General features: G+C 40.6%; 2 protein-coding genes across 4 annotated transcripts; one reads left to right on the top strand and one right to left on the bottom strand.

The window, feature by feature from the left end:
• Positions 1-73,457: 73,457 nt before the first annotated feature.
• HECTD2 (HECT domain E3 ubiquitin protein ligase 2) lies at positions 73,458-137,418 on the bottom strand. 2 transcript variants are annotated; one of them, XM_036026987.1, is made up of 21 exons: positions 137,151-137,418; positions 123,056-123,185; positions 108,287-108,428; positions 107,472-107,574; positions 107,007-107,096; positions 102,174-102,238; positions 98,469-98,514; positions 97,247-97,356; positions 95,663-95,811; positions 94,981-95,104; positions 93,657-93,753; positions 89,605-89,712; positions 88,633-88,765; positions 87,611-87,699; positions 83,909-84,067; positions 80,849-80,923; positions 80,071-80,158; positions 79,878-79,984; positions 78,221-78,336; positions 77,267-77,410; positions 73,458-75,873 (listed from the first exon to the last, which is right to left on the bottom strand). In XM_036026987.1, exons 1-21 carry the CDS (start codon positions 137,307-137,309, stop codon positions 75,753-75,755), a joined length of 2,355 nt encoding a protein of 784 aa, XP_035882880.1. In that variant the 5' UTR covers positions 137,310-137,418; the 3' UTR covers positions 73,458-75,752. The 2 variants fall into 2 exon arrangements, with proteins under 2 accessions (XP_035882880.1, XP_035882881.1); XM_036026988.1 differs by lacking the exons at positions 123,056-123,185; positions 137,151-137,418 and adding an exon at positions 110,314-110,666.
• Positions 137,419-137,546: 128 nt separating this feature from the next.
• On the top strand, positions 137,547-141,375 carry LOC118500475. Of its 2 annotated transcripts, XM_036025085.1 has the most exons (3): positions 137,547-138,245; positions 139,115-139,191; positions 141,130-141,375. In XM_036025085.1, exons 1-3 carry the CDS (start codon positions 137,562-137,564, stop codon positions 141,134-141,136), a joined length of 768 nt encoding a protein of 255 aa, XP_035880978.1. In that variant the 5' UTR covers positions 137,547-137,561; the 3' UTR covers positions 141,137-141,375. The 2 variants fall into 2 exon arrangements, with proteins under 2 accessions (XP_035880978.1, XP_035880976.1); XM_036025083.1 differs by lacking the exon at positions 141,130-141,375 and having other exon boundaries at positions 139,115-139,521.
• Positions 141,376-144,179: the final 2,804 nt, after the last annotated feature.

Below are 144,179 nucleotides of genomic sequence, written 5' to 3'. Positions count from 1 at the left end.
TGATGGAAACTATCCTCAGGTACATGGCCTCCTGGGGTCAGTCTAAAAATCTCCACAATGGTCTTTCAGCAAACACCACGTTTAAAAACTTCTGTAGTCTAATCCCCCTTTCATGTTATGGTTGAATTATGTCCCTTCCTCCCCCATTTCATGTTGAGGTCTTAACCCCCTCAGAATATTGCCGTATTTGGAAATAGGGTCATTGCAGATGGAGTCAGTTAAGATGAGGTCAGACTGGAGAAGGAGGACCTTTAATCCAAGATGACTGGTCTCCTTATTAACAGGGGAAATTTGGACACAGAAACAAACACGTACAGAAGGAAGATGATATAAAGACACAGAGAGAAAACCATGTGAATTATGCTTTCACAGGCCAACAAACACGCAGGGCTATCAGAAGAGGCAGGAAAAGATCCTTACAGGTTCCTTACAGGTTTCAGAGGGAGCATGGCCCTGCCAACACCCTAACTTCAGACTTCCACCCACCAGGACTGGCTAACAATAGATTTCCATTGTTGTAAGCCCTCAGGCTGTGGTACATTATTATGGCATCCCTTAAAAATTAATACAGATGCTTTTAATTTGTTGGTTTTTAATATCAGCTACTCTCCACTTCATTACTCTGAGTTGCTCTGTCTGCTTTCTTGGGTGTGAAATGAAGATTCCGTAAGGCTGGGGTGTAGGCTCTGGGGTGCTCTGGTGGCTAGGGTGGGGTGACATGTTTCGAGTTCAGGAACTCTTCCTGCCTGTGAGGAATGTGACAGTGCCCCATGAGTCAAAGAGAAGCCTTAACACAGAAAAGTCAGGCTACTTCTCCCCTTTGATCCTGCTTATGAATCCGACCAGACACTTTCAGCAGCCAGACATCTATAAATGATGGTCAATTCTGTAAATGTGGAGTTTGTGACCGTAGGTGAGAGAGAGGCCCTTTATATCTGTGTCCAGGTGAATCTGCTGCACAGAGGTTAGGGCTCTGGAGCCAAAGTGCTGGTGTTTGGATCCTTCTGGCTGTGTGGTTTTAGGTAAATTGCATCATAATCACTTGTTGGGCTTGACGAAATTTATTGCTAGCCCCATCCATGGAGTTTCTGGTTCAGTAGGTCTGGGAGGGTGCCTGGCAATGCTCATTTCTAACAAGTGCCCTGGTGATGTTAATGCTGCTGGTCCAGAACTGCATTCTGAGAACTGCTAACCTAGTTTCTCTAAGCCTCTGCTTTTTGTCTGTCACATGGGTTCATGATGGCCCTCACCGCCAATCCTCCTGTGAGGATTAAGTGAAGGGATAAATGTGAGGTGCTTAGCACACATGGCTGTGCATAGCGCTCAGTAAATTCTAATGAGCATTCACTGCTTTTTAACACAAATTGAAGCCCTCTTCTGTGCTTGGCTTGCTAAGTCATCCTAAGCTTTGAGAGTCAGGAAACACTCAAAGGTAATTCTGGACAGGATGTGGAGAAATGTCACCTCCTGTTGGAGTCTTCAGAGAAGTCAATTATCCTCCTGAAACTAAGGGACGCCGGTTGCTATGCTGAGGGTGCATCTTTTAAATGTGCCGGCAGTTGGGCCCTGGATGGGGCCACTGGTAGAGGTGGGATTAGAAGGAGAGGAGAGGGGTGGGGTTTCACCAAGAGGCTTATCAGACAGAGAGGCCTGCTTGTCACGTTCAGTTTGCAGGTGTTACTCAACCCAGGTCTACAGCTGGCAGCTCCGCTACCCCGCCGCACAGGGCACCGCGTGTCCGTTCAGAAAACATTCCACGGTCTGCACCCTTTCCCACACTGCCAGCTAAAGACAGCGATTATCTGGATGCCCAAGTGTTAAGTACTGGGGCCTCTCAGAAACCACTGCATATGTCTGCCCTGTATCTCCTTCAGTCTGGGCTGAGCACAGAGAAACAGAGTGTTCTCAGACTGGCCTTCCTAACTCACTCTGACATCCTGGCACCGAGTTTTCTCATTAGCTTGGTTCTTGGGATTCCAGCTTTGGAAGCAAGACAGTTTATGTCAATAAAAAATGCTTTGTTTCTGGGATTCTGGTCTTACCAGAGGACTGGGGGCGCTGCTCGGGAGCTGCTGGCTTGTTGCTAAGGTGCTTGGAACTTATCCAAGTTCGCATTTCCCAGGAAGGTGGAGAATAGTTAATGATTACAAAGCTCTGGAAATGTATATGATGGTTTCATTCCAACCCCACTTAAAAACACTTGTTCACCAAGAGGAGGAGATTTCTGGTTTTGTTTGACTTTTGTGATAGTTGAACTTTGAGGGTAAAATTGGAATCCTTTTTCATGTGTGTATTGGTAAAAGCTTCCCCTTTCAAAGTAGTGAACTCTTCTTGAGCACCTACTATGTGCAAAGTAGTAATGTGAGGGACAGTGAGAAAAGTTAAGATTCTTCCAGTTTAAATGGAGAGAGATGTACCAGGTCAAGAGGTTATGATGTGAAGATGCACAGAAAGGCAGCTAACATTGAACAGAGAAGATGTGTAAAGACATTTTGTTTTCTGTTTTCATGTTCTAAAGTTTTTCTTTGCCCCCCCAAAAATCTTTCCCCTTGCCTTGGCTGGGTACCTCCATCAGTTAGAGTGTCATCGTAATACGCCGAGGTTGCAGGTTCAATCCACAGTCAGGGCACATATAAGAAGTAACCAATGAATGCATAAATAAGTAGAACAACAAATCTATGTTGTGCTCTCTCTCTAATCAATAATAATACTAAAAATCTTTTCCCGTAACACACCTTCCTTCCTCTGCTATAGGGATAGGGCCTGGTAGCATCTCCTTGTACTCAAATTGTCTCTGAGTTACCTGCCCTTCCTGCACTGCCCTCCCTGCAATCCTAGTTCAGCTGCACATGCAGACTCACGGTGAAAGTTAATGAGGGATCTCATTTATTTTCTTGTCTGCTTCTTTGTGATCTTTTCCTATCCAGTATTTTCACCTGAACAGGTTTCAGTTGAATATTTATTCATTGTCTTTCCCACTAACATGTCTAATTCCAGTGGGTAAGAACCTTCTCAGACCAGTCTGTTTGGGAGCCAAATTGAAAAGACCGAAGCGAAAACGTGGGGACAGTTACATAGCCTATTATTCACTAAATCCAAGGACGCCAGGCCTCAGGTGTACACTTTGAAGCTGAACATTTTGTTTACTGCAAATGAAAGCAGGGCCTCTTTTACAGTGCTACTCTGTGTGAAGTTCACTTATAACTCTCCTGTCTTATAGGATAGTAGTTGGCCTTTTTAAAAAACAGGCTTACCAAAGCTAAACATAGCTTTGGCATAAAATCCAACAATCATGCTCCTAGGTGTTTACTTAAATGAGTTGAAAACTTATGTTCATGCAAAAACTTGCGTACAAATGTTTACAGTAGCTTTGTTAATTATTGACAAAAATTGGTATCAACCAAGACATCCTTCAATAGATAAACAAACTGCAGTACCTCCATTCAATTAGAAATTGGTCAGGGTTAAAAAGAAATGCAGTATCAAGCCACAAAAAGATATGGAGGAAGCTTATCTGTATACTGGTAAGTGAAAGAGGCTGGTGTGAAAAGGTTACATTTGTATAATATCAACTAGCTGACATTCTGAAAAAGATAATATTATAGAGATGGTTAAAAACAAAAACCAATGGCAGCCAGGAGTTAGGGGAAGGGAGGGATGAAAAGGGAAAGCAAGGGGAATTTCTGGTGCAGTGAAACTATTCCATGTCATACTGCCATAGTGGACACATTACATTATACATTTGCCAAAACCCATAGTACCATACAACACAAAGGGTGAACCTATTGTAAACAATGGATTTTAATGAATAATCATGCATTGATATTGTGTGGTCAATGGTAAAAAAGGTACCACACCAATGCAAGATGGTAATAGTGGGGAAACTGTGTCTATGGCTGGGGAAGGGTGGGGGTGTATGGGAACTCTGTACTTTCTGTTCAGTTTTTCTCTTTATTTAAAAAACATTTTATTTATGTATTTATTTTTAGAGAGAGGGGAAGGGAGGGAGGAAGGAAGAGGGAAAGAGAGGGAGAGAAACATCAATGTGTGGTTGCCTCTCACGCAGCTCCTACTGGGACCTGACTGGGAATAGAACCGGTGACCATTTGGTTTACAGTCCAGCACTCAATCCACTGAGCCACACCAGCCAAGGCTCTGTTGAGTTTTTCTACAAACTTAAAACTGCTCTAAGAAATAAAGTTTATTGACCAAAAAACTGGCTTAATCAAATTAATAAAATAATTTATTCCTTACTCATTTTTTAAAACAAGCATTTACTGAGCTCTTAGTATGTGTCAGTCATGTTCGTCATCACACTGGCCACATGTGTGAGGTCAGCTAGTGGCACTTGGTAGAGAGGGAGCTCCAGTGATGCTGTTTAAAGAAACTCAGTTTTCTAGGGTTGAAATGGGTAATGACAATTGCCAATGGAGCGCCGAAGGGTGTTATGGAAGAGGTCTCCACTACTGAGGATGAAATCAAAGGCCAAGAGTCCTTTCTATAGTCCATACCCCAAAGGACAACAATATCCAGACCTTAGGAACTTTAGCATGTGAAAGTGTAAATGAAGAAACCCTCTACTAGTATTAGGTATTATGACTATTATCACAGTAATAATTATATTCAGAAAGACATTATGGAGCAGAACTCAGGCTTAAGAAACAATACATTCAGTTTTGGCTGGTGTAGCTCAGTGGACTGAGTGTTGACTGTGAACCAAAGGGTCGCCAGTTCGATTCCCAGTCAGGGCACATGCCTGGCTTGCAGGCCAGGCCCCGAGTGGGGGCCATGTGAGAGGCAACTACACATGATGTTTGTCTCCCTCCCTTCCCCTCTCTAAAAATATTAAAAAAGAAATAATGTATTCATTCATTATTCTAAATTAAAGTAAAGCAGCTTGAGCACCTTCTCCCCACTCCTCAGGTAGAGGAGAAAGTCAATATCAGTCATTAGTGGGGGCTACTGCCGTCCCTTCTACTGGAAGGTGCAAGGCTCCTGGTTCTGGGAAAAGGAGGGAGAGCCAAAGGTCACTGGCCTGTGACTCCTGGTAGCTCCATTGCTGGATCACCCTTTTGCTTCCCTGGGCTGGTGTCTGGTTCAGTGACCTTCTGCCATCTGCCCGAGACAGCTTCTTAGAAGGGATTTCCAACTGTCCCAGCCTTGCTCTCCCTTGGAAACCTTAAGCCTTCTGACCACAGCCTTGGCCGGAACTCAAGGCCAGCCTCCAGAGGCATCTGGCAATCACTTCCCATCCGAGGTCAAGCCTCTCAGGGACACTACAAGGGGCAGGGTACACGTCCCTGCCTCTCAGATACCCCCACCCCCACACCCATTATTCTCTCCCTCCAGGAACACTACTTGCTTTCCCTTTAAGTGTTTGCCACAAACATTTGAGTGCTTGCTCCCTGACATATGATGTCGGTTAGGCTCAAATGAATTTTTATTAAAATTTAAAAAATAAAAATAAAGGAAGAGTCTGCCAACATCTTGTTTCAGCTTCATCTTTATTTTATCAGAGTTGTGCTTTAGAAGACAAAGGCCCCTAAATGTCCCCTTGGTGCAAGAGAACATCCCATCTCCTTGAGAAAAGGGATACGGGTCGGTGGCTGGGTGCGGGGGAGCAATAAGGAGCAACTGCTTTTCTTCCTTGAAGAGCCTCCGTCACACATTTCCCAGTGGGGCCACCCTGCCACACCAGAATTTCTGGTGGTGAGGAATTTAGCTATTTAAAACCAAAACCACTTTCCATGAGCCAAATACCAATTTGTGTCAGACTTCAGGCTCTGGGCCCCGCGCCTCCAGGAGGTGCTGCACCACATCACGCACCCTTCAACGGCGGGGGCTCATGGAGCTGGAGATCAGGAAAGTAACCTTTGCAGAGCTTTCACTTAGTCCATCACAGAGGCCTTCTTTTCTAGTATTTGGGCATACTATTCTTTCTTTGGACAAACACCAGGTGAATTGGTTGGTTTACATTTAGGTATAAAAATACTTATCTTTGAACACAGCAATCACCTTGACTGTCATCTGATGCACTCGCTGAGAGGTCTGAGGGACAGCTGGTCTCCACCTCGTATTCCCTCAGGGGGTGGGGGGTGTGCTCGTGGAGCGCAATGACAGGGGGGTCAAAGGCACTGCTTTCATGCTCTTCTCCTCCCTCTCCTTCCCTCTCTGCCTCTATCGCTGCTCTCCCTGGCATGTTTAGTTGGCTTGGGGTATGAAGGGACTCCAATGTGCTATGAAAATACCTGCTGGCTCCATGCCAGGCCCTGGTGTGTCCGACAAAGCTGGCTGTCAGTCTGCTTCCTGTCTCTCTGACCTTCCTGCTGGCACTTTGTAGACTGCCGTCTGGGATTGTCCTTTGGTGGCTCTTGCTGTTTTTGATTCCTAAATTTGACTATATACCTTTCACTCAATCTGGATTGGGTTTGGTGATCAGTTATGCCTTTGGGTCACCTGACTTTGGCCCAGGCTCTGTTGGGGGCCGGGCCATTTCTGGCCCGGTGATGATAATTGGAAGGGCCCAGTGCTGCAGTGATGGAGCAGATCTGTCCGTCCGTCTCCTGGGCCCATTCTTACCAGCCTGTTTAGAGGACGAAACTCTTCCATGTATTTCCTGCATGTTCCTGCCTCGAGATGAGCCCTTCTCTGCTGATCTCCCTGGAGTCATAAGTAATTAACCAAATGGTCTGATGCTCATCGCTTCTTCTTAGCTGGGCCCAATGGGGTAGAAAGACTTTGCATCAAGACTGATGGAGTTAGATTACGGCTCTGTGTCTGTGTGACTCAGCATCTCTTAAGAGCCACTGTGAAATAGAATTGCTTACCTACGTTGTAGCCGTGGCATTGCATTACCTTCCTTGGAGGTTCTTGTAAGAAATAGTTACCCAAAAGTGTGTTGCACACATAGGCGATCAATAGCTGCAAAACCTTTTCCCTAAAGGGCTGGGCTGGTGCCTTGTCCGGCAGCTTATGTACTCAGAATGGTGGAAGCCACTTCCCCTCCCCCATTGCGGGGCTAGTCCTGTTTGGCTTTGGGCTGAGGTGAAGCGCACACCTGGGCTGAGGGTCCCACTCTGACATGCACACTGCAGTTTTCTCACTTACAGAGTGAGGGTAACAATATCTGCCCCTTCCAATTATTGGGAGAATGAGAAGCAAAGGATGTAAGGTGGTGGGTGCAGTGCCTGGCTCAAGTCTCATGACCTGGCACTGAGTCCACACCTCGCTCCTCTCGGACCACAAGTTCTTTGTGGTGGACACACGCCACAGTCACACCCGGCCCAGTGCTGGTGTGAGGAGGGCCTCAGCAGCTAGTGATGGAAGAAACACATACTCCTTCTTCTCCCCTGGTTCTCAGGAGGCCTGGTTTGAAGGCCGTAACATTAAGGTTCCATAGCAATTTAAAAGATAAACAACTCCAGAATAGGTTCCTATGGCATTAAATGGGGCACATTTCAAGTAGGTCATGATGGAAAAAACAAAAATCTCTACCATGTTACATAAAGGCAGGCTCAGTACTTGGTTCACATAGCAAATAGCTCTGGGAAATTGTACCAGGGATTTCAAACTGAAGGCTAATATATTTTTAGTAAACATATTACACACACTTTGCTAAACTTTTTTTTAAAACAATGCAAAGTATTTTAAATAAAAGCACTGTGGTCATGGCATCCCTGTAAATATCACTCTGGGACTCAGTTTCTCTTTGCAATGATTGAGGGCTGAATAATCCATGGGGCCTCTTAGGCTTTGATAAGACATTTGGATTTTCCCTTAACTAACACGGAGAAGCTGCTGCTGGCTTAAGTCACAGTAGACCATGATCTGATTTACTTTTTTCAAAGCCCAGATGTTTTTTCACTTTCCTGTGCAGCCCCCTGGCAGTTCTGCACCCTGCCCTTTGTGCTTTACCTCCGGTCAGTGTCTCTTTCTACAGTATCCCCTCTGCTCCAGCCTACAGCACTTGCTCCCTCCTCTGAGCTCACAGCATTTACTGGGATCTTAATCATGCTCTGCCCCATGACATGGCATGCTATTATTATCTTCTGCATATGTTAGTTAATTAATTAATTCAACAAGCATGCACTGAACAGCTGCTACTGTCAGGCACTGTGCACGGTGCTAGAACACAGAGGTAATTAGGACAGCCTCTCTGTTTCCAAGTAGTCTGAGGCTGGGGTGGGGTGGGGACAGTTATATAAATAAATCTCTGGAGGCCCGTGGTAAGCCCAGCGACAAGCATGGCCAGGTGTTTTATGGGATCTAAGATAGGGGTTTCTAACCAGTGAGGGAGGGGAGTCTGGGTAGGGTGGGGAGGGTTGGGATAGACTTCCTGCATGAAAGGAGATTGGGACTGCTTCTTCAAGGCCAAGTGGCAGTGAGGGTGAAGGGATGGGGTGCGGAGCAGTCAGGGTAAACAAAGGCAGGGAGCAGACACAGATTGGTGAGTCACTGCAAGCAGTTCACACTTGAGGAAGCATTTAGTGGAAGACCGAGAAGAGTGGGAGATGAGGCTAGAAAAACAGATAGAGCAAAACACAACACAACACCCAGGATGCCTGTCTTCAGCTGCCAGGAATTCTTGGAGCTGAAAAGCCCCAGAACTCTAGGAGGCTAGAGGTAGTCTTTATTCTTTTCTTCACTGAACTACCATGATGGGGATACTACAGTGAGGGAAACTCACAAGACCTTTGTCCTCAAGGAGCTTGTGGAGAACTAGCTGGTGGCCACTCCAGTAATACAGTGGGATAAGTACTAGGTGCTGTGGGAGCCCTTAGGAAAGAGCACTTAACCAGCCTCAGGGCCCAAAGGAAGGCTTCCTGGAGGTGGTGTCCTCTGGTCAGCTTTCTTGGCTGACCGTTGGGCTTCAGGGAATCGAAGGGGTAGCAAGTAAGATAGGTGTGTGCAGAGAGAGATCATGGTAGCTCATCTACTTTCTGAACCCCCCAGCCTTCACGGCCCAAAAATCCAAGCTATAGGCCCAGGCTGGTCAAGGGCATGGCAAGTAGGCTGAAGAAAGTCCTGCAGAGAAATGGAGGTTGTTCTGTGGCCTTTCCAGCCACCTCCTGGAACATGAGCCTATTTTGCAACCCAGTAAGCTAGGCCAAATATGTGGGGTTTGGCCCTAGCTCAGCCAATCCTGCTCCCTAAGCAAATAGTAAGGGATTTTCTCCCCCTTTTCTTTCTAAACTAAATCCTCTCTGGGTGCATAATTTATAGAATTCCAGTGAACTGCAGTTTGGCTTTCTTCCTAAGAAAGACAGACGTCTCCTCAGATTTTCCACACACCCACCGCATCCCACTGGCCCAATGCCAGGACATCCCGGCAAGGCTGGGGCAGGGCCACTGTGGCTCTGGAGGAAGGCAGGCACGTACCATCACCCCAGGGGCAGCATGGGCAGCAAGTTCAGGGGTAGCTGCAGCAATCGCACAGGTGGGTGTTCCGTACAGGAGTGGAGGGTGGGAAATAGGTGTGTGGTGGAAGGGTGGGCAGGAAATCGTGCAGACAACAACGCTGTTAGGAACTATGCTGGGACCAGAAGAGCTCGGAATAGCTTATCAGTGTTTACAAAACACTTCCTCACCTAGATTGAGTCTCTTAACAGCTATGTGATGAGGCTAGGACACATATAATTACAATTCCCATGTAATTGATGCATTGCTGAAGAGAATGGAACTGGCAACCTGAAATTAGCCTGACCCAAGTTAGAATTCCACTTTTGCCATTGCGTGACTTTGGGTAAGTGGCAAAATCTCTTGCAGACTTATCTGTGTATAAGGGGTAATGGCAGGACTTTCCCTAAGGGGTCTTGAGGGTTAAATGAGATCCTGTATGCGAGGAGCCCACCCTATGCTTGGTCCTAGCAGATTCTATTAGGATGGCTGGAAAAGTTTTCTAACTCCTGTGGGTGCTGCTGGGACTGCTGGTCAGGTGTTTGTTACTCCCAGCATGGCCTTGCCCCAGGCACCTGTGTGCCCACCAGGCTGCCCATCCCCCAGCAGAGGACAAGAGCTTTGTGAAGTTGGCTGTATAAGTTCCTGGCTCTGAGCTTTGGGGTGTTAGCTTAGTCTGAAGGCCCAGAAGGCCAGTCCAAATGCCTGACATGCTCTGGGGCAGCAAACGGCTCTAGAAACTGCATAGCTGGTGAAACTTAAGCTTCAGAACATCAACCTCAGTTTACGATCTGCCTGTTTCCTCTTATAGTCAAGGGCCAGCATCCAAACCCTCCGTCATTTATCATTGCCATTGCCGTTCAGAAAGGTCAGCATGCATTAATCTCTGTTGCCTCCAGCGACTTGGCTCTCAGCAGTGATTCAGACTTCGTGGCTGAGCCTCACGGGCAGTAGCTCTCTCCAGGCCTGCACAGGGAGTTGTCAGGCCACGCCGCCTCTCAGGGGCCGGGGCCTCTGTCATCACTGCATACGTACAAACAGCATTTCCTCATCTGGGGCAGACTCACATTCTTCCTCAAGGAAAATTCTACAGCTTCTACAACTATTCCCTCTGCCTGGCATCCTCTTCCTCATTTGTTGGCTGCTTCTCCTCATTCAGTTCGCTGCCTCAGTGTGGCTTCCTTAGGGGCCTCGTCTGGCCATCCTGTTGAAAGTGGCTCCACCCACCCCACCCAAGGCACTTGTCTAGCTCATCATCATTCTTTACCTTTTCCTTGGTACTCCTCACTGTCTGAAGTTAGTTGTCTGTTTATTGTCTTTGTGACTGGAATATAAGCACCGCGAGAGCAGGACCTGTCTCGGTCATCATGGCATCCCCAGTGCCTGGCATATAGCAGGAGCTTAGTAATGACTTGTTTAATGGATAAATGAAGCAAACTGAAGATCACGGGGTCCAATGTCCTCATTTTGCCAAAGAGAAAATTGAGACCCGGAAGGGTTAAGATGCCCAATGTCAATTCGCTCGTGTCAGACATCCTGCTGCCATGAGCTCTTTCCCTAGTAGTCTCTTCCTCAATTCTCAGGGGTCTCTGGGACCAGCATATGGTAATGGTCTGCCCTTCTGTTTAGGAGGAAGGACTATTTCCTGTTCTGAAGTATTACAGCACCAAAAATATCCAATGTGCACCCTAATAAGCTAAAAGACAGTTTGTTTACTTGGGCTGAAAATGGGAAACATGCAGGTGCACATATAAACACCCTGAAAAAATTAAAATGGACTGACATGTGGGTAAGGAATGGTTATAAAAAATGATGTCATCTGGTTGGTCTCAGCTAGCCAGGGAAACACAATACTGGGGTCAGAGCTCTTCATATAAGAGGAGACATTTCCCCCTTCAGATTCTGTAGGAAAGATACGTGGCTGACGAAAAGTCACCATGGGGTAGTGGGCTGGACATCCTCCTTACAGAGCAATGTGAGGATTAAGTCTGAGGAGACATGTAAAGGGTCCAGCACAGTCAGGGGTAGTTCTGTGATCATCCCTAAAGATGGGTAATTCTAGCTGAGGACTCGCTTGCTTCCATGTTTCACTGACTCCCACTGGTTTCTCATATTTATCCCAGTGGAGATGACAGGAGATGACTCATACCAAGGGGCAAAATGAGCCAGTGTGCTCGCCCTGGTAAAAGCTTAGGTAGAGCGGTAAGAACCTAATCATAATTATATAACAGACACTATTTATTTTATGTTATACCCTCTACATCCCAGACAATGTATTAAGGGTTTAGGTATATTACCTTGTTCAGTTGCATAAGGGTTGGAACTTATTTTGTCCTGCTTAACACATAAGGAAACAGCCACACAATCCTATGAGGAAGGAACTATTTTTATTTCTATTTGATGAATGAAAAAAGGTGAAACTTGGAGAGGTCAAGTGGCTTGCCCAAGGTTACTTAGCTGGTCAAGGATAGCCAGAATTCCAGCTGTGGCACAAGGTCTGAGTGCAGAAATGACACAAAGTGCACAAAATGATCCAGTGACATAGGAGGCCGGAAGAGATGGCCACAGTAAATTGGCGGTGGCAGGGTTTCCGTGACTGGCAGTTGCCCACTTTGTCTCTGGTCCTATGCTTTTCATAACTGACTCTCACCTACATCTACCAGGAATTCACGGGGTGCCTATTATAAATTAAAGGAAGTGGGTGTTAAGAGGAGACACCTGGAGCAGCACAAATCGCTGTCATAATCTTGATCATCCAGTGAAGTGGAGTTCCAACCACCAGACATTCTGTCCTCCCAGACCGCCACCTTGCACCTGAAAGACAGGATGGCATCTTACTTGTCCTGGATGAAATGAAAATGTGTATGTGAAAGCACCTGGCTCAGTTCTCCTTGCCCAGCACCTAGCACAAAGCAGGCACTTGATTGCAAGGTACTCCCTTCTTACCTTTATTTCCCTAATGCCTGTCACAGTGCTTGGCACATAGGAGGTGCTTAACACATATTAGTTGTTTTGTCATTTTTTTACCAGTAAGCACATATTACTTAATAAAAACTAATATTTATTGAGGCTTCTTGCTAAACATTTCCAGGCACTATCACTTCTGGTCCTTATACTCATCTAGTGAAGTAAGTAAAGTTAACACTGACAGTTAACAGTGGGATTTCCTTCAACAGAAGAGAAAACAGCCTTCTAGATGTTACATACTTTGCCCAACTATACTGAGCTATCAAGCATGTAAGTGGCAGACCCAGAGGTTTGAATGAATGAGTTCTCAGAAGTGATTGAGGAAGATGAATGTCTGTCACTCTCTAAGTGATTTGTGGGACATGGCTGGAAACTTGACATTTCTTAAAAATCTTAATTTCTTTTAAAAAATCCACACTATCTTTGCTTTCTAATATGCCCATGGTTAATTCAACCTAAATTAGTGTTCTAAACCATTGACCAGTTTAATAACTTACCTTACCATCTCCCCTAATCTTCATGTTAACTGATGCTTCAGAAAGATGCATCCTATTTGCTTTGTGACTTCCCATTCTTCTGGCAGACTACATGGGTACACAGATGCCAGGAAAGCTGGAGGAATTCTCATAAGCTTCCTGGGAAGGATGAGTTGTGAAATAGAATTTAAGTTACTGGCAGAGGAAAATCTGGAACCTAGATTTTACAGCTCTTCCTCCATCCATTCCCTGCCCTTTACCCCTAAATCCTTTCTTACTTCATCCCCTAGAAGAGCAGAGCAGGGGCCCATTGAAGAGTTCAGAATGTATAGGAGGTTTATTCCTATACATTCTGGCAGATAAATGAATTGTAATCAGTGATGGGCATCAGAATCCCCTTGGAAAGGCCAATGGTTTGACAAGTAGTCTTACCACCTTCTTTCTAGACCTTCTTAGGCTATTGTTGATGGTGCTGTGATCCCTAAATGGCAGCCTCTTCTGCCACTAGTCCTGGGCGCTCATAGTCAATTGGGAAGATAACTTGGAAGACCCTAGAGGTCTTCTAGTCCATGCTTCCCATTTTACAGAGAAGGAAATTCAGGCCCAGAGAAGAAAAATGAATGACACAGGGTTACATGATTTGGTGGAATTGTTCATTGCTTACCCAACATCAATTTCCTACTCCTTGTTCCTTCCTAGCAGGACCTCAATTTTATTGGATATTGAGCAGTGATGGTTTCAGGGAAGATATAACCTACCATTTTCTGTCCCCAGAGAATTAATCTTGATTAGTTTAAGCCAATCATAGTAATTCTATCTTCTTTGTCAGTGGCTGGTTTGGGGATAAGTATGTGACAATGTGATACAACTCAAACCGAAGAAACATGAAGGGAAGCCTGTTCACAGAAGCTTTTGGAAAAGTTTTCTTTCATCTCTAAGTAATGATAGCAAGGATGACTTTGGAGTTTATTGGAGTTGTTACAACCAAGAGGGGTTATGTGGAGGACCAATGACACACTGTGGATGGCAATGATGTGAACAGTGAGCCTGAGCTTGTGGTGGTGCCTTTCAGGTACTGGATCAACCACCCCTGACACCGCTCCACCTCTGGACTTCTTGGCAATTGAGATAACATAGTGTCCTTATTGTTTACTTGGATTTTCTGTTATCTGTCACCCAAAGCATCCTTACTGATACACATGACCAGGTAGGATCAGATTTCCAGTTCAGTGTTTGGGATCACTCCATATAGTGAGGGTATAAAAAAGTGTTTGGGATTGTCTACTGAATAGCAGCTAGCTTATACTCCTTCATAAAACTGGGGCTTTATTTGAACTTGAATCTTGGGATCAGTAGGATCAGGGTTGGCTTCATGAGACAGGAAATGCAAAATAAGAGTTTTCACCTCTAGGGTTTTATTCTTTCACATAATACTGGTTGTGGCAGTTCCAGGGAGTCATCAGGGACCCAGACTCCTGACACCACATCTCTGATTCATTGTTTCTAGGGTGTGGTTTTCACCTTCATGTCCAAGACTGATGCGAGAGATCCATCATCAAACCCATGTCCTGACAGCCAAATACAAAAGTAGGACGAAATAGGGTTTTATTGTTTGTACTGCCCCTTCTCATCTCTTCTCTTTTTTCTCAAATACCAACATAGGCACTAAAGTAGGTTGTAGAGCCCACTATATTTCAAATGTACTATTCTGATGTATTAGTGCTTGATAAATATTTGTTTCTGATGATAAGAACATATGACATCCTTTGCATTCCAGCTTCAAGTTTGGTATAAGAAAAATGACAATTGTCATAAGCTGAAGAACACAACCCCCTTGAAAGGAGGCATTGTTATTCAACTCCAGCAAATTGTTGCCAGGTAGGAATACAAGTTCCATGTCACTAACTCCTGCATAATTTAATAGAAGCTAAAAAAATTTGTATTTTACTGTTAAATGCTGTTTTTAAATATTAGATCATTATTGTGTGTATATTGGGTTGGGAGCACCTTGAGGTCAAATTTTGTTTCTGATTAATTTGACAGAATCTGGAATATAATGGGGACATAATAGCTGTTGAATGAGGGGGTTGGACAGGGCAGGGGAGAGAAACGTTAGGGAGGGAGTGGGGACAACTGTAATTGAACAACAATAAAGAAAAGATTTTCCAATTGCTTCCTCCCAGGAGACTGAATGAAACATCTAGAACAACTGGTAAAAGACAAAGTCATGTATGTCTTCGTCATGTATATGTTCATTGTTCCAGTGTTTTATTTCTCTCTCTCAAAGTGGAGTTTAAGCAACTCAAAGGCAGAGATTGTGTTATTCATCCTACCAGCCCTTCCTTTTAAAGGGGAGTTTTCCAAAGTCCCACATGATGCTCCCACTTATATCTCAGTGGGTAGAATGTCGTTATCTTTGTGGGAACCTGTAAGTTCAGTCTTTTAGTTTGATGGTATTGCTTGGCTAAAAACTGAAGTTCTTTTACTAATGAAAAAGGGGAGAAAGATATTGGGAAGCAACTAGCAGTTTCTTCCACACGACCCTGAAGAGAAAGTTAAGAGCACTACAGTTGGCTGTCACTGAATTCTGTGCTGAGGTAAATAATATGTATTATGGGATGTCAGAGCTAGAAGTGATCATAAAGGCTTCTGGTCCAGTTCACTCACTTTGCAGGTAGCGCATTTGAGGCCCAGAGTAACAAAGAGATTTGCCTAGGGTCATATGATTTAAAAAAAAAGAAGTCCTTCTAATTCTGTCTTGAATCCATTGTCTCTACCAACTTTTATTCACATCCATGTCTCAGCCCTCAGCCCTCACTGACTCCTCCCTGCCATTGTGATGCACCCAGGTGTTCTCGCCTCACCACCAGCCCCTGAAACTGGCACCATCTCACCCTCTTTCCTAACAGTCTCCACTAATGTCTTTCTTAGTCCCTCCAGCCCAAGGATCGTTCATAATTTTCATCTGAGGGAGCAGCTAGTAGTGGTTGCTAGAGGCTTCTGGAGATGGTCTCCCATGGATAATTTTGAGGGCTCATTGGGAAAGATTACCGGGATCTATGAATGACATCATTGTGGTTGTTGCTCAAGAAATGGAGACTCTTGGGGCAAAAATTTGTTGTCTGAACCCTGGTTTCTTTTCTTTTAGGGGTGAAGAAAAAACCTGCTTGGACTTTTTCTAGTACACGTGGCACTCACATGTGACAGCCCTGTTCCTACAAGCTGAGTGAACCTCCTACCATGCTGCAATCACCTGCGAGCGGAGTGAGCAGTGGTGTGACTGCTCACATATCAGAAGCTCAAGGCCACCTGTCACCTTGTGCCCAGGATGCAAGAGGTCACTGGGGCAGGCCCATCTGATACTGTCTTGCATAAGAAAGATAACTCTTATCATCACTCCACAAACTGAACTCGTAAATATAGACAGGATTAGGTTGTGATCAGTGCCCTGGAGTTGCCAAGACAGTGAATTCCAGTGACAGCTCTGTCACAGGCCAGATACTAAATATATCTTCCTCATAGTGACAAGGACAGGGTTGGGAGTACACGTGATTCTTCCCAGTCACAAGGGGAAAAGCCCCAACCACTGTGCTCTTAGAGTCTATTCCTGAACCAGGCTAAGGCCCAGACTGAAAATAGATTCCCTGTGTCCTGGCCACCTACCCTACTTGTGGTCTCCAGATAGGATACCATGTATCACATACTAAAAAGTAGGTAGGAAGCTGTGGAGGAGGTGGCAGGACTCCTGGGCTTGTCATGAGAGAATTCCTTGTGTCAGGGTGGGTGTACCTTCTACCTGCCTCTTGGACTATGGGAAAAGGAGGGAGCTCTGGGCTGGAGGGGCTGAAAGGGAGGCGGGGCTGAGGGTGCTCCCTTGGCATGTGCCAGTCTGCAGAAGGTGCCAATCTAATTCACTCCTAAGCAAGTCAATGGCTGGTGACTTGTATGTGGTCAGATGTGCCCATCCCTTCCCTAATACTTCATTTCTTCAAATAGCATGTGTCCATTAGCCAGCTCAGTTAAAATTTTAATTTCACAGGTATTACATTAATAATTTTTGCAGTAAAAACCTTCAAACAATACAGAGGTAGGCTGAGAAAAAAGAAAAATTCCATTTTTCTTTTATCTCTCTCCAATTGTACCTCTGTGTTCAGAAGTAGCTGCGATCCACAATTTGATACATATCTTCCACACTTTTTCTATGCACACAGCACACAACACAGCACAATACCCACAACACACACAATCTAGCACAGTATAGTGCAGCAGGTTAGTACATCGAGCAGGTCCTCAAACATCATTTCATTACAACATTGATGAGAAAAAAATGGTGGCCAAGGCCATGGTCTGGGTGGCATTTGCACTTTCTCCCATGTCTGTGTGGGTTTTCTTTGGGACTCCTGTCTCCTCCCACATCCCAGGGATGTGCAAGTGAGATGATTTGGCTTGTGTCCATTGTCCCAGTCTGCATGAGTGTGGTATGTGTGTGAGTGGCCCTGTGAAGGAAGGGCATTTTGTTCGGGGTGGGTCCCACCTTGCACTTTGGGCTGCTCACATAGGCTCCGGCCACTGGGACCCTGAACTGGAATAAACAGATTGGAAAATAATGATCTTGTTTGTAATAATGTCTCTTAAATGTATGTATAGCTCACATTTATTTCAATATTTTAATATTAGAATGTATTGTGTCTTTATTTAGAAGTTTGGTGATGTGTTTTGTGACCAGACATATGCTATAGAAAATTAGCTCTTGTTTATATTAATTAGCCTATGATAAAATTGGTTTTATTATGTCATTTCTCTTAAAGTCACAGTTCCAAGAAACTACTGACAACATTGTGAAGACTTACATAGTATAAGAGTATAGTATAGTAGAGTAGAGTGTAATATAGTATAAAAGATTATAAGTAATCACCCTAAATTGCCTTAACTTTACCTTTTTGGACTAACTACCTTGTTTCTCAGTGCCTTAGTTTCTTTCTCTGTCAAATAAGGATAATATTGGTCTCTAGTTTTCAGGATTGTTGTGAAGATTAAATTTTGGTATTTTTAAACAGTGTGACTAACACAGAGTAAGAGCTTGAGTTTTATTACAGATGCAAATAAAGAGGTCATATTAGTTATACATTATTGCATCTCAAATTATACCAAAACTTCGCGGCTTTCAATGGCAAACATTTATGATCTCACAGCTCCTGTGGGTCAAGAATTCAGGAGCATAACTCAGGGTCTATGGTATGTGTGGATGTTGGCAGGCACTGCAATCATCTTAAGGCTTGAGTGGATATGTGGAAACTTCTTCCAGGATAGCTCACTTATATGGCTGTTGTCAGGGGGCTTCTGTTTCTTGTCACATGGATACCTCCATAGGCTGCTTAAGTGTCCTTATGACGTGGGAACTAACATCCCCCAGAGTGAGCAATCTAAGAGAGATTGAGTGAGGAGGAGGCCACAGTACCCTTCAGGACTTGGTCTCTGATGTTGATACCACTACTTCTGCTTCATTCTGTTCAGTGGGAATGAGTCACTAAATCTAACCCACACTCCAGGGGAGTGGGGTTGAAGGGATTATATCACAGAGTTTATGGACATGTTTTACAAGCACCATAGAGTTTATTCTAGATGTGGTATGTTGCTCTATGTGTTATCTTGCAATCTGCTTTTTTTTGTTCAACAAAACACCCTGGAGACATTTCCATATCAGCACCAACAGAATTGCATCATTCTCTCTGTCAAATGACATTTCATTGTAAAGACATACCATAGTTTCTTTAACCACTCCCCCACCCCATTTGGTGGTCACATAGCTATATTTTTCTCTCTTTGCAGAGAGCAATGGACTAAGTAAAGAAAATGGCATTTCTTAGAGATCCATAGTCCAAAGAAAGCTTCTAAGTATTAAATTCCAAGGAACTAGAAATGGTGGCAGGGAGCAAAGAAACCTGTAGATTCCAGGTGATCAGACAGGATATAAGCCCAGGACACACGTTGACAGTTGTTCTCCCAAGAACAGTAATATACAATATTGTCAGTCACTGACCGCAGAGCAGCTCTTGCTGCCCAGCCCCTGGCACTGTGCTCCCATGAGTGAGGTGCACCTGGGACCCCAAGGTTCGTTTTCAGTCTGATGTGCAACTGGATGGTCAAGTGTTCACAGCATTGGGCATTAAACTCCAACAGGGTCTTTTCATGCTGCTTTGAATCTTACTCATCATGACAGACAGTTTTAGTCAGTTACCTGCCTTCTTTCCCTTCTTCCCACATACCATGATTTTCTTTAGCTCTTTGGATTACCCTGGTTTTGTTTAGGATGGTGATGGCCTAGCTGCAGAAGTTGAATCATGATTAGTCTAAGTCATTCACTGGCATTCACCAGATACATCTCCAGTGTCCCTTGCAGGGAGGACTGGTTCACATAGCCATTCTGGCCAATAAAATCTAAGCAAAAGTCAGCTGAGGGACTTTGTAGAAAGCCTTTATATTCTGAATAAATAATATTGCTGGCACTGCTCTACCCTCCCTTTTTGTCTTAAACACTGATATAATATTTAGAGCTATGGCCACCATCTTGAGACATGCGGTAAACAAAATTGAAAAGGTGTCATGCTGAAGATTTGGAGTGGAAAGAGGGAAACCCACAGAGATTTTAATTACATTGTTGAGCTGCTGCACCAGCTATAGACTGTCTACCCATAGACTTTTTATTATGGAGAAAAACAAGTCTGCTTTTAAAAAAGTTACTGCTTGCTGAGTTTTCTCTTACTTGCAGCTGAGAGCACTCCTGATACATTTTCTGCTTCTCCTCAAGCTTTGTAGGCACAGTGACTCTATCTAATATGCTTCCTATTGAATCACTGGTGCTAAGAACCGTGCCTGGGACACAGAAGGCACTTGATGAATGAATAAGCTGAATCAATGAGTATATTTTTAGATACTTAGAGCTTCTCTATAAGAGCATTAGCCTTTGGGGGATACCTCTTTTCTGATTCTCAGACAATCCCCACTTTTCTGGCTCAGCAGAGGTGGAAGTTCCCTGGACAGGGTTCATAACACCTAGGCCACTGCAGATATATCTGTGTTATATAGTGTCCTTCAACTCACAACTTCATTACTGGGAAAAAGAAGATATCAAATCACTCTATAAAAGCCGAAAAAAATTCTTTTCATCCTTTCAAACCAAATAGTCTTGGCTAGAGTCAGAGTGGAATAGTCTTATATCAAATTGTGCTCATCAGCAAATAGTGAGCTAGCAGAGGAGAGATCAGGGAAAGCCTCCCACTTGGTGATAGCTAAGTCAGGGAATGTTGGCTGACACATTATCCAGGCTGAAGAATATCTACTGGAAAGTGAAGTGGTTCTTTAGTGGAGAAAAAATATTTTAAGAGTCTAATTAACTATTGACATATGTAAACATTGATTTTTTTAAAGCATCCTGAGTTTGTTGAGTGTAATTGGACTCTTGTAGGTAAGTCGGGCCATGTACACATGCAAAACAAGGACTGAATTAGCCTATAATCATCAAATTTTTGATAAATATAACTGGACTAGTAGCATCTTAATTTTATGGTGTGGTATAGAAGGAAGGGTTTTTGGAGTTCACAAACCTAGTTGGAATCCAGCTTTCAGCCTTACTATGTGACTCTGGGCCAGTACCCTGTTTCTCCAAGTCCTGGTTCCCTTTTTTATGATACTACAAATCTCATAGGGTGTTATGAAGGTTTAAATAAAATCATACAGGCAAAATACCTGGCACATATTATTACTAATGCTACCCCCTCTAATACCACTACTATTAACACCACTACTACTACCACCATCACTACTATTTCCATTATTATCACCACTACCACCACTATCACCACCACTATTTGTGATGGAAAAGGTAACGCAGGTTCCCCTTCATTGCTAGTTCTCTTTTATTCCCGATAAAGGTGCTTTAAATGAAGAAGACAAACCTAACTTTTGATGAACTAAGAGCGAAGACACATGGAATCAAGTTTCTTTTCCCTCTTGAAAAGAAATCACCTTTCTTTGGGTTTTAGAAGGGCCATCTGGCAGGTGAACTGCCCTCACTGTTTTGGCCCAGGGAGGTAGGAGAAATGCTGCCTGCCTGCTGCCCCTCCTGACCTGGCTTCAGAGTAATATATTGGATTTGATGGCTTTGTAGGAGACATGCCACCTCCTTCTGCTGCCTTTCTGTTTGCAGGGCTGTGGGTTTCTGTCTCTGTTCTCCAGGAAGAATTTATGATTTCCTTCCTGGTTTCTCCTCTCACCTGAGTCCCTGAATGGAAGGGATAGCTCCCTTTGGCCCCTGCAAATGCTGCATGGGTATCATGCAAAGTATGTAAACCAACTATATTTACAGGTTTCATCTGGTGACATGCATAAATAAATGTATACTTCTTAGTCTACTATGCTATCATTTAAAAATGTGAAGTCTCAAATACAAAAAAAAACAACCCCCAAAACCAAAAAACAAAAAACAAAGTCTGTTCACATGGTGGGTGTGAGGACAGCAACTCGGCCAACGCGGGGCTCTGTCCTTTGGGTCCCCACTTCCCCAGTCACAGGGGGCTCTCTCCACTAATGAGTGTAATGATGATAAACAGTGCTTCAAATTTGTAAGGAATGCTATGACTTTCTTTCTTAAAAATACTTTTTCCTTACTAAAATTATAATGTACCCGCACTCTGGAAAATACAGGTAAGGAAAATGAGGAACATAAAACTACTCATAATCAGAGTGTACCAGCATTCACAATGCACATGCTTTCAGTTTTTTTCCTATGCGTGTTCATACACTTTATTTCTGAATGGAATGTAATCATACTTTATACTAGTCTTCAGCATATTTTCATTAATGAGTGAGAAATCACCAACAGCTGTCCGTGTCTTTTGATACCTACCTTCAACTTCATTTGTTTCCATGGCTCGTGCAATTCTGTTACAGGGAGAACCACTGCTTACTATTTGATATTAATGGTTTATCATGATTATTTTGAAAATTTTGTTTTCTTAATATAAAAAATGACTATATGTTACATAGTGACTTACTGTATTTTGCCATGTTTAATGAAAACGTTTTGCCCACACTTTGGAGGAAAAAATAAGGATGTGCATTACACATAGGTAGCACTAATTTCATATCTATATAAGTGTTTTTAATTCTTTTATGTTTATGCATTAGAAGTTTAACTCTAGAAAGCAATAATAACATCCATGTGCAAAATAATACCTTGGAATATGATAATTCATTTTGTAGCTAAATATAAATAAATAAAAAATTGAATTAAAAAATTAAAATGAAAGACTTTTTCCTGAAAGTTTGGGCTAAAAACATGGGCATGTAGTATACATGGGAGCACATTATGTGTGGCAAAATATGGTATATTTGTTCAAAGGAATTAAAATATATTTGTTAAAACTATTTTCCAGGACAAAAATTATTTTTTTTCTTTTCTCAGGGAAAATGTTTTATTTATTTATTTATTTAGTACTTATTTATATTGTTCTTGCTTATTCTATTACAATTGGTTTATTATTTAACCAGTCCCCTGTGGTTGAACATTTAGGTTATTTACAATTTTTCACCATTATTAACAACACTATGGGGATGAACAGCCTTTTCACTCATCCATGATTTTACCCCCAGGATCTACACCTAGTGGCTGGTGGGATGGGAAGGATATGTGTATTTTAAAGGTTTTAAAATTTCATATGACCAAATGCCTTCCCCAAAAGGCTTCAGTTTGCAGTGTGTGTGGCAGCACCCCAGACTTTTCAAGGTGGCTTCTCAGCAGATCCTCATGCCAGCCCTGTGTGACTGGCAGGCTAGATACGATTATTCATATTTTGAAGCTAAGAGAGCTCCACTGCCAAGACGTGACCAAAGGCACCCTCAGGTAGACGAATGAAGTGAGTTGCCCTAGAGAGACTCGCATGAGATAAAATAATTAAATGCTGAAGGACAGTTAACAAAACAAAATGACTACGGTAGCTGCTCTGGAGCTCTTCTTTTTGGTAGTAATTATATCTCGGGGACAATTTTCTGTTAAGTGTTCGGCAATAAAACCACATCATCAGCACATGGGAGAGAGCTTGCCTTTCTGTCTTCTGTCCTCAGAGCAAGAACCTGGAGAGTCAGGAATGCAGCTCATTCAAGATTCCAGACTGGTTAGGTGACTTGGCCAAGGTCACTAGGTGAGTTAGTGGCCAAGTCAGAACAGGAAGCCAGCTGTCCCGACCTTGGACCAGTGCCCTCTCTGTCACATGCTTTTCTGAAACAGCTAGATTCTCACCATTGACCCACGCACTCAACTTTTTACAGTTTTGTAGAATAATGGCCTGGGGCCCTTGTTAAACTGTGGGTTCAGATCTAGTGGGTCTGGGGAGGGACCTGAGGTTCTGCATTTCTAGCAAGTTCCCAGATGATGCCTAGGACCCCGACCACTCTGTGAGTAAACAAAGCAGCTGCAGAATGGCTCAGGAAAGACAAAGCAAATGACCTAGATAAACAGAGGGCTTATTGGCATATAGTGCAGCGTTTTAAATGCCAGTGACTGAAAGGGTGTTTCTGATTGTTACGAGAGTCTTAAAATAAAGGTCTTGTTCCTCTTCCACCAGAAACACCCTGACATGAAACCAACTCAACTGGCCAAGGGAAGGCCTGGGGCTGTCTTGGCAAGTGATGTCCCAGACACACCCAAGAACAGCACAATCAGCCCCTTCATTGAGCGGAAGCAGCAGCAGCAAGGCAGCCAGAATGAAAGCCACTTTGTTTAACATTCCAGAGGCATTCCCAGTGTCCCCCAGAGTCCTCATTATTTACCTGGAGAATTACCAAGGGGTTTTCAGATGGGACGAGAGCCTCTTTACACAGCGATTTCCTAACCCTTATGACACTTGGATGATAAAAAGGCTGTGCCTGATGAAGAAAGAAGTGGAAATGGGGCTCGGGCACAGAAACAGAAGGCTGTGGGCTTGTGGGATTTCTAAATCTGAGGCATGGCCTACCACCTCGTATGAAGAGGCAAAAGATGTCAGCATTGTTGGCAGCTTGGGGGACAGAGCTTTAGGATTGCAGTTCAGTTTTCAGGACATGGGAGCTGGCAGGAGAGGACTCTTTGGTGCTGGGAGGAGTGACAGGGCCAGGGGCCAGCAGGGGCCAAGCTTGGGATCAGGGAAGAGGGATCGTGCCCTGGCTGTTTCTTTAGATTTGGGATTTAGATGTAAAGTGTTCTGGCATTAGAGCTACCACAGGGAAGGACTTTTGAGGCTGCATAATCCTGACATTTTCAAGTCCTGTTCTCCGGAGCTCTGAAGATTCTATGCAAAGGTTTTCTCAGGGACTGTTGTTTGCTTTGCAGTGTAATTTCACCCCCACCACTCATCCTGCCCCACCAGGTGTCACAGTGGTTGGTCAATAGGACTCAAAACGCCAGACTAGATTCTTTTCCCTCAGAGCGGCCCCTTTATTTTGCTCCATTTCTTTAGTTACGGCCTCACCAAAACCCAAACTGGGGCTTTACAATATTCTGGTTACACCATGGGAGGTAGACTGGGAAGCGGACTAGCCAAGGGCATGGTGGACAAGGGTACCTGTATGGTGTGATACATGTGAGCTTCAGCCAGCCCCCAGTAGCTTCCCATCTAACTGGAATTCCCACCCCAGGTTAGGCCAGCAGTTTTCAAATGAACTGAGGTGCCAGTGCACCTGTGGAACACCATGAACTAATTCCATCATACAAATAAGAAGCAATGTTACCAGCAGAAAAGCTAGCTGTGTTATAAGCACACAGTATACCACTGTGATCACACACACTGCATTCATTGTTAAGACTAGCCACACATATTCTGGTTCTTCCAGGTACACAATGAACTTGCACTTTTCCATTGCTAGTCAGAGGCATGGCCACATAACAGGCTTTAGTCAAATAAATGTGAGTGGAAAGTTTTTAAAATCAGCATACGATTCCCATCCTCCCCCTCCCCGGGCTGCAGTCTTTATGGAAGTCCACCTTGAGATGCAGCCTCTGTTTGCCAGAGTCCCAGGGTTGGTATGAAAACAGAGCTCTTCTCCAACCTACACCAAACGTAGCATGAGCAAAAAAAAATATCGCTTTGCTTGTTTAAGGCATTCGTAGTTTGGAGTTTTGTTGTAGCAAAACCTAGCCTATCCAGACTGATACAGATACTTACCAAAAGTAAAGCAGTAAGCTGTTAAATGGACCATTGCTGACTGTGTCACAACTTTTCTGTTAATCCAGTACCTCTGGTACTGTGCCAAACAGCTACATGACTGGAGAATTCGTATTTGAAGAATTTAGAACAATATGAGAAAAATGACACTAAATGACAATGATTGTAGATCAAAACTAATGAATCACCTTACATTCCTTAAGGTAGACCATAAAGACAACACAAATGACCAAATCATGATATGTAATATTCAACGATGTCAAATACCATGATCAATGATGTTTGATGTATGTTAAATTACTATCAGTGGTGTCTGAACCACTAATTTCCATTTCTCTCCTTTACTTTAGAGGACTTCTTTAGGATTACTCTTCTTAACACGCAAAGAGTTTTTTCCTGAGTCTGGTTCTCTCTTTCAGACTCCATGCCTTTTTGATTTAATGACAGGAAGAGGCTGACATCCATATTCCTTAGTGCTGCCCTGGTAACAGAGAACTAAAATTTGGCTTTTGAGATTGAAGTTATTTTGTGCAATTGCTATTTAATTTTCCTCTTAAGATCTCTTGTTGGTATACTCCTAAGCGCTGCTCATGCTAATGTCATACCAGCTTTTATGTGGCTTTCAAATAACTTGGTGTCAATTTTGGTTCCAATTTTACATAGCTGTATGTCTTCAAATAAATGATCAGCCTCAAAATCTTAATTCCTAATCTGTGGAAGAGAGAGGATCTGACTGGCCCAAACCGAGTTAGGTGCTTACTTTGGATCCAATCAGCTATAGTTGTGAGGATCACGTGGTGCATAGGGCTGCCTTTCCCTAGCCGTGAGGAAAGTGAAATCTGACAGAGGAAGGTGAGGGACCCTAAGGATATCTTTAGCACAGAGAAACTTGTACACTTAGCAGGAATGCTTGTGGTTACCAAAAAAACTTACAGAAGCAAATTGCATATTCTAGAATTCCATGGAAGAGATTATTGTTTCACTTCCTATTTGTTTATTTTATTGACTGCTAGCATTCACTAGTGGAAGGCTGCAGTGGATGCTGAAAATATAAGAAAAAATTACTGGAGAACTTAAAATTAAGCAAAATTTTATCCATCAATTCACTTTGTGTATACATTAGGAAAAGTTTTTCTAAAAACATTGAGTGTAGTGGCCTAACACTTTGGGGTGGCTTGCATAATATCATAGAGGCACTGAGTTATAAAAGTCAGAACATTTTCATAAACCTCAAGTGGTCATGAGTTCAGGGATAAAATAGAAGTTCTGATTCTTCGTAGCCCATTAGAATCACTAGTGGGACTTAAAACAATGTAATACACTCACACACTCACCAGAATGACAACACAATAAAATTGGTGATACCAAGCATGGGTGAAGATGTAGAAATAACTGAAACTCTCATAAAATTCAGGTTAAGGGTATAAATTGATACAATCACTTTAGATCATTGTTTCACAGTGTCTACCAAAACTGAATATAGGCATACCTAATGACACAGTAATTCCATTCCTAAGTACACACTAAAAAATGTGTACATATGTTCACCAAAAGGTATGTGTACAAATGTACACTATTTATAATACCCACAAACTGGAAACTACTCAGATGTGATGGCTGATGCAATGGACACATCAGCAATAGAATGGATCACACACTGTGTTATACTCACACCATGAAATAATGTACTGCAATAAGAATGAACGAACTGTAATCATAGTGAATAATATGGATAAATCTTACAAGCATAATTCCAAGCAAAAGAAGTCAAGCATACACATAGGCCATTCTGCGTATTTCCCTTACATAAAGTAATCTACGTGTTGGAAATTATGATAGCAATTTCCTTGGTGGGAGTTGTGGGTGCTAGAGACCTTCTGATTTCTTGGTCTACGTACACGGGTGTTTGTGAAAATTCATTATCATGTACATTATAATTTATTCATTTTTCTGCATATATGTTAGACTTTGATAAACATCTTTCAAAAACTTAGTGATGCCCGGACCTGGCTCCAGACAAATTAAATCTGACTCTGGGGGTGGAGCCCGAGTACAGTACTTTACACAGCCCTCCGGGAGATCTTCACGTACAGGCCAGGGTATGAAGTACTCATTAGTGGAATGAACCCTGGCTGAGAACTGGGACACCTGGATTTAGATCCTGGCTTTGGGCAAATCACTCTCCCGCTCTGGGCCTTGGATACCAGCCCTGTGATGCTAAGGCATGAGCACAGCTTGGTTAATCCCACAGATCAGTTGACATAATAGGTTCTAAGGGGGATATGATGAAAAACAGATTTGGTGTGGAGGCCTGTGCCCGGATTGCGTTCCAGGTGTTTTCTGTTCCAACTCAACAGTGTGTCTAAGTGTGGTAGGGATCTGCAGAGGATGTGGGTGAGGGATCTGCAGAGGACGGGAGGACCCATCTTAGTCTCTGTCACAGTTTTACCTGAAGGTGGAACTAAGTGGCAATTGATTTTGCTTTTTTTCAGTTTGACTTTATCATCCTTTTGGAATAGGTTAAGAATAGTTCAGGGAATAAAGTTTCAAAAAAAAACTTATGAAAAACCCAAGTAACAAAAATGAATGGATTCCTAGGAATTTAAATATTCATTTTTTAGTGGACAATATTTTATTTCTTCAGGAACTCTGAGTACCATAGAACAACTTACGCGATCTCACTATCTAATTTTTTAAGTGGGTAATTGAAGTCCAAAGAGACGTGACTTGTCCCAAGTCACACATTAATTAATGACAAGCCAGAGAAAGCCTTGTCTCCTGACTTGGTGATTCTTTTATTTGTTCAGCAAGAATCTACCTAGCATCCGTATGTGCCAAGCACTGAGCCAGGCTTGGGAGATCCAAAGGTGAACTAGCTTTAGTGAGTGTGGAGTTATTGGACATTCATCTGGGCCTTGTCACTGGGGTCTGAGCTAGTGTCTGTCCCTTCATCTCTTGTTCCTCCACGGGCAGAGTCTGGCTCTCCACAGTCATCCTTGTGATGGCATCTCTGGCACTTGGCACAGTAGGACTCTAAAGAGGCTGTCCTCTCTGAGGGTGCTTTGGGAGTAGTTCAAGATGAGCTTGGCTGCAGGAGGTGTAAATGTGTGGCAGTGACACCGCTTCAGTTTGCCCGTCACTGAAGGATGTTTCTCAGACTGGGAACGATGCCAAGATATGGCCAAGCCTAGGAACACTGGGCATTAGCTAACTGTCAGGGGATTGCTCATATGAACACCAGCAAGTGGCCGGAGAGAGGCCCATAGGAGACTTGTGACCCATTGCTCTAGTTGGGTCTGACATAGCAGCTGAGGACAGGAACCCTCTCTGTTGCAGGCAAAATCATGTTTTGAAAACCTGTGTTAGAAGTAAAGATTTGTGAGAAAGAAGGGACTTAGACTTAGGGACTATTTTGCTACACCACATCTCCCACACTACTAGCTGTTAAATTGTATGTTACAAAGCACTGGGTAGTCCTCTGAGGCCCTTCAGGGCCCCCATAGCAGGGGGTGGGAGGTACAATGGAAAAAGTCTTGGTACTTGTGGCTCAGTGGATCTTGCCGCTGATTCCCTCCAAATTGCTCATCTTTCCCTAGTTTGAATATTGAGATTCTGTGTGTAATTTTATTCTAATGAATATTTCTGTGACTAAGACTGACAACCACTGCTCTGCGCAAACCTTTTCTGATGACCAGCGAGAATCAGTCTTAATATTGTTATTTTATCTTCATGGAATGTGATCTCACAACTTTTCTAAACAATCTGTGTTAGGATAATCTGCCTTACAGAAAAATTAAATCCCCGTGTGACCATTCAAGTCTGTCTTAAATATCTCTATAATCTTTGAGCTGGAAGATGGGGACTAGCGGACGGCCAGGGTGGTCTTCAGAGACAAAGTGTCTCTTCCAGGACATCAGCCCGCTTTGATGTTCCTCCTGCTGTCCCAACACTGTTCCTCATCCTGGGGCCCCTCCCACCTGATGCCCTCTTTGTAGCCAAGCCCAGTTTCTCTCAGGCTCCTCCTTCTCCCTATCATATTGCACCTCACCAGTCACCTGCTTTATTGCTGTAGGATGTTGCTGGGGCATGTCTGTCTCATTTTTGGAAGACCTTAACCACATTATTAGGTTGAAGTATAAATAGGGTCACATCTCAATTTCATTTTTCTTTTTTTTAATTTTTATTTTTCTCCATTACCATTTACCCCCCTTATATTTCCTCCCCTTGTAATCAGGACACTGTTGTCCATGTTCATGAGTCCTTTTTCCTTTTTGTTTTCTCCCTCCATCACTAACCTCCCCACCCCATAGCTGTCAGCTTATTCTCTATCTATGAGTCTGTCTCTGTTTTGCTTGTTCAGTTTGCTCATTAGATTCCACATATGAGTGAAGTCATATGGTATCTGTCTTTCTTTGACTGGCTTATTTCATTTAGCATGATGTTCTTCAGGTCCACCCATGCTGTTGCAAAGAGTAAAAAATTTTTTTCTATTTTATGACTGAGTAGTATTCCACTGTGTAAATGTCCTGTAGTTGTTTTATCCACTCGTCTGTGATGGACACTTAGGCAGCTTCCATATTTTTGTGATTGTAAATAACCCTGCAAGGAACATAGGGATGTTTATGTTCTTTGGAATTAGTGTTTTGAGCTCCTTTGGATATATTCCCAGATGTGAGAATATATATATATTTTCAGTTAGTTGCTCTAGCTCCTCTTCTCTCAGCAGCAGAAAGTCAGATACCCCCCTTTTGAAGCTCACCTCCTTCACAATTAGCCAAAAATCACAAGTGGCTATCAATACCACTCCCAAATCTAGGTAGACAGAGGACTGGAATGTTCCATTATTCTAACAGTGCCACTGTTTTGTTTATAGCATTTATCCCATTGGCCACAGACATTGGTCCCACAGTGCAGAGAGCTCTGAGTGATCGCAGTGGGCAGCACTCTTGGACCCAGGGTCACAGTTCTCTGTGGGTACTTCTGAAGCATTATCCTGGTCAGGGTGGCTGGGGTCCAAGGGACCTTGAGTCCTATGTCCTTACCCTGTAACCCACCAACTGCCTTAACCTTTTATGAAACCCAGGACACCAGCCCATGGCCATCTTGACCTTGTTGCAAATTCCTCCAGGGATTAATAGTATTCTTTCCTCCTGGGGCAAGGGGGTGGTGCATAGTCAGGGTTATTCAATTCTAGCCTTCCTGGGAAGATGGGTGTGGCTGTGCTTCCTTCCCTTCCAGAAGAGCTCCTTTGCCAGCTGCTTCTCATCCTCTTCTGGCCCCAGTGCCCTGGACTCTACGTATAAGGCAAAGGAAGAGGACAGCCTTGGCTAGATTCCAGGAAAAATTCCCTGTTCCTTCTTTTCCATGGACAAATGGTCCCTCAAGTAGTTTTTCTCGTAAATATAAAAATCTGCTCCAAGGTAACTTGCTGTTGCTACCTCTGGACACAGAAGAGGCTGTTACTGCATAATTCCATCTCCGGGCATCACTTCACAAATATGCACTAACCCCATCAGTTACTGTGGCTAGAAATGAGTCAAAGTGTCACACCCTGGCGCAGTCATGTCCTAGTCAGACAACTTGTTGTTTCTTAAACAAGTTCAGAGCTTTTTGTTTTCAGGGTTGTACTCCGTCTCCTTCATTCTCTCGTTGGAAATGCTTTCCTTTAGATCTTCACCTATAAATGTTACCTATGATTCAGAGACCCACTCAGAATCCCCCTCCTTTCACCCAGCCTTGCCTGAACACCTAAACTGAAGGTCACAGAACAACCAGCTCTCCTTCTTTGAGCACCCCCAGCCCTTTGCTCATCTCTCTCTCTTTCTCTCGCTGCACTCTCGCAGCCTCCCCGGCTTAGGAGCTAGTGGCATAACACCATGCTGGCCCTTGGTCCCAATCCTGGCTCCCTGTGTTTTGGTTCTGTGGTCTCAGGAAACATAGTTAACCTTCCTGAATCTTATCTGTAAAATGAGGATGGTAATAGTTCATTCCTTACAGGTTATTATGAAACTTAAGTTGGATAAACCATGCCTGGCACATAGAAAGTTAGCTCTTCATTCAACAAATGTTTAATGTGGCCTATACGTGTTGTGCCCTGAGGATGTTGTGGTGAACAGTCCAAATCCCTGCCTTCATGGAGCTTACGTTTTAGTGAGGAGGAAACACAATAGACAAATTAATAAATATAAACAGTGGCTGTTGCTCTGCACTGTGTACAGTTAGTTTTGTGTCTGCTGACAGACAGAAAGCTGTAGCTGAGGGAGTTACTGGTTTTCTCCAAATCACACAGCTTGAAAGTGGTGAAACCAGGACTGGAATCCAGGCAGCAAGTCTTCAAAACCTGCACTTGAGGGTTAGGAAGAAACTAAAACCAGAACCAGGCAAAGGCAGCAAGGGTGCATGTGTGTATAGGAGCGGAGAAGATAGGGGAGGGACTCCGAGAAAGTGACATCAACTGAGAAGTTTCGGATGGGCAAAAGGAGGGGCAAATATAGAGACTGCAAGGTGGGAGTGAGCCAGACTCGGGTGGACCAGTAAGAAGTCTAGTCCAGTCAGACCTGGTGACCTTGGGGAGAGGAGTACGAGGAGCTGTTAACAGGGACTGCTTTAGGTGCTGTTAGTTCCCCACCATTGTAATAAGAGGTTTGCATTTCCCATTAGCCTGTGAGCCAGGGACTGTGTGCTGTTCATATTGGTATGTGCCCACGGGGCCCAGGTCTTGGCCTTATTAAATAGTAGACACTTAATGTTTGTTGTTGATGTTGTTGATTTAGAGTTTCAGTCTCACTTGGAAAAACACAGACTCTGGAAAAAAAAGACAGCTGGCTTTGCACCCTGACCTGGCCACTTACTAGCATCTGGGGGCAGCTCTCTTTCTCTCTCAATCTGTTCCCTCATTTGTTAAATGCAGAGAGGTCACATTTCCTTTAGAGCAGTCTTTTTTTTTTCAGCATAAGAGAGATAAAGCACATAAAACAGCCAGCACACAGTAGATATTCCACAATCGTTACTTTTTAACCCTTCCCTTCATCCTAATACTCTGATCTCTTGCCCTTAGAACCAGCTACCCATCATCTCCCTAGAAATTTTTCTTTTAATTTCCTGAGTGCTTTGGAAAGCTGACCTATGCTAAACCCCAGATGATGTCTCTGGGCAAAAAATGGCTTCTCCCTCTTGTGGGGGCTCCATGGAACCTTGAGGCATAACACTGGATCAACATGTCCTGGCCAGTCCTTCCTCCAGGGTTCTTGGTGGGGGACCCTTGACAATGAGCTGCGATTTTAGAACTGTGCTTTGCTTCAAAGCTCACACAGGCAGGGTCTCCCTCTCAGTCCGCCGATGCCAGTCAGTCTGGGACCGCGAGGGCGTCCGTGGGATCCACCATTTAGTGTAGAGCCAGGCTGCAGCCGGGACCCTGCCAAGTGCGCAGTGTGATTGCTTTGTCCCCGCCAACAGGCCCCTTATCAGATACCTTGTGGTCACTCCCCCAGTAGACAAACAATTCTTATCTTAGCTCTTGATTAATTCCTGGATGATAACACTACCTGCGACACCTTCAAACTAGGGGTTACCCGGTTCACTCAGCCCCAAAGGAAATGAAACCTTTTCCTTCTCTCACCTGGGAGCCAAGACCTAAGACGTGACTTTTGCTCCTCTCTCTCCCTTAAACTTGTTGTGTGGTGAGTCAGCTGAAGCATATGACCTTTTCAGAGCTAAATTTGACGCCCCTGTGAGGAATTTCTGTGCATATGTGATATGTAAACAGGCAATTTACAGGTATGCTCCAGTGTCTCAGAGTTCAGCTTGTCACGGCTGAGTGAAATCCACTCATCATCCAGTCTGTCCAGCTCGTTTGCTCAGTGCCAGCTTTTGGGTGAAACGGGTTCTTTCTGGCTGGACATTGAGTCCAGCTCTTTTGCAGCCACTAAGTACTATTGGATGCTTCTCCTGAATTCTACATTCACTCGGAAACCTGCCGTGTTTCCTCCGCCTGGCCCCCCTGAGCCTGGGGAAAGTTTTATCGATGTCCAGCATCTCATTCAACTACACTCTCAGGCATTTCTTTTTCTTTTGCTTCCCATTCACTCAAAGAAGAATTTGTATTTACAAAACAACTCTCTGTATAATAGGTTTATTGTTAGTCCCAACTAACAATAAAAGAGGGAAAGCCCAAAATGATGATTGTAATTGACTCCTCATGTAGCAGTTGCTAAGTAAATATTTGTGGAATTGAATTAGTTTTTCGTTGAATACACCAGGTTATATCCTTCTCAGAAATCCAACCCAATGCTGATTGTGTAGGTCTCAGCTAAGATGCTTCCAGCCTTATCACTTATAAATATTTCTGTAGGGATGGTAGGAGATCGTTTTTCACAGTCCTTTCAAATGGAGCAGGTATTGACAAGCTGGGAGGCAGAAGGAAGCAATATTAATGATCATGGGTAGGCAGAAGCTGGGCTGCAATTTGATCGAAGCTGCAACATTATCTATCACCCAGCAGATTAACTGTAATAGAGTGAGTGGCCTTCTGGCATTACAGCTGTGGGCACAAGGCTTTGGCAACTGTCATGCTCACCACCATAGGCCGATATAAAGTCCAACTGCTAGGCACGTTCTGGGTGCAGAAGCTGTGGCCCATTTAATTTTGCATCTCCAGTGGCTGGGCCTGGTTCACAGTTGATGCTCTATAAACATTTGTTCAATAAATGAATAAGTCAGGAGATGGACTATATAAAACACAATAGAAATTTTAGAAGAGAGGCTTTACTTTAGATTTTCCAGGGCCTTTGAAGGATATGATATGTAATGTGTGACTAGGCAGGGGACAAGCTAAAAAACAACTTAGAGTGGGAAGCAGCCAGCACACCTCTGAGATGAACACAACCGGTCACCTTGCTTCCTGGATAGTCACCCAAATGGTGTCCCTTATTAAGCAAATACAGCAGCCACCTATTGGCTGGGAAGAAAGATGTAATGGGGACTTGTTTTCTTTTGTGGCATATTGGCAGCTGCATCTGTCCTTGGTTTGCAGTACTCTGAAGAATGTTGGATCAATTTGCATATGAGGCCCAGGAGTCTTCTGGGTGGGGAAGGACGGGAGCATAACCTTCTTTTACAGAGTTTGGAACTGAAGAGAATCTGGTGGGGGTGGCCTGCAGTGGCCTGGGTTGGCCAGGACCTTCACTGACTGGCAGAAAATCACACTAAGCTCTCTAGATAGGAGCTTACCATGAGGGAATGGGGAGTCTGACTTTGTGACTTAGGCTCAACGCAAGGTGCAGCTATGGCTTTGGCATCATTAAAATCACCCTGAGAGTATGGCTCATTGAATTGGTATAGTTCCAGGAGTTATAATCCCTATTTTAGGTAAAGATATGGGACAAGGGTATAACCCCAAAGTAAACAAATACTCTAAGTGGTTTAGGGAAATGTAAGTTGTTTTATTTGTACTTAGAAATCCCCTGGGATTCTCACATAGATTTTAGGAGAATATAACAGAGAGAAATATGGTTTGAATAAAAGTATATAGGACCTCCAGGGATTAACTGAAGTTAAAAAAAAAAGCTAAAGAAGTAGATAATGCCCGTTGCAGACTGAGAAGTAAAGGAAGTTGGACGGAGGTGTAGAGGTGCAAACAAGCCTGCATGCAGCTCATGGGGTGGGAAAGGAGCCTCACTCTGCATGTGAGAAGGGTTGAGTCGGCCAGGTGTCAGACATGAGCCTGTCGGGTTGCCACAGCAGCAGGCCAGGAGTACATGCACTGTTCCTGGGAGGTCGTGCTTTTGGAGCTTGTAAGACTGAGAAGTCAGTCATTCTGGTGGTGGGAAGTAATCTCTAGGTGTTGTGCAAAGCTCCTGAATTCAGAAGTAGAAAGGCCCAGATTCTAAATTCCGGCACTTCCCGTCTTATGTTGTGAAACTCTCTTCGCTGTTTTGGAATTTCAGTTTCCTGAAATGTGAAGATCATTCAATCATTAATTGACAAAGCAGTTGTTGAGCACTTGTCATGTGCTGCTGTGCTGTCTCAAGGAGGAACGCCATAGAGCTCCTGTCTCTGAAGACGTGTAAGCAAGTAACTCATTGCTGTGCAAAGCGCACTTTTGCTCAGGGATATGCAAAATGCTGTGGGATTCCAGAAAGATCCCTTACATTCATTGAGCACTGGATGTGCACCAGGCATTGTTCAAAACCCTCACAGGTACTGGCTTATTTAATCCTTGTGACAACCCACATCAGAGAGGACAACCTGCTATACTTAATCTACCGAATCAAATATCAGTCTCACCCAGAAACAGCCTCACAGAGACACCAGAATAATGTCTGACCCCATGTCAGGGCACGCTGTGGGCCAGTCAAGTTGACACGTAATACTAACCATCTCAAGTGCCGGGTGTAGAACAGGGTCAGTGGTTGTGGTGGGCAATGTCCTACCCATTTCCTCTGCTTTCCTACCAGAGCTCTGGTTTTGTTCAGAAGCATAGTTCTGCTCCATGCGGCCACCTGCTTCAGGGAAGCTAACCTACCCCCAGCTCAAGGGGGATTGAGCAGGGGGAAATGCCATTCTTTTTGCCAATGGTTGATTCGGGAGTGGTCACCGGACCTGGTTCTGGCCAATGAGGCCTGAATAAATACCAGACGCCTTATAAGATTTCTCCTTATGAAGACATGGTGTCTTCCTCCTCTGTCACATACCAGGCCTGAGCATGGTGCCTGGCATTGCCACCTCAGCATCCCCCTGGAGAGGAGGCTGACAGTGAGGATGCCAGAGGAGAAAAACCTGAGCAAACGCCCTCACAGCCTGTTCTACCTCACTGAACATCTGTTTAGTGAACCATTACCATCCTTACTGTTTATCGCAGTTTCAAGATAGAGCTTGTCACTTGCAGCTATATGCTACCTGATATAATCATAAAGTAAGGCTGAGGGCTTGGTTTAAACAAAGTTAAGGCAGTTTTCTTTATTCTGGGGCTTCTTCTGTGGGTGTACATTATAAATATCCAAGAGAAGGAGAAGACATGTAGCATCTCCCAGACATGTGTGACTGTGCGGAACTCTGTAGGGGAGAACCCCGAGAACTTGCTGTTCCACAAAAATGCTCCTATAGGCAGTGGGAGGCTTCCAAGACCCGAAAGCAGGTAATGACAGCATTATGTGCTCAGTAAACTCCACCCTTTTCTTCTCCAGAGACACCAAGAATTACGTCTCTTGTGATTTTAAAATTCAAGGAAACTCAGAAGTAGCTCTCCAGAAAGAGGTTACAAGTTTTGACTTAACTCTACCGATTTCTTAGTTTTCTTTCAATTCTCAAATCCTGTGGGGCTTGTATAATTTGGTATATTCATCTCTGAACACTGACCAAAATTTCCCTTCCTTTTTTAGTCGCTCTCCAACATCTGTGAATGAAGTTGAGATGTATATTTATATATCACATGTGCTCAACCAGTCTTTTTTCCAGGATGCATTATTTAAAATAACCAACTGAGTGAATCCCTGCTCAGCGGGTCTCTGGCGAACATTTAAGTTTTACTTAGGCTCTGACCACATTCCTCATTCCTCTGGCTTTTTCTTTTTTCTTTTTTTGTCCTACAAGAAAGTGGCTTGAGGTCACAAAGGACAGTGTTAAGAATGTTCTCACCGTAGTCAGTGACAGGGTAGATGAATGACATAAAATAGAAGAATCTATTCCTTCCAAGATGGGAAAAGTTGCTTCTGTGGCTTTGCTTGATCTATGTTAAATTCATCATGGTTTTCAAACTGAAACCACTTTGGCCCTAAAAAACAAAGGGGAAAGAGAAGTGTGTGGCAGATCTTTGCATGAAGTGGCTGTGCCCCCTGAAGATACGAAGTGTGCCACCTTGGGCAGGCCAGTTCTCCTGTTCCCTCCTCCACCCAGTGGGGTGCTGACCGTGACCTCCCAGGGATGGCATGAGATCGCTGTGAACTGAGGGACACGGGGAAGGGGTGAGGACGGGGCGAGAGAGACATCACTGCTGTTTTCTGCCCTTGCGTTGCGCTGTCGGGGAGTCTGCTGAGAACGACCTGGGCTCCAGAACATAGGGGTGTCTATGGAAGGGGTGTGTTACCATTAATTGGGGGCCACAGAGAAAAACATTTCTGTCATATTCTCTCTCTTGTTAGAAGAAAGGCCTCATCTCTACCCTAAAGCCCAAGGCTGGAAGACCTCCACTGGGAATTCCTCTTCAATCCTTAGAGGATCCTAAGCTTGGATCTCAGGTTGCTCCAGGTTGCCCAACTAAGAGGAAATTTCTTAATTCTCTAACTGCTGGCTGAAGCCAAATCAATATGGAAGCTGCTTTAAAAAGTCCAGTTTGGGCCAGGAGGGCCAGACGAGTGGACTTTCATTGCAGGGCAATGACCATATGTTTCTTCTGACCAGGTAATTATAGGTCACAGGAGAAAGAAGAAGCCTGACCATCAATCAACAAAGTGAAATTAAAAATTAACATGCTCCTGTTTGCTCAACAATAATCTTTGAGTCAGTCAATACTTGGAGGCTGTGCCAGTAACCTGAATTGAGGGCAGCCACAGATTCTGCTCAGAAACCAGCCCGGGTAAACAGTTAAGGCTGAGACCAGCTGGGCAAGACTGGGATTAAATGCACCTGGGGGATGGCCACTCACAAAGTACTCAAAGATTTCTTGCAGGGGTCTGTCATTTGTGGTGCTGGGTGTGGTGGGTTTGAGAGGACCCAGAGCCCTAGTTTTTCTGGGTACAATTTATTCCATGCCAAGGAAAGCCAAGGTCACCTGCCAATACCTTTTGCTTTTTCTCTTCTCTTTTCTGCCCCTTTCTCTTTTCCTAGCCCACATGGCTGCCAATCAGATAGAGGTGTGTGGACAGCGGACAGGGAGGGAGCCAGTCAGCACTGGTGGGATATTGAGGTGCAACTGTCTGAATCTGAGGATGACTCATTCTCACTCTCCGTCTTCATCATGGGGGTTGAAAATACCTGTGAAGAAGGCAGTGGCAAAAAATTTAGTTATAGCTCAGTATTTTAAATACACCTATGAACACAGTTTCTAGCGCATAGTAAACAATTAATAACTACTTGGTGAATGAAGGCAAGAATGAGTGAATGGACTATGACCCCAGAAGACTGGGAATCAGAAAATCAGAAATAGAAAGTTTTATTTATGAAAGAGAGACAGAGAGACAGAAAAAAGACAGAGAGAGAGACAAATGTTTTCGGAAACTTGCCACATACTAAGTTTAATTACTGTGATTTTTAAACAACATGAGTGTATTGAATTTGTAATTAGAATAAATTAGTATGACAGAAATATTGACTGCACACTTAGTACATCTCAGGAATGACTTAGACCCTGGGGATGTAGAGATGAGTAAGTAGCAGACGCTGCACTCAGGGGCCCGCAGTTCAACATGGGAAGGTCAGACAAGCACTCACTTAGCAAGGTACAAAGTGATCAGAGTTGGCTGAAATACTACGTTTTTTAAAAGTGAAGTGGCGTCACCGGTGTAATTACTGCGCAGCATTGTTCCGAAGCACAGTGAGAACACTCCTGCCAGGGGAGCAGTTGGCGAGGCTTTGCCCTGGCCTAGGAAACCCCACTCTGTTCTGGGCTGCAAGATGGCTCTCTGCCACCCTATCTGGTCAGACCCGGCCTCTCCCCTGGCCTCACTGGCTCCCTCCTAGTGACCCTCAAACTTGAGGGTGGAGGGAGCAGAATACCAGGGGAGGACAGATGTCGGAAGGAGTTCCCGGGAAGCACAGAGGGAGAAGCAGGACTCAGTGGTCAAACAGTGTTTGTGCTGGAAGGGCATTGGGAACATCCATCAGAGCTCACATTCTTGTTTTATGGGATGAAACAGAGGCTCCTAGAGGGAAAAGGTTTGCTGGAGGTCATACAGTGAATCGATGTCATGACCATAGATGGACCCCAGGTTTCTCATCCTTGGGCTCAGGAGGCCTGCTGCTGCTCTAGGAGAGACGCCCTGCTTCTTTTTGGGCTGGCCAATTTCCTCCCTTCCCTCCCATCACTATAGCAGCCTCCACATATGTTTGTCTGGCCTTGAGCTTGGTCCATGTTCCCAGGCTAAAGATTTTACCCTTGGAAGTCTGAGTAGGGGCTGACAAGATTCACGAGCAGCCTGTCGAGATGCTCAGCTTGAGCCAGGTGGACCGCCTTAACCACCTATGCGAGACCAGCCAGCGAGGCCTGAAAGGTGGTTGGGAGGGGAAACCACATCGCAGTAATGTCAGGTTTGGCAGGCTGGGGGCAGTGCCAGCAGGAGAAGCCTTGGGGATGGGGTGGGATGAACTGTGTGTATATTATACACACGTGTCTGTGTCAGCACAAGTAGAAGTGGATTGTGTGTGTGTGTGTGTGTGTGTGCAGCCATTGAAGAGAGTTGGATTCACATGTACTGAATGGAAGGAATTCCCAAAACATAGTGTTAAAGATGCAAATTGCTGAAAAAACAAGTTTAGCAATGATCCTTTTTTTAGATCTAAAAACCCTTGATGAATGTTTATATGTTTGAGAAAGATACAGGGGATACACCCCACACTGCTAACACTGATTACATAGAGGGATCGAGATTATTACTTTAAAGCAGTATCTCTGTAATAGTTGCCTTATGGCGGAAAGCCTGTTACCTAATTATAAAAAGCTTGCTTAAAAGAGAAAAAGAAGAAAGTGTGTGTCACTATGTGTGCATCTGAATATGGTAAAACATAAACACATATGTACATATGTGTTGAGTGTTTCTGTGCATGTGTTTGTATGGGAGAGGAAGTCTCCAGGGACAACAGTACTTTGGGGGCAAATTCCAAACACTGGTCACAGCCTCCAACCCTTGATCTTTGGAAAGAACCCTCAAGGATGTACCCCTTACTTGTAAGTCTTGAAATAAACATCATCTGCATTGCAGGTGTGGGCTGTTTCAGGGCTCCTCGCTTAACCAAAATGGCTTTGGATAAATTACCAATGGGATAGGCTGGAGTAGAGATCGCCACCCTGCAGCCAAGACAGCCAGTGGTTTGAGGCTTCTCTGGAAAATCCACATCCCTTTGCACAGCATTTGTGGGGCACCTCTAGAGTGCAGAGCACTGTGTACAGTAGGGAATGTTTTTTTCTGGGAGGACAGCTGCCCAAGGAAGGAGGCTGAGAAATCTCAGCCTATGTAGGTCAGATGCCTTCCACAGGCAGAGCAATTACCTTCCCCTTTCCCCCTCCCTTTTCCCCTCCTCTCTCTTGCTCTCTTTTTTGAGACCCAGGATTTCACAAGCATCAGGATTTAGTCATTGAGTTGACTATGGCTCAATGTTTCCATGTGGACCTGGAGCTTTGCATTCCCATCTAGAGCTGCAAGAGTCCATTCCTACTAACTGGGCAATAAAATGATTTTTCCAGGCGTTGGGTGGGTCATACCGTGTGTGTAAGGAGAGGCAGCCCTGCCCCCTTGAGGAGACTTACCAAGACGGACAGAGGGCTGTGCCGGCTGCACCTGGCCACAGACTCTGAGCCAGGGGATCAACTGCTCCTCAAGGCTACAGCCTTGTCATGCCTCTGTATCCTGCTCGGCAATCAGCACAGGCCTCTCAGACAGCGGGGTCTCTATAAATACTCCCTGGATGAACAAGAAACAAAAAATATTTATGAGATCAAAACCACTTGGTCCCTTTGCAATAGAAGCCAGCTGTCCTAGTGAGCTGATGTCCTTCCTGCCTTAAATGTCACTGTGTCCCCTCTCCTCCCAAGCTGGTTGGCAGCAGCTTGGGGAGTTTTGAGAGGAATAGGGGCTCTCTGTGTCACTGGACCCTCTCCTTTGGAAAGTTTCTGGGGGCGAGGCTGCAAGGAGCCAGGCTGGTGGGAGCAGGAGGCAGAGGTGTTTTGGTGTCTTCCTGACATCTTCTGGGCCCAGTGAGAGGGTGGGTCTGTCCTCAAGTAATTGGGGGCACAGTGGGAGGGGACTGTGGCTACTTTTCCTCTGGAAGCTACAAAGTTCGAAGAGGAGGAGGAAAAGAGGGGTGCGAGAGGAGAGAGACAGAGAAGGGGGTGGGGAATGAGGATCCTGGGAGAGAGCAGGAGGGTCGATGAGAAGGAGGGGTGGGGGGAGGGGAAGCGGACATTTCTTCAGAGGGATTTCCAAAAAGCCAGGGGGGACTTGCCAAGCCATTTCCTAACCTCCCCAGGGTGTAAATGTGATTTTAATGCAGATGGGCAGCAGCTGTTAGTTAGCGTCCTCCAGCCTGCCCAAGGGGGGATGCTGGTCTCCTAGCCAGAAAGCCCTAGAGCCAGGCCTCCTGGTCTCTTTGTCTGTCCTCTGTGCCTAAACCTGCAGCTCTGCCCTTCTGCCTTTATCTGAGCTTCTTTAATCTGTCCGTCTTTTTAGTCCTGGCTGACTCGCATCCTCCAGCCTCCAAAATCCAGGCCTCTGTTTTGGGCTCAGGGGACGTCTCGGTGATTCTCTTCATCCCAGTTCTCCCTGTGTACCTCGGCTGGACCTCAGCCACGCCACTGCCCCACAGCCCACATTGGCTGTTGCTGTGGCTGGCAGGGCCCATCAAAGTCAAACTCCTTGCTCTACTCTCGATCTGTGTTAAATATCCTCTCTCCCTGGCCTCATCCCACTTACCAGCCAGGTTTCCTGCTCCTTTCCCGATGGAAGCCTCCCTGGTGAGCCCTGACTGTACTGGCTTCATCTCTGCCTCCGTGCCTTGCTTTGCTGCACAGTTCCTATTCCCTCCTGCATTCATCTAAAGCCAATTCATCTCCCAAGACCTAGTTCAACTCCTGTCCACAGCCCACTTCCTTGGTCCTTTCAGCCCACAGTGACTACCTGACCCCCACTGCGTACCCCATTCGGAGGACCCACAGTTTTGCTTCTAATTGCTTTTGTCCCCAGCTCTGTGCAGGCTCTGTGAGGGCACAGACCATGCCTTCCACTTTCTTCTCTCTCTGTCTCAAACCCAAACTGGGATTATTAATTGATTGAAATGGGAAAACTATAGCCAAAGAGATTTGGGGGAGGCAGAGCGCTCCAATAGTCTAGAACTTTCCTCCAAGCTCTTCGTTAGCCAAATATCATTCTGTGTCTATGTTCACATTTTGTCATGCTGGGTTTTGCCAACACTGTGGAAAACACTCAGATGTTCCATTGCATGGAGTCATTTCTATTTTCTCCTTCACACAAGGTTGGTTATTCAGAGTCAGAAAAGATCAGAGTAAAAACAGATTTGAGAGTCATCTCTCCTGATTATTCTGTGATATAAGAATTAATTACTGAACTGCCCGCCATTTTCAGAGACCAGAAACCCTGTGCCTCTTAGGGGTATCCACTGAACCTCAATACTTACAAGTGGAACCATTCACCGTCACTCAGAGTGCAAACCTACCTCCAATGGGTTAATACGCTGGTCGTCATGTCACTGGCATTTGGAGTTTTCTCCTATACTTCCTTTCAATAATGCTGTGACCTTTCTTTCCATAGAATAAAAGACCAAAGAAGGTAGATATGAGTGACATTATCAGTAAGGTTCCTTACAATTTAGATTTCTGTTCCAATTGTGACATATATCTTTATTACCTTTGTAATGAGTCACGAATCGCTGGTCGCAAGTGACAAAAGCTCTCCACATGTCTTTAGGTGCCCAGGTGTTTTCAGTCAGTATATCTGGCGCTAAAGTATCGATATGTCTGAGGGACCATTTTGTCATTCCCTGCAGGCATTCCACTCCTTTTCTCCACTGACAAACCTCCAGTGTGACCAGCTCCAGGTGATGAATCTATGATCATGGTAGCTACCTGTGTCTGAGGTCCCAAGCCCACCCCCAGTGTGGGGTAGCTTCAGACATGGCCCCTCCACCTCAGAGAACAGGTGGCTGCCTGGCCAGCAGCCCTAAAGAGTAAGGACAACAGCCTGTATCTGGAGTCCCAGGCTTCTCAGGGCCCCTGTGTTTATTAAACTCTGTAGCACTTTCACACACTATTGCAGCTCCCTTCTTGCTGCCACTGCTCCCTCCCTAACCCTAAAAGTAGCACCAAGGCTGGAAGCGGGGTGCCGTCTCTCCTGCCCAGCTCCCTGCTATTGGGCACTCCCCAGTAACATGAGTGATAAATGGCACGTCCACAGCATGCTCACATCTGCTGGTCCTCCGGGTGGATTTTTCGGAATATCATGTACACTAATGCATCTCCCTGGTTAGGAGCACCTGTGTTACACCTAGGTCCGGAGATTTGCAAAAAAGACTCACAGGACTCAGCACATAGTTGTACTCATGGCTAAGATTTATTATAGCAAAAGTCTACAAAGTCACATCAGAAAAGGGGAGTGCGTGTGGAGCAAAGTCCAGAGGAACCCAGGAGTTCTCTACGAGTGGAGTCACATAGGACATGCTTAATTCCTCCGGCGAGTTGTGACAGTGTATGTGACACATTGTCTACCAGGGCAGAGCATCAGAGACTCAGCACCCAGGGTTTTCATTGGGGCCTGCTCACGCAGGCACACTCTGCCTAGCATGTACTAATGTTCCAGACTCCCAGAAGGAAAGCAGGTGCCCAGCAAAGGCATGTTATTTGCACATACAGTTTTGGCACAGTGAGCATGGTGAGCCACTCTTGTAAGCTCTGAGAATGGTGGGATTGCTCCCCAAACCCAAGTTTCTAGATGTTAGCCAAGGGCCAGCCTCATAAGCAGGCCTTCCTAAGGATATAGTCTCAGGCTTACTAAGTTAACTCTCTTCTACATACCACCCATCCTTCTTTGTCTGATACTTGCTTTGTCAGCCTCCCTTGCAGTTGTGACTAGCCACATGACTCAATTCTGGCCAATAAATTGCAAGAGGAGAGTGCACTGATAACATCTGTAGCTGTGGTAGCCATCTTGTGACATGTGCAAGGACAAAACTCTAATATATGAAACATAGCATGGGGACAGGTGAAAAGGAGCTATCGTATTTTTCAGACTATAAGACACACCTTTTCCCCCCACAAATTTGGGAGGAATAATGGTTGTTAATGCTGCTGTTGAGTTCTGTTTACACCTATATTGGTGAAATATTTATTATGTTGTTTATGTTATTAAATATTTTACCACATTTTTTTGCTTCAATTTTTTTCTCTCCTATTTTCCTCCTCTAAAACCTCAGTGTGTCTTATAGTCTGAAAAATGCAGTAGGCCCCTGGTAATATCTCTAAACCAATGCACCATTCCGGAAACAAAATATCTCCACACTTCTTTAGTCATGAGATAATAAAATGCCTTGATTGAATAAGTAATTGTTAAGTTGGATGTAGGTTGCACGCATTTCTAAGTAATATAATATGTATTCTCTTGGTTATGGGTTGCACTGTGTCCCCTCAAAATTTATGTGTTGAAGCCCTAACCCTCAGTACCTCAAAATGTGACCGTATTCAGAGATAGAGCCTATAAAGAGGTGATCAAGTTAAAAGGAGGATGTCAGGGTGGGCCCTAATCTAGAATGACCAGTGTCCTTGCAAGAAGAGAAAATGTGGACACAGACACGTACAGGGAAAGAGATGTGAGGACATGGGGAGAAAGGAGGCCGTTGGGAAATCAAGGAGAGAGGTCCCAGAAGGAACCAAACCTGCCAATATCTTGATTTGGCCTTCTAGTTCCAGAACTGCAAGAAAATAAATTTTGGTTAAGATAGCCAGTCTGGTATTTTGCTGTGAGAGCCCCAGGAAACTAATATACTTTCCATATGTCAATATGGAAAGGGTAAATATAGCAAGTTATAGTTGACAAAGCAGGAACTTAGAAGAAATCATCTAATCTGGTGATCCCAATAGGGTGAGGCAGGAGCACAGATTAGTCAAATGCCTTTGTAGGAAAGGGGGCTATACCCACTCAATCTCATCTTCCAGAGGCTAAGGCTACTGTATAGCTGTATTGATTATAATGAGATAGTAATGAGACATAATGAAGTACATGAGATAGGACATCTGGTGACCACAGGTTGTTAGACAAAGGAGAGGCCCTGATGAGGAGGTCCTGGAGAAGAAGCAGGGGCAGAGAGAAGAGAAAGACCATATCCGTGGACTATAACTAGGCCAGATTCCTCTCTGTGTCACTAGGTCTTGGACAGACCATGGCAGACTATGAGCTTTCTCCAGAGGCAAGAGCTCTTGGGTGGGAATCTAGTGAAAGTAGTTCCTGCTGCTGTGGCCTCTAATATGTTGCAAGGGTTATGGTCAGTTTCATGTGGGATGCCTTGGTTATGTCCTTCTGGCCAGACTTCATTTGGTCCTGTTGATCTAGGGCTTTTTGAAAATACTATGTGGCCCAAGACTATTGGCTAAGGTATGAGTGAAGTCAGAATAGCCACAAACCCAACTTAGATTAAGTAAAGAAAACAAAACAAAAACAAAAAAAAAAAAAAAAAAGGGGGAAAGAAAAGAATGTGTATTGGCTTATGTAACTAGAATGTCCAGAGCTTCAGGGAGCTTCAATTATACTGGATCAAGGGGCTTATCAGGGTCGGTTTTCTTTCTCTACCTCTCTGTTCATGTGGTCTCTGTAAGGCTTCATTTCTCCAACTGGCTGTTCGTACTTGACTGTTAAGAAAGTTGCTGGTTACTCCTGCCAAAAGTGAATCCAGTCATGAGGAAGTGATCAGACAAATCTAAATTCAGGAACATTCTACAAAATAACTGGAATATATCTATATATAAATATTATATGTATATATAAAATATAAATATAAATAACTGGAATATATATATATATATAAATATAAATGCCAATGTTGTAAAAGGCAGAGAAGGGCTAAGCAGCTCTTCAAATTAAATGAAACTAAATACTCATGTTCACTTATGAAAACTAAATGAAACATGCCAACATAGACCCTGGATTTGATCTTGGATGGGAAAAAACTGTTATAAAGGAATGTACTGTATATTAGATAATAGTATTGCTTCATTGTTAAATTTCCTGAATTTGATCTTTGTCCTGTGGTTATGTAAAAGAATGTCCTTGTTCTTAAGAGATAAATGCAGAGTATATAGGGATAAAGGATCCAGATGTCTGCAACTTACTCTCAAATACAGTAATAGTTAAAACAATAGTAACAAAAATACTATAATAGCACAAAATAGAATAGAATAGATAGAGAAGGAGAAGATAAAAAGAAAATAATAAAGCAATTTTGGCAAAATGTTAATTTAGGTGAAGGGCATACTAAGTTCATTGTACTATTCTTGTGACTTTTCTATAAGTTTGAATTGTTTGGAAATCTTAAATTTAAAAGTTAACAAAACAGGTGTTAATGGCAGACCTTGATCTCTGTGTCCACGTGGCAATCTCACGGAAGAGTGGTTAGCCTGCATCACACACCATACTCACTTCACTGAATGAGCTCAGACACTGTGGTTGACAGTCTCACCAGGGACTTTATGAAATGGGGAGGAATTCCCCAAGAATACAATGGGAAGAGCACGTGAGAGTGTGCTGGGCATGCAAAAATGAAAGCCAACACATCTGTCACAACCCTCTCTCAGTCTTCTCTCTGATAGCTCCCAGTTTCCCAGGTCCTCTTCTGTTGGTCTCCCATCCTCCCAGGCCATCCCTCCTTCCACAATGGCACGGACAGAGGCAGGTTCCTCTCAATGAATAGCTTCAGATTTGGGACTTCTGGGGCTCCTCTCTCACTTCATCGTGCTCATCTGGACACCATTCTTCTTGGTCCTACTCTCTCTTAGTTCATTGATGAAGAAATCATCAGTGTGTTTATGTTCAAGTGTTACCAAGGGTTATCCATGTGCTTTTACCCTCAGCTTACAGATTCACATTTTTTTTTGACTGGGTCTTAATCCAGGCAAGAGAAGCCACTGGCAGGAGTTTCAGGCACAGAAGAAATCCGAGGAGGTAAGTCATTTTGGGTGGGGAGGCCTCTCGCTTCTTTTGCACCCGCTGTGTTCGTGGCTTTTTCCTTGATCTCAGGCCAGGGTCTCTGACAGGGGATTGACTACTGTCCCTGTCAGTTGGAGGAAGCCAGGATAGCCAAAAGGAACCAGGCCAACATCACTTCATTTCTCAACAGGCAATTTTGACAATTGATTTGTTCCCTAGCAGTAAAATAGAGTTAGCTAAGAGGTTGCTGGAACTCAATCACTACAGTGTTGGCAGGGAAAGCTCTGCATTCAGCCTTCTTGAGAATAAGGCAGGGTTTAGGGAACACATTTGCTGACAGTGAAACTAAAACTAGTAAGAATCAAAGAAGAGAATTCATTCATTCATTGTTCATGTATTTATTCACCCATTTACTTATTTATGAAAGGCTGAACAGCATACGGTTAAGTAAGCCCACATGAACATTCTTGAAGTTCATGCTGTGTTCTGCACAACTCCATGGGGTGCTATTCACAAGGACCATATGTGGCAGCCCTAGGTTAGGGGCACTTGTGTTGGGATTGCATCACCTGGTTTCAGATCTCCATGATCTCCAACTGTGTGGCCTTGGACTAGATTCTTTAGTCTCTGTGACTTAATGATTTTATAAGTAAAGTAAGGATACTTGTTACATAACAAACAAGGGGGGCCTGGGACGATATACTATTATTGAAAGAAGCCCCCGGGTCCGTTATGTCCACCGCCAGAGGAAAGACATCTCTCAATGCCAGAGATTTGTGAAAAGGAAGGGAAATGTTTATTTACTGCTATACAGACTTAAAGTAGTGACCTAATGTCTTTATCAAAAATCCCAAAGTCCCTTAAAACACCCACAAACAGACACAGTCCTTCCTTCCTTCCCCCTTTGCCCAGTCCAGAGTACCGTATCTCAGGAAAAGAAATAGAAGTCCATGGCTCAGGCAGGTCTCTGGTTATTCCCAGTTAGTACCCCATCTCAACTGGGAGACCTCCCTGGGTTCCCGGCACCCTCCGCTGAGTCGCCGGGATCTCTGCTAAAACCAGGTGGTGGTTCCCCCTTCTAAAGCTGTGGGGGTCCCCACTCTGGCACAGGCATGTGGTCCTCTCTCCCAGGGCCACGGGAGTCCCCACTCTGCCAGGCCACATGGTTCTCTCTCTCAGGGCTGTGATCCTCTCTGCACTTCCACAGCTGCATGGTTCTCTCTCTCAGGGCTGCACATGGTTCTCCCTCCAATGGCTGCCGCATCTTGGTTTAAATCCCTGTGCCAATCTTCCTCTGAAGCCCCATTTCCGACTTCTCCCACACTCGGCTTCACATGCCAGAACTCATACCCTTCCAGCTTTACTGGACTGCCACCATGAGTCTGGGCAGGTGTGGCCCCAAGTCCTGGAGCCAATCATCTCCAAGCTCCCACGCAGGCGCTGTAGTTCCGGGAACCTGCCCCCAGTCACATCTTGATGGGGAAGTTACTTCCATTCTCCTGGCTCAGGGCATGGCCACAGCTATTTAACATATCTAAGCAACTAGCCAAAGGTTATAGATATGTTAAATGAGCACACCAGTGGTTAGCTGCAAGGCTGTTGCTATGAGAAACAGCTTTCAAAGGCCCTGCTCCACGTGTCCCTTCCCCCACCCCACACCTGGGGAATGGGGGTGAAGACATCCTAAAATCTCCTAGACACCTTGAGTTCTGGACCCCATTTTAAATGCCCATTTGGGGTCCCCCCTCTTGGCTGTACCCTGTAACATACTTACTACCTGCCTCATAGGGTTGCTGCAAAGATTAAATGACTGAGTACATTTTCAGTATTCTGAACAACTTAAATAGCATTACAATGATCTGTTCCTTAAGAATTGGTAGAATACTCTTGGGAAGCCATCTGGGTCTGGGACTTTTCTGAGTATGTTTCCCCACCCTACCCCCAGACATTTCAAAAGCAAATCCCAGATGTAGGATATTATTTTACCCCTAAATACCTCAGTATATGGCTGTAACAAAAAATAACTAGAATCCCCACCCCCTAATAACCCATCCATATACAATGCCATTATCACATAATAAGTATAGTTAATTCCTAAGTGTCACTAATATCAAGTTCATATTCAGATTCTCTCTCTCAATTGCTTTTTAAAACATATATCCCAAATATGTATTTTAGGGTGGTTTCCCAGTCATCCTGATGCAGGGTGTTTTTAGTGCTGCTTCCGTAGGAGGGGGCCCTTTTCTGTGAACCTTGCTTTTCCTCTTGTACTTGGCAGAGACAATGGAGCAGCCAACAAACCAAACCCTGGTGTGCATGGCTACAGGCGGGTGATTTCATACCACTGAGCATTTCACACCCATTACATAAGAATTGGGGCTCTGCACAAAGTACTTCCTCCTCTATTTCCTCTTCTCTTCTGGAGAGGGATGAAGGGATGAAGCAGATCCTTTGTGAGAGGCATGTTCTTGTAGGGAATTCACCACTGCCAGAAAGCTCAATTACTTTTCATAGACTTGTTTTTCAAATTAGAATCCCAAGTCTGCAAATATATTTTTATCAGACCGGTGGTATGCAACTACAGATGCCTCAACGCCCCTTTGCACATGCTGTGGAAAACCCTGGCGCCCTGTGCCCTTCTCTGTGCCCCTGATAGTACTCATGGTTCCCTCGTGTTCCAATTTCCTGCTTTTGTAAAGTTTCAACATCCTCTTCTCAAGGCCATTTGCCTTTCTCCTTCAAGTGCCCACCCACACGTGGATGACGGCCCATTTCCCTTCATTTCCTCCAAACACTACTTGCACGTAGCTCTCAGGAGATTCTGAGGGAATAGGAAGCAGGGGTGGTGTGGGTGGAGAACTTGTTAAACTGTAGCAGCACAGTACAGAAACTACATCCTTAAAAGTCCCTGTACTCTCCCTGTCTCCTAAGACTTCTCACTGGTCTTTGCTTCTCTCCAGAGTCCTAGCCTCTTGCCATCTTGCTTGGCCCCCCTCTACTCCCATTGTGTCAACAGGCCATGCTTTTTCCTCCACCAGCTCTGCTCCCCTTTCCCATCTGGCTACCTCCTACTCCTTTTTCTAGTGTCTTCTTAGAGTGAATGTCCCTAACCCCTGCTTGCACCCTGCACCTTCCTCTCCCTTTGTAGTGTCTGTTCCTCTTACAATTGTCTAATGTTTGCTGTCCCTGATAGAGTGTGGGTTATGTAGAGGCAGAGACTATGATTGCTTTGCTCATAACTCCATCTTCAACTCCTGATATAATGACTCACACAAATGCTCAATGAATAATTGAGTTCAATTGAACATCTAGGAGAATGCTAGTTGTGCCATGGACACTGGTGATAATGAAAAAAATTCCAGTAACCCAGAAAGTGAAGTCATCAATCTTTTAAGAAAATCAACAATGCTGAATTGTTGGGACCTGTCCTGCCTGGTTTCAGGAGCTGTAACCCCCCCCCCCCCCCCCCAAGGCTAAGGCTGAGTGAGTGACCTTCGGACCATAAGCTACTAAGGAGACAAAGCTTATCTCCCTGGCAGGGGCACCACTTCTGCTCCTTTTTCTTCACCCTGCCTGGCCCCCAATGCTTGATCAGTTAGCCAATGATGGGTATGATTCCCCAAGAGGGGAACAACCTAAGACAGGCATGATCATGTGGAGGCCCCAGGGAAGGACTTGGGGGGCTATGGAGAAAGGGCACGATGGACCCTCATCCCTCGGCTTTGACAAAGCCTGAGTCCTCATTTTGTCTGGGAGAAGTCTCCTAATCTCTTGGCTGCCTCGCTTCCTCTGCCTGACTTAATCCTGAAACAATGACAGAGGGTGGTGCAGCCCTGTGCTGGAAAGGGCAGGCTCTTGGGATGATCAGGCCTGAGAAAGAATACATAAACTCCTGTGAAACCTGCTTTGCTAAGAATGCTCTTAATTAAATGATAAAGGCTCGAGCAGGAAATGAGTTTGTTTCCCAAAGTTTTATAGCCCTTTAGCTAACTGACCCTGACTCAGAATAAGCCCTGGTAGTTCTTTAAATGCTATCTATTGTTTGATCCTTACTGCCTGACAATGATTAATGAGCTTTACCTGTATTCCTGTGCAAATTGATCCTAATAAAAACCTGTCAAGGGAAGGATCGGGGTGCTCTCCCCTAGAGAGAGTGGCCAGGCCGCTCCGAGGCACCCTCCCCTTGAGAGTGTAGCCAAGCCGTCCCTTTTCCTCCACAGGACTCAGTAGTCCGTGTGAATGTCTCCTGTCTTATCCATGATGCCAAAGACACTGCGGGCTGGTGTCTGTGTCACTGAATTACACTCACCTGCACGTGCCAGGATTCTGACATTTCAAAGGAGAAAAAAAGGAGAAAAAGTGCATCCAAGGATGCCCAGCTGGTGCTTACAGAAACACTGCCCTGTGATGTATTTTCTGAGGAGATATTTTTAAAGCTACACTTCCACAATTATACAGTTGTGTACGTAATGCCTCAGCTCCCGCTGATGAAGTGATTTCTGCAGAGAACTGGCTGCTTTCCAAGAGGAAGGAAGGGCTCCTGAGATGCCTCTGAAAAAGATGAAAGAATTTCTAAAATAGCAGCTTAATGTTGTACCACATATGGGCTTTTCAAATTCGCAACTGCTTGGATAACCATTTCCGACTTTAAGCCATTTGACTTACTGCCTCTGTGGCTTCAAGCATCCAGAGCTTTATTTATCTCCTGGTTACCAAGGGTTTTCTCTATCTTTTCCCACCCTCGGTCCCTCCCTCCTGTTGAGTATTTCCAGTTGCATGTTACTAGCATTTCATTAAGTGTCCACATGGAGCACAAACTCCCTGGAGGTGGTACCACATCTGTTCCTTTTTCCCCGTTGATCTCATAAGTAAAGGGACTTCCTTTTCTCTTTGATCTCATAAATAATTGGATCCTAATATGTATTGTTGGATAAATGGGTCCCCAATCAAAATGTTGAAGCCAATCAAAAAAGTATACAGGAGAGAATCACTTATTGATATTAAAGACAATATTGATTCCAACCTACACCATCAACTTAAATATGCCCACACATGGCTATATTATATACACACTCTCCCTATTCCAGTTACTATTGCTGTATAACGAACTACCCCAAAACTTAGTGATTCAAAACAACAGCCATTTCTATTATGCTCACATATTCTTTGGGTCAGGGTTTTAGACAGTGAATAAAGGAAATGGCTTGTCTCTGTTCCGTGGCATCTGAGACCTCAGCTGGGAAGATTCAAAGGTTGGGTGATTAGACAGGTAGGGACTGTAATAATTTGCAGTGCCTTCACTCATGTGTCTACTGCCTTGGCTGCTATGACTTGAAGACCAGGAATGCTGACCAGGGCATTTACATTGGCCTCTCCATGTGATTTGGGTTTCCCCACAGTATGGCAGCCTCAGGGCAGTTGGACTTCTTACATGGCCCTGAGTATGCCAGTGAGCAAGGTAGAGGCTGCATCAGTCTTTATGACTCAGCTCCAGAAGTCACTCAATGTTACCTCTTGCCATGCTCTATTGGTCAAAGCAGTCACAAGACCACTGAGATTGAAGGAGAAAGGAAACTGACTCTGTCTCCTGATGGGGACATGGCAGAATTGCTTTGTAGAAGAGAGAATGTGTAAGGACAAGAGATATTTTTGAAGCCATCTTTGAAGAATATAATCTGGCCTGGCTGGTGTAGCTCAGTGGACTGAGTGTGGGCTGTGAACCAAAGGATCACTAGTTTGATTCCCGGTCAGGGCACATGCCTGGGTTGCAGGCCGGGTCCACAAAGTGTGACACTTGAGAGGCAAACACACACTGATCTTTCTCTCCCTTTCATTCTCCTTCCCTTCTCCTTTCTCTAAAAAAATTAAAAAAAAAAAGAAAATGAATGTTTGAAAAAAAAAAGAATATAATCAGGCATACTCCCTCAAGTTTTACCTGCTGATAGGTGAGTAACCAAGTTCCAGGCATTGGGTATTGGAGAACGACCTGGAGACAAGGTAATCTTGTGCTCACATGAATCTGTCTTGGAATTTACTTTTTTTCATTTCAAGAGGAAGTCCCTGTTTTTATCTTCTTAATCCTTATTGACTTTGGGCTTAAGAACTAATTTCTTTTTAAATGCAAATAATAGTCAAGATGATACCAACCCCACTTGTGTTATTTATCAAGATGTTAATAAGTGTTTGTGGGGGGGGGACTTAAATTTTAGAAAAACTTTAAAAAATAATCTTCCTTGTAGAAATTAATGCACATTATTAATCAAGACTGACAAATTCTGCAATAAAGAAACCTTGTTCACACTATTTAATTTGGACACCTACTAGGTGGTCAACACAATGTTAGGGTCCTGTTCCCAGCTCTGCACTGACCACCTTATGATCCTGGATAAGTTGCTTCCCTTCTCTGGGCCTCAATTTCTCTCATTTGTGCAATGAGAAAGTTGATGATATAGAAGGCCTGGTGTTCCCCAGGGGTGGTTATTAGTTCTCCAAGCCACCGGCAAATCAACCCACAGCAGGGTGTTTCTATGAACAGCAATTTTCAAGGTAATCCCCTCTCCAGATTGCTGACCCAAAGCAATTTAGAAAAACTAGAACAGCTGCTGAAGGTCCAGTTGACCTTAACCTGTTGGGACATCCTTGCCCCATGGGTCTCATGGGATTGTTGTGAGAATTGAGTGTGACAGCGTGTGGCAAAAATGCTGCATATGCTGGACAGACATTATTTGCTGTTGTGTTATCATAACAGCTCAGAAGCAAGATCAAAGTCCAACCTCACTGGTCTTTAGAGTGACTGGAAGAATTGGTGGACTATATTGATGACACTATTAATTACTCAAAGTTGAACTGGTAAACCATCCATCAGGAAGAAAGTTTCAGGCAAACAGAGGCTGGAATTCATGGAATGGAGGAGCCAACAGGCAAGCTGTTGAAATCAGTTGAGCCCGTGTGACATTGGCAGAGTGATCCCTTTGTGAAAGGACTCACCAGAAGCCCATAGTTCTGTTGGTTCTCTCTGTGGCCTCCAAGAGATCCTCACTCCATGTTCTTCTAATAGGCATTTGGGCCAGTGAGTGACATGTACCAGCTGGCCCAGACTGCATGAGCCCATAAGCTGTGATGGTTGCCGACATTCATTAAGTGCTTATTAAATGCCAGGACCTGAACTAATTTTCTCATATGTGTATTCCATTTAGTCCTCCCAACAGGCCCCTGAGTTGGGTCCTATTATCATTCCCATTTTATAGATGAGGAAACTGAAGTTCAGGAAAGCCATATACTTTGTCAGGATTCAAACTCAGTTTCTCTGATTCAGTAGCTCATGTCCTAAACTCTATTCCAGGCCTTGGCCTCTGAGAAGTTACATTGTTTCCTCCTCCGTGGAAATAATGCCTATTGAGCATCCACAAGGGTGCAAGCACCAAGGACACAATCTTCAAGTCTTCCATAACCCTGTGAGGTGGGTATTATCCCTACACGTTAGAGATGTTAACAGGTACACAGTCACACAGCAGAAAGTGGAAGAGTTACCTAGTCTGCCTAGCCAGAAGTCCTTACTCATCATCTTTTCACCCTCTGACCCTTCCTTAGCTGTCCTGGGTCTGCTTACTTAGAAATGTTGGTTCCCTTCTTGGCATTCCATGGCTCTTTGGTAATTCTCTCCTACAGCACCTGGTACCATAAATTCTAGGGGACTAGTGCATATAGACCTAGCTGTCTACCAGGTGGAGAGCTCTGCTAGGGTGCAGCTGGGGGGTCTTAGTTCATCCCTGTGTTTTCCATGCCCGCATGCCAAGCGAGCAGAGAAGGCAGCCCTGAGCTGGGCTATGTAGACAAGTGCGGGTGTAGAGCCCTGGGGCAGAGTTTTGGGGGCTGGCCTTAGCAGGAAGGATCCTGACGTCTTACAGGCAGAGGCCGGTGAATTGGGACAAAGGTCCCATGAGTGGACGGTACGGGGTGGAGATCCTAGTGCTTTGGGTATTAACTGCCTGGACAAAGACTTAGGGAGGAGGAAGAAGTTCAGTGAAGTGGACAAGAGATATAAGAGGCTTTGATTCCAATCAGTAATCCAGTCTCAAATGCTTTATATGCATCCAACACTCCCATGTTCTTATTTGGACTTCCTTTTCAGAGACATCAGAAAGACTTGCCCTGCCACTGGCCCGCCCCGCCCCCCCCCCGCCGTCACCCCTCTGACCACAGAGTGTTTCGTCGATGCTGTGCGGTTGCTTGGTTAGAGGCATGAGAGACAGACAGGTTACCTCCATCCCTATCACTTGCCTCAGCTCCAGGCCACCTGGCTCTGAGGAACCAGGTGTGCCAAATCCTTTTGCAACCATCAAGGATCAGTTATGATGCAACCACAGTCCTTCCTGCGAATGGACATGGCTGTCAGAGTTCCAAGAAACTTCGAAAAGGGGAAGAGTGTCTTGGTGAAGGCCGAGCTGCGGGGGAGACAGAACACAGCCCTTCCGGTTGTGTGGCAGTGTGGGGCAGGTTGCTCCTCTTCCCCTAAAGGGGTTGGTTTAGGCAGGTGACTGTTGCTACTTAGGGTTTTGGAAGCCTGGAGGTTCTGCAAAGAGGCATGGGGGAATTGCAAGGCCAAGGCCAGGCGGCCAGTGTCAAACAAAACAGCTTGTCTCTTAGCTGATTTCCGTACTCGGGAAGGTTCCCTCCTGCTGATGCAGTCCAGGTCTCCCCAGTGAGAGTGGAAACCTCCCTTCCCTCTGCGGAAGAGGCCACAGGTGCATGCACACAAATACACACATACACATGTATGCACGCACACACAGATGACTTTGAGGAGTGTCCAGCTAGTTCTTTACTGTATCTTCACAGCGTAGTATTTAAAGGGGTGGGTGCACGACCTCTTCTCCTATCCTCTCCTCTGCTTCTTGCTCTCCTTGTCCTTGTCCTCGTCCTTCCCATTTCCCCTCCTTGTCTTGCCCTACCCTTGGCTCCTAGCCTGGCTCCTGGCCTATTTTAGCTCCTTCCATAGCTCACGCTGCTGTACAGAGGAATCTTCAAGCCTTAGGAAGGGAATGGAGGTGCTGGGATGAGTCACTGCTCTCCAGGAGGTGGAAGGAAGGAGGGAGACTGCCAAGGGGGTTGGGCCCCCGGTATCACCTGCCTTTTCTTGCTTCCTGGCATACCCTGGGTAGTGAAACTGAAAATCTGAGGCACAAAAGCGGTTACCTTCCTGAGATGACTCCCAGAGCTCTGAGATCCCAGAGATCCTAAGATCGTTTGTCTCCTTTGTGATCTTGTGTACAAAGCCCCCGATGGTGTGACTGATACTTTCTAGGTGGTCTCTGAGGTCTGACTCAGCTTAGAAGGTCCTGTGTGCTCTGTCCTCCCTGGCAGCCAGGCTGTGATAATTGGCCACATTAAGAGAGGCAAGAAAGAAGCAGGCCTTTAAAAAGCCAGGCGTTAGTGGTGCAGAAATCATCTCACTATAGTCTCCAGGCATTTGAACATCAGAACTCAGAAGGAACAAAATGCCCCCATTTGGAAGATAGAGCTTCTTGGTGTCTGAGATCTGGTCTCGCATCCACCCTACACTCCAATGCTTGCCATCCCAAATAGGATTCTCAGTGGTGGACCACTTATGAAGCACAGGCTTATATGCAGTTGGTGGTGCATAGTGAGTGGGGCAGGGATGGTGGCTTCTTTTCCAAGGCCCTCTGTGCTCTTGGGTGAGATAAGACCACCCCTCTGACACAGGAAACCACTAATTGTGTAAACCACTGGTGAGCCCTTGAGAGCTGGGTCTGATGAAAGTGAAATTCTAGATGGCTCTGGAGGTGTTAGCTTTGGCTGTGAAAGAATGCCAAGCCAGAGTAGGTGCTCCAGTTCTTATTCATTTCACCCTGTGGAACAAAGCGCCTCTTTCTAGCTTTCCAGAGAATGGAGCAGTGCAGTGGCTGGATCCACGTGGCATGGCACTGGGCTTCAGGGTCCTGGAAGATGAAGCTTGGTGACTTTCTGGGTCATGCTTTGCTTACAGGTGGTAGCACCCTGGGGGTGTCACACCCTGCGATGTGTCCTCACCATCCTCCACTGCATATCCTGCCTGGTTGGGGGAGAGTCTGGTGGCCACACCAACACCAGCAAAGACTCTGGTAAGAAAACACCAGGTAGCATTTCCAGGATGGTTAGGATTTGGGCTGCCTTTCTGTCCTGCTCCTTGGTGAGCCCTGGGCCAGAAGCTTCTGTATCTTATAACCTCCTGTCCTAACCTCCGGTGTGGATCTCAGGCTTTTCTGCATGAGACTCTTCCAGCTCACCCAGTGCTGGGTGGGTGATATAAACACTCCCAATAATTTTTGGAAGCTGCTCCCACTTGTCTGCACTCATGGTGTCATTGGCCAGAACCATCTTGGGGTCTGTGAGACATATCACATTTAGTTCACTCTAGAGAATGGCCTGCTTGTTAAAGAGCCAAAGGCCACGTAACAGATCACCAAGGCTGGGGAGTTAACGTAGGTGGTGCCACTTTGGAGCAAGAGCAGCCCACGTTCCCTCACCCCCAAAACCTTTGATCTGTTTGTGACACACATATCTCTGGGTTGCTTGTTTGGGTGACAGATATTCACCGTCACTCCCCAGGGTCACCAGCATTCCAGCTCAAGGCCAAGTGGGGCATGCCTGGAGCCATCACTGCATACCTGGCCCTGCCAGCTCTCTGGAGCACAGCGTGAACCCCCAGGAATGACCACGTGCAGTAGTGGGGTGGCAAGAACATGACTCGGGAGTCCCACAGAATTGGCTTCAATCCCAGGGCTTCTGTTTACCAGCGGGTGACCTAGTTAGTGCTGGGCCCCCGGGAACGACGAGGGGCTTGCTTTCAGTGACCTTGGTGTCCTGCCCCTGGACAAAGCTCTAGGATTCTGCTCTGAAAATGGGAACTGGCCTATTTTGCTTGACTGTGCTGGGTATTTTCCAAGGAAAATAAACTCTGGTTACTTATTACCTGACCTACATTCCCTATGTTTGCAATGGCAGGGGGCGGATCTAAGTTTTCTAAGAAAGAAAGGAGGGAGTAGGTAGTACCCAGAGGCAAGGACTAAAGCTTACATCAGGCAGAGTCCTGAAGTGTTGGTTGATGCTATTCTCCAGAAAAAGTTCTATTTCAGAAGAGCCTCTTAATTTTTAAACATAAATAAGCACTGTCCTACTTTTTTCTTGATTACAAGTGTTTATTGCATATAGTTATACATAATACTTTATACATGATATGTAATATAATGGATAAAATACAATATAAGAATTAGATATAATAGATAAAATAATAATTGCACAATAATATGTGTAGCACACAGTATAAGTACAATCAGGCATTATAGAAATTATGATTTAGAAAGTAAAACTCTCCTAGGGTCCTATCATTGCCTCTTCCCTGCTGCCTGCAGCCCACAGGATAACACTGTTAGCAGTTTGGTTGGGATTCTTGTGGGTATTTTCTGTGTGGTAACAAACACACCTCTATTATTTTATGGAAATGGGATCGCACTAAACATGCTGCTCTGAAGGTTGCTTTTCATACTTAACTATGCATTTTGGACACCTTTCCTGTCAGTACCTGCCTATCTATTTCTTTTGCTTCAATAAGAAGATGTCTTCGTAATGCATTGGGGAAGCTGGGAAAGGGAGAAAACCATGAAGTCTATAAAGCTTGTTTTCTTTTATTTTCAATATCATTTCTGCTGTGTTTAGGAAGAGAATATAGGAAATTATTTTTCAATACTTTAGATGTAGTTAAGTTTAAAAACCACAGGAATGATAGGTGGATTGTTATAGGAAATCAGTGAGTAAATGGAAAAGACTCACTTTGCCACTTTGACCATTCCTTATTGTTCTGTCCATTTTGTCTTCAGCTGGACTGTTTGAACAAATAGAAGACTGTCTGTGAAGGCAGAGTGGTGGCCCCCAAAGACATTCATGTCTTAGTTCCAGGAACCTGTGATTATGTTAGTTTATGTCCCAAGGGGGATTTTGCAGATGTGAGTAAATTAAGGACCTTGAGATGGGCAGATTATCCTGGATTATCTTGGTGGGCCCATTGTAACCACAGGGGCTTTTATGAGAGAAAGAGAGAGCAGGAGGGCCCAGTGAGAGATTAGAAGATGCTGTGGTGCTGGCTTTGAAGATAAAGGAAGGGAACCCTGAGCCAAGGAATGCGGGCAGCTTCTAGAAGCTGGAAAAGGCTAGGAAGCAGATTGTCCCCTGGAGCCTCCAGAAGGAGCGCAGCCCACTGACACCTTGATTTTAGCCTAGTTTCACACTTCTGATCTTCAGAACCGTAATAAATTTGTGTTGTTTAAGCCTCTAAGCTTGAGGTGATTTATTATCGTAGTGATAACTAGTATACCTACCTTCGTTTGTGTGTCTTGCATGCTGAGATGCAATTTGGTCTCCCTTGGATCCAAATGCAAATACTAAAACCATGACACTTCTGTGGTTCCAGATGTTCATGAACTAACATGGAACTCAGTATACTGTTCATGGCCCTTGGGTAGGCCAAAGTCAGCTTGCAGAAGTCATTTTAGATTTTCAAAATCAAAAAGGAAAATAATAGAGGAGAGCCCACTGGCCTCCAGGAGGATGTGCATGGGCCTTGAGATGGTCTTTTACCCTTGGTTCTATGATAGATCCTCTGTTTCCTAGAGGGAATAGCAGATATGGGCATCACTGAGGGATGGCAGGAGGAGATGGGGCCTAGATTTGCCCATCCAGCCAGGCCCTCCTTTGCAACTCTCTGACCCTCACCCATCTTGGCAGTTCCCCTGTTCAGGGAGGTGTGGTGGTACCTGGTCCTGGTTCCCCATGGTTCCAAAAGATCAGGAGCTACCTGGCTGGTCAGAACTTGTGTTTGGTTTGAATTTCCCAGTGCTTTCATGTGAGGGGATGGAGGCTGTGTCCTTAGCTGGGACATGCACAGAAAGCTTCCCAACTTTTCTTTTGATCACTGGAAGCTCAGAAGTAACAGTCAGAAGAGAAAAGTAGGTCGCTTGCTACAAAGTTGAGGGTTCTTTTCTAGGTCTCCACATTTCTGTCTTGGGCTCAGGAAGTGATCATAGGGCCTCAATGCCTTAGAGGTCAAGGCTAACAGGCCCACATATAAACAAGGGCAGTTGTGTAACACAGGGGCCATTTTCATCTCCCTTTTTACTCAGGGCACTGATGAGCTGGGCTGTTCACACTCTCAGAGAAGCCTGATTTCAGCAATAGAAGCTGGAGACAAAAGCCACATTGACCTAGCACCTCCAGTCCAAGCACTTGCTGGCCATTATGCTAGGGTTAGGTTCCTGTGCCCGTTGGGCTGCTCCCCTCAGGGTTCTAGCAGATGCAGTAAACACTCTTGGCTAATCAGAGATCAGGCTACTTGCTGTGTCCTTAACTCCTACAAACAGGCTCCTTTGTAAAACCAATGTAGAGGACGTGTTGGCATCATGCCTGACTGCTGGCTGTCACCACACTGCTTCCCCCTTTTCTTAGGCCCAGAGCTGGGTTATATTTTTCAGATTCCTTTGCAGTTAGGTGTGGTCAGGTATGGTAGACATGCAGGTGTGTCTACAGAACGTCATTCAGGAAAGGTCTTGCTGCCTAGGGGTAGAAGGTGCAGTCAGGAGACAATCTCTGGCTGTCAGCACCATCAGGGTAGTCCTCAACTGCAGTAAGCCACCTTGCCCAATGTCACACCCTTCCAAGGTGTGACTGCTTTCCGCCTCACTGCCTGAGGCAGGACAGAGCAGCCTGGCCATCTTGGCCCAATAGAGGAAGACTGTGAGCAGCACTATTTACTCTAGAGTTCCCCACTGGGTTGGCCATTGCTTTGTCAGGACTGTGTTACAGCTTGACTTCTCCCTTTGCCCAATTCTGTTTCCTCCCCCTTCTGTTCACAGGTCATGATTCCTAATAAATTTTGTGCAGCCCCAAACTTCATGTCAGCACCTATTTCCTAAGAATCTGGTCTTCAACTCTTAAATTCTCTCCAGTGCAGTGTGAGCACATGCAGTGTGTACCATTTTCAGCCCTGGTCCATGAAAACCTTCTAGTAATTCATCATGCTTTCTCCTTCAGCCTGCTGGACACAGATGTCAATGAAGCTGTAGAGGATGGTGGAAGCGCAGGATAGAAAGAGCCTGGGCATTATGAAGGAGAGAGCTGCCCTGCTGAGCTGAACATCCTTCTAGAACTGTTACCATATTTTTCGGACCATAAGATGCACCTAGGTTTTAGAGCAGGAAAAATAGGAAAAAATTTTGAAGCAAAATGTAGTAAAATATTTAATAACATAAGTAACATAATATTTCACCAATGTAAATGCAAACAGAACTCAACAGCAGCATTAACAACCATTATTCCTCCCAAATTTGGGGGGGGGGGAAGGTGCATCTTGTAGTCCAAAATATACATTAAGTGAGTTAGAAATGGACAGTTATACAAAGCCATTGAGTTTGGGGCATCTATTTGTAACATCAGCTTAGTCTTCTCTGACTTATTTCCCCTTGGCACTTACCTCCCCACAGACAAATGGAGAAGCTAGAAAATGGTGGATGTCTGTCGGGGTGGCCATTGACATAGGGGGACCAGAAGATCACATGCCCATTGTGCCTAGGCTCACGCAGGCCCAAAATACTTGCAGACCTAGAGAGAAGAGCAAGGCCTGGGCATCTTTTCTGTACATAGATCCATACTCCAGTGAAACATCACCCAGTGTTAGCCCTGGAAGTGTGGCTCAGTTAGTTGGAGCATTGTTCTGTACACCAAAAGGTTGTGGGTTTGATTCCCAGTCAGGGTACATACCCTAGGTTGCATGTTCAATCCCCCATCAGGCCACTTACAGGGGGCAACTGATAGATGTTTCTCTCTAACATCGATGTCTCACTCTTTAAAATCAAGAAACATATCCTCAGGTGAGGATTAAAAAAGTGTTAAATTAACAAATTTTAATGAACACTTGTTGGGAACCGCCCTGCCTGGTATCAGAAGCTGTAATCCCCGCCAAGACTAAGGCTGAGGGAACGACCTTGGACTATAAGCCAGCAAGGAGACAAAAGCTTATCTCCCTGGCAGGAACACCACTTCTGATCTTTTTACTTCATCCTGCCTGGCCCCCAATGCTTGGTCGGTTAGCCAATGATGGGTAAGATTCCCCAAGGGGGAAATGATCTAAGACAGGCACGATCACATGGGAGGGCCCCAAGGAAGGACTTTGGAGGCTACAGCAAAAGGGCATGATGGACCCTCGTCCCTCGGCTTTGACATAGCCTGAGTCCTCATTGTCTGCAGGAAAACTTCCTAATCTCTTGGCTGCCTTACTTCCCTTGCTCCACTTAAGCCTGAAATGATGACAGAGGGTGGTACAGCTGTGCTGGAAAGGGCGGGTTCCTGGGTGATCAGGCCTAAGAAAGAATATGTAAAATCCTGTGAAACCTGCTTTGTTTAGAATGCTCTCAGTTGAATGATAAGGATCTAAGGAAGAAGTAAGTTTGTTCCTTAAAGTTTTTTACAGCTCTTTGACCCTGACTCAAAATAGGTTCTCAGACTTCCTTGTTATCTATTGTTTGATCCTTACTTCCCAGCAATGAGTAATGAGCTTTACCTGAATTCTTATGCAAATGAACCCAATAAAAGCCTGCTCAGGTCGGAGAATGGGGCACTCTCCCTTAGGGGCCCTCTCCCCTAGGGAGGGTGGCCATGGTGCTCCCCACTAGAGGGAATGGCTGTTCTGTTCCTATTTCCCCACAGGGCCTGTTTGTCTCTGTGTATGTTTTTCTCATATTTTGATGAGCCATCTGCAGTGTTCCACGGTCACTGCAGGTCAGTGGCCGTGACAAACACTGGTGCAAATAATCTACAGAGAACAATATACTCAAAAGTTTTATACCTTGGTTGGGGAAAAAGGATACAGGGCATGCTTGTGCAGTCTGTGCTGCAATGGAAGAGGCCATTTACTACTATTAACTTCTATAAATTTTGTACAACATATATCTATAAAAAATCTTAAAATATAAATGTCCAAAATTGAAAAGAAGGGAAATCATCAGTTATAGGAAATGAGGAAGAAATAAAAAGCCAACAGTAATGAGCAGAGTTAGGTGACTCATGAGGATGATGAACTCTCCAATGGATTTTAATGCCTACATAAGCTCAACAGACATGCCTTAGGCCTGATTCACTGTGAGGAGCCAACACTGATCTCATGCAGCCTAGAGTTTAAAAGTGTTTCTGGCCTATGAAATGGGGACAGAAAAACCCTACTCATAGCTCTAAGCTGTTCCACTCTAGGTGAGGGGTCAGAAAGTTACACAAGTGAAAAAGGAACCTAATCTAAGAAGTTAGCATAAAAAACGGTGTGGGAGATGAGAAGGGCCTTGGTTGAGAACAATGTGAACCTCTGGGAGGGCATTTGTACTATTCAAGGCACAAACCTAAATCAAAAGAGCAAAAACACAGAATTACAAAGACATAAGAAAACAAATCACTATGAGAGCCAGTATATGAACATATAAAGAATTATACTTCAAGAACTGAAGAGAGTAGAACAATCTAAAAGTAAGTATGAAACAAGTAGGCTGAAAATTACTAAAGAACAACAAAAACATATGAAAGAACAACATGAAAAAAGAGCAGGTGGACTTGAAGAAGAAAAGAATTTCTAGAAATGAAAAATACAGCCATTGAAATAAAAAAGCTCAGTGTGTTTGTTAATCAACAGATTAGGTAACAAACAGATGAATGGTTGATGACATGGTCCAACATATGTTGAATAGGAGATTAGGGAGAACAGGGAAGATGATATTCAAAGAAAAAAGTGGCTGAAGAATTTTCTAGAATTGGAAGATATAAATTCAAGAACCATAATGATTCCTAAGGGATAAAAATATACAATATACACATTGTCTCTGAGGTTCTGCAGTTTCATGAGAAAAGAAATACCTTAAAAGTAGCCAGAGAAAAAGAGAATATCTACCAGGAAATCACAATTATACTGACAACTAACTTCATAATAAAAAATGAAACCCAAAGATAGTGGATTAAAATAGTAAAAGTCCTAACAGAAAATGAACCATCAACAGGGAAATACATGTTTAATGAATCTTTCATGAATAAAGGTGAATAAAATGATTTTCAGGCAAATGAAAAAAGAATTTACTATTAACAAACTCGTTAAAGGAGCTTCTAATAAATATAATTAAAGAAAAAGAAGATGGATCCCAGAGTTAAGTGTATAGAATAATAGGTGAGGAAATGGTATGCAAAGAAGTTGTAAATACAGTGATACTCAGTAGTTGTCATTAATTTGTTCCAGAACTTGTGATGAGTGCCAGAACCAATGAGTGCCTAAACCAACATGTACCTAAACTGATTTATACAAGTTCTAGCAAGTGTGAGGAGTCCTGAGCAAGTGCTGAGTGCTGAAATATTTTTTTCTCATCAAAACAACAAGTACAGGGTTTGACTAATTCTGAAGCCGATGTGTACTGAGGTATGGCTGTATGTAGTTAAATCTAAACAAACATCAACTATAACAAAAGTTTCATTTTTGTGGACTACATTAAAATTTTAAAATTCTATTATAAAAGATAAAAGCCTACATACTAGAAGATCTTTGCAATGCATGAACTATAACAATAATATATAATGAAACACATAATGCTTATTATGGGTCAGGCATAAATATAAATACTCATTTATTTATATATGTAAGTTAAATGCATTATATATAAGTGTTATGTTTATGTATAAGTATATATGTATATATACTTCATATATACACATAAATTTATAAACTTATTTAACTTAACATATTACATATATTTTTATGATATATGCATATAAGTATACACACACATACTTAGAGATACTTATACCTAGGTTTGTTTAATAACTCTACAAGATCTGTCCGGAAAGTGTTCAGCAACTAAATAAAGAATAGAGGCATTTTTACTGAAGAAGATGGAAGGTACAAGAAACATTGTACATCGGGCAGTGAGCCTCAGTTACCTTCAGCGTAGGCACCTTGGGACTTCTCTCAGTTCTCCCCATTGCCATCAGCTGCTCTGTTGTATTTTCCTAAATCTCACTGATGGTCTGAAATCTCTTCCCTTTCAAAGGTGATTTTAGTTTTGGGGAAAGGCAGAAGTCACAGGGTGCCAAATCTGGGCTGTAGGAGGCTGAGTCACCTGGGTGATTTAATGTTTCATCAAAAAACTCCTCATGAGACCTGATGCATGAGTGGGAGTTTTGTCATGATGGTGCTGCCAATCATCAGTTGCCCACAGCTGTGGCCTTCTGAATCATCCAAATAGTTTCTGCGGAGGTATGTTCAAGCTTTACACAAAATCTGATGCAGATTCATGGCTCTACTCGCTCAGTCATTTCTTTTCCTTTTATCTTTATTGTATTTTTAAATTACCATTTAGTCCCCTTATACATCCCTCCACCCAGCAATCCCCACACTGTTGTCTCTGTCCATGAGTGCTTTTTCCTTTTTACTCAGCCCCTCCATTTCTTCATTCTCCCCTCCCACTAGCTGGCATCCTGTGCTCCATCTATGAGTCTGTTCCCATTTGCCTTGTTAGTTCAGTTTGTTCATTAGATCCCACATATGAGTGAAATCATATGCTATTTGTTTTTCTCTGACTGGCTTATTTCACTTAGCATAATGGTCCATCCATACTGTTGCAAAGTGTAAAATTTTTTTCTTTTTTTATGACTGAGTAGTATTCCATTGTGTAAATGTCCCATAGTTGTGTATCCAATCATCCATAGATGGATAGTTGGGCTGCTGCAATATCTCAGAGATTGTAAATAATGCTGCTATGAACATAGGGGTGGATATATTTTTTCAAATCAGTGTTTTAAGTTCCTTCAGATATATTCTCAGAAGTGGGATCACTGGCTCAAAAGGTAAGATCCATTTTTAATTTTCTGAGGTATCCCCATGCTGCTTTCCATAGTGGCTGCACCAGTCTGTATTCCCACCAACAGTGTAGAAAGGTCCCAGTTCTCCACATCCTCACCAGCACTTGTTATTTGTTGATTTATTATTGATAGCCATTCTGACAGGTGTGAAATGATATCTCATTGTGGTTTTAATTTGCCATTTCTCTGATGATTAGTGACACTGAGCATTTTTCATATGTCTATTGACCATCTGTATGTCCTCTCTGGAGAACTGTCTATTTGGGTCCTTTGTCCATTTTTAATTGGATTGCTTGCTTTTTTGATATTGAGTTTTGTAAATACTTTATAAATATTGGATATTAACCCCTTATTAGATGTAGCAGTGAATATGTTCTCCTATTCTGTGGGTTGTCTTTTTATTTTGTTGAGATTTCCTTGTCTGTACAAAAACTTTTTAGTTTGATGTAGTTCCGTTTATTTTTTTTTGTTTCCCTTGCCTGGGGAGATATATCAGATTAAAAATTGCTATGAGCAATGTCCAAGATTTTGCTGCCTATGTTTTCTTCTAGATTTTTATGGTTTTGGTATAATAAGTCAGTTGTTGATCCATTTTGAATTTATTCTTGTGTGTAGTGTAAGAAGGGAGTCTAGTTTCATTTTTCTGTGTGTATCTGTCTAACATTCCCAACATCATTTATTGAATGATCTTTAACTATTGCATGTACTTGCTTCCTCTGCCAAATATTAATTGACTATAAAAGTGTTGGGTTATTTCTGGGTTCTCTATTCTGTTCTATTGATCCATGTGTCTATTTTTATGCCAGAATGATGCTGTTTTGATTACTATGGCCTTACAGTATAGTTTGATATTAAGTATAATGATTCCTCTTCCTCCAATTTGTTGTTCTTTCTCAGGATCACTGTTGCTATGTGGGGCCTTTTCTGGTTCCATATAATTTTTTAAAAATATTTGTTTTAGTGCTGTGAAATATGTAATTGGAATCTTGATAGGAATTACATTGAATCCATAGATTGCTTTGCGTAGTATGGACATTCTAAAGTTAATTCTTCCTATCCGTGAACATGGTATATGCTTCCACTTATTTGTATCTTCTTCCATTTCTTTCTTCAGTGCCTTATAATTTTCTGAGTACAGGTCTTTTACATCCTTGGTTAGATTTATTCCTAGGTATTTTATTCTTTTTTAAGGAATGTGAATGGGATTGTTTTCTTAATTACCCTTTCTGTTAGTTCATTATTCACATATAAAAAGGCAACTGACTTCCTGATATTAATTTGGTATCCTGTTATTTTGCTGGACTCATTTATTAGTTCTAGTACTTTCTCAGTGGAATCTTTGGGGTTTTCTATATACAGTATCATGTCATCTGCAGATAAATAGTTTTACTTTTTCCTTTACAATTTGGATGCCTTTTATTTCTTCTTCTTGTCTGATTGCTGTGGCCAGGACTCCCAGAACTATGTTGAATAAGAGAGGTAAATGCAGATCCCTGTCTTGTTCCCAATCCTAAGGGGAATGCTTGTAGTTTTTGCCCAGTGAGTATGATGCTGGCAGTACATTGTCCTATGTGGCTCTTACTATGTTTAGGTATGTTCCCTCTATTCCCACTTTGCCGAGTGTTTTTTTTTTTATCATAAATGGGTGTTGGATTCTATCAGCTACTTTTTTTGCATCTATTGATGTGATGATGTAATTTTTTTCCTTCATTTTGTGTCTGTGGTGAATCACTTTTATTGATTTGCGAATGTTGTACCAACTTTGCATTCCTGGAATAAATCCCATTTGATCATGGTGTATGATCTTTTTGATGTATTTCTGTATTCAGTTTGCTAATGTTTTGTTGAGGATTTTAGCATCTATATTCATCATGGATATTGACCTATAATATTCTTTCTTTGTAGTGTCTTCATCTGGTTTGGAATTAAGATAATGCTAGCCTCGTAAAATGAGTTTGGGAGCCTTCCCTCCTCTTGAATTTTATGAAATCATTTGAGGAGAGGTGTTCTCAGAATGTTTGGTAAAATTCACCTGTGAAGCCATTAGGTCCAGGGCTTTTGTTTTTTAGGAGTATTTTGATTACTCCTTCACTAGGTGTTATTCAATTTCACTAGATGTAATCTGTCTATCCAGATTCTCTGATTCTTCCTGATTTAGTTTTGGAGGATTGTATGTTTCTAGGAGTTTATCCATTTCGTCCAGGTTGTCCTATTTGTTGGCATATAATTGTTCATAATATTTTCTTACAATACCTTGTATTTCTTTGGTGTCAGTTATTTCTCCTCTTTCATTTCTCATTTTATTTATTTGGGTCCTTTCTCTTTTTTTCCTGATGAGTCTGGTTAAAGGTTTGCCAATCTTGTTTATCTTTTCAAAGAATCAGATCTTGGATTCACTGATCTTTTATATCATTTTTTAGACTCCATTTTATTTATTTCTGCTCTGATATTATTTCCTTCCTTCTACTCATTTTGAGCTTTTTTTGTTATTCTTCTTCAAGTTCCTTTAAGTGTAAAGTTAGATTGTTTATCTGAAAATTTTCTTTCTTTTTTTTTGAGATCTGTAATGCTATGAATTTCCTTCTTAGGACTGCTTCCCCAGTGTCCCACAGATTTTGGATTGTTGTGTTCTCATTTTTATTTGTTTCAAGGTATCTTTTGACATCTTCCTTGATCTTGGTGTTGACCCATTCATTGTTTAATAGCATGTTATTTAGCTTCCAAAGTCTTTGTGTGTTTTCCAGCAATCTTCTTGTGATTGATTTCTAGTTTCATAGCATTGTGATCAAAGAAGATGCTTGATATGATTTCAATCTTCTTAAATTTATTGAGACTTGTTTTGTGTCCTAGCATATGGTCTATCCTGGAAGATGTTCCATGTGCACTTGGAAAGTATGTATACTTTGCTGCTTTGGGGTGAAATGGTCCATAGATATTAATTAAGTCCATTTGATCTAGTGTGTTGTTTAAGGCCATGATCTCCTTGTTGATTTTCTGCCTGGAAGGTTGATCCACTGATGTCAGTGGAGTGTTAAAATCCCCTACTATGACTGTATTTCTGTTCAACTCTCCCTTTATGTCCATTAAGATTTGCTTTACATATTTAGGTGCTATGTTGGGTGCATAAATGTTTACTAGGGTTGTAGCTTCTTGTTGGATTGTTCCTTTTATCATTATGTGGTGTCCTTCTTTGTCTTCTACTACAGCCTTGCTTTTAAAGTCTATTTTGTTGGCTATAAATATTGTTACCCCAGCTTTTTTTTTCTTTTTCATTTGCATGAAATGTCTTTTTCCATCCCTTTACTTTTAGCCCATGTGTATCTATCTTTTCATTTGAGATGGTTCTCTTGGAGACAGCATATACATGGGTCTTGTTTTCTTATCTATTCAGCTACCCTATGTCTTTTGGCTGGAGCATTTAAAATATTTACATTTAAGGTGATTATTGATAGATACGTATGTAGTACCTTTTTATTGTTAGACTGTTTTCCTGTTTTTTTTTTCTTTCTTTCTCTTCTCCTTCTTCTTAAAGCAAGCCCTTTAACATTCGTTGCAGTACTGGTTTAATGTTAAACTCCTTTAGCTTTTTCTTGTCTGGGAAGCCCCTTACTTCTCTTCCAATTTTAAATGATAACCTTGCTGGGTAAAGTAGCCTTGGTTGTAGGTCCTTGATTTTCATCACCTTGAATATTTTATGCCACTCCCTTCTGGCCTGAAATGTTTCTGTTGAGAAATCAGATGACAGTCTCATTGGTGCTCCTGTGTAGGTAACTATCTGCGTTTCTCTTGCAGCTTTTCAGATTTTCTCCTTCTCTTTAAGCCTTGTCATTCTAATTATGATGCATCTTGGTGTAGTCCTCTTTGGATCCAATTTGTTTGGGACTCTCTTAGTTTCCTGGACTTGCATGTCTTTTTCCTTCACCAGATTAGGGAAGTTTTCAGTCTGTATTTCTTCAAATAGGTTCTTGATCCCTTGCTCACTCTCTTCTCCTTCTGGTATTCCCATGATATGGATGTTGTTACAGTTCATGTTGTTCAAAATGTTCCTTAAGCTCTCCTCATTTTTTCAAATTCATTTTTCTTTTTGCTGGTCTGCCTGGTTATTTTGTTCTACCTTATTTTCCAAATCACTGATTTGAATCTTTGTTTCACGTAACCTACTGTTTATTCCTTTCAGTGTATTATTTATTTCAGATATTGTATTCTTTATTTCTGATTGCTCCTTTTTTATGGTTTCTATGTCTTTTTTCATGCTGTTGAGTATCCTTATAATCATTACTCTAAACTCTCTATCTGCTAAATTGCTTGCCTCCATTTCATCTAGTTTTCTTTCAGGAGAATTCTCTTGTTTTTTCATTTGGGATCTGTTGCTTTGTCTTCCAATTTTGGTTGCTTCTTTGTATTTTCAGTCTTAGTTATTAAACTAATTAGTTATCAGTTACAGTTGATTAGTAAACTAATCAAGCTGTAATCAGCAGCCTGGCTTAAGCTCCATAGGGTGGGGCAGAGAAATTCCTGCAGGCAGGGCTATTGCTTCCCCTCAGGCTGATGCCTCTCGGAGAGGAGTGCTCTTCCTGAGAAAGATGGCTTCTGCGGTATGGTGAATGACTCAGCATAGGGATCCTGGAGGCTGTTCATTCACCTCTCTTCCTAGAGCCACCAAGCCAGATTCTCCTCAAGCATCTCTTGCCAGAGTCCAGGGTAAGTGGCTGCAAATGAAATTTTGTGTATTGGCCCTTTAAGTGTCTCTGCATCTTTAGCCATCTTTCCCTGGCAGATGGAAACCCTGCTACTTTTCACAAATGGATGTTACCTGGGTTCCTTTTAGGCTCAGGTACTGTAGGCTGGGGACCCCAGCTTGGGGTTTAGACGCCACGCTTCTCAGGGGAACCACCTGGCTGCTGAAATATCCCTCCAGAACTTCAGCTGCTGCCCGTGGGAGCCCCGCCAGCCCTCTTGTGCCTCCTCTGCATTCCCTACCAGTCTCACTGTGGTGAAGTGGTTTCTTCTGTCTGTCCTTCATTATATATATCTTCTTTCCAGCCCATGTTCAGTTGGTTATTCAGGATGATTTCTCTACAATTTAGTTGTAATTCCAGATTAGTGCTGGGAGGAGGTTAGTGTAGCTTCCATTTACTCCTTTGCCATCTTGGATGTCTTGCTCAGTCATTTTGAATGCCACGACCACACAGCACACATGCTCACTCAACGGCGTTTAACCACTCCCACTGACCAGTACAGTGAAGTCATTGTTGTTCACACATGTGCATTCCAGTCCACTCTCCTTGGCCGCCAGTTACACTGACGTCATGCAAACTGTCCTCATTATATTAAATATGGCTGGGCTTTTTCTGGACAGACCTCTGTATGAATTATGTATCACTTCTTTATTTTACAGATGGGTAAACTGAGGTGAGATGTTATTTGTCCAAAGTCACATAGTTGTTGGCAGATCTTGAATTCATACTGAAGCAATGTTGCTCCTGTTAACAAAGGATCAACATCCAGAAAAAAAAAAAACCCTCCTAAAAACCAATGAGGAAAAGAAAATGGAAAAAAAAATTAGGCAAACAACATTGCACTGGCCATTCACAAAGAAATCTGACTAGCCTGTAAATGTACAAAAAGGTGCTCGATTACGGAGATGTAAATGAAAACACGCTGGTCTAACAAAAAATGGTTGGCTAAAGCCAAGTAATGAGGAGAATGTGGAGAAATGACAACTCTTACAATGTGGTGGAAATTAATGCTGGAACCACCACTCCGGGAAGAGCAATTGAACAATATTTGGTAAAGCTGGAGATGTGAGACCTGTGGTTCAACCATTCCACATCTGGGCTCTAACCCAGGGACACTGGTACATGCTCACTCACCATGGGCAAGGTGCTTGTCCATGCCTGGTTCACAACGGAGAAAATATCTCAGTGTTAGTCTGTGGGAGGATGTATCAACAAACGGTGGTATATTCACTTAATAGGATTCTATTCTGACATTAAAATTGGTGAGTTATATCAAAATGTATAATCAGGGATAAACCTAGAAAAGACAATATTGTGTAAAAAGGTTGTAAAGGTAGAGTGTGATGTTAGATATGCAACTATAATGATACAGTGTAGTGTTTACAGAGAGACACATTTGTAATACAAATATAAAACTCTGTGGGAAGGATTCACACCAAATGCAGTTCAATGGGGAAAAGAGAGAAAGTATATTGAAACTGGAGAAGTGCTCAGAAAGGGGCTTCTACTCCATCTGTCCCACTTTATTTTTAAAAACTGTTGCAGAATGTTAACATGTTAGGTATAAACAAGTAGGAACATGGTTTTATTATGTTACTCACTGAAAATTTCCTCTACATTTGAAATGTTTTATTAACAATAAACTCACTTATTTTTGAATTTTAAAATTGTATCCTTACACATCTGTAAAATAGTTATCAAAAACCCTTGCCTACTGAGACATCTATAAGGATAAATTCTAAAGCACTGTTTTAAGTAACAAATATCCAAACACAATTTTAATGCCTCAAAAGCACTTTGTGTTCTGGTGTCTGTAGTTGCATTCAATGTCTCATAGTCAAAAACCTCCAGAAGGCTTCAGAAGCAGGGGTTGTAAGATGGTATCACATTATATTGCTTATTGTTGGCCAGGCAATATGTGCTTTTCACGTGTTCATTTAATCTTCCCTACAACCCTCTATATGAAATAAGTAGGTTTATTATTTCCATTTTACAAATTATTTTCACTTGATAGTTGAGGCACAGGGACATAAAGTAACTTGTACCAGGAAACAGTAAACCCAAACCCAGGCAATCTGGTATAATCCCTTTTTTTTGATACATTTTAAAAAAATTTATTGATTTGACAGAGGAAGATGATGACAAAACAGCAGCAGAAGCAGCAGCAGCAGAGAGCGAGAGGTGGGAAAAGAGAGAGAGACAGACATTGATTTGTTGTTCCACTTTTTATGCATTCATTGGTTGATTCTTATATGTCCTGACGGGGGACTGAACCTGCAACCTTGGCATATTGGGATGACACTCGAACCAACTGAACTAACTTGCTAGGGACACAGTGCAATTCTTAACTACTGCTCTGGACTAAGGGCTATGTGGCCGTCTGGGTGAATGGATCTTGTACCCTCCCCTGTGAAAACCCACCCTAGTCTTTCTTCCATTCAGCCACAGTCTTCTTCCACTCATGACATTTTCTCCCTTCATTCTCATATTCTTATTTTCTTAAGCATAGGCAATGTGGGCAAGGAAGAAAAGGCCACACTAATAGTTTTGGGGAGAAATACTTAAGATCTGAAGTCGTCTATCTACAGCCAGTGAAGTGTCATACTTTCATTTCTGGGTGGGCTCCATGGCATACTACTACTTTGGTGGAATATGTGTGTGACCATCCAGACACAGGACATAGTACACTGTTTCAGAATGAAAGTCACGGTAAAGAAGTTGGTTCTCTGTTCGGTGGCAATCACAGCACACATTTTTGAAGCTATACATATTAGCAATTTTCCTAAGCACTAGTTTAAGAGAGAGTAGAAAGAAGAGAATGTTTGCATTTATAAAACATTTTAATTATGGTTTTAATTAATTGCCTAATATTTAAAAAATAAACTGAAACCTGACTGATTGTATAACTTTAATATTTGAAAAATTTTACCCAGAAGTTAACAACTTAATACAATACAGATTTGTACAAAAAACAGGTTAAAAACCTCTGATCATACAGACAAAAATATGACTAAGCAAAGATTAAAAAAGGATAAGACATTTTGTAAATGATGATAAATACCGTGTAATGATTTAAGTTACTGTGGCAGATACAAAAAAACAAGAATTCATTAACAGATTATATAAAAAGCAATAACATGAATTTTTAGCTGTTTAAATTAACGAAATATAACAGTAGTGGTTCTTTTTTAAGAAAATGAGGTATTATTACACTGTAAACCCAAAACAGCATAAATAAATAAAGGCAATGTGCAATTAAGTGATAAATGGTTACAAATTTCAACTTAACAACAGACAACAAAAGTTTTCCAGTTACTTATGGACTCTTGTCATTTAAAAATCTGGCTTGCTTGTGTACTTCTTATTTAAAAACGACATACCTATTGCTATACAAGCACATCATTAAACATGCAGACAAAGCCATTACAATTTCCCATCTCTACCAAGTAAAAACTTTATTTTCATTTTATTTAAAACACTTAAATCTGGTTTCTTATACGTGATTCTTTTGTGCTTATTAGTTAGTAGTAACCTACATTAAACGTCTTACTTTCTAGTTCAAGCAGTGTAAGAGAGAAGCAGTTTTATTTGCATATAGATTAAAAACAGAGCAAACAAAATGAAACCAACATGCCTGGAACTCTCTTAGGCTTTCCAAGATTTTTAAGAAAATCCTTTAAATAGTATATCTAAACGAAAAAGCAGAAACTTCTGTTTCAAAGAGAACAGTAAACCAAGATTCATGGCCTAGCTTCAGAACCGCAGGAAACAAGCTGATGAGTTCCTTCACCCTAAAAGAATTCTGCTGGTTGGGTGCAGGAAGCAAAGCGGTAAGAAAATAACATAGCTCAGGAAAAATTGTGGGAAAGTATTATTTGCATGTGAACCATATGCTGGTACTAAATGCTGGCTTCCTTATTATTGCAAATATATCTTCAGAGTTTTCTGAAGGAACATAGAGAAGTCTTGATTAGGAAATATTTATAGCATGCTAATAAAACTGCTTCATTTGCTGTAAATTAAAAAGAAAACCATTTACTGTCTGATTTAAAATACATTTCCTTTTTACATGTTACTTTGTTAGAAACTCCCAAAAGGGTACTTTTGAATTTACTATATTCATAATCCAGTGAAAAACAAACATTTTGATCAAAATGTTGAACCTGATTATTTTACACCAAATATGTCATTTTGACAGAAATGATATGTATTCACTTTTGTCAAATATCTTATCCTAACCTTTTCCAAAAATTAGTGTTTCAGTACAACTGATAATCAAAAAATATTACAAATAAGCCTTGTACATCAAAGTATATATAAAAACATTTTCTTTTGTGCTTGTAACTTGACTTAATTTATCAATGATTAGTTATCTGATTTTTTAATATCCCAACCCTTAAGAAGAAATGATCTTTATACAAATATTACAGAGTATTTAAAGTTACTACTGCCAATGTGCATGCAGACTAACAATACTAAAAAGAAAATAACCTGAATCCAATTAGTCTGAAAATAGTTACACTCTAGTACAGTCGTCTTTATTGATTTGTAAAAGCTGTATACACATCTAAAACCCTGAATTTACTTTGTAAAAATAAATCTTTAGCAATAAATTGCACTATCAAAATCCCATTATTCTCAGGCTTATTCTGTAGTTATTTACATGCTTTTCAGCAACAGTTGAAAAGAACCTTATAAGACCAAAACCAGTATATGAAAAACCCTGTAAATTGCATTTGCAATTATACTGTTGTTTACCTCTATATGAAAATATGGCGACATGCCTTACATTAATGATAATGTAGCTCTCTGTGTTGCTACTATGTACCAGTGGCACACACTCCATACTGGGTTCCACTGTGTCATCAGTGCTTTCTTTATTGCACCCGGCCTCCCCAGCGGAACACCCGTGATAAACTACTCATTGAGAATGATAAAGTGCTATAAAAAAGAAGGGCCAAACCCACACCTGTCTCTGCCATCTGGTCTTTTCCCCACTCAAGCAGTATCTGTGGTTTTAGAAAATCATGCCTCCACCAACATACTTCATATTCGATTTTTTTTAAAAAGTCAGTATTTTAAAGTTGGTGAGCTCTGTTAAGTTGTTTTGAGATGAAAACATGAAAAGGTTAAAGGCACAGTAAGAGGGAAGTGAATGCTACATATAAAATATGTTTCAAGTCTTCTAGGTTACTCAAGTCCAAAACCTTCTGCATTTGAAATTCCAATGATCAGTTTCTGTTTCAGGTCCTTTTTGCTTTTGTAGGGGGGAAGGCAAAGTTGATTGAAGCAGGTGTGAGCCACAGGCAACCTAGGAAAAAAATTTTTTTAAAGATACTAAGCATTAAAACACACGTAGAGTGACTGCTAAGCAACTTTCAAAATACCGGGACACACACATCCAAATCTCTTTTACTTTCCCAAGAGAAGACTCATGCTTTCCTTTATTGTACAAATACTTACGAAGTACCTACTACGTGTCAGGCCCATTCCCAGACGGGAGGCTGGGTTTACGGACGAGGTAGTCACTGTCTCTGCTCTCACGCAGGCTTTGTTCTGGAGGCATTATTTTTGGGTCCAGACAAATCTAAACTCGAACACTGCCTTCCTCACTTACCAGCTGTGGGGCCTCGTTCGAGTGGCTTCGTGTCTCCAAACCTCAGTTCCCTCATCACCACGACAGGGCAAACTATCCAACTGGGTTGTTTAGAAGATTAAGAGAGCCTTTTATATAAGACACCTCGCAGAATAGTATAGAGTATAACTGTTACTAGTATTTCAGTCTTTGTAGTGACTCATTGTAGTGTTCAGTCACTACAAAACAAACTAGTGTTTGTTTTGTAAAAAACAAAACAAACAACAAAAGAACACTTCTGAGTCACCTGATACCCACACTCTCATGCGCTGCCCTCAGTGCACACCCAGCACTGTCCTCCGGATCCTGTTGTTCAGCTCCCCAAACCCTCCACCTGGGGGGGCATCATTATCTTTCTTCAAGGTTTCTACAGACTCCTTAGACCCTTGGCTTTATGAACTCCCCACCATGAGAACAGTTGTCAGTGGTAGCAGTGGGAATGGAAAGGAAAAATTCCTGTTCCAAAAATGGAAAGAAGTGACAGAACTCAGGGAATCTAAGGGGCAGCAGAACAAAATAATTGTAATCAATGTAGCGTCCACTCAGATCAGCTTTAGAAATGACATGGTTGGGAAAAGAAGTAAGTAGGTCAGTATTAATCCATCAACATTATTAGGAAAATATTAAAGCCACCATCATCATCACCACTTTCATATACAAAGAGCACTAAATTAAAAAAAGAACAAAGAGGATTAGTACTACAGGCACTTCTACTACTAATTATAATAGCCCAAACCCCCACCTTGGTTATTTTTGATAAAAACACCTTTAATGAAAATGAAGGTTAGACAATACACTACTAAAAGCAAGCTAGTTCTAAAAGAGACTACAAAGCAACAGACTTAGCAAAGCAAAAAGTTAATGGAAATGAGTTATCATCAGTTTGTATTGGTATATCTGAAAAATTAATACAGGACCTTAAGCAACAGCCTCTTTCATTTCAAGACCATATTTACTCCCAAGATTTTTCTATGAAGTTGACTTCAAAAGAAAAAAAGCCTCTAATTATAAACATATTATTATTAGCAATGTTGTAGATTAAAAATAAAATTATACTCTGGAAATTTACCAATTAGTAGAAGTCTCATTCTTTGAGATTTTAAAGTTCAGATCAGCCATTCCTCCTACAGGGACTCGGTCACTTCCTGTAGTAAAATGCAGCAGCTTCTTCTGAAGATCAAGAGGAAAGCCCAGCACAACATCCCAAAAGTATCTAGAGAACACCAAAGGAGATGTATATAAAATGTTCTGAAAAAATCCTGCAAATCAGAATAAAGCAGTGATTTTCGAACAGTGCCGTAAGAATTTTTAAAATATGCAATACCTGACTATTTAGTCAGGGACACTGACCTCTTTTCCCTTAGACCGTCAAAGAAAAAAATGACAACAGCCAACACAACAATAGCTGTCCTGTGCAAATGCATCAAAATTACACCTTTTTTTTTCAGACTGGCAAAAAAATATATTTTTTGGTGTCCTACAGAATTTCAGTAATTAGTTTATGTGTGCCATAAGATGAAGAAAGTTTAAAATTGCTGGATTAAGTAATATAAAGTAAGTTCGAAGGAAAACAACCTTCCCTAAACACGCATGGTGCCCCTACTGTGGAACTCAGGAATGACAAGCTTCTATCTATGAATTAAATTTTTGACTAACATTATTATAAAAATGCATTTTTATAAAATTATAAAATCAGCCCGACAGTGGATAGTACAACAGACAATTTTCTTATTTTTCAGTACAGTGCTATTAAAGTGCCTGAAATTCTAGAACCAAAGTCATTTTTTCAAATGCCTAATCTCTATACTTTTGTAGAAACTTATTTATATCACTCTCTCCTGGGGGACTGTTATTTCATATTTAATACTCTCACATTACTTTTTAGAAGTAAAATAAGGCAGTGTGGAACACCACAGTATTTCAGCTGACTTGACTCCAAGACTGTAAGTTACACAAGCAAAGGAACCACATTCTGCTTCACTCCCCCTCTGCAGCCTTGCTGCCAGAGGTCTGAAGTGCTCACCTTATAGTCAAGTCGGTTTTCGCATAGCCATCATACTGTGTACTTCTCTGCAGGGCGTGCATATCCAGCTCTGGACTTCCACACACCAGAATTTCCACCTCATCTGGACGAAGCAGCTGCCAATAAGTATTTATCAAAAATGATAATTAAAAAAAGTTAAATTGGCCCTGGCTGGCATAGCTCAGTGGATTGAGCAGGCTGTGAACCAAAGCATCACAGGTTCAATTCCCAGCCAGGGCACATGCCTGGGTTGCAGGCCATGGCCCCCAGCAACCGCACATTGATGTTTCTCTCTCTCTCTTTCTCCCTCCCTTCCCTCTCTAAAAATTAAATAAATAAAATCTTTTAAAAATGTTTTAAAAAAGTTAAATTGGAACTGTTTTCACTGAATCAAACTCCAAAAAATCATGACTTAACAGTAAATCAAACCATTTTTGTAAAGAAAAATCTCCATTTATATTTTTCCTATTGAGGTAAGATATTTTTGTTTATAAAGGTTTATAAATCTTGTCAAACTACTAAGGTGCTCCCTTTTGCAAACAGTAATTAGCACTTGGCCAGAAAAACAAGCAGATGACTAAGCATGAATCCAAATTACAATTCTTGCTCCAAACCCAGCCTGAAACTGTCTTAGCTCCCCAGCATCTATACTTATCCGCCCGCCTCCCTCCAGTGTCCCCGAGTCCCAGCGTCCCTCCCAACCGTGCACAGGGTGCGTGCACTGTAGAGTGTAGGCACCTGGTTACAGTCTGCTTGTGTGGTACACTTTTTTTACCTACATATGTTGTATTCCACTTAAAGAGATTAAAACTGAAAAACAGAAGACAAGCTATGCCATTTAATACTTACTCCCCCTCCCTCCACCCCCACGACTACCAGAGTGTCACAGACAAAACTCAGAGCTCAACGAAATGTTGCATTTTCAAAGGTACTTCCAACAACAAACATGTGACAAAGGTAACTCTAAAACAAGCTCTCCTATGAAAAATAAATGCAAATGGAAGACCTTCCTCCAAACCCTCATAATAAAACTGAGGGGAAACAAAAGTGTGTGATGGAGTGTGCCCTGGGTAGCTGGGGTGAACAGCACCAGCTCTTTAGGAAACTATGTGTTTATCTTATTTCAGCGTGGTATTCTAGATAGCAGCTGGCCCACAGTCACATGGTTCACATAACTCAATTGGAGTCCTTCATGACCCTGGAGAGAAACTACTTCCTGTGGGTAAAGGTCAACTCAGAGTCACAGAGGGACCCTTGAAGCAGCAGTCATAAACATTTTCGTTAGTCAGTAAGAGGTGGCTTTTGCTCTGGAGCTTTTGTGTGAACTACTTTCTGTGCTTTGTCCTTTAGTATTAAGACCCTGAGCCCACAGGTCTTCTTCATCCGCTGTGCTTGGGGACATGTTTTACAGCCCTACAAGACATGTAGTACAAGGCATAGTACGAGGGGGAAAAAACGGAGCTGACTGGTCTTTTTTCCCTTTGGAGAGTTAAGGCTGAAATGGGAGGATTATTTTTATTTCTAACTCGACCTTTAAAAAGTAGAAAAAATTTCTAGTTTAAAAGCTTATCTGCTAAAATATCTAAGGAACTATTTGTCAGTTATTACCGTATTACAAAAACCTAACTGAAAGTATAATTTAAAGATTTAAACTCACCATAAGGGCATTTGAAGCACACACACTATGAAATCCATAATAAAATGCAGCGAACTGCTTATAGATGGATTTGTTGAGAAGAAAGTCAACATAAAGCTGTACATACTCTGAAAAGCAATTTTCCAGCTGTTACAAGGTAGAAGGAAATGGTAAACACTAATGCATTTTAATTAAGAAATGGTGTCTAACTTACCTTTCCTATTTTGATTGGTAACTGGAATTTTATCACCACCTGGCTTTAAATTATAGGACTTAATTATTCCAAATTCTTCTTGAAAAACCTGATGGGAGATTCCAACACAAGGTATTTATTGGTATGGTTGATATACTAATAGACTTCAGTGAACAGTTTTGTGAAATTTAAAAAGCAGTTTTTTCCCACCCAAATATACAAACTATGGAAATACTAAGCTCTTCAGATATCTGGATTAGGAATGAGGTGTTATGAAACTACTGTGAGGTCAAAAAGTAGGTCTTTAACTTAACTCTACTGAACACAGTTATGTACTTGACTGATGTTCACAAAACCTGTGAGGCCACCCAGGTAGTGCCCTCTGGAGCTGGGTGGGTCACTGTAGTTCCCCTCCCCCAGTCATGGTTCGGGGAGGAGCAATGAGCGTGTTTTGGTCTGATCCCTTAGTCTCTGCTCCTGACTTCTAGTACTGAAGGAGAGGCTAATCTTTAGAAGTTGAAAAGCTCTGAGAAAGTACTGGAATCAAGGGAATGTGCCACTTGCCTAGCAGAGCAGCACCCTTACCCTCGGTGAATTTCTTTAAGCATTTACATTGACTGCTCCTTTACAAGGGTTTCCTTCATTGTCTACTTTATCAGGTTTAAGCTCCTTAAGATAGGGGATAGTATGGGTTAATTAATCCTGCTTATCTTTTCTAATAATGAGTGTTGCGTAACAAATGGTGATTTTCACATATGAAACACCTGGTTAACGGGAAGCTATCTGCCCTCAGCGGTACCTGGAATGTGGAGTAGAAATCTTCTTCAACATTGCCCTCATAGGACAGGAGTTCACTTAATCCGTGGGCCAGCTCCTGTAAACACAAATCTGTTACCTGTGTTTCTTAAACCAAATAGTATTAACTAAAATAGTTAAGCAGGTCTACTATAGCTCACTTACCTGTAAGACAGAGCAGATAAACGTTCAGAGTTTGAAATAAACAAAATATTTGAGATGCATTTTCTGGAGCACAAAATGCTTGTTAATAATTTCTACTATCTACCTTTTCTTTGGAAAAAGTCATATGAGAGGAAATATCCAGTCCAAACTATTCTTAGGCAGCAAGCTAAGAGCATAATTCTCATCATAATTCACTGCTTTCTGTGACATTACTATTTGTCAATTTGTAGTATTTCTCATTTTTAGTTTATATTCTTACTATAAGCTAATATTCTAGGATACATCTTTTAAACATAAAAACACAGAGTTCATGCATGTAAATGGCTTATACACCAGTTACAACACCCTTCTTTCCCAAGAGGCTGGGAACACTGGAAAACACCTTCTCGGTTTACATTACAAGTTATGTTACCAAGGAGCAAAGACTTACAAACAGAACAACCAAGTATTAAGATTTTTTTCAGATTTACAAAAAGTTTTAATTTATTTTCAATTATTACAAAATAAAGAACAGCATGATTAGAATGATCTTACATACTTACATACATAATACATTCTCTGTCCTATTAAAAACAAACTTTTATACAGATTTAGATGGGCATAGATTTGCAATTACTAATAAAAATTGTGGATGCTGAAAATTGAAATGAGGAGATTCCTTATTTTTATTAAGAACTTCAAGGAAATGAATCCAAGGTAAAGGGCTTACCATCTTTCAAAGATTCCATTTTCAATGACAAAACACAGTGTCAGTAGGTCATGCGGTCATACACTCAGACCCGCCTCGTCGTCGGGACTGCAGACCTCTCACTTCAGCCTTTGTGGTTTCAAACCCCAATTTTTGTTGAGAATTGTCTTCACTGATACTGTCAATTTTATACTCTTAACTGTAAGATGCTATCTCTAAAATTTTATGTGTTATCCATACAGTTCAACTTTTTAAATGATTTTGTAAACCTGTAATAAGGAGTGTGTGAAAATACAGACTAGTGTTTTTGCACAGTTTCTATACTCTGGTTGCATTTAATAGAGCATATCTGTGAGTGGCTTTAGCAGAACTAAGAGAGTACAGTTACTGATCCAGGTTATACTTGCCTCTCCTCCGTTTTCAACACAAACCCTCAACTGTAGTTTTCACACTGCTGGGAAGATTTCTCAATGCTGTTACTGGACAATTCTGATGCTTCGAGTCACAGACCACCTCTGAGACAGTGGTCATGGGAAATTATTGCATTTATTAACACAATACTGAAGGCACCATCGAGGAATATTTTGATTAATTTCTGTACTTTGTCTCATATTCACAGATTTTATCTTTAAGAAGCATATCTACTATATGCTTCTCTTCACTTTCCTGTTCACTCTTCATGAAAACAGTATCCAAATACGTATGGTAAAGAACTGAATAAAAAAGCATTTAAAAATTTTAGGATATGTTCTTAACATATATGACATGGAAATTGGGTGCTAATGTTCAATAGATGCTATTAATAAATGAATAATCCATTTATAAAATGTTTTTAAAAATTACCACTTTCCACTATCCTAACACAGCAGCAGTTTTTCTTCTTCCTTTCAATCTTTACAGGTGCATGTACACAGAAACTTAGTTTTCTCAACAGTTGGTCTCATAGTATATGCACAACCTGGACTCATTATTAAAGAGTTAATAAGTCCTGACCAGTGTGGCTCAGCTGGTTGGATGCTGTCCTGCAAAGCAAAAGGACGCCAGTTCGATTGCTGGTCAGGGCATGTGCCTGGGCTGTGGGTTTGGGTCCCCTGTCAGGGCATGGGTGAGAGGCAACCAATTGATGTTTCTCTTTCACATTGGTGTTTCTCTCCCTCACTTTCTCCTTGCCTTCCCTTTTCTCTAAAAGTACACAAAGAATCTCCAAAAAAAAAAAAAGAGCTAATAAAAGAATATTAGCTCAGTGAAATCTTCAGCTCCATAATATAAAACAGCATATTGGCATAGTCATTCATAAAATATCCACTATGAACTAAAAAAAGCTGGATCTAAGTAAGCCAAATTCAAATAGCTTTAATCATAAAATGAAGCAATTTACTGACAACAATCAATAATAAGATTATGAAATTAGTAAGAAACTTAGCAGAAATGAAATGAATGTGACAAAAAAATAAAAAAAATCTAACATGAGAAGGTAACTCAGAGATTAGTCTATTTCCATTGTTTTATAGATAAGAAAATGAAGTGAATCATCCAGGGTCAAAGCTAAGTATATTGCAGATACAAGACTACAGAAGGCAAATCTTTCATTTTCTTAAGTAGAGCCTGCTCTATTTTGCAAGCAGTAAAAAATATTATTATAAGGGATTATCAGGAGGATGTGTATATACTCTCCATTTCTCTAATAATTTTAACTGTATTAAATTTGATCAGAAATACAAATTTTGAACTGAGGACTGCTATGAAATAATCCCATGAAATTCATGTTGTATTGATTTTAGAGATGATGTTGCATACACTGTTGATATTGTATAATATCATCTTAATAAGGACTGATGGAAGTAATCAATTACTAAGTGCTTCATTATTTCATGTAATCCCCCGATACATGAGTTTTACTACTCATTGCTCCCAGAAGAAAAGTAGAGCTCAGAAACTTTGAAGACCTTAGCCAAGGTCACGGAGCTAATAAAATGGCAGAGCTGGGGTTCAAATCTCTGTCTCTGACTTCAAAGCCTGCTCTAATATTTATAAGAGCTGAAGAGTGCTGCAAGTGGGAGATGTGCCTCCATAAGGAAGGAGAAAGCTAGATGGGTTACAAAAGTAGACAGAAATCATATTTAAAAATAAAAATAGCATTTGGAGGAGAAAGACTGTGTAGGCAGAATAGATTAGCATTAAGGAATAAGTTGCTAGTAACTTTATACTTACAGGCATAATTTGACATAAGTCATCAGTGGTAACACTGCAGATGCCTACTGGCGTATTCTGATCCGTGGGAACGATGGGAGGGCTCAATAATTTCTTGTAACAGCAGGGGGGGAAGCGAATATCCAAGGTGATGCTGTTATAAACAGCTAATCCCATAAGCTATGCATACTAAATGTTAAGTATTAACATAAATCCATGACAACAAATGACTTTTGAATTATACATCAGTCTATTTCTTGCATACTTTCAGATCTTACACTGACTTTCCAGTTAATCCCACCTACTTCCATTCCTTTCCTTTATTTCCCCTTTATTTTACATAATATAATTACTTGACTACAAAGAGTCATGTAAAAAGGGGGGGTTCAGTTGATAGTACTTAATGATTTCCTTAGAAAATTTTAGCTAAGATCACAACAGGTAATTTCAGACATATCTATAAATTATTTAACATATAAAGCATTTTCAACATTTGAATTTTTATATTTAAACCAAGATGGTGATTTTATAAGTAGCAGCAGCAATTCATTCAGTAGAACTCACTGCAGAACACACTACTAATTTTGGTGACCATTTTAATTATCTTAAAATTAAATGCAGACTATGTAAAGAGAGTTGAATTGAATAAACATATGAATACACACACAGACATATATACACACTGTTGATAAGTTAACAGGACAATTTCCTACAGCAATATCTGAAAGGCTTTTATTACTTGGGAGTTTACTCAAAGGTCTAGTTAACAAGCTACAGATATTTATGGGTAAACTTTGCCCAACTGTATTTTATTTCTCAGTTATATGGCAGAATGTTATATCCATTTGCTGAAAGAGGGGTTTTAGAACAAATTTCATATTTCAACTGTCAAAAAAGATGATTATGTCAAGTTATTAAAGAAGTCATTAATTTTATAGGCTCAAAAGGAAATCTCAAAATATGGGCTGGATAAATTATTGCAAGAAATTTTTAAAATTAGAAGATAGCCAGTGTTTCAATTTGCTAAAGCACAGTGAGGTTAATAATTTAAGAAACAGATATGCTATTTTATAGGTAACCATATTAATGGAGACTGTGAGCAGTGTTTTCAAGGGAAAGATACTAAAAAGAAGCTCAAACTGTGTAACAGCAATGACGACAATAACCACAATACTACTGTAGTTCCCATTTATGATCATCTGTATTGTGTCAGCTCTAAGCACTTTGCATTTTGAAAAGTTCTTTTAATTGTAACTGTGAAGGTGAGTTTTTAACAGATGAGGACATAGGCTGACAGGCATTTCTACAGGAAACTTTCAGAAGCAGACTATGCTGCATTTCACACCAAATCAGCGAGCTCTGGGAGAGGCAGGAATGGGGATGAGGGAATTCTGCAGTCACTGAGGCGCCGTGAGGTGCCGACAGAGCAGAGTGTGGAAGCCCTGCCGACACCACACTGCTCCTGCTCTCAGCTTCAGCGCCCCTTTCGGTATGAGCAATTGTACTCGGTAAGTGTGATATTCATGTCTCATCGTGCAATCTTAAAAAATTACACTTATTACAGGTTTTACTGTAACATCTCATGGACACTCCGAGGTCTTCACAATTTGAAAAGGAAGTATTAAAAACAAGCCTGTTGGAACTATTAGAACAAATTTTTGATGCTGAAATTTAAAAACTGGAGATGTGTACAGAACCAACTAAATTCTTTCAATCGCCTGCCTGTTCTCAACTTTTAGTTCTCCTCATGATCTCCCAGCCACTTACATCATCACTACCCACTATCACCTCACATTTTTCCTACATATTATCGTGCTGTGGGAGCATCAGTCTTATTTTCTACAGTTTACTTTTTGGGAGAAAAGTGCACATTAACAATGTTATGTGACTATAATAATTTTAGATTTACAGCAGCACATTGAATAACATTTTATTCAATGTTGTTTTGCTATGTTGATGAGATGCTGCAGGAACTTAACTCTTGTTTATACCAATTATTAGCCTATAGTAAAACTGATTTCATTATATGTATGTCATTTCACTTAAAGTCACAGAACCTACTGTCAATGTTAAGTGAGAACTTAACTTCAGTTGTTTAACTTGAAATATGTGACATATGTGAATATGCTTAGTATGCTCTTCTGGGTAATGACTGAATAGAAACTAACGTCTATTGCAAAAGAAAACAATTAGCAAATTCATGACCTTATGTATAACACTAGTTAAAAATGTGATAGCTAAGTAAGATCTAATAGTGCAATACAAATATTAGTAAGTCAAAATATCACCCAAATCTAGGTTGTGATAAGAATATAAAGCATGACAAAATATATATCAGAAAATCCAGATAGTTCAGAGTATAGCGAGAAGCATCAATAACTCAGGGTTTCAGTGAAGTAACATTTAACAAATGACTACTGTAAATAATACAATAAAAACAAAAGTCTAAGAACTGTTGTGTTTTATGCTGTGAAACTTGGCACTTTGGACCTTCAGACATGACAATATACACAAAATTTCAAATTTACCCTCTCAGTGAATAGTTCTGTCTCCACAAGCTTTTCTTCCATCTAGTGTCTCAATGTCCATATACATTCTTCAGGGTTAATTTCGACAAATGCAACAAAGACAGCTATTCAAAGCCCATCATAAGATGGCCCTTAGCTCTTCTGCAGGTGTCTTTCCTAACTCCCAGTGTGTCCTCTGTGTCAGTCAGGTGGCCCCCCACACTGCACTGGGCCAGGTCCAGTGCAATGCAGCCTGTTTCCCGGTCATCCTGTCACTCTACGTCCTGTTCTCTGCAGCCCTGTGTTACTCAGATGGAATGGTTTCATTTTTACGTGTCCACTTTCTGTGGGAAGACAACACTGAATCTCTTTCTTCTCAGAACCCCTTCTCTCTTAACGTCAAACGGTCTTTTGACTGAGAACAGACTACCTTGTGTGGTGGTCATCTGCCCATCTAAATGGTAAACAACTTAAAGGTGGATACTTTTTTTCCTTCTTTTAATCTATGTGTCTCCAGTGCTTGCTCATTCATTTACTCTTTCACCCTTCCTTCCACAGTTATATTTCCTAGAGTTAAAAAGGCTAATGTAGAAGGTATCTTGTCCAATCTCCCAACCAATACATGCATGGCCTCTCCAATACACCTGATAGGGACCACAGGATGGCACAGGGAATGATATAATTTTAAAAACACTATGAAATAATGCCATATATTTAAAATATTCCAATTCCTTTCAACTTTTAATTTTTATTAAGTACCTTGGAGTTTGTGGGGCATATAAAAGACCTAGGTTTAATTTCCACAATTTCAATTTAGTAAACAGAGTGAAGTAAACTATTTTTCTGTTAGTCCTTTCACTTTGTACTTAGAACAGAAAAGCAGTTCATTACAAATAGAAAAGATACACTGATTTTTAAAAAGTCCTAATTTTTTGATAAACTTGACAAAATATGAAATAGAAAATAAACATTTTTATTTCAAGTTAAGGTTTTCAGAGAGAAATATAAAATATTCAGCCATTCCTTTCAATTAATTAAATCTGCTGACATATAGCTATGATATTACAAATAATAAAGATTATTGAAAATCTTAGTAATTAACAAGAATGTTTAATTTGAATAAAATGTTTAATAAGTATAGTTTTCCAAAATTCAGAAAAAATTTTTAAAAATCTCTAGTCTACTAGCACCTCCTAGTGGAAAGTTTAAAGGATACAATTCCAACCAATCGGAATTCTGAATAGTTATCACATTTAAAGCTGCTAAACCAATGGCATTGTGAATCTTTGTGATATGTAAACATGCCTGAAAAAAGAAACATAATTTCATTAATGTGACTGATTTGAAAATCAGAGTGGTAAAAATATACATGACATCTCTGTTAGACGCAAATAGTTCAGTAATCTGTTATAAACCATCCTTTATATTGAAGTATATCATCTATATGTACAGAGGCCCCACAGGCACACTTTATTGTTCAGTGGTATCCTGAACCAAGGGTGGAAACCCAGAGTAAGAAGACAGAAACTCAGAATATCAGTTGATTTTCTTCTATAAAAAATATACTTTTAAAATTTATTAGCTACAATAAAAATTAATTTTAATGATTATGTGGAGATTTCAATTTCTCCATGTCATCTCCAATTCCCATTACCAGAAGCATGATATATATAATATACATACATACAGATATATACATATACAAAATATAGACAAATAAAGAATAACACTTAAAACTCTCCTGTGAAGAAAATCAACCAAAATTAATGATAAGATAGATGTTCTCTCTAAATAAAATAAAACCAAATTTAAATTTCAGAGGTTTAGTTTTGTCTTAAAAATTAATGCATTTGTTTATTAAAATGGCTTGTAATTTCATGAAAGAAGCTTCAGATATTAGTGCAGAAGAGCAAACTATAGCTTTTTTAACTTTAAACGTTCTTTATTTCAATGACCAATTTTCACGCATTTAGCTTATTCAGGAAAGAAGTGGATGCCCCCTTACAAATGTGTACTTTCAAGTCTATATGTGTTTTGTGTAGGATTCCCAATAAAATAATGGACATTTTTGATCATCAATTTGGTCAGTTTTTAAAATAGAAATAACAGTCTTTAAAAAATTATTCAAGATTTCTGATTGACAGAACATTGGTAAAACCATAGGGCAAATTAAAAATAAGAGTAACTTTGAATCTAACAATTAGGAAAAAATACTGTCCATAAAAATTAAATACTCACCATAATCTGGATGAAAAATCTGGCGAATCAGAAGGAGGAACCATTCTTTAGTCAAGCCACCCATATCCAAACCAGCTTCCCCTACAAATGTAACTTTCAACTTCTTTTTCAAGTCTGCTCTTTTCCGGGTTAACTATTTAAAGAAATTATACAGTAGAGGAGAACAAATGGCAGAAAAGGGAAATTAACTTTTTTTAATTCTGGGAAATGTGTTAGGCAGTCAGAATCTGACTTACAATGTCACAACACGCCCACCCATTCATCCACCCAATACATCTGCCAGACACTGTGTGGACTAGGTATTATGTTTGTTGTTCTAGAGCAAGAAACAGAATTAGAGAGGTGAGGTTCTGGTCCAAGGTTACTGCCTCCCAGGTTCATATTGGCTCCAAGATTTTAAGGTAGCAGTATGCAATATAAAGTAATTCATTTCCTTTTCTTTAAGTTGCCTTCAATACTAACCTTTAAAAGAAATCCCATAACTAAATCAGCCTTTATCTTGTAATAGTCACATGCAGATCTGGCTGAAAACTGTACATACATGAAACTCTATAATACATGTGCATACAATGTATGCTTCACCCTAGACAGAACAATATACCCTGTAGATCAGACTTCTAATTTTATTAGATGAGTAATCTGAGGCTTGGCAAAGTTAAAATGACTTGTCACACACCCAGCCAGTAAAAATGGTGGGTGTGCAATCTAGGTTACATAGTCATACATACACATGATTACTTAAAGTTGTTCTATATAAAATCCCTTTCTGGAGAATTAACAGCAAACCATTAATAAACATATAAAAATGAGCATGAGACTTCATTGTGAATACAGAACTGATTTTAACTATGGTATCAAAACATAGGGAAGCACACTTACTAGCATAAAGAAATAAAAGACAGCTCACTGAGATGTTAGACTTTACTTAGAGCTTTAATCAGTTAGTGTCACTTTGGAATAGATGGTCTGTACCTCGTCAAGAGAGTCGCTAACCAGGTGTGTCCTCCTCACTTTCATGTTCAGGAACAACATGTTCATGTCAGGTCTCTGTCTTCGAGATACTTTATCCACCAGACTTTGCTAATTAAAAAAGAAAGTAAACATTTTCACTTTTACTTAAACTGTAATTTTATTTAAAATGTTTAGACACTAGTAAAAATCACATATTCTCCTCTATGCCATATCTCATATAAACAATTTTTAAAACTCAGTTATATAGGCTTTGACTTATGAAAATGCCTTAATATTTCATTTTGGAACAATGGTAACCCGTAGGGGGGCCAAAATGGAAGACCAAAAATAATTCACTTTCTATAGAAAAGAGTGTTATGTTTCAGTTTCCATGTGTCTCATCTCTTAAGTAGCAAGGTTTTCTGTTTAATAAATATAAATATAGAGTAGGAACATTTGAAACAAGGCTTATATTTTGATGATAAATTTGGCTTAAGTTGTTTTAGATACAGAATTACTCTCAATCAGCATAATTAGTCTACTTCAGAAAGTAGTTTATCAGTATTTATCAGAAACAGTAATGATGTTCTCATATCCTTTGTCCAGATAATTCCATTTCCAGGAATTCTAAAGTCAGAAAATATTGCATATAGTGAGATGTTCATCATAGCATTACTATAAAAGCAAAACTTTAGAAATATCTTAAACTTGTATCTCTATAAGATATAGCTATCAAAAATGATGGTCATAAAAACTATGCACAATGAATAACATGGAAAATGTCTGAGGAAGGCACAACTGAAAAAAAGCAGGGAACAAAATTGTGGATATAATAATGAACTCTGTTACCCTTAAAAGATAATATAAATATTATCTATAATTTTTATTATAATAGATAATTTTTATTATCTATGATAGTATCAATAATTATGTTTGGGTAATGAAAACATGGGTGACTAAAAAATTAATGTTTTTAATGTTTTTTAAAAATATAAGCAATGAGTATGTAAAAAATAACACATTAAAAATATAAGGAATTGCCACTGACTGGTGTGGCTCAGTGGGTTGGGTGTTGTCCTGCAAACTGAAAGTTTGCTGGTTTGATTTCCAGTCTGGGCACACACCTGGGTTGTGGGCCAGGTCCCTGGTTGGGGGGCATGCGAGAGGCAAAGAATCGATGTTTCTCTTGCACATAGATGTTTCTCTCCCTCTCTTCCTCCCTCCCTTCCCATTTCTCTAAAAATAAATACATACAATCTTTAAAAACAAAAATAAAAATATACAGAATATATACATATCCTTTATCACATAAAGTCTACATGCTTATGTATTTAATGTTATCTAAATGTTTTCAGCCTACCTCATCTTCTTTGGTAGCAAAGAAAATGAATTATTGTGCAGATTAAAGATTATCATTTCAGACACTTAAAATATATACAGTAATTTGCTTCAGTGGATAACATTTTAATATCCCAAATCTATATTAGTAAGCCTTCTTTCATGATTTGGTAGTTACTATAATAAACACTCTAATTCAGAGCTCTTCACATTTCTCTAATATCTAATTCTAGAGGCTTTCAACAGTTTTTCTTCTTCTCTGGGTCCTCTCTTTCATGCTCAGATATATATTTCCAGGATAGTATTCTGTGTCACAGGCCTGTTTTCCTATCCTCTGTCCCAGTCTGCCTCCTGGGAAGCAGGAAATAGCCAACACACATTTATACTAGGATGGTAATGGAAAACAAGGTTTAGTGGCTATTTCTTCTATCGGGAACTCATATTTAATAAAAAGTGCTTCAAATGAAAGAAATAACTCAACAATGGTAGAATTTTAGATACAGTCTAATGAGGAAGTTATTTTAAGGATCTCTTTCGCAACTTTAGATTATGAGGGGGGGATGCCCCCACCAAACACCGGAATTATCTTCTGGAGGATGGGTCCCTTGTAGTACAGACTTCCCCTGCTATGTGAGTGTTCTAGAAACCCATCTACGTCAGTGCAGCAGCTGATGTTGTTGTAGGAGGCTGCATTGGGCTTCTATGAATTGTCATTGAAGACTCAACACGTTTGCCCATTTCATGATGGGTGACTTATGACACACCTCCCCACCCCGTGCTGAGTGAGTGTTCAGCAGTTTTTGACCATAAATGGCACGATAAGCCCGTGCCCACCCTCCCTATTCACCTGATCTCACTGTGAGTGACATTCATTTGTTTCCCTGGATTAAAAGTCCTCAAAGGGAAACATTTTGCCGATATGGGAGAGGTGAAACAAAAAACAGCAGAAGCGCTAAAGGCATCAAAATCGATGAGTTCAAAAACCGTTTTGGGCAATGGAAACAAATGCATCAATAGGTGTACTACTGTATCAAATGGAGAGCACTTTGAAGATGACTGAATTTTAAACATGTAAGAATAAATACACAATTTTGTATAAATTCTGGGGTTTGGGGGGGTTCCCCCCTCATATGCCACATAAGCTGTTGCTTACAGTAACTACCGGTAAGGCTGTCCTCATGTCAAAACATTCACCAGTTATTAATTCCAAGTGGTGCAGTTTACAAGTTCAAAACGTTGGGAAAGAAGAACTTGGCCACGGACTCTTCAGTCCCTACTAATTTATGTCCATGCTCCGGGGAAGGCAGCCTGTGACAAGCTACAGCTGCCACTTGCCCTCTTGTAATGGGAAAAAAAGTTCCACCAATGAAGACATTTGGTCTCTTAAAAATGTGAGCGACAGCAGAAAACTGCTCAGAGGAACTTGTATAAAAACTTCTACTTCTTTGGATATTTTCTTACAAATAGAAAAAAAATCATAGCCCGATGTAAAAAAAAATACTAAAAAGGCATATGAAATTGCATAAATGCAACTAATAGTAAAAGTCAAAATCACTAGCTATACAGAGTAATTTTTGAGCCAATATCTACCCAAGATTAATAATTCTGGTACTGAATATACCTATTAAAATGTACTTTTTTTGGAGGGGAGGGTAGTGTGGCTATGGAACTCCCTTGGTACACGTAGGCAATAAAATTTCTTCTAATATTCCCATACTTGATGTCAGCTGACTGGGATGTCAACTGTCACTCGGATCTTTTGTCTAGCACTGTGACAGAAAAAAATACCTTCTGGAAACTGAATTACCAAAGAATAAATAATTCTTATTTTTATGCTATTTATAAGTAATAGAATGTAGGCTTTAGCATTCTTTTTATATTCTTGGGCAAGACATGGAAATCATTTCTTTTTACTCTATGTGTCTCTTTATTTTAAAAAAGCCTACAACCAACCTTCCTTCTAATATTTAAAGTTGTGAGTGATCATGTCACAAAATCAGATACTCAAAATATATGCGCATTTAAATGTACAGTCCAGAGCTCTAACATAAAAAAGCTCATTCAATCTGATATCTAGTAGGTAAAGTGCGTAACGTGGCCGTGCTGTGCTGAAACACGAGTGGCAGGCAGGGGGATGGGTGGCCCCGAGACCAACTCTGTCCTGCTCCGGAACCTGCCCAAAGCCAGCCTCACCACGGCCCCGGGTTCCATGCGACTCTGTGCACTTTGGTTTCCTAAGCAGTAGTAAAATATCTTTCATCTTCTTTGGACATATTTCTCAGTTTTCCAAGATTATACATTTTATTACATCTTCTAATTTTGGGGTTGTTTCTATTTGGTTTTCATAAACCCAAGAAAATGTTTCAGTGGCTTGAGGGCCTTGCTCTTAAGGACGCTCCTTGCACTCACTCTAGTCTGCGCCAGTGAGCGCCCTGCTAGCTACTGGCGCTGGAACACGGGATCTACAAAGTGATGTCCAACAAGCTCCCAGTACTTTGGGCCCATGAGAGGCATTTACTCTTCCTCCTATATTTATAACAGAATGAGAAGTTGATGAGGGACATCTTTTTCCTGTATCATACATAGGTTTAAGCCCTTTTTTAGGGAATATAATGTGAATTTAACTTATAACATCTCTTAATTATACTACAAGTCACAAAACATTTGATTTATTCATTAAATTATTTACTATATTGCTCATAGTCAGCATAAATATGCTTATGTAGCTGGCTTACCCTTGCGATGCTTATCATCTGTTGTTCTGAGTCTCTCTGAATAATGATTTTTTTTGCAGCTATAGAAATAACGAATGGGTATTGACAGAAGGAAAACCTGCCCAACAAGTGAAAACAGAAAAAGCAAAATTGTGTATTTTCAGCAAAATTATACTATAGGAATCTAAGGTACCCTTTCTAAGAATATCATACATTACTTATGAATTGAGTCTTACCATTTACATTATTTCTTTTAATACCACAACCCTGTGAAATATGTATTATTAATAGGTGTGCAGTACCTTTATTTTCTAGAGGAGACTATATCTAATGTTCTATCTGCTAATCACTCATATTGTTTATACAAATAAATTCCTTTTTTGTCTAGTCACTGTGAAAAATATGGCCAGCACCAGAACCAAGAGGCAGAAGTGTTGGTGAGGGAGGATTAGGACAGAAAATTCGAGTATAGAAATTAATGAAAGAATCCATTATTATATGAATATTTCTGATGTGTGAGCTTCAGAAATGAGGAAATCTTACAATAACTATAAAAAGCAAAGTAATAAATTTAAACCAATAAAATAAAAGTCCGGGAGACCTGGCTGGTGTAGGTCAGTGGATTGAGCGCGGGTTGTGAACCAAAGGGTCGCTAGTTCAATTCCCAGTCAGGGCACATGGCTGGGTTGCAGGCCAGGTGCTCAGTGTGGGGCATGTGAAAGGCAACTACACATTGATGTTTCTCTTCTTCTCTTTCTCCCTCCCTTTCCCTCTCTCTAAAAATAAATAAATAAAATCTTAAAAAAATATAAAATAAAAGTCAGGGAGAAGTATGTTGTTGTTAGTTCTATACTTAATGGTGTAGTAAATATGCAATGAGATGTATTTGTAAAGATACAATACTATGATCAAAGGTTGTCTAAGACTATATGTCACCTAAGGCTATTTTTGTGCTACAATAGACCAGAGGTTGTATAGCCCAAAGAGCCAAAAATATTTACTGTATACTAACTACTTTACAGAAAAAGTTTGTTAAACCCTGCCCCAGATATCAGCGTATAGAATAAGAAGCCTTAAGAAACTGCATATTAACACAGTACCTTTCCTTTCTTAAAAGGATGTTATTAATCAAACCAAAACCAAATTAACATGCACATGAGTTCAAAATGTAACAGAAAAGAAAATGTTTTAACAAATACAGTATTTCAAGGCTGAATATTTAAACTATAAGTTTATATGTAAAGGTATGGCTATATTTAAATTTATTTATACACACTTAAAACCCAGTCATTACTTTAAATAGTATTTCATTTAGGTGAGCAATCAAATGCGCGTCTGACTATACCTGTGAGAGTTCCCAAAGCTCTGCCAGGTGTGGTATTCCTCCATGAGATCAATGTGATCCAATGTAGAATTATAGAAATCGGTATAAGGAATAAGGGGAGGGTGAACCAAATTGTTTGCAGTATCTGTAAAGGTAAATTCTAACATAACGACCTTTTCCAACATGCACAGGAGTCACTCTAATCATAAGAACATTTTAATGTCTACCCGGTAGCCTTTATCTACTCCTATTTTAAGCAATTGTAGCTCCAAATGGTAAAGGCAGTTTTATAATTGTGGTCAAAATGGGGCCAACAATTTCTTGTTGTGTCCAAAAGAACTCGTGGTGGGGATGATAACAGCATAGTAAAGGGGGTGTGCAGGTGGCTCCTGCGTTGTTCCGTCCCCCATACGTGTGTTCTCCCCTCAGGACCCCTCAGGGATTCATGAAATTCTTGTCCTCTGCTGCTTAGCGGGTTATATGCAGTTGATAGCCACAGCACAGAATACTGCCCAATAAAAAACGTAGAGCTTTTTCATGCTTATGAATCAACCATGAACTCCATTATCAAAACAAATTATAACTCTTCTCGTCAAAGAAATGGCTTAAAGTGTAAAAATGCCTCTACAGTACTTTGAGATCTTTATGGAAATGTCTCCAATATTTAACAAAAGAAAAGTAAAGAGGATAGAATAAAACCTACTAAGTAAAGCCAGCACTTTAGATGCTGATGGGATCCACCAGGAACATTTCGTTATCGGTGGAAATTCTTCAGGCTTTGCAGGAAACAGCCGTAAAGAAATAAATTGCAGCAATCTTTCAACCACTTGTTTGAATCTCTTCTGGGATAATCTGGTAAAGATTTTGAAATAATTCCAATCAAAATTCACACTGTCTATTTTGGCAATATATTTGTTAGGTAGTAAAGTGCATTCTATATGCATCAACTTTTAGAATATTCCCCCAAATTCTATTTCGTAAACTGCCAAACATTTGAAAAGATGGAAAATATTACCTGGAATATTGTTTCTTAATTGAATATGAAATAAACATTAACATTACTATAAAGTTAGTATAAAACATTCTATTTTTAAGGCTTTCCACATTCAATCAACCCTATCATTTGCAGACTCTGTGTTTGCAAATTCGCCTACTTGCTAAAATTGATTGTAACCCCAAGTCAGTAACTGTGGCACTTTTCTGGCCATTTGTGGATGTGCAAACAGTGGCAAGAAACTGTAGTTGCCCAATGTGCACATTCCCAGCTGAACTCGAAGGAAGCAGTGCTCATGCTGCACGCAAGTGGCCTGTATGCAATCCACTTAGTGTGTGTTCTTTCTTTCTTAGGATCATGTTTTCAATTTTTTTGCTTTTCCTTCATAATTTTATTGTTTTAAAATGGTGCTCAAAAGCAGTGTTAAAGTTTTGTCTAGCCTTCCTAAGTCTAAGAAGGTTGTCATATGCCATACAGAAAATATACTTGTATTAGATAAAATTCATTCAGATGAGTTATAGTGCTGTTGGCTATAATTCAGTGTTAATGAAACAACTTATATTAAATAAGGTGTCTTTAAGTAGAAATACAACTAAAGCAAGGATTTGTATTAGTTGATGAAAATGGTGCCCTAAAGCTCACAGGAGCCTCACCCTCATTTTGTTTAGGAGCAATAGTTTAGTATTTGCTAGTTCCCTGTTCACAGTAATTTTACAGAACATACCATTGTGAATAATGAGAATCAACAGCATTTTTAAATTAAAGTTCAAAAATATTTGCCTCTTTAACTTTTACCAATAGTGGAGAAAAGTAATTGTTAATGTGAGTATAGTTCTATGGTAAAAGTATAGTATCTTTATAAATTGATATTAATAGCTAACCAACACCTTACAATGATGCTTTGGGGAAGGAAAAGGCCCCATGTGGTAACAGTGAAATTCTTATTCATATGCAGAGAAGAAATAAGAAGACAAAAATAAAATACTAATGTCTGAACGAATGCAGTCACCATCTTTGACATATATGAAAAATCAGTGACAGGAATGTGTAAAAGCAAAAGCAGTGGACAGAAAGCTCAAGAATAGCTTGTGCAAGCAAAACAGTTACTTACATTAGAAACAGATTTTTAATTATCCTCTATGTAGTACTAAAATATAGGCTTATACGTGCCTTCTGAAGCACTGTGAAGTATGAGTATCATTTCTAAAGACTGAAACCATTTCATATATTTTACTAACATCAAACTTAAAACTGTAAGATTATAAAAGTTCTTAATATGATAGAATGATTTACTTTTTAAACCAGTGAACTAAGAAATGATGGTCAGCTTCCACTAAGGCGGCTATCTGTCGTAGCAAGTGAGCATAGATGACATACGTAGATGTGTTATTAAACTGAGGATTCTGAAAAAGATATTAAAGGTAATTGTGTTAAAATTTTGTTAACATGTGAAGGAAAAACACTGAATTTAATGAGCTAAGTGGTAAGTTCAGAAAACAAAATTTGAGGTTATGAAAAATTAGGTGAAATCCTTTAAAACAATCATCTGTTTGTTTATTTACCCACACACAGAGACTTGGACGTCCACTGTGGCAGAGCGGGAAGAGCATGGGTTTGGGAATTAGGACAGATCTGGGTCTGGGAGCGCAGAGCTTACTGCCAGCACACAGTACTCAGACTCTTGAGCTGCAGGCTGTTTTCTAGCACTCACTATCTCTACATACATATTACTTTTTTTTTTTCTTATTTTGCCTTTCTCCTCCTATTTGCCCTCCTTATGTTTCTCAACTACCTCTTGTCTATTTTCCCTTTCCCCTACTCTATTTTTTCCTCTCTCCCCCCTTCTCTAATCCTATCCTGCATGTTTCCTATTATTGGACACAATATTGAACTAAACACTATGTCTTCCTTAGTATTTTTTCTTTTCTTTAAATGAGATAGTAATATATAATGAACATCTTTTCTAAATTGTAAAGAATGACACAAATGTGGTATGTTAGCTATGGTGATAATTCTTTCTTAAAAAGGCAATGAGAACTAAAAATTGCTTTTCATTTGTGTAGACCTTAACTTATTCTTTCTATCTATGAACCTGTAGCTCTCAAGAAGAAAAACTTCATCATGTTTGCTTTCACAAATATAAACAACCACTTTGATTTTTCCATTCATATTCTAACTTAAGCATTTACTGAAAATACATAGAAAAGTTAGAAACCTACTACTTAGAAAATATTTAATACAAGCAAGTTTTGGAACCCATTAATTCTAATTACAAGAAAGGAGACTGACTGGAAGAGGAAGATATACTTCCATTCTGTGTTCCTGAATACCACAGCAGGGAGGCAAGAAGTTTATCTGTTTATCCATTATACCTGTAATGCTCTGGTTACAAGTAACTATAACCTAAAAAGTATTAGTAACGTTGCTCAAAATACTATTTAATATTTGATATCATTTCACTTATACATGCATAGATTGAGATCTGAATTAGACAACTAAATTTTTGCTTGCTTACCTGTAAAAGTACAAAATATGCTCTAAGATCATCTTTTGTTCGTGGACTGAAAAAGAAGCATAATTGATCAGAGGTTACAGTATATAATAAAAAATGATCAATAAATGTTTCTGTGAGAATTGAATTGATAAAAGGCAAAAACTAGACATAAATTAGTATGTATTACTACTGAGACAGTAACATATCCATAATATGCTGAGAATATAGGTTCCTTTGTGCCTACTTTAGGCTGGTTCTGAAGATACCTAAAAACTGAGTAGGCTATTACATTTTATGAGGTAAATACTATAACTGACTCTGGAAATAGTGAAGAGTCTGAAAAATAATTAAGAATTCTAGAATACTTATGGTTTTGTTTTAATAAAGGGTAATGGAGATCTCAAAAATACTGAAAGAACAAATGCTTGTGTTTATAGGTCTATTACTGATGTGACAGATGTAGAAATGCGTGCAAACCAAATCACGCTTTGAATACATCTAGTATATGTCTAATTAAAAGAATCATATTTTGGCCCTAACCAGTGTGGCCTGGATGGGCGTTGTCCTGCAAACTGAAAGTCTGCCAGGTGGATTCCACGTCAGGGCACGTGCCTGGGTTGCAGGTTTGGTCCCCAGTTCGGGCGCTTGCGAGAGGCAACTGATTGATGTTTCTCTCTCACATTGATGTTTCTCCTCATCTCTTTCTCCCTCCCCTTCCCTCTCTCTAAAAATAAAAATTAAATTTTTTTTGAAAATCATATTTTGAATACCTCTGAAAAATAACTAAATTTTCATTATTCCACATCAGTTTGGATTTTCACATTTTCACATATGAGGCTAGGTTTTGTTATTCCCAAAGCTCATAAATGTTACTCGCTCTCTCAAGAGCTGTCAAATACACTTGCAAATACTCGGAAGTAACTTCTTGGATTACAGATGGTTCGTTCGCCTATATGATAACCATATGCAATTCATGATCCTTGATTGGATCCTGGATTGAAAAATAAAACCCGGATTATAAAGAAGAGTTTTGAGAAAACAGGGGAAATGGAAATGTGGACTACATTTTAAAGAGTATTTATTATTAACTGAATATTTGATGTGTTTGGTGTGATGGTTGCAGAGAAAAAATGTTATTAGGAAATACATGCTGAAGTAATTAGGGGTGAAGTGTGTTATGACATCTTTCATTTACTGTAAAAAATTACACACAGAGGGAGGGAAAACAAAAGCAAAGATTAAAGACTAGTGAATCCAGGTCAAAAGTGAATGAATTTTCACTTTCTTTAACTTTTCTGTAGCTTGAAATTTTTCAATATTAAATGTTGGGGAAAAAATGGTTCACCTCCAAGTATCTCCTTGAATTCCCCTTAAGAAAATAAAATGACCAAGTATTGATCTACTTTTCTTTTATAGTTATAAAACAAATATAAAAACATAAATCACTGTCCAAAATATACTAGATGACCTTTATAAAACATAAAGCTACAATGTATAGATTTACATAATATGAAATATGTTACATATATTAAAATTAGAAAAAATACATATATATTTCTCTATATAAACATTTTTAATTAGTAATATTTCTTTGTGGAAGAATTACCTGAATTGCATAATGATTTAAATTATTTAAGTTTAAACCAAATCTAAACTACTTCTGTCTAGAATAGTCTACATAATTTCCAGACTATTTTCTCAATGGGACTAATGTTTTGTTTTAGAAATGATATTTGAAAATATTTTAAAAAGCTCAAGGCAATTCATAAATATTAAAATTCCCAGTGATCCAAGAGTCCTACTTTTTTCCATTTAGTTGCTGTGCCTTTACAATTTCCAATTTCCTGTCCCATGCACTAGTATTTCAGTAGAGTGTAGAATTCTGGGTACAGAATTGTGGTTAAGATCACAGGCTCTTTACCAAGCTGCCTGGGTTCTAACCCTGACTGAGGCACTTACTGGGTTAACTTTGGCAATTTACTTAACTTCTCTATAAATTAAGTTTTCTCAAGTGTAAAATGAAAATAATCATATTTCCTATTTCATAGTATTGTAGTAAAGATTCAATGAGAAATACATATAAAACTGTTAGGAAGGTGCCTAGCCCATAATAGTCAATAAACTAGATCTTGTTGTTGTAATAAATCCAAAATAAAATAAGATTTTTAGGTAAAGGCCACACGCTCCTCTGATGCATAAGTCACATCAAATCATCATTTTCATTGGTCTTGGACACTCTTTGGAAGAGCAGAGAAAGGAAGCTTTGCGGGTTTGCCTGTTAGAGGGGCCTGAGATCCCAGCAGTTTCAGACCATCAGACTTCCTCATTCTCCTAAGAATTCTCTTTACAGTCTAAATTTCTCGCTTCATTTTTATTTGTTCACCCAGAAATATAAAATTCAAGGAAAACACAAATATATTACTGGAATGATAAATTAGGAAAAATACTGTTTAAGTTAAAAAATCACATGAAATTTTATGTTATGATTTCAATTATTTTATTTTATTTATTCATTTTTTTGTAAAGATTTTATTTATTTATTTTTAGAGAGGGAAGGGAGGGGGAGAGAGAGAGAGAGAAACATCAATGTGCGGTTGCTGGGGGTCATGGCCTGCAACCCAGGCATGTATCCTGACTGGGAATCGAACCTGCGACACTTTGGTTCGCAGCCTGAGCTCCATCCACTGAGCTACGCCAGCCAGGGCATGGTTTCAATTATTTTAAAAGATGACTAGACAAAATTTGCAAAATGTAAACATTTTTCCTTTTTTTATATTACTCTGACTTTTTAACATTTTATGTAATCTGGAATTTCTTTGAAAATCAGAACAATGTTATTAAAATATATAGGGTACAGTTAACATTATTCTAGTTTGGTAATATTTTTAAACTAGCTTAAAATAAATATTTGAATTATAATTCAATGGTATTCATATGGCTTTAACAGAAACTATTATTTAAATTATAGTGCTGTTTAAATATCAGTTTAACTAATATGTACTTTTAAAAGTATATTTGTTTTCTACATATTCACAGTTCAAAAGATTATCAGTTGTATTGCCCATCATTCCTTATAAGATGATTCAATATTTAGTTCCAAGAAAAAAATATCTCAGTAGCTAAACTTACACTTCCTTATATTAGAAATAAAAAAAAAAAATCTGCTCTGGCCCTGGCTGGTGGCTCAGCTGGTTGGAGAGTCATCCCATGTACCAAGAGGTTGCGGGTTTGATCCCAGGTCAGGGTGTGGATGGGAGGCACCCATCGATACTTCTCTCTCACATCGATGTTTCTCTCTCTTCCTCTCTCTCTCCCTCTCCTTTCCTGTCTCTCTAAAATCAATAAACATATCCTCAGGTGAGGATTTTTTAAACAACAACAAAAAAAATTTTGCTCTACCAGGAAGTCCAAGCCTAAATTGAATGCCCATGTTACTTCATCCTAGGTTACATGTAACTACCCAGGGCTTATCTGTGTAACACATATGTCTGTACACAACAAATTTTATGCACAATTTAAAGGATTCAGAGATCCTCTGAAGCCCATCTATGGATTCTCCTGAGAAGTCACAAATCGTAAGTTAAAAAACTTCGTAAAACATGGTTTATAACTTCTTTTTCATCTATGTTTTTATTACAACTAAAACTGAGAATAAAATACATACATATGTATTAAACATGCATGAGATATGTAAATTAACCATTTATATTGACTAGCTAAAATTACCCTTTCCATTCTCGTAACAGGCTGTTAATGATCCCCTTTAATACTGTCTTCTGAATGTCTTGAGGCTGTAGGCAAAAGAAAATCATATGATAATCAGGAATAACTACTTATGTGACTTTTTAAAGATTGTTTATCCATTCACCTATTGAAAGAGATCTGGGTTGCTTTGAATTTTTGGCAGTCTTGAATAAAGCTGCTATAAAATTTGTGTGCAGGTTTTTGGTGGACCTAAGTTTTCAAATCACTTGAGTAAATAACTAGGGTGTGACTGGTGGATCATATTGTAAACCTATGTTTAGCTGTGTAAAAAGTGAAAATACAACTTACAGAAATTTGTGGGATACGGCAAACACAGCAAATAAGTATTTTAGAAAAAAAGATCTAAAATCAACAATTTAAGCTTTCAACTTTAGGAAATTAAAACAAAACAAGAAAGCAAATCCAAAGTAAGCAGAAGAAAATACATAATAAAGGTTAGAGCAGAAATCAGTAAAACTGAAAACAGAAAACTGAGAGAGAAAAATCAATGAAACCAAATGCTGGTTTTTGGAAAAGGTTACTAAAGTTGATAAACCTGTAGCCAGGTTAATCAAGAAAGGAAGATAGAAGACAGCAATTACTAACATCATAAATGAGAGTGGGATCATCACTACTGATCCCATGGACATTAAAAGAGTAACAAAGAACTATTATGCACAAGTCTATGCCCACAATTTGAAAACCTAGATAAAATGGACCAAGTCTTTGGTAGATACAATCTCCCAAAACTCACACAGGGAGAAGTAGATAATTTGAATAGGTCTATGTCTATTAAAGGAACTAAAGCAATAATTAATAACCTTCCAAAACAGAAAATATTAGGCCCAGATTTTACTGGTGGGTTCTACTGAAAATTTAAGGAAGGAAGGACACCAATTCTTTACAATTTCTTCCAAGAGACAGAAGCCGACAGAATATTTCCTAACTCATTCTATGAGGTCAACATTATCCTAACAACAATCCAAAGATAATATTACAAGAAACAAATTACAGATCAGTATCTCTCCTGAACACAGATGTAAAAATGCCCAACAAAGCATTAGTAAATCAAATCCAACAATGTATAAAAAGAACTATACACCATGACCAAGTGGTATTTATTCCATGTATGCAAGGCTGGCTGGCTGGCTGAACACTTGAAAATAGTTAATGTAATTCACCACATCAATAAGCCAAAGAAGAAAAATCATATAATCATATCAATAAATGTGTAAGTATTTGACAAAATCTAAAGCCCATTCATGATAAAGAAAAACTAGGAATACAGGGGAATTTCCTAAATATGATAAAGAACATCTACAAAAAACCCACAAACAACATAATTTTAATGGTAAAAACTAGATGTGTTCATCTTGTATTTTCCCTCAGTCCAGCAACGAGCCATTTCTCTAGAGAGCTCTAATTCCTTTCTGTGAGGAATGGTGTTTAGAAACATGTGTGTTCAAGTGCTCACTGCTACTGGGTGTTACTGCTTCTAGCCCCTTTCAGTGAACAGGGTCAGAGAATAAACACACACACACACACACACACACACACACACGCACGTGCGTGCGCATCCATCTACTAAAATCCCATCATCATGATGCTCTAACACCAAAAACTAAGCAAAATTGAAGGTTTACAGATTTTTAAAAATCCTTAGACCGAAGTTATATACAGTACTGTGTATAAAAGCTACTTGGCTTAATTTTCTTTTTTTTTAAAGTGCGGTTATAGTATCATGTTAAGTATAGCTAGGTTTTTTTTTCTGTTTGTATGACATTTTTCCCTCATGTTGCAGATTTTTGGTTTTGCAGTGCCTATAAAACATTAACATCATTCCAAGTCAGAGGTCAGAGAAGCATCCCAGGAGTGGAGCTTTTGGGTCACAAGTACGCACATGCTAAGTGTTAGCAATAATTCCAAGCAGTTTTCCAAAGTGATTGTCCTAGTTTATACCAACCTAATCAGGTCACGAAAGTTCTAGTTGCTCCACAATACTGCCAATTCTGGTAAGGTTCTTTCCCCCCTGCTTTGTTAAAAAGTATATTTGATTGATTATGCTATTATAGTTGTTCCAATTTCTCCCCTTTATCTCCCCTCCACTGTGGACCCCCTACCCTCCAGCATTCCCCCCAACCACCTGTTCATGTCCATGGGTTGTACATATAAGTTCTTTGGTTTCTCTGTTTCCTATACTATTCTTATCCTCCCCGCTGTCTATTTTATGCCTACCAATTATGCTTCTTATTCCCTGTTCCTTCCCCCCTGTTCTCCCTCTCTCCCTCCCCACTGAAAACCCTCCATGTGATCTCCATTTCTCCGATTCTGTTCCTGTTCTAATTGTTTGCTTAGTTTTAGTTTGTTGTTTAGGTTTAGTTGTTGATAATTATGTTTGTTGTCATTTTACTGTTCATAGTTTTCAATCTTCTATTTCTTAGATAAGTCCCTTTAACATTTCATAAAATAAGGCTTGGTGATGATGAACTCCTTTAACTTGACCTTATCTGAGAAGCGCTTTATCTGCCCTTCCATTCTAAATGAAAGCTTTGCTGGATAGAGCAATCTGGGATGCAGGTCCTTGTCTTTCATGACTTGGAATATTTCTTTCCAGCCCCTTCTTGCTTGCAAGGTCTCTTTTGAGAAATCAGCTGACAGTCTGATGGGAACTCCTTTGTAGGTTACTGTCTGCTTATCTCTTGCTGCTTCTAGGATTCTCTGCTTCATTTTTACCTTGGCTAATGTAATTATGATGTGCCTTGATGTGTTCCTCCTTGGGCCCAATTGTTTGGGACTCTCTGAGCTTCCCGGACTTCCCTGAAGTCTATTTCCTTTGCCAGATTGGGGAAGTTTTCCTTCATTATGTTTTCAAATAAATTTCCCATTTCTTGCTCATCCTCTTTTCCTTCTGCCACGCCTATGATTCAGGTATTGGAACATTTAAAGTTGTCCCAGAGGTTCCTAAGCTTCTATTCATTTTTTTGAATTCTTATTCCTTCATTCTGTTCTGGTTGAATGTTTATTTATTCCTTCTGATCCCAAATTGTTGATTTGAGTCCCAGTTTCCTTCCCTTTATTATTGGTTCCCTGTATATTTTTCTTTACTTTGGGTAGCCTTCATTTCTTCCTTCATTTTGTGACTGAGGTCAATCATTTCTGTGAGCATCCTGATTACCAGTGTTTAGAACTCTGCATGAGATAAGTTGTCTGTATCCTCGTCACTTAGCTCTTTTTCTGGAGTTTTGATCTGTTCCTTCATTTCGACCATATTTTGTTTCTCAGTGTGCCTGTTAAGTTGTAAGGGGTTAGGGCCTTAGGTGCTCACCAGGACGGGGTAACCCTCTTTGCTGCATTGTGGCACTGTCTGTGGGGAAGGGTCAGAGAGGGAACAACGCCATTCACTTGCTCTGCTCTAGCCCCACTTTCCAACAAACTCTCCTGTGAGACTGGGAGTTTCTCCTGCTGTGGAAACCCCCGCAGTTTTTAGAGCTAGCTTTCAGTCTCTAGTTTCCCATGCAGCCAGCCCTGCCTTGCCCGCTGGGTTCACTGCCTTGCTGCACATCCTCTCTGCTCACTGCCCGTCTCCTGTCTCCGCTCCTCCTACCAGTCTAGGTGAATGTTTCTTGAACTCCTTGGTTGTTGGAGCTCCATGCTGTTTGATTTTCTGGTACTTCTGGTTGTTTACTGATTTTAAATAAGTTGTTATCCTTCTTTTGGTTGTGCAAGGAAGCAAAGTGTTTCTACCTATGCCTCCATCTTGGCTGGAACCCCTCTGGTAAGGTTCTCGACATTTTTTTTTACTAATTCTGAATGGCTGTGTAATATTATCTTTATTCCTCTGTCAAAGGTTATTAACTACCCTTTCATATATTTACTAGTGAAGTACTGAGATCAGGAATAAGCAAAGATGTTTGTGCTATTATTTACTTTATTCAAAATTGTACAACAGATTCTAACCAGTGCAACAAGGCAAATACTTATAACCATACATACTTACATATATACATTCAAGGATTGGAAAGAGATAAAACTCTCATTTATACAAACAACATGATTGTCTATATAGAAATTCCAAATAAATCTGGTGATGTACTACAAGAATTAATGAATGAATTTAGCAAGGAAAATAAAGATGAATACATGAAAGTATTTCCATATACTAATTACAATTAGAAAATGAAACTACAGTAACAGCAAAAAAAATCAAGTACTTAGAAATATATGTAACAAGATATGTCAAACCTTTACTCAGAAAAGTACAAAGCATTACCAAGAGAAATTAAGTAAGATTTAAGTAATTGGAGGGCAACACCATGCACATGGACTGAAAGGACGTAAGTTCCTCACAAACTGGTATCTAGCAGTGGGGATCTCGAAATGTGGTCCCTGGGACAGGAGCATTGACACATCCTGGGAGCTTGTTAGGAACAAATTCTTGGGCTCTATCCTGGACATTCTGAATCTGGAACTCTGTATTTTAAGAAGCCCTTCCTGTGATTTTGATACATGATAAGGTTTGACAAACACTTATCTTTAGAGTCAGTGCAATGCCAATACAGTAAAGCATAATTTTACTTTAGCAAGCCTTCCTAAACCAGGACTGGACATAAATGTGTTTTCTACTTAATTCTCATTTAGTTATAAAAATAAAAACAACCTAACTTTCTGACAATTCTAACTAAATTTACTATAAAATTATATCAGAATGATTTTTACAATATTTGTGTCAGTGGTTTTTATAATATCTGTGTAGCTGTTTTTGAAATGTGAGACAAAGAATGATACTATTTGCTTGTGTTCATAAATCATACTTACAGTATTAAGTAAGGCATCATATACAGCATTCACAAATTTAGCATTAATCCCAGAGTCTTCAATGGTATTAAGCGAGGTGGTAGCATCTTTCTGCAAATTCAGTTAAAGAATTAAGTGTATATAACATTTTAAGGACTGTTCTTTGTAATATATGCACCTGCTCCTACATAATTTCTAATATTTTTAGTGTGATGATAAGAAAGAACTTTTAGAGCAAAATTGCTAAAACTTGAAATGAATGCATAAGAATTATTTTAATAATATTCTTTTAAAACTGAAATCATGGAGTTGAACATTAATATTTAATACAAATAAAATCTATCTCTGAGATATCACTTAATATTTATTTATGATACAAGTAATTTCATAAAGTAATACATACATATACTTTTAAACAGTTGCTTAAGTCAGTATTGGGTAGAAAACATATTAGGTAAAATTAAATATACATTTATGTATTATTACCTTAAATGCAGCATTTAGTTCTGGGAAAGAATCAAATGTTGTTAGGTAAAAATCATGTACCACTTTCCAATCTCCTGATGACTTAGCTTTTTCTACATCTTCCCTGAAATGAAAACATACACTAACCTTAATGGAAAGAAATATTATTTAGATAAAACAGCATTACTTCTTCAAAAATAAATGTCACCAAACATGCTATTTGAAATACTGACACTGAATACAGAAATATGTTCCAGTTAATGTAAACACGGTTTTTGGATTTACAATTCTTAATTAGATTAGGATATTAATTCAAGTTCAACTTGCCCATTTACTTGCTTTTTAAAAAGTTCTTTCTTGACATGCTCCTTAAAATTCACACTGTTTCCTTCACTTCAGAGCCAAACTTGTTGAGAGATCTTATTTACATTCTGTCTCTGTTTTCTCATTATGCCTTGGTCCTTCAAATATCCAGCTGGATTCTTTTTTAGTAGTGACACAGCTTTTATAGTTTATGTGTCACACAGTAGATGAAATCTTATTTTTTTAAAAGCATGCTATTATTTTACCACTACCTTTATCTCCTGCTTTCCCTCTTTTGACTCATATTCTCTTATTTAATGTTTCTTTTGTTGTAATGGTATTTACCCCACACCTGTTATTTATACATTTGTTTTTGCCTTCCACTTGAGACATCTAGTCTTTTGTGTCTTCACTCTTGGCTAATACCTTATCATGATCCACAAATTCAATTTCTCACACAAAATATTACATTATACAAAGTACTGACATGCAGATGACTCTATGTCTTCATATAATAGTGAGCTGACACTTACTGAAAGTCCTTCATAGTTTTGGGCTGGATAGGAAGGGCAGGTTCTGGAGGAGCTGGGGCCTTCGTTTCGGAAGATACTGCATCATCTGTAGAGATACGCTGTTTCTGTCTAACATCAAGGCAAACTGGTGGTGGGTCTTTCACTGTGAAGTATTAAAAAAAGTATTCAATGTAATTAATCATAAAAATTTTCCAAATTATAAAATGCCAGGCTAGTTCAACATGAACAAAAACCAAATTATTCTGTATTACATTCACCTTGGGGTCCTATGACAGAAAAACCTACCACAGTGAAGGGCACTTACAAGAAGGTCTGTTCCCCGCACCCGACTTCTCCCGCAACAGACACTAGGCTGCACCGTATAGTGAAAGTTATCCACAGATGTACTACAGAGTTTCTTACCCTTTCTTTTTCCCCAAAAGCTGTCTTTCAGAGAATATTTCAGTGACATTCAGTGTTTTTAATGTTCATTAGCTCTTTGAATATGCCCAAATCACTTATTTGCATTCTCAGCAATTCTTTATGGAGTTTTAGCCTTTTCATGAATTTTTTTTCTATTTGCATGAAATTTTGATGCTTTTTTTATTTTCATTTTTGCAAATAGTTGCCAGTTCATTGTCTTTTTGTTGTACTTCATTATAAACTAAACTTCAATTATAAACTAAAACAAATATATAAAAACCTCATAAAACAAATGTGTGACTTAGCGCATTATTACAAGGCAAACCACTCTGAAACCACTGATCAGTCAAGAAACGGGGTCGCCAGCCCTCTTGCTCCAACTACCTGTGTGTCGGACAGACTCCGTTCATCTCGATTTTAATTTCCTTGAATTCTTTTTATCTCTTTCTTCATTTTTTAAAATATTAACTATTTCCTCCTTTTCATCTAGTTCCTTTAAGGCATTTACATTAATTTTGTGTTCCTACTAATTTACTTTTTAAAATACTTCTAATTCCTTTATTGTCACCTCATTTCTCAGTTTTTACAATTCTGCATTCTTTTGAGTGCATTTTCTTAATGAATTTTAGCCCCTCTTGAAATAGGGTTTTATCTATTTTTGTGGCTGTCTCTGATGTGCGGTCATTGTTCAAGGGGCTGTTGCTCTTCCTTATTTTCTCTTTTATTACAAACAATTTTGTAATTAAAAATTATAGAATTTGATTTTGCTCTTTTTCTGTTGCCCATATTATTTGAAATTACTTTTCCCAAACTTGTAGAAGGAGGTGTAGGCCCCTTTCTGTTTCTATGTGGAACCCATAAACACGGTAGCTTGCTTTTCGAGATTTCCAGGCCCCGTTTCCCCGGCTCCACTTCTAATTCAGGTACCCTCCCTCATTCCTTAGTTTCTACTGTCCCAATGCTGCTCTAATTAATCAACTTTAATTTCAGTTTGGGGCTCTGGCCTGGGGGAGGGCTCTAGTTAGTTAGCCAGTTTTGAGAATTCATAAGCTCCCTTCTGATTTAGCATGGGCCCTCTGCGTTCATCTGCTCTGGGCAGAACCCTTGTTTGACCGGCCTCCTCAGCTCTCCAATGAGTACCTGCTGCTTGTTTTGCAGTCTCCTGTTCTCGGATGCTTCCTTCTGCTTACACCTGCCCAGACCTAACACCATGGAGACCTTACAGTTTTGGTAATTTGTCCCGTTTATCTTTTTAGACCATTTGTTAATTATTGATATGTTAGGCTTTAAGTCTTTTATTTTCATTTTTGTTTTCTCTTACTTTTCCTGCCTTCCTGTGGGTCACTTGAACACTTTAGAATTCCATTTTGATTTATCTGCAGTGTTTCTGAAAAGCTGCTCCACATACTACATTATATACACATAACTTATCATAGTCTACTGGTGCCATCATTTTACCAGTTGAAATCATACCTCCTTTCATATCTCTTTACTGTTCTCTGTTTAGAACCATCTTAAATATTTTCTTTGCATACATGTAGAACCATAGCAGTGCTATAATGTTGTCTCCACGGTTAACCACCACTTAAAAACATGAAAGGAAAAGGAAAATCTATTGTATTTACCTATTTTTTGCTTATCTTGTTCTTCTTGATGTTTCCAAGTTCCTTCTTTTACTGTTTCCTTTCTGTTTAGAGAACCTCTAAATGCATTCTTTTAGCATAGGTCTACTGGCAACAAATTCCTACTTTTCTTTCATCAAGAATGTTTTGCTACCCCTTCCATGCCTGAAAACATTTTTGCCAGGAAGAGGATTCTTCCAGGTTGGCAGTTCTTTCAGCCACTTCCTTCTGGCTCCCATGGTTACTGATGAGAAATCTGCTGTATGAGAAACCATATTTGAATGGTTTTTCCCTTTAAGATAAGGTGTCATATTTCTCTGGCTATTTTTCAACTTTTTCTTTTGTCTTTAGTTTTCAGAGATTTAATTATACATCTTGATGTGGATTTCTTTGGGTTTATGCTGTATGGGGTTTGCTTGGCTTCTTGCACCTATAGGATTACGTCTCTTGGACAAATGCAGGAAGCTTTCAGTCATTTCCGTGAGTACCTTTTCAGCCTACTCTCTTTTTCCTCTCCTTCCAAGATTCCAAAGACAAGAATGTAACGTCTTTTGTTATAGTCCCACAGGTCTCCAACCGATTCATTTTTTCTTTCTAATCTACTTTCTCTCCATTGTTCAGATTGGGTAATTTCCATTGCTCTATATTACAGTTCACTAATTCCTGTTTTCTCATTGTGCTGTTGAGACCAAAATCTTCAAAACATTTTATTGCATTGGTTATTATATTTCCTCAAGTATTAATACCTCCAAGTCAATAGAATAGATTAATATCTTATGGATTCTAAATTCTACATTAATGAAATGTGCATATCCAGGATTTAATTCTATTCTAATGTAATCAGGATGTATTGTCGAGTAAGCAAACAAACCTCTATCAATCATCGCAGCAGTAACATAACTATCAGGTCTTCCTTCCCTTCCTACCCACTCTCCCAGTCAAGCATCTATCCTTAGGGTCTATCACGACTTCAATGGTGATATCCTATCACCATTTCATTGGTGTTAGGATATACATTAAGGTAAATTTCATATTATAAGATAGTATAGAGATGCCAATTTCTTATACTCAACAGCACTAGTTTCAAACTTTATGACAGAATCACCTGGAGAGCTTATTAAAACAGATTATTAGGCCCTCCCCCCAAAGTTTATGATTCAGTTGAGCTGGGTTGGGGCCCCAGAATTTGCATTTCTCACATGTTCCCAGATGATGCTGATGCTGCTAGTCTGTGGATCACACTGAGGTTCACTGTTCATCAGTTTTAGGAGAGAGCAATGAGCTGATGATATAAAACAGATAATTAAATTTCTTTAATTCATTTCTATAATTGGTTTTTATACCTTTATTAAACATGGAAATGCCCGATTTTTAGTAATTTGTACTTTAAGCACAAATTGGATGGTTCAGCTCAATTAGCTATTTCAACAAATGATTTCTTATGAATTATGCTTGAAAATCTTTATTAATGGGGAAGAAACAGATGACAGTCTCCTTCTCCAACACCAACCAGTCCTGTTACAATTATCTTTTGAGGCTCCTCTGGTTTCTCTCCCTCTTCAGCAGACTTATCCTTTCCTATGCCTTCCCACACACACCTTTCCCAACCTGGCTAGAAACACCCACGATTAGATACAAACATACTCATTCAAATATAAATTAACTTATTCACTCACAGAGCATATAAGCACCTTTTCATACTCACTCATTTTTATTAATACCATGCTGAGGTAGAAGAGTGAAATCTAATTAGGAAGAGAACTGGATTTTGGCAAAGCCTTAGAGTGGTAAAATTCTTACACAGGAGAAACAGTAATGCCATGCCAAGAGGATTCCGGATGAGGTTAGAACCAGAGGGCCAGATGGAATTTATTTTCAGTTCAGAAGGTAACTTGGACTGAAGAATAATGTAAAATGTTAACGTACTACGTTAATGGAACTTGAGTCAGAAATAAAGCAGAATCCTTTGCTCACATTACTGAATGAAAGCCAAACTACAGGATGTGACATTCAGCTATTAAGAAAGGAAGAATAACAGCTCACAGCTGCTCTATGTTCCTGAATATCAAGGCATTGTTTCCAGAGACAGGCTTTCAGCTTGTTCTCCCAGATGGTTATTAAACGCTAATTCAAAAGAGAAAATCAATAACTGTGGTGGTGAGAGATTAATTAAATCTCAAAGTAATATTATAAATAGAACAGGCAAATCTTTGTTCCACCATATGAGCTTTTTCTGCAATATAGAATATTGTAACACACTGAAAAAGGCCAAAATATATTTATCAGTGAAAACCTGTCATTTAGTTTTCATTCAGCCAATACATGGGAACGCTGTGTGCTAAAATGATAAGCAGTAATCACTTACCCTGTCTTTTAATATAATGTTGCCAATTTTAGTTGGTTGCTTAGAAACATTAAGTAAAACACTTGGAGCCAGTGCAAGAAGAGTAAAGTTATGGTGGGGCCTGGCAGTATATTTTTAAAAATGTGAAGATCATAATACAACTAAGTATAAGGGTCTGAGATTATCAGGCAAATTTGCCAGCTCAGTGTTTTCAAGGGGCTGTATTATAGGCTACTATAAGGTGAAAACTAGTGAAAACTAGTAATACATAGCTCTCCACACTGTATCCTCCAAAACAAAGACAGACATTTGAAACTGGCCACATGAGTAGGAGACTGAAGACTGTTCCTGGCTGGCCAGCAGAGGAGACAACAGCAGCGTCAGAGGAAAACGAGAGTCTCTATGTCGGTTGGGTGTTCAGGAAGAGGAACCCGGGCCTCTGTTCCTTATCCCCCTACTTCTGGAAAGGCAATGCTGATAGAAAAGGTTCGCTGCTGTTGACACCCTTGCAAAATGCTATGCCTTACATTAAATTTCATCTCAAATAATTTGTAATTAAATAAGTAGTGAAAAAAAGCACCAGTCTATGGCCATACCAACCTGAACACACCTGATCTCGTCTGAAAAAAGCACCAGCCTTGGAAGTAAGGTACTGGGTCCTACTGATGGACAAGTCACTAACTTTCATAGCCTCAGACCAGGCACTGGAACTCCTGAGGCCTCAGTTCTGATGTGATAAAAGGAAAGAAATGGCCCAAACCATTCATTCTCAAGTTCCAGAGAACTTCAAGGGCCAGGGAAATGGTGCTGTATGGATGTGTTTACTCAGAGTGGCTTAATGTAATGATGCTCTAAGAAAATGCTTGCTTTTCAAATAGTGTTTTTCCATGAAAATAAAAAGTAACAAAAAATAGGTTTAATCATTTCTAACTTCTGCCTCTACAACTGCTGAAGAACAAAACAGACAGGACTTACAAACCAATCAAAAAAGTTAAAAAATTATCCGTTGGGGTGAACTATGTAATGACCTATAATAGGCTGCAGAAGCATGGGAACTTAACATGCATCTACCATCCATGCACCTGATTTTAGTTACGCCTTTTTGTATCAGAAAAAAATTCTGGAGAATCAAAGATCTGGTTTCTCTTCTTGAATATACATTTTACATTCACATTATATGGTTTTAAAATAAGTCCATAAATTCTGGGATATTCCTCTCATTAAAAAATGGAGTCTAATTCTTCTACTCTTGAATATGGGCCAGACATAGTGACTAGGTATGAAGGGAATAAAATTTCTGCTTGCCTGTCTATTTGGGGATGCTCACCCTTGGAATCCAGTCACCATGTTGTAAGGAAGCCAAACAGCCAATGAAAAGGCCAGGCGTTGGTGTTCCAGCTAAAACCCACCTAAGGTCCAGGCCTATAGTATGTGAGTGAACAAGCTGCCAGGTGATTTCAGTATGGAAGACAGAAACCAAAACAAATACACAAAAATGACTTGGAAGAATCAGAAATCATGCAATGGAAAGAAAAAAACCTATCATTAATTTACTCAGAGAGATGATAGTATAATCAGGAAATAAGATGGTGCTCTAAAAAATAAATATTTAGTGGGAAAAATTCTTATTAATTAAAAGCACATTATAAATAAAATCCTCAACAGAAGGTCAAAAGAAGGGTTTTGAGAAAATTCTCTAAAATATAGAGAAAAAGGACAAAGGAATGGAAAGTAGGAGTGCAAAAAATAAAAAAAATTAGGAGTTCATAAAGTCTGGCTTTTGAGTAATAGAGGACCTACAGGAAAAAAGGACAGAAAAAGCAGATGGGAGGAAGTCAGCAATACAAAATTTCTAGAAAATTTACGACAAGTCAGGGACATGAGCTGCTAGACAGAAAGGGCCTACCAAACACACAGCACAAAGGATGGAAACAGATGCAGATGCGGGCACAGCACTGTGCAATTTCAAAACCCCAAGGCAAAGAGATGGTTCTATAAGTTTCCAAAGACATACACAGGTAAAAAGTAGAGAGATACAAAGAACTAGGATCAGAATGACTTTAGATAAAAGCTATACTCTGCATAGACTAGAACAGAATAATTTTAATGCCTGTTATCACCAAGATTCTGACTACCCATGTAGTCTTCTTTTTTAACTGAAGACAGAATGAAAGGTGAGCCTATCCTACATTATCTATACTTCGGCTTATCTAGCCAGTGGGCGAGGAAATCACTTTTTTGCTCTGCTATCTGAATCAGCTGAGGACACTCAGTTCACGTCACTGCTTCCCTGCAGGGTCCTCTTGACTGCTGGAGAGGCCATATTTCTGCCAGACATCTACTACAGACATAGTCCAGATCATGCGTCTGTCAGTTATCCCAGTAGCTGTCCTCTGAGTCCCATGACTTACTCATGACCTTGTCCACTGACCTCCGCAGAATGGACTATGTGTTCTTGGGAAAGATGGAGCCAGGTTTCATCCTGAGATTCTGTTTATATTATCATTTCCTGGGAATCTTCGCCTAATAGTGGCAAGTACTGTATCTTACATATTTAGGTTTGTGCTTGCTTTTCAGTTTTTCAAAACTAAGTTTCAAAACTGAGTAGTATTTGTTCATGGGAATATACAAAGGTAACATGACTATTTTTTATTAAATTAAATTTATTGGGGAATTGGTTAATAACATTATATTAAGTTTCAAATGTACAATTCTATAACATATTATCGGTATGATGCACTGTGTGTTCACCACCCAAAGTCTAGTCTCCTTCCGTCACCATGTATTCCACCCCCCAGCCTTCCTCATCCTCCCCTCCTCCCTTCCCTCAAATCACCACACTCTCCTCCTGGTCACCACCATCCTATTGTCTGTGTCTATTAGTTGGTAACAACACTATTTTTTCCTTTTTGTTGAATGTATTGGGGGGACACTGGTTAACAAGATTATACAGGTTTCAGGTGCATAGTTCTACAACACATCATCTGCACACTGTACTGTATGTTCACCGTGCCAAGCCTCTTTAACAAGTCAAGGGAGCAGAAGTTACCTCTGGACAGAAAGGCAGGGTGATGCTACTGGGATGAATTCATTGGGGCTTTTAAGAGGCTGGTAGTGCTCCTTTTCCTGATTTGAGTGCTCAGTTTATGAGTTTTCACTTTATTATTATTAAAACCATATAAAAGTATTTAGTTCATTCTATGTGTGACATGTTCCAAATTTTTTAATTTGTGCAGTTGATCATGGGTGAAGAGTAATGGAAAAGCCTACCCATTACACTCCCTTCCCTCACAATATCACTGCTCAGCAGTATGTATTGTCACTCATTTACTGAATTTCATAAGGCCTGGCACTAAATACTTCAGAATGTTTTTTTTCCATTTATCCTTATACCTCATAAGGTAGTTACTTTACTCTCCTATTTTACAGATGGGAAAACCAGCAAAGAGAGGTCAAATACCTTTTCCAGGATCACCGAGTTGGTAAATTACAGAGCCAGAGTTCAAATGACCCTGTTAAGTTACAAAACCCATGTTATTTCCACTATCAAATAATGCAAAACCTACCAAATAAAAAGACAAGTAGCAAAACTGAACCCTAAATTTATGCGAAAGTAGGAGCTAGTGAATTATGAAATGTCAAAGAAAACAAAACTCAGCAGGGATCAAACAAAATCAGTATGCTGAAAAATTAATCCTTTAAATCATAAACCTTAGGTGTAGAAGATACTTTACAACTTTAATGCCCCATTTACTCCTTCTACAATTGAGTAAATGAAAGCTAATGAGAGCTAAGTTTGTCTAAGGTGACAACGACAGTTGTTGGTAGTAGTTAATCCGGCACTTGGGCACTGCTTTTGGCTACTTCAGCCACAGTGGGGAGCTAAAACCGGGAGAGACCAGAGGGAATTAGTCATAACAGGTGGTGTTTACATCATGGGCTATAGGATGACTTTTTTTAACATTTGGAAAGAAATAAACTTGAGGTGGGAGAGAAAGGAAGAAAGAGGGAGGACAAAACTCTGACTCATAGGACGTTAGCCATCAGAGCCAAATAAAGTGGTGCAGTCATTGGTTTTTGAAGATGCATTTTTTCTTATAGAGCTAAATGATGTGTGTGTTTGTATGGGTCTAGTTATAAAAATATCCCAAGTCTTTTTCATAGAAGGTTATCTATAATGGAATAGATGCCTTATACCGGGCACATCTTAGAGAATTTATGAAAGCCTTGAGATCGGTTTGACATTCCAACAGGGCAAACTGGCCAGAAACCCAGAGAAAGCGCCTCCCAAATGTTTCCTCATAGAGGAAATCACTCACTGAGTAAAGAGTCTATGTACCGTGGCAGCCAGATCCTGAAGACACAGAGATGAATTCAAGACTGAAGTAGATTGTTAATACATTTACTCTTGGACCCCAAAATCCCACTTCTAGGAATATCCTATAGGTACATCTACATATGAACAAAATGACATATGTATAGAGTCATTCACTGTGACTTAGTTTACAATAGCAAAAGAATGAACACAACTCATTTCTTTTAAAAGGATCTTATTAAAGAAGTTATAGTACGTCCAGTACAATGTAACATGGTTGTAAAAAAGAATAAGGAAGCTCCTTTATGTACTGATATAGAAATATGTACAGGATACATTAACTAAAAAAACAAGGTGCTGAGCAATGTGTATATAGTTACCTTTTCTTTAAGAAAAGGGGGAAAATGAGAGTATATATTTATATCTGTTTTCACTTGCATAAAAAACACAGGAAAGAATACAAAAGACAGCAGGGAAGAGGGTGAAAGTGAGACATCTGAAACACAGTTTTATAGTTTTGATAATTTGAAACACGTAAATATATTACCTATTCAAAAAATTAACTAACATAAAAAATAAAAAGGATAGCCCTTTCCCTCTCCAAAAGAAAAGCTTAAGGAGCTTACAGACCAGTAGACACAGATAAGTAAATAAACACAGTGGTATCTCGGTACTTGTCATTAATTCGTTCCAGAACTCATGATGAGTGCTAAAGCCAACGAGTACTAAACTGTTTGTAAGCTACCATGAGACTCACGTCTACCTCTGTTTAATTCCAAGAGAGGGGCGCTGGGTGGTGAGCAAGCACCGAGTGCTGAAACATTTTTTCCTCATCAAAATGCAACAAGTACAGGGTTTGATGAGTTCTGAAGCTGAGGAGTGCCAAGGTATGACTGTAAACACAGCAAGCTATTCTAACTCCCTGACAGATACACCTCTCCCATAGGCATGGTTAAGAAAAGCCAAGGGCAAGGTACTCACTCTGACCTAGGGAAGCATCTTAGAGATTTAGTCCAAAATCAGTTCATTCTCCAAGGAAACCTGGAGATGGGGTCATTTGAGGCCTTGGAGATAATCCTTCTAGGATAGGACTCTTAAAACAATACTGTCAATTCTTTTTCTCTCCCCAGGTGGCAAGTCCTGTGCTGAGCTTCTTCCCTGTCTGCCTCTCAAGTTGCTCTTGGAGAAACTGTGAAAAGTCTGTGGTATTTCACCTGCGAATAGATTACAGGCCCCCACACACAGATCCAATCACTATTTGAGCTAGACTAGTCTGTTCTCCCCTTGGCTGTTTCAGAGTAGCAGAGATCATGGATGCATTTTTCTGGAGTGTGCAAGAACTGCACTGTTCACTGTGTCACAGCGGGCTCTTCCAGAGCAAACTCATGGAATAGCCTGAGCTGGGAGAGGAACCAGGGCCCCGTCTACTCTTTCCCAAATTATCAGGAATGCAGATATTTTAAAAGGTTTGGGGAGAAATCATTCATTTCTTTTAAAGATATTCTGTGCTGTTTAAAGATGTTTTGAAAAAGTCTGAAAGGAGCATAATCACTTAGAAAGAAGGATACTAAACAGTAAGGGAGAACACAGTGCTCCCCTCCCCCCACCATTACTTATCATGTATATTGTTTCTCTGGAGATGCGTCATCCCCAGCAGCTGTTATAGTAGGTAAAACTCCTACACTGCGCTGATCTTGAAAAGGACAGCCAACTCGACAGGCATACCAAGTCATGTGATCTGCAGGGAGGAAAGGCATCCCTCAGCTGTTAGGCAAGCCCACGCTGGGCTTCTGAAGCTTCTCTAATACCACTTGAAGATCAGACGGGGAGACAAGCTGTTAGAGAATACCCAGCATAGGTCTTGCTACTAGAGAAGAGGGAGGAAAACTGTACTAACTGCCAAGAATGATGCATCGTTGAGAAAACCATCATATTGGCAAGTAAAAGAGGCTTCCCAAAAGATCAAGGAATTATAAACATGCTTACATTTGGAAGACTTCGTTGACTAATTCCCATTCAACAAAAGAATGCCTTCCACAGTAGCCCTGACATATGAATTCCATGCCACACCTGAATTCAGGTGGCATCCAGAAAGAACAGCTAGGAGAAGTCTGCACTAGAAGTTCCAGTAAGGTAAAGGAAGTCTGCTAAGAGGTCTACGCCTCCAGACTGGTGTATACCAGTACTCCGATTTCAGGTTGGGACTGAGACCCGACTCCACAGGAGTAGCACAGATGAGTGGGAAGCAGACACATGGTGGAAGCTCAGGCAAGTGGACCATATTCAGAGTCAAAACATCCACCCCAGGAGGAGGCAGGCAAGTTGTACACATACAAGATAGCAAGCTGGGCTCAGAGTTCAAGACATTAGTATAGAGAGAATAGGAATCAGCGGGGAATCAAAGACTAAGGAATCTGAATGAACAGTCCAAACAAGGAAGGTCATGGCTATCCATCCCTTCTTCTTGCCTCCTTATCCTTATCCACACCAGACATCTCAGGGTTCTTATGGTTCCTAACCCTCTGTTGTGGGCCCAACTGTGTCTGCCAAAAAGATATGTTATGGTCCTAGACCCCCCAGTCCTAGACCTGTGAATGTGGCCTTATTAGGGAATAGACATAGACATAATCAATTTAAGACGAGCTATACTGGTGTTCTATAAGAAGAAAAAACTCTGGACACAAAAGTCATATAGGAGAGAATGAACGGCTTGTGAAAAAAGAGGCAGAGGTCTGAGTACGGCGTCTAAACGCCACGGGATACCAGGGATTTCTGGCAACCACCAGAAGCTAGAAGAGAGGCATGAACAGATTCTCCCCCAGAACCTTCAAAAGAATCCAATCCTGCCAACACCTGGATTTCAGACTTCTAGTGTCCTGAACCACGAGACAATACGTTTCTGTTGTTTCAAGCCACCAAGTTTGTGGTACGGGGTGGCCCTAGGAAACTAACACACTCCCCAAGGAGACTACTGAATTCAAGGCAAGCAGTGGGTTTCCCACCTCCATTTCCACCCGCTACTGCCTCTCTTCTCTCTGTTTCACAGTCTGAGTATGAAGTGCGCTTTTCTCCTTGTGGAGCCAGCACCTCAGCTCCAGTGCAAGTATTCTTCTTTGATCTCATCCTCATAATGCTTCTTTATTCCATCTGTTCATTTACCATCCTATGTTCCTTCCTAACGCAACTTGAGTCATGCCCTCTCTGTCAGATCCTTTCCCTTGACAACATTGTTCTGCAAGGCTCCACTGTTCTCTTCTTTCTCTCGGTTCCAGGTACTCTAAAGGCAGCCTACATTGCTGCTACATCTTCGCCACTCATCTACCCTTTAACTTCTTGCAATCTGAGTTCTCCTCATAACACCCTATTAAACTGTTCTCTTCAGTGACAAATCCTTATTTCGTCTCACTGCTTACTCATCTTGTCCTCTCTTGGCAATGGCACTCTTGACCAAATCGTCTTCTTGAAATGTTCTTTTTCCTCGATTTCCAAGTTATAGAATGACCTAGTTCTCTTATCTCCTTCAGGGCTCACTTCCTCTTCTTTCACCAACTCTCCTTTTCATGAAGGCATTATCCAAAATGACCCTGGCTCTCCTGTCTTTTTTCCATCTCTGCCACTCATTAGCTTTGTAAATTCATTAGGGCAAGTCACTTACAACTCTCTGTGGCTTTAATTTCCTTACCCTTAAATGAGGAAATAATTTCTACCTCAGACTCATCTTCTTTATTTCTATAGTGGTATCACAATTATAGGGTGTGTTGTTGTGTGTTGGGGGACCATGACCTATCGGCACTGGTGCCTCACTGGGATAAAACTGAGGTGATGGAATAAGTGTGCGCGTCCATGTGTGTACATAAAGGAAGAAAGAAGTTACCAAAGGCAAAGGTTGATAAATGAGATAATGTAAATGCTAACCCGAGAGAGTGTACAATAGGTCTAGTACTCATTTGGGATGTCAACGGAAAACCTCTGCAGAAATAACTGATGCCACATGCAGCTTGTGGACACTGTCAATTTACCAGAACCTACATCCTTCAACTTCTCTAGGTTTGTTTTGGTCCGTTTTGGTGTAAGGGACATTTAAACTTTTGCAGGTTTGTTTTGTTACAGAGCAAGAGGCACTTGAAATTATGCAAGCAATGTACATTTCCTGTGATAAAATGATATAGACTAGTATACAGAAATAGAACACATTAGTAATATACTCCCAGTCTACTTTCCTGAGGAAGCCATTAACAGAATGTTTTCTGCTACCTCCTTATATGCTCGAAAAAAGTAAAACAGATTTGCCCACACTTGAAAAAATTGGAGTCATTTTGTACCTCTAGTATGTAACTTGCATTTTCATTTTACAATGTATTATGGGCATTTCTCCTTGATATTTAATATACATACCATGTTTTTCTTGATAGAGATATAGTATTTACAATATGGATTACCATAATTTAGTTAACTTATTCATTGAGATTGCTTTCAATATAACTATTATAAATAATATACATTTTTTCCACATTATCTTTGTACCTATGTTATTTCCTTAGAATAAATTCCTAGAAATGGAATTACTGAGTCATCGACTATATAAAGATTTAAAAATTTGAATATGTCAATAATTTGCCCTCCAGAAAGGTTTTATCAATTTTCAAACCCTTCACTCATAAAAGTGCCAATTTTCACACTCTTCACACAACAGTGCAGATACAAATCCTTTTATTCTGTACAACTGAGTTGGTGAATGTTAACTCCTTGTTTTAATTTGTGTTTCTTTAATGCTGGTGAGACTGAGCTTCCTTTCACATGTGTATTAATTGTTCATATTTCCTTTTTTGATTAGTCTGTTTATACCCTTTGCTTTTTCCCTACTGGAATGTTCATTTTACAGATCTATTAATGAGCTTAATGAGTCAAGGACATGTTTTTCACTAATGAGGTGCTTGTTCTTGAACTCTGTTTATGATTTTTTAAAAATTCCTATAGAAGTTTCAACTTTTCTTTTATATTCAAACTGACAGAGCTTTTGTTTTATGGCTGTTGGCAATTGTTATTCCAAGAATTTTATTATAAGAAGAGTTTCCTTAAGTTTTCTTTTAGTAGTTTTACCGTGTTTTAAAAATCTAAAGTTATTGTTTTCAACAGTTTAGCCAGTTGGCCTAAATCCATTTTTTAAATAACTTAATACCATTTGTGCACAATATTCTTCAGTGATTTATTTCCACCTATTTGGTTATCTTGGTGGTAGTGTTATTATCATGCAGCTTTATAATATATGGTACCGTGGAGGAATGAGCTGCCTTATTTTTTTGTTGAATCCTCCCAGACATTTATTCTTATAGCTCAAATACAGCATCATTTTCTTAAGTTTCACCCCAAAAGCTGTTGAAATTTATTAAAGGTAGAAAGCAAACTGGGTGTACCTTACATCGCTATAATACTTATGTTAAGTTTTTGCATTCATACCACCTTTTAGTCTTTGATAGTTTTATAGTTTTTCTCACATAGGTTCTTTGCTCCCTTTCTTTTAGGTTTATTTCTAAGTATTTAATATATTTACCATTAAGCCTGCTAATTGCTGCTCAAATAAAGGAAATCTACTGAGTGTTCATGCATTTGCATTGTGTCTGGCTCCCTAACCACACTTTCTTATTATTCATGAACTTTGTATTTCACTCTTACTCTACATGACTTTGCTTCTTTCTGTAAATATTTGCACAGTTTATTTCTTTTTCTCATTGTATTAATTTGTCCTACCATAAACAATCACAGCAATGCTGGATAATCAAAATCTACGTTTTCTTTTTTTTTCTTATCCTCACTGGAGGACGTTTTTTTCATTGCTTTCAGAGAGCGAGGAAGAGAGAGCACAACATCCATGTGAGAAAGAAACATCGAATGCTTGCCTCCTGTACATGCCCAGCCTGGGAACTGAACCTGCAACCTTGTGGTTACAGGACAATGCTCCAACCAACCGAGCCATACTGGTCAGGGCAAAATTTACTTTTTCAATAGTTTGCAAGTACATTTTCAGTCAAGATATACAGATTATGTGTACTTCTAATAAGTATAATTACATTATTTATTTATTTTACCATTCTTGATGTTAGGAAAAACAAGATGTATAGGTGAACTTCTGTTTTCAGTGGCTTCTTTCTTCTGGCTGACAGTTGAAACAAAACTGCTGAGAGTGGAAGTTTGGCCTTTGGATCCTCTGTCCAAACCCTAAAAGCAGAAAAGTTAACATTGCAGCATAATTCCTATTAGCTACATTTAAATTATTTTATTGTAGAAATCATAAACATTTCTAATAGATTTTAATTTCATGGTAGATATAGGATGAATAGATAAAACATGTATATAACATTGACTTACCTTTCCTAGGACCAAATTATTTTAGTGTACAAAATGAAAAAATAATATACTCTAACTGCTTACAAATTAATAAAGTCTGGAAATGGGAATAATAATAGTAACTTCCTCCCAGGGTCATTGTGTGGTTTAACTGGGATAATGCATATAAAATAATTAGCAGAGCTCCTTGCACAAAGCACACACTCCAGTCGACTGCCATTTTCACTCTGTAACTAGAAAATACTATTCTTCTGACCTCCACAAATATTTCCAATAGTCAACGTACATGTGATACTTCTCAGGTCAATTCATTGAGGGTTTTCTTGTCTTCTGAAGCTATTTTAAAAGTTCGGGTAAAAAGATAAACTCGTAAAAGTTCATTTCTTTTTAAGCACTGTGATTATACTTTGGGTGGACTAGGATTAAAAAGAAATATGGAGCAATCTTCCTGCAGCATAGGACCTATTCATTAACACACTTTCCATAAAATAAGTATAAAATTCACAGGGTATAACCGATTTGTATTTTAGCTACAGAGTTGCCTTATCCATACCCTCAGCTCTCAGCTCTTTTCAGATTATGGTATGTTCTACCTTCCAGATGCTTAACAGAATATAGTAATTAACTCTTCAACATGCACTTCCTCCATTAGTGTAATTTCTTTACTTTAATAGGAGGGACTTCCTTTTTCATCTCCTCCTTCCCCAGTCATGAGCTTGATTTCCACTTGTCTTTTTAGAATCCATTCATATGCCGTGTATCAAAAACATTTACCCTCACCAAATAGTCACTCTGCCACATTTCCCACTCTCTCCCAGACAGGTGGAGCCATCTGCTTAATCCTAATAGGCCACAAATAGAAATAACCTTTGGGAACAAGGAAGTACTAATGCATTTAAGGCATGAAGGTGGGCAAACTTTGAGCTCCTCTCTCTTTTCCCCCACTGTGACACCATGGAGGATACAAGTTGAGATGTTAGAGCACCCACTGGCCTGGGTCTCTGAGTGACTGTGGAGCAGAGCCACTCTGACCAATGTTAGAGTACACCATTAAAAATGAATATTTAAAGTTTTCAAGCACTGCAACTTGGGGCTACTTTGTAAATGCAGCATACGCTGTCCTATCATAACTTCTCTGCAAGGCTTTTTCTAGTGGTCCCCATTTCCACAAAAATCAGTTACTCTTATTTATTGCTTGTAATTCACTTCAGTTACTCCACTGAAATTATAACTGTTCTCATACTGACCCTTCATGCTGGATAAAAATTCCTTACTCATCACAGAACATGACATCCAGTGAGTCTTGTGCATAGATCCTGCACTTCAGAGTAAATTTATTCTGTTTTCCCTTTTTATAACAGAGATTAGTATAGAAAAGAACCAGAAAGAATAAATTTCAAATACTGTACACAGAGAATGAAAAAGTTAGAAATTGATTATCTAATTCCTTTATTTCACAGATGAGGAAACTGGGATCATCTGAGACTCACCTGAAGTCATTCAACTAACAAGCAACAGAGATGTGGCGGATACTAAATAAGAACTTGAGGAATACTTCCATGAGGAAAATACTATATGCAATTTTTTGTGTGTGACATCTTTGCCTGTTCATAGAATTTTTTTTGTCAGCTTTACTTGCTTTTGCTTGCTTCTTGGCTAAATTTAGGCTCAATGAAACCTGAGTTAATATTTCTGTTAGGATTAGCCTACATAATCCAGCCTACAAAAGTTAAACATACTGCCTAACTGAAATTAAGTAGTCTTCTAATAGATTTTAGTTACAAATCTGAAGTTTCAGAATCATAGATAATATCTCCTACCCAGGCTCTTGTACAGAACCTGCCATACAATGGACGCTCAATAAATGATTACTCCTGTGGTATAGCAAAGCAAGTCATTCATTGAGTACTTGGTGTATGCCTAGTGGTCTATTTGGCGCTTTAATACAACATTCTATGAGATAAGTATCCCCACCCCATTTTAACGATGAGGAAATTAGAGTTCCATGTCCAAGTCCACAGAGCTGGTAGGTGGGAATTCAAACTCGAGACGGAATGGCCCTGACATCTGCACTGAAACAATGAAATCTCAGGGTCTCTTACTCTAGTAACTCTCAGCATTAGGGTTTACCATGGATACTTGGTGTGCTACACATATCAGCCTGTTTTCACAACAACCTTTGTGGCTGATATTATCTTCTAAATTTTTGTAGCTATATACTGAATGTACTTTAGGAATAACTCACCTTACCAGAGAAAATTAACAGAAGCAGAAAAACTAAGTGTACGTTAGGGAAACTCTGATGTCCTAGCAATCTAGGAAAGGCTCGATATTTTATTTTCCTCCCCCTTCTGCGACTCCTTCTTAATAAAAGGAGGTCCCAAAGAACATTGCTTAGCTCACCTGTGAAAGCTCCAAATAATAAAAAATAACAATTGATGGAATCAACAAAGCCATTTAACAAGCATCAGTTCTAATCTTCAGTAGATTTAGAATGTAGATTCCCAAGGAGAACAGGGAAAATTGGAGAAAGAGATAAACAGACAATGATACACAATACTTTTCTATAAAACAGTCTTAGTAAATAACATAATTTGCACAATCTTGGTAAACTGAAGCAATATGCTCAAGTTCACAGAACTAGAACATTGATTAGGAAAATAAAACCAAAGTAAACTATACATTTGAAAAAGTAAATCATTCCTTGCCATAAATATTAGAACACTTAAGGAAGGATTTTAACTACTGGGCCAAGTTTGCTCATTGGTATGTTTTGTTCTATTAGAATGTCTTAAGTAATAATGGAAACAAATGCCAGATTTGATGCACTGTATTCTTCATTTATATGTGCTAATTAATAAAAGTAACCAATGTGTAAAACGAGGTTGATGAGTGTCCCCTCAGTGACAGAGCTTTGTTCTTCACTGTAAATATCTACAATAACTTAATATATCGAGGGCATTTTTTTCATTGATAAATCTCCTGGATATTATCTGAGACTGATCAATAATAAGATTCAGGGAGCAGTGTAGCTGGAATATAGAATCAGAAACTGAAAACGGCCCAGTGAGATGAGACTAGAAAGGCAAGCAGGGACCTTTCTTGAAGGTTTACCCTGGGAAGGGATAGAGAAAAATCAGTGAGGACTCAAACAGGGCATGGTGTGATCACATCTCCACCTTAGAAAAATCCCTCTGGCAGCGGTGTAGGGAGCAGACGGAAGGGGAGTTAATACGAGAAGCTAACCCAAGCGTCTTGGAAGAAATGAAGTCTGAGCTGAGACAACAGTAACAGGGAATGAAGAAAAACCGCTGGGACCAAAGCCATGGCAAAATGGTAACGGCTAGTTCAGGTCCAAGTGTGAAGCACAATGAGAATCAGAGAACCCTTCCATAAATTGCAAAATAAATGGAATAAGCCAAGTAAAATGACTTATTTCAAATTTCAGGAGACTACACATACCAGATATCTCCCCCAAAAGAGGGTATATATAATTTTAGAATGTGTAAAAAATTAAAGAAAACTCCAGAGTGGATTATATAAATATATGATTTGTGAGTGACTAGAAAAGGAGCTAATGTTCACTAGGCAAAGGCATGTTTCTCATACCAAAATAACAATATTCTTCTAATTGATAGGGTCATCATGATGCTACTGTTATGTATCAGTTGTTATGTAAAACGAATATAAGGTCAGAACCATGGGAAATATTGGCATGTATAATTGGAGCTGACAAAGATTAAGAATGAATGGCCAAAGACATAAGATATCCAAGAAGGTACTCTGTTAAAAACTAAGAAAGGATGAAGTTGCAAGAAAAACAGTGATCAACAATGTTACATGAGGAAGAGTGGTGAGGTCTCAAATGAGCCTATAAGAATGAGCAACTGAGAAATCACAGGGACAGTGGAGACAACAGATGCAGAGAAATGGGGTGGCAGGAACTATTCTGAAACGGATGGGCAAATGAATGGGAAACTAGAAGATGACAGCAATGAGCTGGGGTTGCTCTGTCCTGAAGCTTTATGGAAAGGGAGACAGGCCATTGGCTGGAAGGGGAAAAGGTCTGAGGGAAGATACACAGCTGCCGAATCCAAAGTTTGCTTCTCTGGTCCCCAGAGCATTATTGCTACTCCTTGTGCAGGAATGGCCGCGGACTGGAGCAGAGATGGCACTCAGCTGCAAGGCAGGTGGCCTGGCATGAAGGACAACGGTTCTTCCTAGGATGCCAATTAGAGGAGGTCTCCCCAAATTTTAGGTGGAGGTGCATGGAAAAGAGTGACCCACCAAGAGTGAGAGAACAGCCCAGGCGCAGAGAACAGATGGTTTTTGCTCCCGTTTGCTTTCTGGTTCTAAGCTGTGTGCATCATTCCATTAAATCTCACTTTTCTGGAAGGAGGCATAAATGGCCTGATTTTCTGTTCATTGTGATCAAAAAAGCTTAAACAAGATGAAATAAAAACCTTCATCCACTAAGTCTCTTGTTTGTCATGTGACTGTGCTCTTGATATTTTATACTTGAGATGACGTGAAATTAATCATGCACCATTTCATAGGTTGACAGTGCATTACAGATTAATAAGAGCAACCCCCCCAAATAGCAGTTGCCCCATACCAGCACGCCCAAGAGAAACCTTACACATAACCTAAGACTTTCGTGAGGAAAAGCAGGGCAGTACGTTGGGCGATAGTAAACTGATTAACCAAAAATTAAAGAATCAAACCAAGAAGTTATTGGGTATTAATATGGCATCAAACTTCAGACTAAATTAAAGGTTAGAGAACATTACTATACAAGTCTTCTAAGAACTGTATCTACCAGTTCTTACATCTCGTCTGCTGGGAGTTTGGGAAGTGTTATCTCTGAGTCCCACAGAAGGAGAACACTACAGAAGAAGTCCTGGAACGTGGCCAGTCCACAAACATGGGCTGGATGTGCTGGAGAACAGATAGTAGCAGGATACCCAACCAGCTGTTACAGATAGAAGATAAGTACAAACAAGGAACACAGCGGGGGAGACACTTTCACTGAAGAAAAGAACTCAAAATATGTAACCCTGGCAGAGTAAACAATAGACTTGACTCTAATCAAAGGCTGACCATGGGTTTAGTAAACATCAGAAAAATTTCATGTTCATATCTCACAAGTACCTAACACAGACCACAAAAGTCCTTTTGACTATATAATCACATGGATTATAGGTAAGATTATAATACAAAATAATATCAAAGAATTTAAATAGGCAAATACTTAAGAGTACCTGTTTTGTTCCTGTTTACACATAATTAAATATTACCGACTTTGTTTAAAATTTTATTGTAATACATGAGTTCCTGCTTTCAACCTTTACTGAGGGACATGCTACATCTGAGTTACATTTTAAGTAGGGTTGAGTTTTGTCATATTTTTCTATCAAATGCCAATAAGGAGGCTATTCATGGTTTTCCATGACAGCTTTTGTATTAAACATCAAGTTCTATTATATTCAAACTCTGGTAAAACTTAATTTGTTCATCTTCTATCCCCAAAAGCCACCTTAGGAGATAAACATTTCTGCTCACATTCTTAAACAAACTTGATAAAAGAATAATTGTTGATTCTATTCCATAATGAAACTTTTAAAAGTCATAGTCTCTCACTACATTAGTCTCTGAATGAAAATATGTTGAATGGAATTTCTGTGTCTATGAAATTCATTATTCATAACATTTTAAACTACTAGCTTTGCAAACAAGCTGGAAGTACTTGCATTTTAAACTATATAAAGTGAAAATTATGTTGCATTCTAGCTATGTATTTGGACAGGTCAGGCTGAAAGAGGTTTTATTTACTGAAGAGACAGCATACAGCAAGCACTAAGCAGAGTGGCCCCACTTTGGTTCCGCTGGCTCTGCTGGCAAAGTGTCTCAGGGGATCCAGTCACCAGGACACGTTCAGTTTGAGAGGAATGTACGTCATGCACTTTAGAGAATGTTCCATACAATAAATAATGATGGGGCACTCTGAAATGTCCAACAGCACTTGGTTAGTTGGAAAATTCACTTATATATAATACCTGTTATTATTAACACCAAGTAAAAAGCATTAATGGTAATAGTAGGAAGGAAATTCAACATATATTAGGGTAGGGGTTTGTAAAGTTTCTGGTCTAAGGACTCCTTTACAATTTAAAAAATTATTGTATATCTGTACTAATTCCTTTTAAAATAACAAAACCATTTATGGAAAAACAACTATTTTCCCAAGCCAAAAGAAAAAAGACCTAGTGAGAAGAATGCTGTTGTTCCACATTTGTAAATCAATTTTTAGTATCTGGTTTAATGGAAGACAGCTGGATTCTGATCCCTCCTTCTGCACTCAGCTTTTCTGCGACCTCATGTGACACGTGGCCTCCAGAAAGTGACACTGCCAACAATGAGAGAACAGGCAGGAAGAAGACAAGACAAATAACGTCTTCATATCATTGGAAAAACAGTTTTGACCTTATGGTCCTCTAAAAGGAAGTGGAGGACCACACTTTGAGGATTGCCACACACGGATAGAGGTTAGTTAGAACTAAGGATGAATTTGAGAAACCTTGGAAGGACAAAAAGATATCATTTAAATCTGCACTGTGTAATATGGCTATGGCCGCGTGTGCTTATGGAGCACTTGAAATGTGCTAGTCTAAACTGAGATATCTAGTAAGTGTAAAATACACAGTTTTCAAAAACTTAGTATAAAAAGAGGTAAAAATCTCATTAAGCATTTATATTGAAGTGTTGAGATGGTAAATTTCTGGATATGCTGGATTAAATAAAATATATTATTAAAATTAATTTTATCTCATCCTGGCTGGCGTAGCTCAGTGGATTGAGTGCAGGCTACGAACCAAAGCATTGCAGGTTTGATTCCCAGTCAGGGCACATGCCTGGGTTGCAGGCCACAGACCCCAGCAACCGCACATTGATGTTTCTCTCTCTCTCTCCCCCTCCCTTCCCTTTCTAAAAATAAATAAATAAATAAATAAATAAATGTAATTTTATCTCTTTATTGCTATTCCTTTTAATGTGGCTATTAGAAAATTTTACATTACAGATGTGGTTCACATTATATTTCTAACTGGACAGTGCTGATCTAGATTTTCCTAAACTAGGTCCAACCCAACATGCACCCTCAGGAGAAAAGAATAGAATTATTATCCTGATTCACAATTGCCCTGCATTGTTTAGGAAGAAGGGTTTTGCTGGAAAGGTAACAATGACAATCTGAACACCGCTAGCCACACCTCACTGAAATTTATTTTTTGAATCCAGAGTTGAATATTTTAGTGGTAGGTTAATTGCTTCAGTCTCATTGAGTCCAGGGACCATCTATGCTGCACAGAAAAACTACTTTACAAAAGACTGAGTGGCTTCCTGAGATACTGGGCAAAGGTTATTGTGTCAAAAGACTGGTGAAAAAAATATATATCCTTCTATGTTGTAAGTTAAAATAAAAAGCATTTAAGATACTCCACTTTACCAACTTTTTAAATAAACTGTACTGAGGCCTCAACTGTACTGAGAGGCTACAAAGGAGGCTATTTTAGGCCCTGTTACTGGGTAAAGTTATTTTGTTTTTCTTTCTTGTATGTTTTTTTTTCTTTTCACAGTTCCCTGTTAGGATGCTGGGTTATAAAATTAGAAGTGCTAACTTTGTTCTACATCTTTCTAGTAAGATGTGAAAAATTAGCTACTTTCAAGGTGAGAACTTCTTTCCCAAACTAAATAACACCAATCCAAGTGAAACTGCCTCCTTTAGGTGATATAAATCACATCTGTCACTGGAGACTAGGAATAAGGAAGTGGCTTCTGAAACAAAATTGTGACACCAAAAGAAATCACAATACAACCGATCTTAGAGATAACTGAAAATGAACCTGACTTAATATAAAAGAAATGTTGGTCTGACTTCAGAAATTTCAGGATTTATCAGAAAGGCAAGGTGGCATGGGAGAGTTTATTCACTTCCTTTATGACATAGGAAAAGAAGAAATTGCATCAACAGACTAACCATATGCAGGAAAGGACTATTTTTAAAATGTGTGATTTGATGCAGTCACAATTCCTTGACCAATTTCCTATTCTTTAATAAAAACATATGGCTCAAACCAAGTTTATTTGAAATATAGCTTTCTTAATGATTAGGCTCAAACTTTAGATTGACTGCAATTAGACTCCATTAGTAAAATGTCAGTAATTTCTATTTTTAAGAGGCATGTTCATTTATTATATTCATTCCCCCAAAATGTTTTCTGACAGCTTACAAAATGTCACCAAGTGACAAATATCAACTGAAGAACAAGTAGTTATTAACATAAGGCTTATAGGTCTAACATTTCTGCAGTGTAAGAATGGTTCCTTCACCCATAGAACTAAGTTATAATACTAGGGGGGAAAAGCAGACGAAAAAGCAAGGAAATACACATATATGATGTATTTTTGTAGTATCTGTGATTTCCTTAACTGCTTAAAACACCTCTGGCCCCACAGCCTTCATTCTCTGCCATCCCACCTCCTGCTGAGAACATAACGGACAAAGTGTACAAGATTTTCCATGTAGGAGGCTGTTCCCGACACCTAGATAGGCATGGTTTATGTGAGTTCACACATGCATGTGTTTATTTGGAGTGCTGTTGGCTGGATTGCCTTTTTATGTAAACATTTTTCTCTAAGAGAACTCATCTGAAAACGCTCCACTCTCTTCTCTAAAAATTTCCTTCTCTTTCATTCCTGTTATCTAGCAAGATCCCACATCACGTAGATTCTTCCATCCCTTACACTTTAACACATGGCCACCACCCTACTGAATGTGCCCTTCATCTCTGGAATGAACAAAAAGCTCCTTCCTTTACTCTCTTCCTCTTCTTTCCTCCAGTCCAAGTACCTCCAACCACTACCACTGATTTCATTATGTTGTTTATTTAAGAAACTCCAATGGCTTCCCACTAACCGCAGCAAAAAATGTCCAAATTTGTCTGCCTAGTGATCTGGCTCCAGCCCCATGCAATCGTACTCACCTCCCACACATTCCCAGCATGCTTCCATTGGGCTTGCGTTATGGCTCCCCAGTTCTTCCCTTTAAGCTTTGTGCATGTTGTTTTCCCCACTGGGTTGCTTTTCCCACTTTCTTTTGCCCGTCCAAGTCCTATCATCCTTCAATGGCCAGCCAGCTTAAATAACTACCTTAACTTCAAGGCCTTTCTACGAGTTCTGCGAACACCGACTTCCTTTCTCTGATCTCCTATAGTGTAAATTGTTTCTGGGGCTCAATGTGGCTTTTACACACTGCTTTGCTTTGTGATGTTTTCATATGTTAGCCCTGCCTACCCTGAGGCTGGAACCTTTTTCTGAAAAAACAACCAAAAAACTCCCGTCCTTGTGTTTTCTGTAACATCTACCCTGAAGCTAAACATAATGGATGTTCAATAATTGGTAGTTACATTTTGGCACAGTAGCTTCACAGCCCATTTCTGTACATCTGACACAACACATGCAGACTTCTCATTCGTATCACTGACTTCCTGTCAACTCCTCGCCACACACCTTGTGCTTTCCCTCAACTATTTCCCTCACCTTCCACCTGCTTGGCAAGTCTCCTGGCCTTCACTGGGGGCACGCTTCCCTTTAAAATCTGAAACTGGTTTCATCCGTTTCCCTTCACCTCTCTGACCTAAGTAAAACCCGGTTCCTCCTTGAACCCAACTTCACTCCTTGCTACCCTCTCCCATGGAAAACCTCCCTTTTTCCTATTTACCTGGTGTACAGGTTGAAGTAGACAAACTCATCCTCACTTGTCACTGCTATTCCTGCTCTTCCTTTGACCATTTTTCTCCTTCCCCATTCACAAATTTTTTCTAGCTTCTGTATTACACCAGCAACTAATTTATAATATTCTGTCCCACTCCAATCTGTCAACCTCAGTACATTCAATATTCGATCATTATAGATTTTCGTACCCATGCACTACTTCAATGCCTTACCCTCAACCCCGTGGGCTTGCATCACCTCTCCACAGCTGAGAGGCCAGACCCAGACACTGATAGTCCTCGAGGGCTCTATCTGAAGCCTCGGGGCATCTCCAGCAGAACCACTTTAGCTGCGCTTCTCTCCATTCCCCTGCCACACCTGCTTTCTGCTGTGTCTCCATAACTTTCACTAGTCCAGTTCAAATGCTGCTCCCTAAAATAAGTATAGACTTGGGGCAGGCTGGTTAAAATACAGATTCCATAGAGATTCTTCTGTCCATAGAGATTCTTCTATTCAGTAAACAGAACATCAGTTTTCAATCTTAGCTACACCTGGTAATTAAAAAAAATATGCCTGAGCTCCATGCCCAGAAATTGGTATAATAGGCCTGCATGTGGGCCTGGCCAAATATGGCTTTAGAAGTTCTCCATGATGATTCTATTGTGCCTCGAAGGGTGAAAAAACGGTTCTCTGGGGTGAGATCTGGAAATTAAGACTTTAACATGCTATCAGGGTAACTCTGTGGTCCATCAGATTTAAGACCATTGTGTTAGGTACTTCCTGGCTAGAATGGACTTCCTTTACACTTCAGTGATCTTAGGACCAAACATTTTGGGTCTCCTCTTTCCGGCACCCTCAATCTCACCCCTGTACCTGTCTTTAAACTTCATAACCTGGCCTTCTACTTATTTTAGGGAGCTATCACTTTAAATTATTTCCAAATTCTCATAAAAATGTGACACAATAATTTTTGGAGCCCTGGCTAGCATAGCTCAGTGGATTGAGCATGGGTTGCGAACCACAGTGTCGCAGGTTCGATTCCCAACCAGGGTACATTCCTGGATTGCAGGCCATAACCTCCAGCAATTGCACATTGATGTTTCTCTCTCTCTCCCCCTCCCTTCCCTCTCTAAAAAACAATAAATAAATAAAATCTTTAAAAAAAAATTTTTGGGAAAAAGCTAGCACTGCAGCACTACATTATCTGAGTCATGAACTCAGTCTACATAGAGCTGTTAACCTGGGGTAAAAAGGAAGGAACACTAAACTGCCTCAAAGAAAAAAGTTATTGATGGCAATCAGGTTCCTAAGCAAACCTCCAGAAACGCTAATCCATGTGGAGGCTGAAAAACAACCAAAGGAGCCACTAGCTGTCTTTGCTTGCCCCGACACCCAGGCCTTCCTACCCTAGGGCGAAGTCAGTCATCATCCCAGTATCCTGGCTTTCTCGCCCTCTAGAGCACAGGTGGCAAACACAAAGCCCCCCACCTTGTTTTATCTGGCCGCACCTTGTTTCTACCCGGTGGCAGTGTCGAGCTCTCGCTTAACGGTTAAGGAGTAGTTACATTTATGCAGTCCTAAAATTACATCCAGCTCTTTGAAGACACAACTGTGAGGCTGATGTGGACTCTGGTGAAAATGAGTTTGACACCCTGGCTCTAGAGGACCAAGTACATATTTCCTTGACCTACGCTTTTTACTGCTATAACTCAGAATTCCAGATCTGGACATCTCTCTTTGACAAATATTGTATATACACACATTTACATATACACACATCATCATCATCACCTTCCCCTTGATCTTTTTTTTTTTAATTGATCTTGGAGAGGGAGACAGAGACACATCAAACAGGAGAAACATCAATCATTGCTCCACCCATCCATTCACTAATTGGTTGCTTCCTGTGTGTGCCCGGACTGGGATCCAAGGCAACCTTGGCACGTATGGATGATGCTCCAAACAGCTGAGCTACTCATCATCCAGGGCTCCCTTGCTCTTCTAACTCATGCTGCAAGACCTGAGAAAAAGTCCTCTTCCTTCCTGTCATGATTCAGAACCTCAGTGCCAATGACAAACCTGTCAATTCAAAGAGCCATAAATTCTGAATGCCTTACTAAAAAAAAAAACAAAACAAAAAACAGGTACCAACCCTGAAAGACCTTCTAGGTACCAGAAATTGCCTTCAAAATTTCAAGTTTTTCTATCCATCCTCCTTCTCTAATTAAACCTGTGTCTTTTCAAGGCTTAAGTCAAGATTAAAAAAAAAACTTCGTAAATTCTCTTCTTCTGTTTGACTTGTAGTGCAAGCCCATAATCCTTTATTCACACTTCCAAATCCTATAAGCTCTTGAAACTAGAAGGTTTTTGTAGCTCTTTTGGTGACAATCCAACCTGATTTGAACTGATATTAAGCTACTTATAATCTGACTTCATTTAGTGTGAACACACATATTGTTCACTGAAGAGCTATTAATACACTTGATTACCGAGAACTAGCCAGGACCTCACTGTGGCTATTACATGTATGTACTGAAAGGTAATATGAATTACCTTTCTAAAATCTGAAAAACTCTGACCTCCAAAGCCCCAAGGGTTTCAGATAACAGTCCATATGGACCTGTGTTCACACTGTATCAATTTCTCCGAGCTTTTACTCCAAACTTTCAATTTTTCAATTACACTGAGGTAAATGAATGTTTTGGGGAGGGTGCTCACTTGAGGACCTAAACCCATTCATATTACTGTTTCTGAAATTGCATGCATTCATTGTCACAAACAACTGACTTAGAATAGCTACTGTGGAAACACTCGCTATTGGCAATTTGAGAACTCCCTGGATGAGCTCTGAAAGCCCAGGGGACCAACAGAAGGAACTGGTTCTGCCAGCAGATGGGTGACAAATTCCTTCAAAGGATTTGCCAAAGTAGTATCTAACCATAACTCCAACTTTCCAATCAACTGTACCTATATTTTAAAAGGTAATTTTATTACTGTCTACTTGGCTGCAATGATGCAACATAAAGACCTCATTCTAACGGTTTCCAGGTACCAGTCCTTAGGTATCTTTGAAAAATGTACCAAGTCAAAACATTATTCCTGATACTTTAAAGAAGAATGTTATTTTCTTAAGTTTTTAGTCACGTAGGAAGGAGGTTTTAAGAAATGAATTGCACATAGGAATCAAGAAAATGTACCATGCTCTCTAACTTTTACTGTTTTGTCACTCACAGCTGCTTGACAAAGTGGTCTTTAAATGTACCGAAGCAAACTCTCAGAAAGTATTTAAATATTACTTCAAACAAAAATCTCAGAATATCAGAGGTTAATTTTTTGTGTGTTTTCCAAAGTATCCAGTCCTATCCACCAGCAAAAATAAGGTAGGGGGCCATTACATCATCTGGCAATGTGTAGTCTGAAGCCCGAGAGTGTTCATCAAATAATCATCAAAGAAAATCCGGCTGGGAGATCAGCCTTGTCAAGCTTAGATTAACTTGAATTTAAATAAAAAGGTTAAAAAAGGCTCCCCACCTTACGCCACATGTCTGTACCATATGAAAAATATTAATAAAACCATCACCGAGGCATCTACCTCCCACTACCCTCACAGCAACGGAGGGTCACAAGTGGACACTCGCCGCGCAGCCCGTTCAATTTGGAGGAAGGAAAGAAAAGCAGAAAAAAAAAAAAAAAAAAAAGGCAGAATCTCCGCTCCTCAAAGGCAGGCAGGCAGGCATGCAAGCAGCTCGGTGGAAAACCCACTCCCGCCTGCCTGACACCTTATCCTCATCCAGCAGACAACGCCGACTCCAAGACGCTGGTCATTTCCTTAGAGAAAATGCACTGCCCACAAACCAGAAAATAACCAAAAACAGCCGGCAGACGCGGCCACCTCGTTTCCCGAGGGTGGAAGGTGCAGCTGGCGAAGTGGTCGCGGCTGTCCAAGAGGCACAACTCTTTCCTTTCGGCCCCAGGAAAGGGGGCTGGGCGCCAAGCGCTGGGTAGCCCGGGGATCCCCGGAGGAGACTCGGCCCCCGGGGGGCCCTCGCCCTCCCGGCCGATGCCCGCCGTCGGGGCGCCCCGCGACTCCCGCCCAGCACCTACCGCAGTCACGACGGGCGGCAGCTTCTGGCGCTCCGGCTCCTTCCCTTTCTTCTCCTCCGGCGCCGCCGCCGCGCCCGCCGGCGGCGCGGCGGGCGAGGGCACCCGATCCGCTTCGCTCATTTCGGGCCAGGCGGCGGGACCGCGAAGCGGCAGCGGCGGCCAGGCTTCGGCTGAGGCTGGCGCTGCTGCCGCCGCGACCGCGAGAGGGCTCTGGGCCGCCGCTTCCACCGCAGCGCCGCGCCGCCCCCGCCGCGCTCCGGCCCCGCGCGCGCCCGGATGCCCCGCCCCGCCCCGCCCCCGCGCGCGCCCGGGCGGCTGACGCTGCTCCCCCGGCCCGCGGCCGCCCCCGCTGGCTCCCGGCTCCGCGCTGCAATGTGTGGGGCGCGGGATGCCGCTGCCCTCGCGGCGGTCTGGGTGGGAGGCCCCGCGGCAGGCGCCGCGCCGCCCTGTCGTTCGCCGTCAGTCGGGGGAGACGGCGTGGAGGGTCCGCACTGGAGGGTCTGGACTCGGGGAACGAAGCGAAGCCCGCCGAAGATCCGACGGGGACGGAGCGCGCCCCTGGGGCGCCTGTGGGGCGGGGCGAGCGTGGAAGCTTCCCCCGCGCGGAACGCCGGGGCGGAGGGCGTCCGGACCTGCGGGGTCTGGGCTGGGGTCTTTTCCTCCCCAGCGCCCAGCGGTCTGCCGAGAGGCGGCCGCGCGTTCTGCCATCCCTGTCTACCCGCCTGCCCGTCCGCAGGAGACAGCCTTTTCTTTATTAGGCGACCGGCCCAGTCTGGAGGCTCCGAGGGCCCCCATCTACAGAGGAAAAGCGGGGGGAGGGAGACTGAGACGTCGTGGGTTCCACCTTCTCCATCACTGGGCCTGACGGCCAGGCCACACTTTCCATTCCTGTTCCTCCAGAGCCCGTTTGACTGCCAAGTCCGCCTCTCTCTTCCCGTTCCCACGCGCCAACATCTTGTTCTCTCCTGCATCCCTTATTCCTTTCCTTTTTGTAAGTTACAGATGGACAGATCCAAACTCTGCTGCATAAGCCTTAATGTCAGATCATTCACATGGGTAAGAACTTTAAAATTCAAGAGGAAAGCTTTTAATCATGAAATTAAAACAAAGCCCCACCCCCACCCCCAAGCCACCAAGACAATTGCCTTCCCTTTTTTATTGCCACCTGCTTTCCTTTTCTCAGTCTGCAGGAGGGGCGGAGACACCTGCTGATCTAAGGGGAGGAAGAGAGTAGGAATAGGCTGTACCCCCTATTAAAAATAGGAAATCTCTAGACAAAAACCTCCAGATTTTTAGGTTGTGTTTTTTTTCTTCATTTGATTCTAGGTTGGATGAATTTTTTTCTATTCCATTACCATTCCGTCCCCCCTCCACCCATCACCACACTGTTGTCCGTGTCCATGACTCCCTTTTCTGTTTTGCTCGATCCTTTCCCCCCTACCCTCCGCCCCAAGCAAGACTGGGTGAATTCTCAGATCAAGGATACCCAGATCCAAATATAAGAACCAAAACTGAACCAAATATATCTGAAACAAACTGAAGGATGATGCTAATCTATTGGTTGACGTAATTCTGTTACTAGCATAACCGAATACTAGTTACAGTGCACCAGGGGATGAGGTTGCTTATTTTCAAACCCAGAATTTGAAACAAGCAAATCTGAAGCAAACGATGTGATGAATATCATAATCAGTGTTCAAGACTACCTTGTAAATTTAAAAATTCTGATTTTTACTAATAAAAAAGCTTTCTAGTTTTAATATAATTGCTGTCATAACTTTTAAAATGTTAATTGGTAGGGGTAAGTGCCATATAGTCATCAAAAAAGTATTTTATTGCTAATTAGTCTTGGAGGGAAATTATGTATACATACACTACTTTGAAGCTTTCTCCTCCTTACTATTTTTTAAAAAAATATTTTTTAGGATTTTCTTTCCTTCTTAAACCTCAGAAATACTCATCCTAGACAGAGAAGTGTACACTTATTTCACACTTTTAGCAGGTCAGTATGCTGATCTTTTAGTACAGCAATAACTCAAATGCTGTTTTATAAACAAAAGCCTTTATTTTAACTACAATTGAAGATATTTGTGCTGCCAAGCTAGGCTGATAGAATCCTAGGGGAAAAACTATTCTCTTTCCTATTGTTTTCACCTGGATTTAGTAATTCGTATTATAACGTTTGGATGAGAATTATATGCCTTATGCTTTCTCTTTTCGAGTGTGAGACGAAATAAAAGTGTGTCTGTATCTGTAGTCACATTCAATAGAAAAAAAATACCTAAATATTGGCAAAACAAGGCAAGTCAGAAATTTTACTTTCTGCTACTGCATCAGAAGAGATAACCCATTTCTAAATAAATCCACTTGTGAGTTACATACCAAAAATAAGTGGTTTGTTGATTTTTTTTACTTCCTACTAAATGTATTGCTCTCAGTGCGTCACCCCATCCTTCCTTCACACACACGCACTCCAGCGTGGGAGCTGGAGGGTGGGCGGGGCTCTGGAAGCTGCAGCGATGGCTCCAGGGAGCTAGTGCGTTGGAGAGACGCGTTCCCTACTACCACCGACATGCTTCCGGGGGCCCAGGTGGGGAGAGAGGGTTGTGAAGTAGGACAGACAGAAAGTTCTATACGAAGTGTAGAGAAGATACTTTTCAGCCACGCTAGGTGTTGGCAAGAAGTGCAATGGCGATGGCATGCAAGCGTCCGCTGGGAGTGAGGCAGGAGAAACCGTTCACCTTCCCTAAGTGCTATGGAAGACCTGCACTCATTCATTATACCTGTGGGGAAGATGGTTTGGGAGGCAGGTATGGGAAAGTTAGAGAGCCAGTTATTTCCAAGGAAGAAAAGGAAGGGCCAAATTACAAGGTAATGGAAGGTCTAAATTATAGATAACATTCTATCGTGATTATGTACAGTGACGCCAATCCAGTGAATAATAGCAAAGTAAGTTCCGAGAGGTCTTTTAGGAGTGCGTTGTAACTAATAGCTGTAGATGGAATAGCAATGTGAACTTGTGAAATAGTGAACTTGTTTTTTTAAAGAAAGTGTCTTTTCACATTCAACTTGAGCATTGTCCCCAAGTAGTAAACTTGGAGAAATAAACTTATTTTAGCCATGTCCACATTGTTACAGTTCCTCAGGTTTAACGACTGTAGCTTTTTGAAATTACTGTTAAAAATAGCTTTTCTTTATTACATAAACAACACATTGTCATGATATAAAAAGATAGAAAATACAGATTGACAAAGTGAAGAAAATAAACTCTGGATCCTACCCAATATCAGATAATCACTAAGACCTTGGTTCATATCTTCATGAAATCTATCTGTCATCTGTCTAATCTGTCCACCTATCTATCCACACATAGTGCTTTGTGGTTTGTTTTTATGAAAACAGAACATACTGACTTACTGTCTGAATCTGCACAACTCATTCTTTAGAATACCCCCAGTGGTGTGGAAAATTTGACTTCAGAGAATGATTTTTTTTTCATTGCACAATGTTATATACAGCCAAGATGGAAGAACAGATGATCATCAAGCTTTATATTTTGAATCAGACCTCTCTTGAATCGATCCTTTTCCTTTGGATTCCCATAGCCATTGATCTCAAGGCCCTCAAATCTCTAACCCAAATTATTTACATAGCTTGCCAGCTGGTCTTGCCTTCAGTGTTTTGCCTGCTGCAATTGTTAACAGAATGACCTTTTCAAAGTACATAACTTCTTGACAGTCCTCTGTTTAAAAACACTTCAATAATCTTTCATAGCAAAACTCTGAAATTCCTAGTATAGCACTCACTTGAATTCTTTACAAAAAAGCCATTTTCCTAATGTCCTGATTAGAATCAACTGTTTCTGCTGCCAGAGCATGTTGCACACACTCACATTCACACACCTATCACATTACATCTCAGCTGTCTGTTACCCCAACAGGTCATAGCATAGAGAGGAAGGGCCGTGTCTAACCACTCCTCGAATCTGCACTTACAGCACGGTACCTGGAGTGTGCTGTCCAGGAGGCACTCAGTGAGCTCAGAGTAAATGAAATCAGATGTTTTCTTGACGTGGCTAGTAAGGGTCTGTGGAGACAGTGTCTGAGAAGAGTTCCTGGAATGCTTCTAGGGATGGGTGTCACTCATTCAGATGATTGGTCTGGTTTCTGCCACCTTCGACCCGCCTGAAAGGAGCGTGAGTGCGGATGAGGCGCCGCAGCCCTGCAACCAGGAGGCTGCAGGCGTGAGGATAAATGTCGAAACACAGAGGACAGTGCGGTGGAAGGATGAAGGAACTTGGGGACGTTTCTGAAGTTATGGAACCGATACACCAGCTGGGACGGCCTAGCCCTGGGTTTCTAATTTTGTGAGACAAATTCCGATCTTGTTTAAATCCACGTTAGTTGGTTTTTCTGTCATTCGCAGCTGAGCACGTTCCTGTCACACAACGTGAGTGCGCACAAGCCCCAGAACCGGTCAAGTGGTTGAGTTTTGCCTGGTTTACCCTGTTGTTTAAGCTGTAAAGACACAACCGCAATCACATAAAATGTGTCATCTTAATTCTAGGATTAATAGTTAAGAAATTATAATAACCTCTGTAAAAGCATATGAACTTCTTCAGGATTAGAAAAGAGGCCCCAGCATTTCAACTCAAGATATTTGAAAAGTAAAATTAGTAGTTGTGAAAATTGGCTTTTAATTCTGGTTCTTCCATTTTTAACTAATTAATGAAGCCCTGGCAACATTGCTTTGTCTTTGAGTTACTTTCCTTATTTGTGCATAGGTGTTATGAAACAAAATGAAAAAAAAATACAAAAGTGCTTTGCAGATTATGATGCATTTTAATAAATTTAACTTGATGAGCACTTACCGGGTAAGTGCAAGTGCTTTCTAAGGACTGATTCACGTATTCTTGTCAGGAACCTGCTTTCAACATTGCTATAGAGTAGGGACTTATCCCCCTTTTAAAAATGGGAAAATCAAGGAATGATATCTAGCAAACTGTAGATTCATCACACAAAGCACAGAATAGTTGCTCAAAAAGTGTTTATGGCAGGAATAGATGTGCATTTCATTCCTCTTGAGGACCTGTAATTGTATACCAATTAGGATGTTATAAACTGATAGATTTGGTCACAATAAAGGACTGTTACTGAATGAAGCCCTATCCAGCACCTCCCTGTTGCCTGACATCCTGATAGAATGTTTTCTACTAGAGATACCGAAATAATCACCCTTTATTAAGATTGCAATCCAAGTTAATAATCTTTGGCTAATGATTCCTTTGCCTCCAGAGGATTTTAATGACTGATACAGAAGATCCCTCATCTTCTGTAAACTTCTGGCCCACAGGCTGAAAAAACATTATTGAATGGTTGCATGTTAAATGCTTCAGAGACCCTGCTGTTTGGGAATCTGCAAATGTTACTGTGTGACGATCATGTCTTGATTAGGAGAGCAACAGAGGACATTCTGGAAAGATTTTAGTAAATCCTGTGCTACTGAAACACAGAGCTGATTTTTAAAAGGCAGGCAAATATGAAATCGGGGTTCCCAGTGTCACTAGTTAGGCAATAGGTATTAGCACTAATGGGCTGCACATACCTGGTAAACTTCCTCCTGAAACAAAGCAGGTGCATCAAAACTTCCTGGGGCAACTCTACTTATTATTATTTTTAAACTTTATTTATTTGTTTTTAGAGAGAGGGGAAGAGAGGAGAGAAACATCAATAGGTTACGTCTCCTACATCCCCAACCGACTGGGATGGAACCCACAACCCAGGCATGCGCTCTGACCAGGAATCGAACTGGCAACTTTAGCTTTGTGGGATGATGCCCCACCAGCACAGCCACACTGGCTAGGGCTGGGGAGACTCTATTTCTATCATATTTTTCTTCATAAGAAAGTGTGTCCTGTGAGATGGGGATTGCCAGTATGAGGACACCTTCCAGAACATCTAGGAGTTCCTGGCCTCATAGTCTGCACTGATGCATTCTGATGATCGTGGGCCCTTGTTTCTTATCTCTGATCCTTACTTCATCATGAAGGAACTTTGCTTAGTGGCAGAATACTAAATGGCCCTAGAACATCTATTTCTTGAAAAAAATGCCATCAACAAAGAGGCACGTAGTGAAAGTCATGAAGTTCCACGACTACCTTGAAAATCATGGGCTTTTGTAATCATACTCATTACAAAGCTCTTTTGGAAACCCATTTTTAAAGGCCAGTCTGGATTCCCAGCCATGGGCCTGTTGTATTGGCAGATTCTGTCGTTGATTGCTGCTGGTGAGACCCTTGTCTGTAAGCCCAGAGAAGCCAGACCCAATGTCGATGCCCTCAGCGCTCCTGCTGTAGGTACTGTGCCACTGAAAGTTTTGGTGCTGGGAGGCCTTCCCAACCACCTCTATCTGGGTGACAGAATCAGTAATTCCATCACTAACTAACCAACATTATTGATCACTATGTGGCAGGCAACAGGTTGGACTAGGTGCTCAGGATACAAGAAGGATGAAACCATCCCCCAAGAAGTTCACAGTGCAGTGCAGTGGTTCTCAAACTTTGTGTGCAGCGGACTCTCTGGGTAGCTTCTTGAAAGGCAGACTTTCAGACCTGACCCAGAAATTAGGGCTGTCACATTGCAAAATCATCAGGTGGGCTGGAGGGGAAAGGGTAGGTGCTCACACTGTCTTCTGTGAGACTGGCACTGTCTGGAATGTGACTGTGCCATCCCTGTGACTGTAGAGTCTGGAAAGTACAGTGGGCACTATGCTGTCTTCCCAACACCCATCTCCCTGTCTTCTGGTGACTACAACCCCCCACTCCCACCCAATGTGCTTTCGGAACCATGTCTCCATGTCTGGTGGCAGGAGTTGGCACGTGGCTCAGGGTTAATCAGCACAAACCCATCTCTTGATCACAGTTTCTGGTTCAGGAATGGCACATGACCCAAGTTGATTTAACAAGAGGTCAACAAATGTTTTCTGGGAACT

Source organism: Phyllostomus discolor, chromosome 5, assembly GCF_004126475.2.
Source record: "Phyllostomus discolor isolate MPI-MPIP mPhyDis1 chromosome 5, mPhyDis1.pri.v3, whole genome shotgun sequence".
Classification (NCBI taxonomy): domain Eukaryota; kingdom Metazoa; phylum Chordata; class Mammalia; order Chiroptera; family Phyllostomidae; genus Phyllostomus; species Phyllostomus discolor.
Note: the sequence above shows the minus strand (reverse complement) of the source record. Positions and strands in the feature narration are given on the sequence as shown.

Coding starts and splice junctions, on each gene's coding strand:
- LOC118500475 (XM_036025083.1), top strand. CDS start 137,562: ATGTGTGGGGCGCGGGATGCCGCTGCCCTCGCGGCGGTCTGGGTGGGA. Junction 138,246..139,114: donor ATGTCAGATCATTCACATGG/GTAAGAACTTTA, acceptor AATATTTTTTAG/GATTTTCTTTCCTTCTTAAA.
- HECTD2 (XM_036026987.1), bottom strand. CDS start 137,309: ATGAGCGAAGCGGATCGGGTGCCCTCGCCCGCCGCGCCGCCGGCGGGC. Junction 88,766..89,604: donor TTAGCGACTCTCTTGACGAG/GTACAGACCATC, acceptor TTCTTTAAATAG/TTAACCCGGAAAAGAGCAGA. Junction 80,159..80,848: donor ATTTCTACTCCACATTCCAG/GTACCGCTGAGG, acceptor ATCTCCCATCAG/GTTTTTCAAGAAGAATTTGG.